General features: G+C 43.3%; 2 protein-coding genes across 4 annotated transcripts in view; one reads left to right on the forward strand and one right to left on the reverse strand.

Moving 5' to 3' along the window:
* The first annotated feature begins 444 nt into the window (after positions 1 to 444).
* abcg1 (ATP-binding cassette, sub-family G (WHITE), member 1) lies at positions 445 to 77,434 on the forward strand. Of its 3 annotated transcripts, none has more exons than XM_063050275.1 (15): positions 445 to 605; positions 4,434 to 4,658; positions 37,353 to 37,470; positions 40,154 to 40,286; positions 42,361 to 42,411; positions 44,676 to 44,821; positions 46,844 to 46,967; positions 48,868 to 48,982; positions 53,830 to 53,978; positions 57,161 to 57,262; positions 61,625 to 61,793; positions 66,317 to 66,417; positions 67,332 to 67,490; positions 67,920 to 68,038; positions 70,863 to 77,434. In XM_063050275.1, the coding sequence occupies exons 1-15, from the start codon at positions 602 to 604 to the stop codon at positions 71,089 to 71,091; spliced, it is 1,944 nt and encodes a 647-aa protein (XP_062906345.1). In that variant the 5' UTR covers positions 445 to 601; the 3' UTR covers positions 71,092 to 77,434. The 3 variants fall into 3 exon arrangements, with proteins under 3 accessions (XP_062906345.1, XP_062906346.1, XP_062906347.1); XM_063050276.1 differs by having other exon boundaries at positions 4,437 to 4,658; XM_063050277.1 differs by lacking the exons at positions 445 to 605; positions 4,434 to 4,658 and adding an exon at positions 14,461 to 14,529.
* A 29,369-nt stretch (positions 77,435 to 106,803) lies between these two features.
* LOC134347763 (transmembrane protease serine 3-like) overlaps positions 106,804 to 144,179 on the reverse strand; it is a 54,805-nt gene continuing 17,429 nt past the window's right edge. Inside the window, 9 exon segments of the mRNA XM_063050167.1 lie at positions 106,804 to 107,124; positions 109,631 to 109,776; positions 112,828 to 112,923; positions 118,519 to 118,688; positions 125,368 to 125,533; positions 130,209 to 130,249; positions 130,889 to 131,005; positions 132,457 to 132,580; positions 142,241 to 142,357. Coding sequence (XP_062906237.1) covers positions 106,804 to 107,124; positions 109,631 to 109,776; positions 112,828 to 112,923; positions 118,519 to 118,688; positions 125,368 to 125,533; positions 130,209 to 130,249; positions 130,889 to 131,005; positions 132,457 to 132,580; positions 142,241 to 142,357 — 1,298 coding nt within the window.

A 144,179-nucleotide genomic window follows, 5' to 3' on the forward strand; every position in this document is an offset into this window, starting at 1 on the left:
GGATATCAGTCCAGGATGACGTGGGGGAGAGGGGGATATCAGTCCGGGATGACGTGGGGGAGAGGGGGATATCAGTCCGGGATGTCGTGGGGGACAGGAGGATATCAGTCCGGGATGACGTGGGGGAGAGGGGGATATCAGTCCGGGATGACGTGGGGGAGAGGAGGATATCAGTCCGGGATGTCGTGGGGGACAGGAGGATATCAGTCCGGGATGACGTGGGGGAGAGGGGGATATCAGTCCGGGATGACGTGGGGGAGAGGAGGATATCAGTCCGGGATGACGTGGGGGAGAGGGGGATATCAGTCTGGGATGTTTGTCTCCGCCTCTCGAAGCTGGTGATTGGTTAAAGCAGATGGAAACTGCCGGCAGCTGCAGAGGGTAAACAGACTTGGAGAGAGATTGCTATGTTTAGCCTCTGTGGTACCATTACCACCTCGGAGTTCCTGCATCCCGAATTCTGCTGACATTGGAGCAAACGCGCATTGTTTTCCTCCCCCGCCCCCGCCACCCCAAACGTTATCGTTTAACCAAATTGCAATCAACTGCTAAAAATACTTCAACTGCGCTTCAATAAACTGCAGTCGGTTCTGAACAGGCTATGGGTGAGTTTTACAATTTCTCAAGCTCTCGCTTAGCGTAATGTAGAATAAGGAGGTAGCCGATTGAAGGGTTGGCAAGGTTTGCAAATTTAGCAAAGGACACTTTTTATTACGTGACGCATCGATGAGACAGCGTTTAATTAGTACCGAATAACCCTATTGTAGATCGAGTCGGTATCGTCTATTGATAAAGTTTCTAACGAAAACAACTGTAATAATAAAATTATATATTGCAATATATTAATTATTATGAATTGAAAAGAGTTTCTCATTAGTGCAGGCACCCCTACTAATAGATAAAATTAACAATGCTTTGTTAAAAATTAACACCATTAAGTTGTTGCATTCCAGTTTTTGAATTATTATTATGCACTCGGGATCACTAGTTTTTAGATTTATATTCTTAATGGTGCATTGAACAGAAACGAATAATCAGCTGGATTTGTTAAAATCGTTCTGATTATTGGGAGCGGGTTAAGCGATCCGACGCTTCTCTATCCCTCTCGTTCACTGGGTTTGATTTGACCGACAGTAACCTCGCTCTTGTTTGCTTAGGAGTCGCCAGGAGGGAATTTTTGTTGCATTTTTAATCGCAGAATTGAGGAATCCAAAAAAAAACGTTATTGACGGTGTCGTAATGTTTACAGTAATTATTTAATGGGGCGCAACATTGCAAAACAATATTTAATGATATATATGTTTTTTTTGTTATTGAAGTCTTTATAGAGGTTTAGAGGCAAATGTGATGGAGCAATGAACACCGTGGATACTAGTGACAAAAAGCTCAATCCTTTTGAACATAGAGTACAAGAACAGCTCTTCGGCCCACAATATTGAAGATTAGTAATCAAATGGCTAACTAGACTAATCTCTTTTGCCTACACAACCCGTGTCACTCCGTTTTTCTCACATTCATGTGCCCATCTAAACGTCTCTTAAAAGTCCCGAAATGTATCTGTCTCTACCACCACCCCATGCAGTACATTCCAGGTACCCACCACTGTCTGTGGGTATAAAAAAACTCTTGCCTTCACCTCTGCTCTGTACTTTTTTTGCCCTTCCATGTGGCAAGGAGGTGTGTGCTGACAGGCCAGCCACCATTGTAAATTAGCCCTCCTGTGTTGCTGAGTGGCAAAATCTAGGTGGTGGGGAGAGTGAAGTTGATGGGAGGGAGAACATGGGATTAGTGTAAATGGACACGACTTGATAGGTCATTGGGCCAGTTTCATAATGTTGGACGAATTGAATCATTACCTGAGTCAAGAGGTCAAAACAAAATCCTTCACCCCTTTGATAAATAATTCCAATGGAAGGTCCCTTTGCCATTTTAGAAGGACCTCAAGACTGTTTGCATTTTGGTCAATGAGGTGGTCCCTGAACTGCACCTGAGATACTCAGTGAACGTGATGATGATGATGATCCCATTAAAATTATAATGTGAAAATCTGAAAAGGGGCTCAGCCCAAAATGTTGGATCTTTAGGTGATCCATAGATGCTGTCTGACCTGCTAAGTTTCTCCAGCATGTTGTTTGTGTTACCTTGGATCTCCAGTTGGCCAGGTGGATGGATTGGATTGTCAGGGTGTCTATGAAGACCATGGTAGCCCCCATCAATGACAATCATCCAGTAGCAATTACATCCTGTATGATGAAATGCTTTGAGAGGTTGGTGATGAAACCTACCAACTCCTGCCTAAGAAGCAACTTAGATCTGCTCCAATTTGCCTTCATCACAACAGGTCACCAACAGATGCCATTTCGTTCGTCCTTCACTCAACCCTGGAACACCTGGACAGTGAAGATGAATACATTGGGATGCTTTTCATTGACTACAGCTTGGCATTCAATACTAATACTCAAAACTAATCAATAAGCTTCAAGACCTTAGCCTCAGTACCTCCTTGTGCAACTGGATCCTTGATTTCCAGACAGACTTGCAGATCTGTAGACAGTTTAGATGGATAACAAAATCTCATCCACATTCTCCATCAGTACAGTGTGTCTGCAAGGCCTTGTGTTCAGACCCCTGCTCTATACTTAAGACTTTGAGGCTATGCACAGCTCCAATGCCATACTTAAATTTGATCAAGACATACAAAATGCTGGAGGAACCCAGCAGGCCAGGCAGCATCAATGGAAAAGAAAAAGACAGTTGGCATTTTGGGCTGAGACCTTTCAGGACATTGCATTTATATTCGTTTCTCGGTCAGTGAGCTGGTGTTGAACAGGGCGGCTGCCTGGCACAATCCCCTCTTCCAGGCGGATTGCCATTGGCCAAATCAAGGGTGGTGGTGAAACAGCATATAGGAGGGAGATTGAAAATCTGGGTGAGTGGTACCACAGCAATAACTTCTCACTCAATGTCAGTAAAACCAAGGAGCTGATTATTGACTTCAGGGGGAGGAAATCGGAAGTCCATGAGCCAGTCCTCATTGGGGAATCAGAGGTGGAGAGAGGCAGTAACTTTAAATTCCTTGTGTTATCATTTCAGAGGATGTGACCTGGGTCCAGCATGCAAGTTCCATTATGAGGAAAACATGACAGTTCCTTTGCTTCTTTAGAGAGTGTGCAAAGATTTGGCATGACATCTAAAACTTTGACAAACTTCTATAGATACGTGGTGGAGAGTATATTGATTGGCTGTACCAAAGCCTGGTACGGAAATACCAATTCCCTCAGATGGGGAAAATCCTATAATAAGTAATGGATAAGGCCTGGTCCAATTCAGTAAAGTCCTCCCACTATTCAGAGCATCTAATTGGAACTTGTTCGCAGGAGAACTGTATACCTAATCAGGGACCCCCAGCATGTGGGTCACGCTCTCTTTTCACTGCTGCCATCAGGAAGTTGGTACAGGAACCTCAGGAGTCACATAATCAGGTTCAGGAACAGTTATTACCCCACAACCATCAGGCTCTTGAACCAAAGGAGAAAACTTCACTCAACTTCAGCTGCCCCCATTACTGAAATTTTTTCAGAACCTATCTTAACATTCAAGGTCTCTTCATCTCATGTTCTTGATATTTTTTTCTTATTTATTTATGGTGTAACGCTCCGCTATATTGGCTCGTATATGTCTAGGGGAAATCCTGCCCGGCACCGGCCTGAACGTTTCCCGCTGGGTCGGTTGGTGTACCACTGCCACCCAAATCAATCCCAAACATCAATCATCAGCCAGCACACACAGTATGTTTTACCAAGTACACTTTATAGATATTACTAAGTCTATGAAATTAATATCAGTTCGATACAGAAAAAGAAGGAATGGAAAAGGCATCAGACTTATCAAAGTTCAAGTTCTTCGTGCACAAGTTGGAGCTCAGCAAGTTCTTCGGGACCGCCCGGAGTAATCGACTGGAGCCTTTCCGCACGTCCGTCGTCCTCCCCGTCTCTCGTCCGACTCCCCATCTCTCGTCGGACTCCCCGTCTCTCGTCCGACTCCCCGCCAAAAACCCTCGTTCCCATTCATATGAGACAGCATTATCACCCCAAGAAAGAATAACATGAACACCCATTGGCTAATAGCATCCTGCTGTCTGTTCTAACCCAGGCAAATGTCCAGCTGCAGACTTTCTCAGCACTTAACATAATATAGAAGCCATTTTAATCCACGTACGCAGCAGTTTAAAAGATTAATGTAACAAAGAAGCCATTTTAAATTTAACATACAAATGATTATTATTATTATTATTATTTATTTTTTCCTTCCTTTTGTATTTGCACTGTTTGGTGTCTTTTGCACAGTGGTGTCTCCCCTGTAGTTGCAGTTTTTCATTGGTGCTATTATGGTTACTAGATTTATTGAGTATGCCCACAACTTTGCCGTTCTAGCAGGCATGGCAGACCCCAAGTCTGTTTGCGTTTCCGTTGACGAGGTGGTCTCGAACGGGGTGGCTGCCGGGCAGGATCCCCTCTTCCAGGCACACTTGAAGAAAGTGGAGAACAAGGTGATGGAGCCCCACCGCTTCTCCTACCTGCCCAAGCGACTTGCCGTCACCATTGAGTTCAAGGACCTGTCCTACTCGGTCTCCGAGGGTCCGTGGTGGAGGAAAAAAGGTAAGAGTGTGAGGGGGGCCGTGGGCAGTGAGGGAACAGCACTGCCACTGAGATGCTCGGTGCACACGATAGTAAAGATCTGTTAACATTTTAGTGTGAACAACTGATATAATTCTTTGTTAATTTTATAGTGTGTACATCTGATGGGAGTTTTGGCCCAAAATGTTGTTTCTTTATTCCTCTTCATGATGTTGCATGACCTGCTGAGTTCCTCCAACAGCTTGTGTGTGTCTTCTTCTTTTCCTTGGCCCCTTAGCTCCTGTGGAGCAGAGGCCATTGATAGCCTTCTGTCTCCATCATCAAAAGTCGATGTCATGGTTGGAATTCATTAATGTTTTTGTAATCCACTGTATCACCGTACAGGGGATTGGCCTATACAGCTTCACCAGAGCCCTGTTGGCTGGCCTTACCCTTTTTCACCTTTTACCATGGGGACAAGAAGGGTCAGAGCCGTCTCTATTTCCTGAGGAGACTGAGGTCCTTTAACATCTGCCGGACGATGCTGAGGATGTTCTACGAGCCTATCATGGCCAGTGCGATCATGTTTGCTGTTGTGTGCTGGGGCAGCAGGCTGAGGGTAGCAGACACCAACAAAATCAACAAACTCATTCGTAAGGCCAGTGATGTTGTGGGGATGGAACTGGTCTCTCTGACAGTGGTGTCTGAAAAGAGGATGCTATCCAAGTTGCATGCCATCTTGGACAATGTCTCCCATCCACTACATAATGTACTGGTTGGGCACAGGAGTACATTCAGCCAGAGACTCATTCCACCGAGATGCAGCACAGAGCGTCATAGGAAGTCATTCCTGCCTGTGGCCATCAAACTTTACAACTCCTCCCTTGGAGGGTCAGACACCCTGAGCCAATAGGCTGGTCCTGGACTTATTTCCTGGCATAATTTACATATTACTATTTAACTGTTTATGGTTTTATTACTATTTAATTATTTATGGGGCAACTGTAATGAAAACCAATTTCCCCCGGGATTAATAAAATATGACTATGACGTAGTGTTAGACTTTGAGAGGCAGCATGTTGTGTGTGTTATTCTGGATTCCTAGCATCTGCTGAATTTCTTGTGTTTATGACATCATTTTCCATTCATGGTATAGTGTGCACATTCTGATTTTTGGCATTGGTTTACTATTGCCAAGATACAGTGAAAATCTTGTCATGCATTTTGATGTAGAGGTCAAATCATTACACAGTGCATTGAACAAGGGAAAACAATAACAATGCACAACAAAGTGTAACAGCTTGCGAAAATGCAGTGCAGGTAAACAATAAGGTCATAGATTGTGAGGCCAATCTAATCGTTCAAGAGGGCCTTTCGAGAGTCGAGTAACAGTGGGGTAGCAGCTGTCTTTAAGCCTGGTAGTACATGCTTTCAGGCTGATGGGAGGGGGTGAAATAAAGAATGTTCAGGGTAGGTGGGGTCTTTAATTATTAGGGTATTTTATGTTAATATTATCTGTTAATGTTAAATTGTGCACATAGACAAGACACTGTGTTAATGTTATGAGAGTCATGTCTCTTCATACGACCAGGCTCAAGGAGAATTTCGACCCTGTTGTTGTAAGACTATTAAACAGATTTCTTGTACTCATGATCCACCTCACCATGGCCTTGAACCCTACTGTTTGCTTGTATGCCTTTTCTCTGTAACTACTTTATCCTGAATTCTGGTATTATTTTCCCATGTACTCACTCAATTCATTGATATGATGAAACTATCTGAATGGTATGTAAAACAAAAACTACCCAGTGTCTCAACACATTTAACACTGATAAACTGATTTACCCAATAAAAATATGCTAAAGCTTGATCATACATGTACTGCTATCATGGCTGAAACTCCCACACGTCTCCCAACGATAGGACTGCTGTTGACGTCATTTGCATTTACTTCGTAATTCCCTGTGTGCCTTCCAGAAACTTCTCAGATCAGTGGGGCAATCAGGCTGGATGATTACAGCTAAATAGGATGTGACAGAGGGCAGAAGGAATGTTGGCCAAGAGATTCCTACCCCTTTCTCAACTGATGATGAGTGGCTGTCCAGTATGTATCTAATGTTATACACCCCTCCCTAAAACATTGATTCAGATTTATCTGTCACACGTACATTGGATCATACATGTGTTATTTGCCTCACAAACCAACACAACCCCACGATGTGCTGGGAGAGGCTTGCAGCATACCCTTAGTACTCAGAAGCATCTCCCGAGCCTATCAGATGTGATGTCTTATGCAATCCTCCTCTACGTATATTTTTGGATCTCTATTAGAGTCCCAGAACAATACAGCACATACACAGGCCCTTCGGTCAACTAGTCCATGCCAACCATGGTGCCCACTAGTCCTAGTGGACAGCCAGAGACTTCTTACCAGGGTGGATGTAATTAATATGAGGCGAGTAATTTTAAGATGATTGGTGGAAAGTACAGGAGGATGTCAGAGGTAAGTTTTTATTGCACAGAGGGTGATGGGTGTATGGAACACTCTGTCAGGGTGGTGGTAAACGTAGATACATTAGGGGCATTTAAGAAACTCACCTAGTCCCAGCTACCTGCAACCGGACCATATCCTTCCATTCCTCTCTCATCCATATTCTGATCCAAGCTTCTCTTAGACCTACTGAATATTGAACAGCTTAGAGAGAGTGGATGTTGAGAGGACGTTTCCAACAGTGGCAGAATCTACAGGGGTTTCCACCCTGGGGTCCATGGACCCATCAGTTCTAGGAATAGGCGACACAGCCTTAGAATACAAGGATGTCCCTTTACAACAGAGGTGAGGGGGATGGTTTAGCCAGAGCGTGGACTTCATTGCCCCGGATGGCTGTGGAGGCCAAGTCATTGGGTTTGTTTAAAGCAGAGGTTGATAGGTTCCTAATTAGTAAGGGTTTCAATAGCGATGAGGAGAATGGAGTTGAAAAGAAAACTAAATCAGTCATGATGAAATGCAAATGAATTGAACCACCTAATCTTGCTCCTCTGTCTCATGATCTAAATGTTGCAATCGACCACTTCTGCTGGCAGCTCAATCTCCTCTTAGTCCCCTCTTGCCACATAGCCTTGCAGAGCATAGCTTTTCAAGTAGATGTGTTCAGGATCTCTGCCTCTAACACTCTTCCAGGCAGTGATTTCCAGAACCCCACCTCTGCTAAACTCTCGTCTCCAGGTTTTTGATCTTTCTACTAAGATAGGTTCTTCCTATTTGTTCTGTCTAAGACGCTCATAATTTTATGCACTTACACTGAGTGGTCGCTTTATTAAGTACACCTGTATGCCTGCTTATTAATACAAATATCTAATCAGCCAATCATGTGGGAGCAACTCAATGCAGAAAAAACATGCAGTTCTGGTTCAGAGGCACAGTTGTTTAGAAGAATGAGTGGATACCTCATAGAAACATTTCGAATGTTGAAAGGCATGGACAGAGTGGATGTGGCAAAGTTGTTTCCCATGATGGGGGAGTCTAGTACGAGAGGGCATGACTTAAGGATTGAAGGGTCCCCATTCAGAACAGAAATGTGAAGAAATTTTTTTGGTCAGAAGGTGGTGAATCTATGGAATTTGTTGCCACGGGCAGCAGTGGAGGCCAAGTCGATGGGTGTATTTAAGGCAGAGATTAATAGGTATCTGAGTAGCCAGGGCATCAAAGGTTATGGTGAGAAGGCGGGGGAGTGGGACTAAATGGGAGAATGGATCAGCTCATGATAAAATGGTGGAGCAGACTCAGTGGGTGGAATGGCTGACCTCTGCTCCTTTGTCTTATGGTCTATGGTCTTGTTCAGACTAAACATCAGAATGGGGAAGAAATGTGATCTAATTGACTCAGTATCTCAGAAACCACTGATCTCCTGGGATTTTCACACACAATAGTCTCTGGAATTCACAGAGAATGGTGCAAAAAACAAAAAAGAAACATCCAGTGAGTAATGCACACGGAGTGTAGGAGGAACTCAGCAGGCCAGGCAGCATCTATGGAGAAGAGTAAACAGTCGACGTTTCAGGTTGAGACCATTCATCAGGGCTTCATCAGTGTCCTGATGAAATGTCTTGGCCCAAAATATCGACTGTTTACCCTCTTTATTAGGACACATACAGCTTGGCACCAGTGACGTCGCAGAACAATGTGTGATTAAGTGCCTTGCTCAAGGACACAACACATTCCCTCTGCTGGGGCTCAAACTCACGACCTTCAGGTCGCTAGTCCAATGTCTTAACCACTTGGCCACGTGCCCACTCAGCAGTATGTTACAATACATAATAATAAGAGACTAAATTCTATCAATTACAATAAGAAGTGTATATAGTAAAAATTAAATAAGTAGTGTAACAATAGGAAAAATAGAGATATGGTGTTCATTGTTTCTTCAGAAATGTGATGGTGGAGGAGAAGACCTGTTTCTGAAACAGCCTCTTCTCCTTTGCTGTTCCCCTGTCTGTCACAGGTACATCGATACATACAGTGAAATGTATTGTTTGCATCAAATCGTATCATTAAAGATAGTACTGGGCAGCCCGCGAGTGTTGCCGCTAGTCTGTCTTAAGAACGTGGGAGGAAATTGGAGCATCTGGTGGAAGCCCACATGATCATGGGAGAACGTACAAAACTCCTTGCGGACAGCAGCAGGAATTGAACCCTAATCATCGATAGATGAACTGGGTTCAGAATGTGGCCCCAGTCAGTCTTGTTTCTCCTCAGGATCTCGAATCAAAGATCTTTTATTTTATTTCTCCCCAGTGAGAGCAGGCTTTCTGCTTTCTTTATCTCAAGGCCTTTGACACTTCTCTGTTCTAAGAGAATGGTTCTATTTTTGTAGCTAAAGTCACTCAAACATGAAAATATTCCTGATTAAACCTTTCCTGCAGCTGAGACCAAGCTAGTGATTAATAAAGAATGGCACTTTAGTCTGTATATTTAATTATAAATAAACCTTTTTTTTTAATCCACACCGTTCTGCTCCTTAAAAAGACTGTGTTGGTAAAACGGATGATTTACTGTGGTAGAGACAGATATCTGTTTTGAATTTTTCTCCCTGCAAGATTTTATTTCCCCTAGTCTCTTGCTATTAGTGACTTTTCTAAAAATAACATCGCGTATGAAAGACATCTTAAAATATGGGCACAATTTGTGCAGCAATCAGGTGCAGTGCACCATAATGCAACGTTCTAACTGGTAATCCTTGGTTACCGTCGGTCATTGTCCGACAGTAACCTCTCGCTGGTGCTCAACAAGCAACCAGGATCTGATTGGCTTCATGTCTGGCTGTTGCTAGGGTAGCAAGATGCAGGGATGTGCTGTGAGAGGGGTGGGGTTTGAAGAAAGTGCATGTGCAAATTCAAAAGCCAGCGCTTTTCATCTGCTGTGACACAAGATAATGATGTATTACAGCAGGGTTCCGAGCTGGATATCTCAGCATTGCTGTCTGGGGGATAGATAGGTGGTGAAAGATATACCTGTATGTGAGTGAGAGAGAGAGTGAAAGATGGGGAGCGATAGATGTGATAGATATCTGTCTTGCACCCTCCTCTCTCTCCCTCCCCACCCTCCTCTTTTTCACCCCACACATGCTCACCCCCCCTCACATCACCCCACCCCTACCGCCCCCCTCATTCTCCCTCCGGAAGCCAAGGATGTTAGGATTAGCAAGGATGCGGCTCAGCAGGAGAGGTGTGAGACAGGTGGCACTTGTATAAAATATGGATAGGGAAAGAGATAGGTGCCATTTTCACCCACAGTATGAATGGGATTGAATGGTTGCACCTGCCAGCCCGATTACCTTTACAACAGTCCAGGACAGAGATTAACTGGAGTTTTATCCTGCGCCCTTCCCTTATCAGACCATTTGTTCGTGCATTAAGGGTGTGGCACAAAATTACCACCACTCTCCTAACCTTTCTTAATTCAAATTCTGATTCACTTAATTTACTATTTTACTCATGGTGGCTGTCTCTGAAATTACTGGAAATTTAATTACACTGGTGTACAAAAATTACTGATTGTTCTGGCAATGGACTACAAGGTGTGACCACTAATATTTAGTTATCCGAAATGCAGTGAAGATGAGTTTAGAATTGCAGGAATATTGTACAGAGATGCAGATGTGTTCAGAGGGGCTTGGGATACTTTCACAAAAACGATTGAAAGCCAACTTTCAATGGCACTTTAGTCTGTATATTTAATTATAAATAAACCCTTTTTTAATCCACACCGTTCTGCTCCTTAAAAAGACTGTGTTGGTAAAACGGATGCTTCACTGTGGTAGAGACACATATCTGTTTTGAATTTTTCTCTCTGCAAGATTTTATTTCCCCTGGTCTCTTGCTATTGGTGACTTTTCTAAAAATAACATCGCGTATGAAAGACATCTTAAAATATGGGCACAATTCGTGCAGTAATCAGGTGCAGTGCACCATAATGCAACATTCTAACTGGTAATCCTTGGTTACCGTCGGTCATTGTCCGACAGTAACCTCTCGCTGGTGTAAGAGGCACATCGGAAGGCAATCAAAATGTTGACTTTTCTTGTAAGAATATAAAACAATATACAACTTGCCTTATTGCCAACTTCTAATTTCTAATGGAATGAACAACCCCCTCCCCCTTCTCTCTTTTCCCATTCCCCATTCTGGCTCCCCTATTAGCCATTCTCTTCTTCTCACCTGCGTGATGGTAGTTATCGTTCCTGAACCTGGAGGTGTGAGTCCTGAGGCTCCTATACCTTCTTCCTGATGGCAACAGAAAGAAGAGAGCATGGCCTGGGTGGTGGGGGCCCCTGATGATGGATGCTGCTTTCCTGTGTCAATGCTGGGTGTAGATGCTCTCAATAATGGGGAGGGCTGTATCTACTTCTTTTTGTAGAATTTTCATTTCAAGGGTATTGGTGTTTCCATACCAGGTCGTGATGCAGCCAGTCAATATAATCTCCATCATACATCTTTATAAGTTTGTCGAAGTTTTAGATGCCATGCAGAATCTTTGGAAATTCCTAAGGAAGTTGAGGTGCTGCCGTGCTTTCTCAGTAATTGCACATATGTGCTGGGCCCAGGACAGATTCTTTGAAATGATAATGCTGAGGAATTTAAAGTTGCTCATCTTCTCCATCTCCAATTTGCCGCTGAGGACTGTATCCTTTGAAGATCCTCTAAAGATTAGCTTTATTTATCACTTGTATGTCAAAACATGCAGTGAAATGCATCACAGTCCGAGGATGTGCTGGGGGCAGCCTGCCAGTGTTGCCGTGCTTTTGGCGTCAACAACTTACTAATCCGCAAACACGAGGAATTCTGCAGATGCTGGAAATTCAAGCAACACACATCAAAGTTGCTGGTGAACGCAGCAGGCCAGGCAGCATCTCTAAGAAGAGGTACAGTCGACGTTTCGGGCTGAGACCCTTCGTCAGGACTAACTGAAGGAAGAGCTAGTAAGAGATTTGAAAGTGGGACAAAACCGATAACTGCAGAGTTGATGAAGTCTGCTAGTAGGATCGTGAAAGGATGACGGGAAGAAAATGGAGAGAGTGAGAGAAGGACGATGAGCATGGTAAGATTTGTGCAGTCCAATTTGTTTCCCATCTGTGGAGGGATGAATAAAGTCTTTAACTTTGCTTCCCTCTCTACGTCTTGACCTGAATATTTCATAGGCCCAATGGGCCCATGCTGACCAAGACTCATATCTAAGCCAGATCAATTTGTGTGCATTTACGGTGCTGTGCAAAAGTCTTAGGCACGTATCTATGGGTGCCCAAGACTTTTGTACAGTACTGTATTTGTCAACGTTGAGTGGTGAGCGAGTTTGTAAACCTGGCAGGAGCAAAAGATGTTGGAGGGTGGCGTGGCGTGCCGAGGGATGGGTGTGAAACAGGTTGCAAAGATGGAATGCCAGGGCTGGGGGTTGGCGCAAGTGCAGACACACCCAGGCCTGAGACATCAAGCAAGGTCATTTGATTCTAAACAATTTGTTTATTGATCATTATAGAATGCATCTCAGGTGCTTCCCACTCCCTTCCCCTTTTCCCAACCATGATCGCCCTCTCCCTGCCCCCTTCCCACTCTCAGTCCACAGTAGAGACCCAGATCAGGATCAGGTTTATCATCACTCACATATGTCATGAAATTTGTTTTGTTTTTCTTTATGGCAGTGCAACACATAAAAATACAGTACGCAGCATGGGTGGCTAAGACTTTTGCACTCTTCTGTATCACTCCAAAACTTCCTTAGCTGTGTATGTTCTGACATTTTTGTATTTTGTAAGCTGCAGAGGATTGTAAACTCAGCCAACTCTATCACGGGTACTAGCCTCCCTACCATTGAGGGCATCTTCAAAAAGCAATGCCTCAAAAAGGTGGTATCCATCATTAAGGACACCTGTCACCCAGTACATGGCCTCTTCTCATTACTACCATCAGAGAGAGGTACAGGAGCCTGAAGACACACACTTGATGCTTTAGGAACAGCTTCTTCCCTCACCATCAGATTTCTGAACAGACAATGCTCTCTTTTTGCATTCAGTGGTCACTTTATTAGGTACACCTGTACACCTGCTTGTTAGTGCAAATATCTAATCAGCCAATCATGTGGCAGCAACTCAATGCATGAAAGCATGCAGACGTGGTCAAGAAGTTGAGCTGTTGTGCAGACCAAACATCAGAATGGAGAAGAATTGTGATCTAAGTGACTTTGACAGTGGAATGATGGTGCCAGACAGGGTGGTTTGAGTATCTCAGAATGTGCTGATGATCTGGGATTTTCATGCAGAGTCTCTGGAATTTATAGAAAATGGTGTGAAAAATGAAAAACATCCAGTGAGCAGCACTTCTGTGGGCGAAAACACCTTTACACAGTATTTTGTCAACAATTGTATGTAAAAACTGTGATAAAAATCTGAATTACCAGGATGTTCATAAAGTGGCCACTGAATGTTTATTTCTTGTAATTTATTGTATATTTTTATATAGTGCACTGTACTGCTGCCACAAAAGAACAGATTTCATGACATATGTCAGTGATAATTATTCTGATTCTGAATCTGATTACAGTTTCCAATTTACACCATCTGCAGTTTTTTGTTTTTGTTTTCATAAAGTCATAGAACACTACAGCAAAGAAAGGGGCCCTTTGGCCCATCGAGTCCATACTGAATTATTAATCTGCCTAGTCCCAGTGACCTGCACCTGGACGATTGTCCTCTCTTCGGCCCGCGTAGTTGTACTGACAATGATTTAACTTGGTCATTGTGAGTCATTCAGACAGGGCACAGCCATGCAGAGATCATGGGTGGAGGGCGAAATAGATAGCACTGTTCAGAACTGACTGCTGATGTCTTTGTAGACATTTCCTAACACAGACAAGCATGCTTCCCTGGATATTTGTTCCACAAACACAGCAGTGTACTTTAAAGGGCTGGGGGACTGCATGCAGAGGATTGGCATACGGTCCTTTGTAATAAAAACCGATCTCTTAATTGTGCAGTAATTGTAATCTTTGAGATCACAGTAAGGCAAATGAGTGGGTTGCATTAACGCTGAATGTCACCCCCAACTGTGTGATGGGTGTCAGCCTACAGTTCCGACAGCCATCTGCCACCTCTGAATCTCTGATTCAAGCACCCAAGACCTTTGTCTGTTCATTATCTCTCATTGGTTTTGTGTTGACCTGGGAGGCATTAATGAACAGCTGGCTGCCACGGGTTCCCAGCTGCATTTGGGTACCGGCGGTGCACAGGCAGCAGAAAGCTTGCAGCATTCTACGCTACCGACATCCAACAGGGTCTTGCAATCCTAATGCGATCACTTGCACCGTGCGCCATGGTGGCACAACGGTACACTATCACCAAGTCCAGGCGATAATGCAGCAGTGGTACGCACCAAATCCATCACGTGGATCATCTCGCTGATGGAAGAGTCCTACAGTACTTCGTGTTCTTAATATCCAGTAGGAACTTGAGATCTTAAAGCATAAGATGAACAAATGCACCTTTGATTGTACATGGAGCGTGCTGCCATTTTACCGGAGCCTTATAGACTCATAGAAAACTGCAGCACAGAAACAAGCCCTTTGGCCCATCCAGTCCATGCCTAACCATTTAATCTGTCTGGTCCCATCAACCTAGGCAATTTAAATGGTTCAGCATGAAATAGTTGGGATGAGGGGCCTGGTTCTGTGTTGAGTTTTCTATGGCTCTGTAAGTTATTGAGTCCTTGAAAGAGATTGTGTCTGACATGTTCTCAGTATTAATTTTTTTATTTCGTTATCTGCACAATTTTGTCTTCTTTTGCATGTTGGTTGTCAGTCTTACTTTATGTATCGCCTTTTTGTAGATTCTATTGTATTTCTCTACTTTCCTATCAATGCCCGCAAGAAAATGAATCTCAAGGTTGTCTACAAGGTTGTGAGATATGCATACTTTGATGACAAATTTAATTTGACTTTGATTTGCCGTGAAACCCACACTCCATCTTTTCAGACCCCGTGGATGCCAGTTTCACTGTTTCACTGCTATCTGGGTGGAGATTTCCCCACTGAGCTCCTAGCTGCCTTCACAGAATCACGGAAAAGTTGCAAAGTCCCTCAGCCTGTCGGGTTTGGATTTAGATTCATTTATTTATCACATATACATCAAAACACACAATGAAATGCATCATGTGTGTTAATAATCAGCATAATCTGAAGATGTGCTGGAGGCAGCAAGCAAGCATCGCACATTCCACTGCCTACATAGCTTGCCCACAATATTGGGCAGTTGGAGTCAGCTCTAAGCAAGATTGTCAACTCTCCCCCTTCTTTCATTTTCCATTCCTTATTTCTGTTCCACTCTTACCCCTTCTCCTCACCTGCCTATCACCCCACCCTGGGTCCCCTCCACCTTCCCTTTCTCCCATGGTCCTCTTTCCTCTCCAATCAGATTCCTTCTTTTTCAGACCTTTACCTCTTCCGGCTATCACATCCCAACTTCTTATTTCATCCCCGCTGCCCCATTCACTCACCTTCCCCTTCACTTGGTTTCGGCAATCACTTGCCAGCTTGTAGACCTTCCCCTCCCCCACCTCCCCCCCCCCCCCCAGTCCTGATGAAGGGTCTCGGCCTGAAACGTTGACTGTTTGTTCCTCTCTGTAGACACTGCCTGACCTGCTAAGTTCTTCCAGCATTTTTTGTGTGTTGCCCTGGATTTCCAGCATCTGCAGAACCTATTGTTAATAATCCTACTCGCCCACCTTCTCCCCATAGTTCTGTAAATGTTTTCCTTTGAGATGTGTATGAAGCTCCAATGATTCAGTCTACCTCCACTCACTGCAATCACTACCAGCACTGCAATCCAATTATTAATCACAGTAAATATGAGAAGGTTCTTTCTCTTCCTGTTATTTGGTTCTTTCGTCAAATGCCATCAGTCCTTCTCCTCTAACCTTTTCTCCTTCTCCCAATGTACTCAGAGACTATTTATTTAGATTCATCATAATTTTAAATACCTCCATCAGAACTCATTTTGCCATACTCTTTTTCAAGGAGAAGAGGCACAGCTTCCCTGAAGTATAGGAGATTGCTGGGGTTGGGGGGGGGGGTGGGGTGGCTATACAAAAATGCTCACAATACTCCAATGAGGCCTCACCAGTGCTTTATAAAGCCTCAGCATTACATCCTTGCTTTCAAGTTCTGGGCCTCTTGAAATGAATGCTAGTGTCTCATTTGCTTTACTCATCAAAGACAAAACATTCTAAGTAACCTTTAGGAATTCCTGCACAAGGACTCTGAAGTCCCTTTGAGCCTCAGATTTTTGAATTATCTCTCCATTCAGAAAATAGTCTACCTTTTTAGTTTTTCTACCAGAGTGCATGACAATCCACTTCCTGGCACTATATTCCATCTGCCACTTTGTCCATTCTCCTAATCTAAGTCCTTCTGTATCCTCTCTACTTCCACAAAACTATCTGCCCCCTCCCCCACTTATCTTCATATCATCCACAAACTGCAACAAAACCATCAATTATAATGTAAATGAAGTAATATCAAAACAGACCCCTGTGGAACACCAAGCAGAAACGTCTCCCTTTATTCCTACTCTTTGCTCCTGCCACTCAGCCACTGGTTTATCCATGCTAGAATCTTTAATGTAAGACCATGGGCTCTTCCCTTGTTAAGCAGCCTCATTTGTGGCATCTTGTCAAAGACCTTCTGAAAATCCAAGTACACCGATTCACCTTTGTCTATCCTGTGTGTTATTTCTTCAAGGCTTTCCAACAGATATGGCAGGCAAGATTTTCCCTTCAGAAAACCATGCTGATTACAGCCTATTTTATCATGTGTCCCCAAGTACCCCAAAACCACATCCTTAACAATCAACTTCGACATCTTCCCAACCACTGAGGTCAGACCAACTGGCCTATAATTTCCTTTCTTCTGCTCCTCTCCCTTCTTGAAGAGTGAAGTGATATTTGCAATTTTCTGGTCTCCAGAACCATTCCAGAATCTAGTGCTTCTTGAAAGATCATTACTAATGCCTCCATAATCTCTTCAGCCATCACTTTCAGAACCCCATCTGGCTCAGGTGGCTCTTCAATTTCCTAGGAACCTTCTGCCTAGTAATGGCAACTTCACATACTTCTGACCCCTGACACTTTGGAACTTGCACCATACAGCTAGTGTCTTCCAGAGTGAAGACTGATTGACAATACTTATTCAGTTTGTCCGCCATTACTACCTCTCCAGCATTGTTTTCCAGCGGTCCAGTATCCACTCTCACCTCTCTTTTATACTTTATTTATCAGAAGAAAGTTTTGGAATCTCCATTAATATTATTGACGAGCTTACTTTTTTATTCCATCTTTACCTTAATGACTTCTTTAGTTGCCTTCTGTTGGTTTTTAAAAGCTTCTCAATCTTCTAACTTCACCCTAAATTTTTGCTCTATTATATGACCACTCTTTGGCTTTTATGTTGGCTTTGACTTTCTCTTGTTAGCCATGGTTGTGTCATCTTGCTTTTCGAATACTTCTTCCTCTTTGGAATTTATATATTCTGTGCCTTCTGAATTGCTTCCAGAAATTTCAGTCGTTGCTGCTCTGCCATCACCCCTGCCAGTGTTCTTTTCCAATCAATATTGGCCAACTCCTCCCCATGCTTCTGTAATTCCCTTTACTCCACTGTAATACTGATACATCTGACTAGCTTCTCCTTCTCAAATTTCTCATATTCTGATCACTTGTTCCCCTAAGGGTTCTTTTACCTTAAGGTCTCTAATCAATTCTGGTTCATTGCACAACACCCAATCCAGAATTACTGATCCTCTGGGGGGCTCAACAACAAGCTGCTCTAAAAAGCCATCTTGTAGGCATTCTAGAAATTCCTCTCCTGTCATCCAGCACCAACCTGATTTTCCCAATCTACTAGCATATTTAATCCCCTGTGATGATTATAACATCGCCCTTTTGGCATACATTTTCTATCTCCCTTTGTAATGTGTAGACCACATGCTTACTACTGTTTAGGGGACTGTATATCACTCCCATCAAGGTCTTTTTACCCTTGCTGTTCCTTATCTCTACCCACAACGATTCAACACCTTCTAACCCTATGTCACCTCTTTCTAATGGTTTAGTTACATTTTTTACCAACAGTACAACATCGCCCCCCCCCCATTACCTTCCTGCCTGTCCTTTTGATACAATATGTATCCTTGGACATTAAGCTCCCAGCTATAATCTTCTTTCAGTCATGATTTGGTGATGCTTACAACATCATATATGCCAATCTGTAACTGTGCTACAAGTTCATCTATCTTATTCTGTATGCTGTGCGCATTCAAATATAACAAACTTTTGAGTACTGTGTTCACCCTTTTCAATTTTCTCCGCCTTTTATGATGCAACTCATCCCGTTGACTGCAATGTTTACCAGTCATCAGCCTGTCCTTGCTTGGACCCTCACTACACATTGCCTTTGTTTGTAAACCAACTACCTCATCTTCAGCCCTATCACTCTGCTTTCCGTCCCTCTGCCAATAAGATTAACCCTACCCGAACAACTTCAGCCAGTTGGCTTGCCAGAATATTTATGGATCATTGGATGCCATGTTGAGACTTTATAAAACACTGGTGAGGCCTCACTTGGAGTATTGTGAGCAGTTTTGGGCCCTTTATCTTAAAAAGGATGTGCTGAAACTGGAGAGGGTCCTCCAGCATATGTCGTAAAATTTGTTACCTTTATGCCAGCAGTACAATGAAATACATGATAAATAAATAGAGGAAAAAAACTGAGTTACAGTAAGAAAAAAACAAGAGAGAATCTTCAGATGCTGGAAATCCAAGCAATACACACTAAATGCTGGAGGAACTCAGCAGGCCAGGCAGAATCTATGGAAAAGAGGACAGTCAATGTTGGCCCAAGACAGTAACTGTACTCTTCTATAGATGCTGCCAGCCCTGTACATCCAGCGTTTTGTGTATATTAAGTATATAAATGTTTATTAAATAGTTAAATTAAAATAAGTAGCGCAAAATAACAAATAAAAAAGTAGTGAGGTAGTGTTCATGGGTTCAATGTTCATTCAGAAATCGGATGGCAGAGGGGAAGAAGCTGTCCCTGAATATCCGAATGTGTGCCTTCAGGCTCCTTTAGCTCCTTCCCAACAGTTTATAGGGATCGCTCCATACACGACTCCCTTGTCCATTCGTCCCCCCCATCCCTCCCCACTGATCTCCCTCCTGGCACTTATCCGTGTAAGCGGAACAAGTGCTACACATGCCCTTACACTTCCTCCCTTACCACCATTCAGGGCCCCAGACAGTCCTTCCAGGTGAGGCGACACTTCACCTGTGAGTCGGCTGGGGTGATATACTGCGTCCGGTGCTTTTATATATTGGCGAGACCCGACGCAGATTGGGAGACCGCTTTGCTGAACACCTACGCTCTGTCCGCCAGAGAAGGCAGGATCTCCCAGTGGCCACACATTTTAATTCCACATCCCATTCCCATTCTGACATGTCTATCCACGGCCTCCTCTACTGTAAAGATGAAGCCACATTCAGGTTGGAGGAACAACACCTTATATTCCGTCTGGGTGGCCTCCAACCTGATGGGATGAACATTGGCTTCTCTAACTTCCGCTAATGCCCCACTTCCCCCTCGTACCCCATCTGTTACTTATTTTTATACACACATTCTTTCTCCCACTCTCCTTTTTCTCCCTCTGTCCCTCTGAATATACCCCTTACCCATCCTCTGGGTTCCCCCCCCACCTTGCCTTTCTTCCCGGACCTCCTGTCCCATGATCCTCTCATATCCCTTTTGCCTATCACCTGTCCAGCTCTCGGCTCCATCCCTCCCCCTCCTGTCTTCTCCTATCATTTTGGATCTCCCCCTCTCCCTCCAACTTTCAAATCTCTTACTCACTCTTCCTTCAGTTAGTCCTGACGAAGGGTCTCGGCCTGAAACGTCGACTGTACCTCTTCCTACAGATGCTGCCTGGCCTGCTGCGTTCACCAGCAACTTTGATATGCGTTGCTTGAATTTCCAGCATCTGCAGAATTCCTGTTGTTTGAGTTTATTCTTCATTCTGTTATTGCTTTACCTCGTTCTACCTCAATGCATTGTGTAATAGCTTGATGTGCTGAACAATATGCAAGACAAGCTTCACACTGTCCCTCGGTGACAACAATAAACCAATTCCAACTCTAAAAGCCAGAAGCGGCGGTTGCAGATTTAGAGGTGAGAAATTTAAAAAGGATATCAGAGGCAGCTTCTTCATGCAAAAAGTAGTGTGCATTCAGAACGAGCTGCCAGAAATACTGGATGAGGTGGGCACATGAGCAATATTTAAAAGATACATGGACAGGAGAGGCTTAGAGGGCTGTGGGCCAAAGGTGGGACTTGGTTGCTGGACAACAGCGTTGACGTAGACGAATGGGGCCGAACACCCTGTTTCCACGTTATAGAGTCGTTGAACATGACAGCACAGAAACAGGCCTTTCAGCCCATCTTGTATATTTAATATTTCAGTAATATTTGAGTATTCTTGTGTGTGTGTGTGTATATATATATATATATATATATATATATATATATAAAAAAACAAATTGTGTACGTCATCACATGATATGTGTTTTCTTAAAGTAAACACGAAGATTAGCTCACATTTTGGACTCCAATATCTTCCTTTGAATTAGTTTAATGTTCTTAAGTTACAAAACAGAACACATCTAGTCCATGCCAAGCTATTATTCTGCCTACTTCTATCAACCTGCACCTGGACCATAGCCCTCCATAACCCTCCCATCCATGTACTTATCCAAATTTCTCTTAAATGTTGAAATCAAATCTGTACCCGCACTTCTGCTGGCAGTTTGTTCCACATTCTCACTACCCTCTGAGAGGAGAAATTCCCTCTTCTTCCCTTCCCTCTTCTTCATTTTTACACTGTGACACCCCTCTTACCTCTTCTTCTCACCTACCTATCACCTTATCACTTTCCCCAGTAGCCCTTCTCTTTCCATCTCTCCCATGATTCCTTCTCCTTTTCTATCAGATTCCCACTTCTCCAGCCCTTTGCCTTTTTCACTTATCACCTCCCAGCTTCTTACCTCATTCCCCCTACCCCACCCGCCTGGCTTCACCACGGGTTCCCAACCTGGTCCATGGACCCCTCGGTTAATAGTAGGGGTTCCTGGAATAGAAAATGTTGAGAACCCCTGACCTATTTGTTCTACTCCCCCTCCCCTCACCACCTTTATCCAGCATCTTGCCCCTTCCTTTCCCGTATTGATGAAGGATCTCAGCCTGAAACATCGACTGTTCATTCATTTCCATAGATGCTGCCTGACCTGGTGAATTCCTCCTGCATTTTGTGTGTGTAGCTCTGGATTTCCAGCACCTGCAGAGCCTCTTGTGTTTAAAAATGTGACCGTCAACATTTCATAAAGCTTACTGTTACATTCCTTCTCTGTAAATCATAGAATCAGCTAAGCCTTTCCCAATGTGCCTTGTCTTCTGATAGTTCTCGGCATATGTCCCAGATCTCTCTGTATGCCTGTTAGAGCCGTGTCCCCTAATTTACATTGCTAATCCTCACTCTTTCTTGCAGAGAGTAACACTTCACACTCCTCTGTTAAATTTCATCTGTCATATGTCTACCCATAATTTAAACCGTATTTCTATCTTTGCATTTCACAAACTTTAAAGTTTGGATTCATCACTGAAATCCTCAAATCCATTTTCATTGCTTTAAAATAATTTTTACCCTTGTCACCAATGAGGTTAAAATATTCTCACCTTTGTGACTTTCAAAACCTTTTCTAAATTTTCTTTCTCGACAAGGGACAAAGCAGTCCATACTCTCTCCTCATCAGATCACTCTTTCATCTGTCATGGGGCAGTTTTTGTTATTTATACACCCCCCCCTCCCATTTTGAAACCCACTTTCATCGCAGACTTGGCAAGTCTGTTGCATGACAGGCTAATCAATCAAAGTCAAGTTTATTGTCATAAACACAAGAGATTCTACAGGTGCTGGAAATCCAGAGCAACCCACACAAAATGCTGGAGGAACTCAGCAGGTCACACAGTTTCTATCGAAGTGAATAAACAGTTGATGTTTCAGTTGCCTAGCACCATCCTGGCTGATTTGACTTGAAGCAAACAATGCATTTCACTGTATGTTTCGCTATTTCGATGTACATGTGTCAAATAAAGCTAATATACTTAGTGGGGAAGTTACACCAGGGAAGAGCAGACACAGTTAGAGGGTACAGGATATGGAATATTAGAAAGTTTTTGACAAGAACAGACCATTTGGCCCAACAAAACTTGCCAAATTCCTATTCACATAGTGTGTTGAAATAACTATTGGGTTTTGATTTGAAAGTCTCTAAGGTACTACTCTCAACTATGCAAATAGCTAGCTTATTCCACGCATCCACAACTTGCTGCATAAAGAAGTTTCCTGATGTTGGAAACATTTAATCAGTCTCCCCTAATGGCCTCATGTCCTTGTTGATATGCATTCTTGAAAGCGGCGTGCTTTCAAGATGAGACATCGAGTACAAGAGCTGGAACATCATGTTACAATATACTAAATTATTGTTAGGCTATACTTGAAGCATTGTGTGTGGTTCTAGTCACTAGACTACGGGAAATATGTGATTAAACCAGTGAGGGTGTAGAAAAGATTATCAAGGATGCCAGGTGGATTGGATGTCTTGAGTTACAAACAGAGATCAGATAGGCTGGGCATAAACACAAGAGGTTCCACTAAGTTCAAAGTAAATTTACAATCAAAGTACATATGTCACCATATACAACCCTGAGATTCATTTTCTTGCAGGCATACTCAGTAAATCCATAATAGAATAGTAACCATAATAGAATCAATGAGAGACCACACCAGCTTAGGAGTTCAACCAGTGTGCAAAAGACAACAAACTATTCAAATACAAAAGGAAAGAAATAATAATATTAAATTAATGAGCAATAAGTATTGAGAATATAGATGATGAGTCCTTGAAAGTGAGTCCACTGGTTCTGGATGTAGATGCTCTCAATAGTGGGAGGGTTTTACCTGCCGTGGACTGGGCCATATCCACTGCTTTTTGTAGGATTTTCCATTCAAAGACATTGGTATTTCAATACCAGGTGATCATGCGGTCAGTCAGTATATTCTCCACCACCTATCTATAGAAGTTTGTCAAAGTTTCTAGATGTCATGAATCTTTCCAAACTCCTGAGGAAGTAGAGGCACTGCTGTGCTTCCATCATAATTGCACTTACATACTGGGCCCAGAGGACAGGTCGTCTGAAATGATAACACTGACGACTTTAAAGTTGCTGACCCTCTCCACCTCCGATGAAGACTTGCTGATGGACCTCTGGTTTCCTCCTTTTGAAGTCAATAAACAGCTCCTTGGTCGTGCTGACAATGAGTAAGATTATTGTTGTTGCGGGACCACTCAGCCATGTTTTCAATCTCCCTCTGCATGATGGAAATCCAGAGCAACACATACAAAATGCTGGAAGAACTCAGCAGGTCAGGCAGCATCTAGGGAGGGGAATAAGCAGTTGACATTTTGGGCTGTGAAGCTTCATCGGAACTGGAAAAGAAAGGGGAAGAAGCCAGAATAAGAAGATGGGGACAGTGGAAGGAGTACGAGCTGACAGTTTATTGTTATCTGCACAAGTACATGTATGCACAGGTGCAATGAAAACCTTACTTGCAGCAGCATCACAAGAATATAGTGTCATATAAACAACAAACTAAATAAATGAATCTTTTTTTTACAGGAGAACACAATTAGAACCAGAGCCCAGTTTGCGGCAAGATGGTCATAATGTTGCTGAAGTGTAATGATTAGGATTTTGCTAGTTACATTAAGAACTGAATGTTTAAAGGGAAGTTGCACTTCTTGAATCTGTTTGTGTGGGACTTCAGGCTTCCTTACCTTCTGCCCAGTGGTAGCTGTGAGAAGATGGCATGGCCCGGGTTGATAAGGGTTTTTGATTGATGTTGCCTTCTTGAGGCAGCACGTCCTGAGTTACTACAGATGACAAGGATGGAATTGTCTTGATGGAATGAGGTTACTACAAATTCAAAATTTGCAGAATTATGTAGAATTACTGTTCAGAGAGCAGCTATCATACTCAACCATTTGTAATAGACTTGTAAGAGTTTACTGTCCACATGTGTGACAGTCTCCAGACTTCACTCAACTTCACTGAACTGTTCCCACACCTATGGACTCAACCTCAAGGACTCTTAATTTCATGTATTCAGTATTTATTGATAATTTTTTTCCTCTTTTTGTATTTGCACAGTTTGTTTTATTGTTTGCATATTGGCTGCACTCTGTCCTGTTGTGTGGAGACTTTCATTGATTCTACTGTGTTTCTTGTATTTACTGTGAATGCCTGCAAGAAAACAAATCTCAGGGTTGTATATGGTGACATAGTTGTACTTTGATTATAAATTTACTTTGAATTTCGAATTTTGAACAACCTTGCTCTGCTCCAGGTGAATTGAAGGTTTTCTGTCCCAGCCTGTATAATTATTTATGAGATTCATCTTGCAGTCTGCTTCATTCATTTTAATATTTCATTCCATAATCTAACAACTATCCCCCCCCCAATTTGTTTTAACATCTTACCATGTCTTAACTTTCCACCCATGGCAAAATGGATCAAGAATTGTTGGCACGTCTAGACTCTCCATCCATGGCAACATTATTTGAGATTTGTACATTTACCTTTAAACATGGAAGGTATTTTTTGTCTGTGTGTTCATGTCAGAAACCTATTGGCGAGCAGACTGATGTAATGGGGCTGCTTCTCAAATTATGTAACAGCTCTGACGGCTTGCATTGTAAGGAGAAATTCAGTCAACTGGGACTGTTCTTTCTGAAGCGAAGGAGGTTGAGTGGTGATCTTATAGAGGCATATAAAATTATGATTGGCATATATAGCAGTGGGTTCCCATACCACGAGGTTCAGGAACAATTATTACCCTTTAACCATCAGGTTCCTGAACCATCGTCAACAATTTCACTCCCCTCAACACTTAACAGATTCCACAACCTATGGCAATATACACAGAATGCTGGAGGAACTCAGCAGGCCGGGCAGCATCTAGGAAAAGAGTACAGTCAATGTTTCGGGCCAAAGCTCTTTGGCAGGAGTCCACAACCTGTGGACTCACTTCCAAGGACTCTACAACTCATGTTCTCAATATTATCTATCTATCATGTTTTTATTGTATTTGCACAGTTCATCTTCTGTCGCACATCAGTTAGTTGTCAGTCTTTGTTCGCGTGTAGTTTTTTAAATTTTACCTGTCTTTGCATGCAAAACTATTTTCAAACCTGATTCTTGAGGAGCCTGGCTCTAATTTTTCCCTTGCCCTCTCTGCTTCTTGAACAGAGGGCATCCCAGGCAAAGTTCGGCAGGATCAGTAACCTAATAGAGAAATAGGTGAAAGTTTAAGTAACCATCTGTTCTACTTGGCATCAAAAATAAGTCGAGAGACAGCCAGTTAAATCTGATTAATTACATTGAAGAGTCTATTGAGGCCATGTGTTAATTTATACACAACATGCTTACAGACAGACCTGGGTGGAAAATAAGCCAGAGATCTGGTTGTGCAGTAGGCTTGTAGAGTTAACGTATAAAACTTTGAAATTTTGAGGTAGTTAACAGCATGAAATAAACAGCACGGTAGCGTTTAGTAGTTAGCATAAACAGAGACTTTGTCCAGGGTAGGAATAGTTAATATAAGGTGGAAAGTATCAGGCTGAGTTAAGTTTTTTACACAAGAGTGGTAGGTGTGTGGAACATCCTCCAACAGGCGATGGTAGAGGCAGATACTTTAGGGACATTTAAGAAACTCTGAGATAGGCATATGGACCTTAACCATCAGGCTCTTGAACCAATTGAGATAACTTCACTTGCTCGTCATTGAAATGTTTCCACAACCTATTGACTCACTTTCAATGACTCCTCATCTCATGTTCTCAATATTTATTGCTTATTTATTCACTTATTATTACTTATTTCTTTTTTGTATTTGAACAGTTTGTTGTCTTTTGCACACTGACTGAACACCCAAGTTGGTGTGATGTTTCTTCGATTCTGTTATGGTTATTATTCTATAGATTTATTGAGTATGCCCACAAGGAAATGAATCTTAGGGTTGTATATGGTGAAATATATGTACTTTGAACTATGAATGATAGAAATATGGAGGAGGGAACAGTTAGATTGATCTTAGAGTAGGTTATAAGGTTGACACAACATTGTGGACCAAAGGGCCTGTCCTGAGTGTAATGTTCTATGATAATATACAACACCAATGATTGCAATTTGGGTTTAATTCCTGCTACTGTCTATAAGGAGTTTGTACCTTCTCCCGATGACCTCATGGGTTTCCTCCAAGTGCTCTAGTTTCCTCCCGCATTCCAAAGATGTACGGGTTAGAGTTAGTAAATGGTACACTTGTTGTTATGTTGATGTCAGAAGCATGGTGACTCTTGCAGGCAGCCCCCAGCACATCCTCAGACTGTACTGTTCATGACATAAAACAATGCATTTCACTGTATGTTTTGATGTACATGTGACAGATCATGCTACTTTTAAAAGGGGACATGATATTCTTGTACCATCACCCTTCCTTTTAATTGTCTTCCCTGGCATCCCATTTGTTTCCTCCTTCCTTCTTAATTTTCTTCTTGAGCACCGAGGAGGCCACACTTGGAGTTCTCTGTACAGTTTTGGTTGCATGAAAGACACCATTAAGCTGAAAACAGAGCAAAGATTTCCTCCGTTCTGAAGAAGGGTCTTGACCCAAAGCACTGACTGTTTATTCATTTCCTTCATGCTGCCTGACCTGCTGAGTTCCTCCAGCATTTTGTGTGTGTTGCTTTGGATTTCCAGCATTTGCAGACTTTCTCGTGTCAAAGATTTGAAAGTTTCTTTCTAGGATGTGAGGGCCTGAATCAAAAGGAGGGAGAAGTTGGATATGCTGAGACTTTATCCTTGGACTGAGGAGACTGAGGGGTGATCTTTAAAAAGGGTGTAAAGTCATGAGGGGCAGATATAGGGTGGATGCACATAGATGATCCAAGACTTCATCAGTAGTTGCAGCGTGATCACTCAAGTCGAGTATGAAGTTCTCCCATGGGATTGTCTTGGTGGGTCTGAAGGTTGCTGTGGAGATCTACATATTTTGGTCACTTGCAGCTTCCATATCTCTCAATTATGCCCCCTTCCACTTGCTGATTACCATGGGACTTAATCTTGGATGCTGGGGGTGAATTGATAACGCTTGTGCATGACATTGTTTATGCGTGGATGCTGAAACAAAGGCAGTCACCAGACTGTCCTTGACAGATCGGGCTCAGGGTCCAGTGACATGGAATGCAAAGCAACTGAGGACCCTTCACTGCTTCATCCTTCCTCCACCTTCACTGATGTTGTGATGCGTCATCATCCTCTGCCAGCTCCACCGTTGAGGTCCTGGTTGGATCGCCCTTGTGTCTGGAACCTCTCCCTTGACCTTACCACCCTGGGTGACCCTACTGGGAACTAAGCATCAGGTGGCATCACCCTAGGGATCTCAGGAACTTACTGTGGCAAGATGATGATCCTTGGAGAAGAACAGCTTCCTCATTCACCTCAGAATCCACAAGACTAGAGTGGAAGCAAATCATCCTCAATAAAGCATTGCTGAGGCCAAATTTGGAGTGAAGTGTGAGTTCTGGTCACCTTCCTGCAGGAAAGATATCAATAAGATTAAAAGAGTACAGAGAAGAATTTATAAAGATGTTGCCGTGACTTGAGGATCTGAGTTATAGAGAAAGGTTGAATAGATTAGGATTTTATTCTCTAGAATGTAGAAGATTGAGGGAGGATTTGATAGAGGTATACAAAAGTGTGTGGACCATGGCAGTCAAAGCTCAAACTGGGCATGGCACCTGATTATGATGGTACAAAATTATGAGGGGTTTAGATAGGGTAAATGCAAATTGGCTTTTTCTGCTGATGTTGGATGAGACTAGAACTAGCGGTCATGAGTTAGGTGTGAGAGGTGAAATGTTTAAGGGGAACATGAGAGGAAACTTCTTCAGTCAGAGGACTGTGAGAGGGTGGAATGAGCTGCCAGTGGAATTGGTGGATGTGGGCTTGATTTCAACATTTAGGAGAAATTTGGATAAGTACGTGGATGGGGGTGGTATGGGGCTATAGCCCAGATGTAGGTCGATGGGATTAGGCAGAATAATAGCTTGGCATGAAATAGATGGGCCAAAGGGCTGTAGTATTCTGTGACTCTATAATCTGGAATGATAAAGCAAGTTAACTTACTTTTAACTTGCTCTAAACTCAGTCTAACCCTTCCCTCCCACATAATCCTCTGTTTTTCTATCATCCATGTGCCCATCGAAGAGTCAACCCTGGCTGTACATTCCATGCACCCACTACACAAGTGGTGTCACAGGTAGATTGGGTCATAAAGAACGCTTTTGGCACATTAGCCTTCATAAATCAAGCTTTTGAGTAGGGCAGATGAGATGTTATGTTGAAGTTGTATAAGACATTGGTGAGGTCTAATTTGGAGTGTTGTATGTAGTTTTGGTCACCTACCTATAGGAAAGATGTAAATAAGGTTGAAAGAGTACTGAAAAATTTACAAGGATGTTGCAGGGTTTGGAGCACCTGAGTTGTCGGGAAAGAGTGAATATGTTACGATGTTATTCCTTGGAATGTAGAAGATTGAGAGGAGATTTGGTAGAGGTATACTAAATTATGAGGGGTATAGTTAGGGTAAGTACAAGCAAGCTTTTTCCACTGAGGTTGGATGAGACTAGAACTAGAGGTCATGAGTTAAGGGTGAAAAGTGAAATGTTTAATAGGAACTTGACGGGAACTTCCTCACTCAGAGGGTCACGAGAGTGTGGAGTGTATTGCCAGTGTAAGTGGTGCATCAGCCAGCCGGCGGTGTAGTGACATCTGCACTGAACTTCAGGAAGTGGTCCCGGATCATGTCTGGCTGGCTCTTTGCACACTTTCCCACCCTTGCTGGTTTGAGCATTGAGCTAGCAACACTGCCTCGTTAAAAAAAAACAGACAAAATTCTGAGGAAATGGCACGGTTGCTGCCCGATGCACCACGAGATATGGAAAGGAACAACCAGTGGTGCAGGCAAGCTCGCTTTCAAAACTTAAGCGAAGTTTGGATGGGTAGGGGTATGGACGGCTACGATCCCCGTGCAGGTCGAAGGGACTAGGCAGCTTAAGTGGTTTCAGCATGGGCTAGAAGTGCACATGCGCCGGTCATACATGCAGCCTGTTACAGCCGTTCCGTCGAGTATTCTTACTTTTTTCTTCTTACTTTTTTAACTTACGTTATTTGTTGTATTTTTTTTCACGGTAACACATTGAAACTGTACCCTCTCTAACATGCTGGTGGAGAGAGTTTTACTTGGGTTTTTAGCACTGGAAATGGTTACATTCCAACGTGTCTCATTAGCGGGGCAGAAGCATGGTCGCATTGTTTATTCCAGGGACCAGCTGACTGAGTTCATGCCGGCCGGTTTAGCGAGCAGGGCGGCGGACACCCCGGCTGAAATCTGGAGGAAAACACACAGAGGATGCAGAGGGGGATCACAAAGGCGAGGAAAGAGGACCGGGTCGAGACAACAGAGACTTATGGAGAAGAGGAGTTCGGTGGGTAATAAAATGGACGAGTTCACGGCACTAGCCAGGAGTCAGAGAACATTTTGGGAGTGCGGTGTTATGTGTTTTACTGGAACAGGGCTGCACGAGGACATACCCAATCAAAACTTTTCCATGGATGGCTTCCAGACCATTCGGGCTGACCGGAAGTGCACTGAAAGCGGTAAGCGTAAAGGAGTTGGGTGCTTACTGTTCTGACTGGTGCAATCTGGGTCATATTACGATCGAGGAACGTGTTTGTAGACCAGATATTGAACTTTTTGCTGTTGGACTCCGACCATATTCCACCGAGATACAACACTGGGCGTCACGGGAGGTTGTTACTGCCTGTGGCAATCGGACTTTGCAGCTCCTCCCGTGGAGGGTCAGACACCCTGAGCCAATAGGCTGGTCCTGGACTTATTTCCATCTGGCATAGTTTGCATTTTGTTGTTTGATTGTTTGTGGTTTGTGTTGCTATATTTATGACCTATTCTTGGTTGGTGCGGCTGTAGCAAACAATATCGGGATCGGGATCAATAAAGTATATCTATCTATCTAAATAGACCAAAGGGCCAGTTTCTGTGCTGGACTTTTCCATGACTCTTATTCTAGGTGTACCTATTGATTAGCTAATAAATTATATCAAAAGATAGTGGGCACCATGGTCGTGTAGCAGATAGCGCAACGATATTACAGCTGAAGGCGTCAAAGTTCAGATTTCAATTCCAACGTCACCTGCAAGGGCGTTGTACGTTCCCCCCACTCCACTTTCTTCCCACAGTCCACAGACATACCGGTTAGTAGATTAACTGGTCATTGTAAATTGTCCTGAGATTAGGCTAGTGTCGAACAGGTGGGATGCTGGGCCAAGCAGCTCGTTGGGCTGGAGGGGTCTATTCCACACTGTATCTCTAAATAAAAATAAATCTTATCAATAGATTAACCAATAGCCATTAGTTGAAAACTGGGAGTTTATTAAACTGCTAATCATAGTAACTGTGAGTCAGCAAACCATCCCTTAAGTATGAACTAAGAAGCAGTTAGCGCACGGAGTACGCTGTACATAAACAGGTCAGTGACCAACAGTGGCTTCCATCTGCCTGAGTAAAGCCAAGAGATTAAGGAATGATGAGGTTTAAGTGGATTTTGTACATAATCCACAGCCCAGTGTCAGCATAGCCAGTCTGTGTGTTGATCCAGCTCGCTGGCTGCCCCAAGAATTTGGTGAAGAGTTCCATGAGAACTGATAAAATTATTCTAAATTACAAAAGTAAATGGTGCAATTAAAATGGTATGATGAGGTTGTGCTTTTGATAATGGGTGCTGTCACAAAAATAACGAGTTTCACAACGTGCATCTGAGATAACAAATGGATTATGGTTTCTGATGCTGACCTTGGAGAGAGGGTGATTCATTCCTCTCCCTCCTTCTCCCTCCTCCCTCCTCCCTCCTGCCATCTGGCAAAAGGCACCAAAGTATTTGGCCTCTCACAACCAGACTATGTAACAGTTTCTTCCCCCAAGCCATCAGTCTCCTCAGTACCCAGAACCTGGACTGACACCAACCTACTGCCCTCTACTGTGCCTATTGTCTTGTTTATTATGTATTGTAATGCCTGCACTGTTTTGTGCACTTTATGCAGTCCTGGGTAGGTCTGTAGTCTAGTGTAGTTTTCAGTTGTTTTACGTAGTTCAGTGTAGTTTTTGTATTGATCATGTAGCACCATGGTCCTGAAAAAATTTGTCTCATTTTTACTGTGTACTGTACCAGCAGTTATGGTCGAAATGACAGAAGTGACTTGACTTAATTTTTACCTGCGTGGCCAGGAAAATCTGAGTTTCATTCCCTGAAATTTAAAGTCATGGTGAGATACCGAAAAATGTTTAAATAAAAAGGAAAAAAAATAATAAAATACAAGAATAATCTAATAAAAATTTGATAAATGCCTAATCTAACAATGGAATATTGGCTTTACATCTGGAGGACTGGAGCAGAAGGAAATGATACTGCCTGCATATAAATCCATATCATATTTATTATCATGACTTGTGTGATGTGAAATTTGTTTTAAGTTCAAGTTTATTGGCATCTGACTCTTTGTTTGTCACATGACACAGCCAAATGAAACAACTTTCCTCCAGACAACTGGGCACCCACAAAACATATATCACAAACAGCACCTAACCCAAAATATTATCACAAATAAGTTAATAAAATATAATAGAAAGTGCATGTAGTGGACAGCACAGGTAAACAGTTAACAGCTCGCTGTCCTAGTGATGGCAGCAGGGTATTCATTAGTCTCACTGGCTGAGGGAAGAAGCTGTTCCCCAGAGGCAGTCCTAGTCCTGATGCTCCTGTATCTCCTTCCTGATGGTGGTGGGTCATAGAGGTTGTGGGATGGTGGTAGGGATTCTCAACAATGCTTCAGGCCCTTTGTATGTAACGCTCACAGTAAATGCCACAAAGAGTAGGGAAGTGATTCGCTTGATGTTTTTACTATCCTCTGTAGAGTAGCAGAATATTGCAAAGACATAGGCATCCGTTAGTGTCATGAGACCGTGGATTTGCACCTTGGAAGGTTTCCAGGGTGCAGGCCTGGGCAAGGTTGTATGGAAGACCAGCAGTTGTCCATGCTGGAAGTCTCCCCTCCCACGCCACCGATGTTATCCAAGGGAAGGGCATTAGGACCCATACAGCTTGGCACCAGTGTTGTCGCAGAGCAATGTGTGGTTAAGTGCCTTGCTCAAGGACACAACACGCTGCCTCAGCTGAGGCTCGAACTAGCGACCTTCAGATCACTAGACCGATGCCTTAACCACTTGGCCACAGTACCAACACTGCAAAAACATAAAATCACTCCAAATTACAAAAGTAAATAGTGCAAAATAAAAATGGTATGATGAGGTACTGTTCATGATAATGGATGCTGCCTTCTTGAGGCACTGCCCGTTGAAGATGAAGATGGTATGGAGCGATGTGTCCGTGATGGAGATAGCGGCTGAGTCAACAACCATCTGTAACCTCTTGCAATCCTCTGCATTCCAGCCTGTGATATAACCTGTCAAATTACTATTCACCAAACCTATTTATACACTAAATAAATACAATATTATTGTTACTAGTTTTATTTTTTAATTATAGCTTAGAGTAATTTTATGTAATATACTGTACTGCTGCTATGGAACAAATTTCATGACACTTGTCTATGATAATAAACCTGATTATGATTTCTGATTTGGACTTCAGTGAGAGGAAGATTCACATTTACCAAAACAAAATGTAGAACACAGAACATTACAGCACAGTACAGGCCCTTCAGCCCGCCAATGTTGTGCCAAATCTTTAACCTACTCTAAGATCAATCTAACGTAGCCCTCCATTTGTCTATTATCCATGTCCAGGAAAATCCATATTTTATTCCTTGGAATGTAAAGGTTTCAGGGCAAACCGATGGAAGTTTTCAGAACATTAGGGGAATTGATAAGGCCAAGAAACTTGAAGGTACAGGCTGAGTGCATGACTTACAGAAAACCGATCCCCGGCATATCAAACGGAGTCAATTTACTCAAAAAATAATGCAGCGATTAGGGTTACATTATAACAGTATCAGTGATCAGGGTTCAATTCCTGCTGCTCACTGTAAGGAGTTTGAACATCCTCCCCATGACAATGTGGATTTCCTCCAGGTACTCCAGTTTCCTCCCACGTTCCATTAAACAGCCTGAAATATTGACTGTTTATTCCTCCCCATAGATGCTGCCCGATCTGTTGAGTTCCTCCAGCATTTTGTGTGTGTCATATGATGGTGGGGTGGAGATATGCCTCCACCAAAGAATGTGTAAGGCACTCCTTTCCTCCGCTAGCCTGCAGATCACCCTTAGGCAAGGTGTAGCACTTGATCGTAGCCCAGATCAGAGTCACATGAAGCATGGGAGCAGGTGGTGGATGGTCGTATGATCAGCTGGTGCATATCACAAGTCCTGGTTATGTGACCACTGATGCCAGTATTGGTAATGGCTGGGATTACACATCTTGTAAAGACACTGGCCAGAAGAAGGCAATAGCAAACCACTTTATTAGAAAACTTGCCAAGAATAATCACAGTCATGGAATGACCATGATTGCCCATGTCAGGTGACACAGCACACAAGAAACGAATGATCACTATATGATTATACTGCAACAGTGAAAACACATCAAAAGTATGTCATTGACTATAAATTGGTCAAGGAGATAATAAGATCATGAAAAATCTTGAGAATTCCTCAGTTTTTTTTGACTGGTGAAGGTCTGCATGGTGTCATAGCAGTCAGAACAATGCTTTCAAGTGCCAGCCATCAGGGGTCATGTCAGTAAAGATTTGATAGTTCTTCGCCATGCTCTGGTATCTTCCCACATCACAATGATGTGCAGGTTAAGTTGTGAGCCAGAAGTATGATGATACTTGAGAACGCCCCACACATCGTCAGACTGTTCAGACATCTTCAGAGATGCAAACAACACTTTTCACTGTATATTATGATGTACAGGACTCTGCCTTAGACACACATATACATATATAGCTAGGGTGCCTAAGACTTAGAAACCATAGAAACCGTAGAAACGACAGCACAGAAACAGGCCTTTTGGCCCTTCTTGGCTGTGCCGAACCATTTTCTGCCTAGTCCCACTGACCTGCACACGGACCATATCCCTCCATACACCTCCCATCCATGTATCTGTCCAATTTATTCTTAAATGTTACAAAAGAACCCGCATTTACCACCTCGTCTGGCAGCTCATTCCATACTCCCACCACTCTCTGTGTGAAGAAGCCCCCCCTAATGTTCCCTTTAAACTTTTCCCCCCTCACCCTTAACCCATGTCCTCTGGTTTTTTTCTCCCCTTGCCTCAGTGGAAAAAGCCTGCTTGCATTCATTCTATCTATACCCATCATAATTTTATATACCTCTATCAAATCTCCCCTCATTCTTCTACGCTCCAGGGAATAAATTCCTAACCTATTCAACCTTTCTCTGTAACTGAGTTTCTCAAGTCCCGGCAACATCCTTGTAAACCTTCTCTGCACTCTTTCAACCTTATTTATATCCTTCCTGTAATTTGGTGACCAAAACTGAACACAATACTCCAGATTCGGCCTCACCAATGCCTTAAACAACCTCATCATAACATTCCAGCTGTTATACTCAATACTTCGATTAATAAAGGCCAATGTACCAAAATCTCTCTTTACGACCCTATCTACCTGTGACGACACTTTTAGGGAATTTTGTATCTGTATTCCCAGATCCCTCTGTTCCACTGCACTCCCCAGTGCCTTACCATTAACCCTGTATGTTCTACATTAGTTTGTCCTTCCAACGTGCAATACCTCACACTTGTCAGTATTAAACTCCATCTGCCATTTTTCAGCCCATTTTTCCAGCTGGTCCAAGTCCCTCTGCAGGCTCTGAAAACCTTCCTCACTGTCTACTACACCTCCAATCTTTGTATCATCAGCAAACTTGCTGATCCAATTTACCACATTATCATCCAGATCATTGATATAGATGACGAATAACAATGGACCCAGCACTGATCCCTGTGGCACACCACTAGTCACAGGCCTCCACTCAGAGAAGCAATTCTCTACCACCACTCTCTGGCTTCTTCCATCGAGCCAATGTCTAATCCAATTTACCACCTCTCCATGTATACCTAGCGACTGAATTTTCCTAACTAGCCTCCCATGCGGGACCTTGTCAAAGGCCTTACTGAAGTCCATGTAGACAATATCCACTGCCTTCCTTTCATCCACTTTCCTGGTAACCTCCTCGAAAAACTCCAACAGATTGGTCAAACATGACCTACCACGCACAAAGCCATGTTGACTCTCCCTAATAAGCCCCTGTCTATCCAAATGCTTGTAGATTCTGTCTCTTAGTACTCCCTCCAATAACTTACCTACTTCTGACGTTAAACTCACCGGCCTATAATTTCCCGGATTACTTTTCGATCCTTTTTTAAACAACGGAACAACATGACCCATTCTCCAATCCCCCGGCACTTCACCCGTAGACAGTGACATTTTAAATATCTCTGCCAGGGCCCCCGCAATTTCAACACTGGTCTCCTTCAAGGTCCGAGGGAACACTCTGTCAGGTCCCGGGGATTTATCCACTTTAATTTTCCTCAAGACAGCAAGCACCTCCTCCTTTTTAATCTGTACAGTTTCCATGGTCTCACTACTTGATTCCCTCAATTCCATAGATTTCATGCCAGCTTCCTTAGTAAATACAGACGCAAAAAACCTATTTAAGATCTCCCCCATTTCCTTTGGTTCCGCACAAAGCCGACCACTCTGATCTTCAAGAGGACCAATTTTATCCCTTACAATCCTTTTGCTCTTAATATACTTGTAAAAGCTCTTTGGATTATGCTTCACTTTGACTGCCAAGGCAACCTCATGTCTTTTTGCCTTCCTGATTTCTTTCTTAAGTATTTTCTTGCACTTCTTATACTCCTTTTGCATAGTAGTGTGGTAATTTTATGTCTTGTACTCTACTGCTGCCACAAAAAAAAACTTACGTGAGTGATGATAAACCTGACTCTGATATGGGTCTCTATTGTGGAATGAGAGTGGGAAGGGGGCAGGGAGAGGGGAATCATGGTTGGGAAAAGGGGAAGGGAAAGGTGTGGAAGCGGGAAGCACCAGAGAGACATTCTGTAATGATTGATAAACCAATTATTTGGAATTAAATTATCTTCCCTTGTGTGCCAGAGCTGGGTGTGTCTGCCCCCATGTCAACCCCCCCCGCCCCTTTCACACTTTCTCTGCCATCTGTCCACACCCCTCCCACGGTGCTCCACCCTCACCATTCCAACATCCTTTGCTAATAACAGGAATTCTGCAGATGCTGGAAATTCAAGCAACACACATAAAAGTTGCTGGTGAATGCAGCAGGCCAGGCAGCATCTCTAGGAAGAAGTGCGGTCGACGTTACAGGCCGAGACCCTTCGTCAGGACTAACTGAAGGAAGAGTTCAGTTAGTCCTGACGAAGGGTCTCGGCCTGAAATGTCAACTGCACCTCTTCCTAGAGATGCTGCCTGGCCTGCTGCGTTCACCAGCAACTTTTATGTGTGTTGATCCTTTGCTAATGCTAGATTTATAGGCTTGCTCTCCACTCCACATTGACAAATGCAGTGCTGTGCAAAAGTCTTACGCACCCTAGCAATGCATACTGTATATGCCTAAGGCTTTTGCACAATTCTGTATATACTTGTGAAAATAAAGCTAATCTGATCTCATAGTCACATTCTTAAGAAAGTTATCTATTTTCCACATAATGGAAAAAATCTTGTTCTTGTATAAGCTGAAGAACAAGGGGAGGTATTACCATTGATTGCTCGTTTATATATGTCACCTCTGGCATCTATAACCTTGAAAATGGACATCTTAACCAGTTTCTTTTTGTGTTTATTACCTTTCACATTCTGTGTTTCTGCTTTTCAAGGTTACAAGACTTTACTGAAGGGCATCTCGGGCAAGTTTAGCTGTGGAGAGCTTATTGCTATCATGGGTCCCTCGGGGGCTGGGAAGTCGACGCTCATGAATATTCTGGCTGGATACAGGTAAGCGGAATCTAGGCCAGTGAACAGCTCAACAGCACAGCTACCATAGTCTCCATAATATACACACACAGTGAACACCATCCTTGTGTATAGGTGGTGATGCAGGAATTAAACTCCCAGTTGGTAACCAGGCACTGTGAAGCACTGTGCCAACCGCTACACTACCGTGCCACCCTTCACAACACAATCGAAGAAAACTCCATTATTATCAAAGTGGAGTTTATTGTCATGTGCAGAATTACAGTACATGCATACTCGGGTGCAGTGAAAACCTTATTTTCAGCAGCATCACTGGCACAAGGCGTCAGGTAAAGTTCAAAGTTTATTATCAAAGTACACGTAAGTCATCACATACAACCCTGAAATTCATTTTCTTGCTGGCGTTCTCAATAAATCTGGTTGAATAATAACCGTAACAGAATCAATAAAAGACCGCACCAACTTGGACTTTCAACCAGTGTGCAAAAGACAACAAACTGTGCAAATATAAAAGGAAAGCCAGCATTCACAAGGAAAGACTGAGCGAAATATAAATTAAACACAGTTTTTACAACCAAAGACATAATTGTAACAACAAATGTCCATTTTAGTGCAATGTGGTCACAATCTTTAATCTAGGGATTAAAGTTGTGCAGGCTGGTTGAAGAGCTGCATGGTTGAAGGGAAATAGCCGTTAGAACATAGTATATTGAGCAGTACAGAACCGTCTGCTTACAATTTTGTGCCGTACCAGCTAAAAAGTAAATTAAAAAATCCCCAAAATGAATTCATCCTACCTACTCAGTGTGCATACCCCTCCATCTTCCTCACATTCATGCGCCTATCTAAATGTCTTTTAATGGCCTCTAATGAATTTGCCTCTGCCACTAAGCCAGGCAGCACATTCCAAGCATCCACCACTCAGATAAAAAAACTTGTCCCTCACATCCCCTTCGAACCTGTCCCCTCTCACCTTCAATGCATGCCCTCTGGTGTGAGACACTTCTATCCTGGGAAAAAGGTACTCCCTGTCTACTCTGTCTGTGCCTCTCATAATTTTATAAACCTCGATCAAATCTCCCCTCAGCCTGAAAACAACTCCAGTTTGTCCAGCCTGTCATGATAGCACATGCCCTCTAAACCGGGCAGCATCCTGGTAAACCTCTTCTACACCCTCTCCAAAGCCTCACCATCCTTCCTACTGTGGGCTGACCAGAACTGTATGCAATGCTCCAGATGTGGCCTGACAGAGTTTTATAAAGTAGGTACAGAGGAGATGTCAGAGATCAGTTTTTTACACAGAGAGTGGGGAGTGCATGGAATGGGCTGCCAGCGACGGTGGTGGAGGCAGGTACAATAGGGTCTTTTAAGAGACTCCTGGATAGGCACATGGAGCTTAGAAAAATAGAGGGTTATGGGTAACCTTAGGTAACTTCTAAGGACAGGACATATTCGGCACAGCTTTGTGGGCCTAAGGGCCTGTATTGTGCTGTATGTTTTCTATGTTTCTATCTATAACATAACCTCTTGACTTTCGAACCTGATGGTGTAGGATTTCAGACTTTTGTTACTCCTGCCCAGTGGTAACAGTGAGCAGATGGGATAGTCCAGATTTTGATGATGGATGATGCAGTGCCCCCAGTAGGTACTGCCGATGGTGGGGAGGGATGTGTCCATGTTGTACTGGGCACATGAACTACTTGATCCCATAAATCCACCATTTCAGGGCAGAGATTAAATCCCACTACACTGCAGCTTCTTGTGTTCTGACACATTTGGTTTGTCATACTGGGCCATGATGCAGGGAGTCAGGACACTTTCAACAGTACATCTGCAGACGTTTTGTTAGAATGCTTGTGAAAAGCTGAATCTCTTTGACCTTCTTTAAAGTGAGGACACTGGCATGCTTTCCTGTAGGTAGAAGAATATCAAGTCAGTCCTCACTGGCTGGCTGTTTGAGCTCTGACCCTCCTGGACTGCTGTCTTTCATAAAGGTACAGGTTCTGGCAGTGGCCAAAATTGCCTGTAATATTCCCACTTTCTCCTAGTAGCTGTACATTTAACAATAGCACAGTAAATTCCAATTTGGAATCAGATGGGAAAGTCCAGTGTGGATGCATATTGTGCACAGGAGACTAACCTTGCTCGATTTGCCTCCCAATTTGTCCAAGAGCATTCTAATTGCTTTATTTTAGTTATTTTTTTAAATCTAGAGATAGAGGCCCTTCCAGCCCAATGAGCCACACTGCCCAAAAACCCATCGGTTTAACACTGGCCTAATCGCAGGACAATTTCCAATGATTTATTAACCTACAAATCTTTGGTCTGTGGAAGGAAACCCGAGCTCCCAGTGGAAACTTACACAGTCACGGGGAGAACATACAAACTCCTTACAGGGGGTGCCGGAATTGAACTCGGAACTTCAACACCTCAAGCTGTATAAGCACTGAATTATCTGGGGTTGTGTAATGTGCCTCAGGGCTGGTTTGGAGAATGTTCACAGAACTGTCCTATGAGGAAAGATCCCTTTGTACATCAGATCTTAATAGAAATGTTTACTGGAAATGCTAGAAGTTTGCTGTATTTTCTGTTTTTGTTTTAAATTTTGGACATCAGCAGTTCATGGGAAATCCATTTTTTTTTTGGAGTTAAGAAAACCCGCATCACTTCTCTTTACTGATCTGCCTTGCTTTTGTGATTCTAGAGAGACAGGAATGAAAGGACAGGTCCTGATTAATGGACGGCCTCGAGATCTGCGATCCTTCCGCAAAGTGTCCTGTTACATCATGCAGGATGACATGTTGCTCCCCCATCTCACTGTTCAGGAAGCAATGATGGTAGGTTGATGCCATTAGGGGCTTTGTATGACACCAAACGCAGGATTACTTTCAGAGACATAATAGACAGCAGGTTTAAGATTTAAGTTTATATATTTCATATTTATTGAAACATTTGGTGGCGGGATAGAGATACATCTTTACCAAAGAGACTAGTGGGGTCTAGTGGGGTACCGCAAGGCTCAGTGCTGGGACCCCAGTTGTTTACAATATATATTAATGACTTGGATGAGGGAATTAAATGCAGCATCTCCAAGTTTGCGGATGACACGAAGCTGGGCGGCAGTGTTAGCTGTGAGGAGGATGCTAAGAGGATGCAGGGTGACTTGGATAGATCAGGTGAGTGGGCAAATTCATGGCAGATGCAATTTAATGTGGATAAATGTGAAGTTATCCCCTTTGGTGGCAAAAACAGGAAAACAGATTATTATCTGAATGGTGGCCGATTAGGAAAAGGGGAGGTGCAACGAGACCTGGGTGTCATTATACACCAGTCATTGAAAGTGGGCATGCAGGTACAGCAGGCGGTGAAAAAGGCGAATGGTATGCTGGCATTTATAGTGAGAGGATTCGAGTACAGGAGCAGGGAGGTACTACTGCAGTTGTACAAGGCCTTGGTGAGACCACACCTGGAGTATTGTGTGCAGTTTTGGTCCCCTAATCTGAGGAAAGACATCTTTGCCATAGAGGGAGTACAAAGAAGGTTCACCAGATTGATTCCTGGGATGGCAGGACTTTCATATGAAGAAAGACTGGATGAACTGGGCTTGTACTCGTTGGAATTTAGAAGATTGAGGGGGGATCTGATTGAAACGTATAAGATCCTAAAGGGATTGGACAGGCTAGATGCAGGAAGATTGTTCCCGATGTTGGGGAAGTCCAGAACGAGGGGTCACAGTTTGAGGATAGAGGGGAAGCCTTTTAGGACCGAGATTAGGAAAAACTTCTTCACACAGAGAGTGGTGAATCTGTGGAATTCTCTGCCACAGGAAACTGCTGAGGCCAGTTCATTGGCTATGTTTAAGAGGGAGTTAGATATGGCCCTTGTGGCTACAGGGGTCAGGGGGTATGGAGGGAAGGCTGGGGTGGGGTTCTGAGTTGGATGATCAGCCATGATCATACTGAATGGCGGTGCAGGCTCGAAGGGCCGAATGGCCTACTCCTGCACCTATTTTCTATGTTTCTATGTTTAAAGGAGGTGTGAGACGCTCCTTCCCTCCACTAGCCTGCAGCTCACCTTTGGGCAAGGTGTAGCACCTGCTTAGGCCCCGGATCAGGGTCAGGTGCATTGTGATGCTACAAGGAGTAATCCAGAGTATTAGGGTGCTAATGTAACTGTGGTTTTGGCAGATGATTGTTGAGCTGGGATGCTGTATAATGAGACGGTCTAAGATTGGGCTAAGTTTCTGTTCTCTCCAGTTGCTGCTGTAGGATCTGTGCACAGGAACTGACATGAGGGTAGCACACACAAAATGCTGGAGGAGCTCAGCACATCAGGCAACATCTATGGAAAGGAATAAACGAACAATATTTCAGGCAGAGATCCTTCTTCAGTACTGGAAAGGAAGAGGGAAGGAGCTCGAATAATGTGGGGACAGTGGAAGGAGTACAAGCTAGTAGGTAATAGGTGAGACCAGGTGAGGGAGAGGTAGGCGTGTGAGGAGGGGAGAATGAAGTACAAAGCTGGGAGGTGATGGGTGGGTAAAGTAAAGGGTTGGAGAAGAAGGAATCTGTTAGAGGACAGTGGACCTTGAGAGAAATGGAAGGAGGAGGGGAGCCAGAGTGAGGTGATAGGCAAGTGAGAAGAAGAGCAGGGGTAAGAGGGAAGCCAGAATGGGGAATGGAAAAAGAGAGTGGGGGAGGGGTGATAGGGATAAAATTACTAAATTGGAGAAATCAATGTTCATTCTATCAGGTTGGAGTCTTCCCAGATGGAATATGAGGTGTTGCTCCTCCAACCTAAGTATGTCCTCATTGTGGCAGTAGAGGGATGTCGGAATTGGAATGGGGAGTGGAATGAAAATCGTAGCTGATACCTGAGCCTCTTTGTAACTCAGTGTTTGTTGTATTTCAGGTCTCAGCAAACCTAAAACTCCAGGAGAAAGACGAAGGCCGGAGAGAAATGGTGAGTCCTGTCTTGGGCTTGACCTGTTTCTCCTCTCTCTTCCCTGCATTATCTAGGTTAATACATTATAACCATCAAGATCCTGAATTGGCCTGGATAACCTTACTCATCACAACTCTGAACTGATTCTACAACCTACAGACCCACTTTCAAGGACCCTTTACAACTCATCTTCTCACCATAGTTTTATTTGCACAGTTGGTCTTTTTGAGCACTGGTGTTTAGAACATGGAACACAGAGTCTAGAAACTATAGCACTGTACATGCCCTTTGCTCACGATGATGTGCCAAGGTCAACGTATTCCTTACCTCCTACATAGAATTCCATTTTTCTATCATCTATGTCCCTGCCTAAGAACCTCCTAAATGGCCTTGATGTATCTGCCCTGACTCACCCCTGCCTGCGCATTCCCTGCACCTACCACTCTTTGTGTCAAAACAAAACTAACATGGACGTCTGCCCAAAACTTTCTTTCAATAACTTTATTATTATTTCTCCTCAAAATAGCTATTTCTGCTCTGGAAAAAAGTCTCTGGCTGTGTCCACTGGATCTACAGTTTGCCTCTTATCATCTTGCACACCTCTGTCAAGCCATCTCTTAATCTGCCTTCACTCCAAAGAGAAGAGCCCTAGCTCAATCAAACTATTTTTCCTATCAGACATGCTCTCTAATCCAGGTATCATTCTGGTAAATCTTCTCTGCACCCTCTCAAAAGTTTCCTCATCCTTCCTATTATGAGGTGACCAGAACTGAACACAATATTCCAACTGTGGTCGAACCAGTGTCTTATAGAGCTGCGACATTGCTCTTGACTGCAATATTAATGTATCATTTTTCAAAAAATTCTATTGTATTTCTTCTTTTTTCCTGTAAATGCCTGTGGGAAAAAGAATCTCAAGGTAGTATCTGGTAACATTTATGTACTTTGATAATAACTCCACTTAGAACTTTGAACTTTTGAACATTGAACAAGAAGTGGATTAAAAGTTCAAAGTTTCATTTATTATCATACAACTCTGAAGAAGTATGTAACTTCTTCTCCAGATAGCCACAAAACCAAGAAAGAAAAGAATGGTTGCACAATCATTAACCCCCAAAGCCCTCCTCCCAGCACAAAAAAATGAGCAAAAGCAGAACAGGCATGTCGACGCCCAAATCCCAACCCCTCTCTCCACACACAAAAAAAGCAAGATCGGGTAAGAAACACAGAATATTAAAAAAAAACATAAAACTGATTTTAAAAAAGTCTATAGTCCAAGTCCACATCCAAAATGCAGAAAACCTGGGTCACATCTCTGGGCACGGTGGCAGGCCTTTCTCTCTCCAGCTGCAGAGCGATTCCCCCACCATCTCTGCTAAGGCAGAGCGATTTCTCCCAGTGATCAAAAGGCAGTCTCTCCTCTCCAATAACAGAGTGATCTCCCAGTGATCAAACGGCAGTCCGTCCTCTCCATAGCAGAGAGATCTCCCAGCAATCAAAAGGCATTTTCTCCTCTCCAATGGCACATAGATCCCTCAGCGAACAAAAGGCAGGCAGCCAATGTTCATCTTCTGTACTTGCCTCGATGTTTCATTCTCCCTCATGGAACCTTTAATCGGCAAAGTGGAGTCAAACATCGGCCTGCGCCCCATCCTGCAGCCTTCTCGCCATGTGGTTTGTGTATACTGCCTCTGCCTCCCCGGATCCTCTTAGAGATGGCAGATCACTGAAGCACACATATGATCTCCAAACTACAAATTACAGGCTTCAGCTGTTCCAGAATCACATTCAAGACAAAAAGCAAATAAAAAAGACATTAAAAAAGTGAAATATATGGTTTCATGATCTATCCAGAAGATGTCAACCAAAGGAGCTTTGTACCCAGGCGCCATCTTGACCAGAAGTTCACCTGGTCTGGATCGTTTCTGATAAAGGTTCTTGGCTTGAAACATCAATTGTTAATTTCTCTCCATCAATGCTGCCTGACCTGCTGAGTTGCTCCAGCATTTTGTATGTGTTACTGTTGTCTTTGGGTGGTGGGCTGGAGATACACCTCTACCAAAAGAGATGTAAGACACTCCTTCCCTCTGGCAGCCTGTAAGTCACCCTTGGGCAAGGTGTAGCACCTGCTTAGCACGTCCCCTCCCACCCAATCAGGTTCATGTGAAGCCATGGGAGCAGGTAATGGATGGTTGTATGAGCAGGTGGTGCATATCACAAGTCACGGGGATGCGATGCCAAAAGCCCTTCCAATATGACCTTATGATCTCACATCTTGACAGGTGAAGGAGATTCTCACTGCTCTTGGACTGCTGGAGTGTGCCAATATTCGGACAGGTAGTCTTTCCGGAGGCCAGCGCAAGCGTCTCGCCATCGCCCTTGAGCTGGTGAACAACCCTCCGGTGATGTTTTTTGATGAGCCCACCAGGTAGGTTTTGCTCTTCACTTAACCCCAGTCCCTCGAAACCTTTCATGTTCCTTTTGATACACCTTTTTAAATACGCCTTTAAACCTTTCCCCTATCACCCTGTAGAACATCTTTCTCTGTCTTAACAAGACATCAAAATCTTTGCTTTGAGGAAGAGAATTCTAAAGGCTCATCTGTGATAACAGCTCCATTCTCATCTCTGACTTAATGGCATACGCCTTGTTTCTGAAATAGTGATTCCACCTGAAACATCAACTGCTTATTCCCCTGCATAGATGCTACCTGACCTGCAGAGTTCCTCTGGCATTTTGTGTGTGTGTTGCTCAAGATTTCTAGCATCTGCAGAATCTCTTGAGTATTCAATTCAATTCAAGTTTAATTGAAATTTAACCATACATGATAACTGATGAATACAGCCAAACAAGACAGTGTTACTATGGGGTTGAAGTGACGAGACACCCCCAGCCCACTGATATCATCTATCGACTGGGCCCCCAACACCCGCTATGTGACACCATGGCTTTGAGGCCCAGTCCTTATCCTGGTGCCTGACTGCTGCTTAGCGAATCCGTGGCTTTGAGGCCCAGACCTTGTCCGGATGCCCGACTCCTGCTTAGCGAATCCGTGGCTTTGAGACCCAGTCTTGCATATACAAGCACATAGAATATTAGTAAAAACACAGCCTGACAAACATATATGTATACAGTACAAACCCCTCAGTCCATTGTTAAATCATCAGTTGCCACAACTGCACTAGGCTGCCCCCAGTAGAGCGCGATGACTTGGCTGCCTCTCCCCCAGCAGCTGGAAAGCAAGCAACTCCACAGCTTGAGGCCCAAGTCCACTGAGTGCCATCTAAACATCTGCAGTCGGCCACAACAGCGCTTGTCTTTGGCCGAGCGGAACCCCTGGAGGGTAGCTCTGCTCTGGGTGAAGCATAACAGCTTCGTCCCCACTCTCCAGGCGGCTACAAAGCAGGCAACACCATGGCTTCAGGCCTAGTCCTTGCTACGACCAAGGACTAGGCCCCTCCATCTACCCCTGCTCTTATCCAATAAGTCAGCGAATCGAACTTGTGGCATGCCAGATTAGCGATGCCCAAAGAGGCTGTGCAACCACTGCAGGCCTCCATCGATTCAGGACACAGCACGTTGCGCAGCTCCTTCATTATCTCGGCCAGCAAGCAACTCGCTGATGGTGTAGACCTGCCGTCCTTTGAGTTCTTAACGTATAGCAGGATCTTGCAAACAGTAGACTTACGTTTCAGTAGAACGGTAGCACCATGGTGCGACCAGTCACACCGCCATCTTGCCGGAAGAGTCCGTATGTGACCCCTGTGTCTAGGTTCTTCCACAAGAAGGTGGAGTTGAGAAATCAGAACAATGAAAGTGAGGCTTTATAAGCCATTGGTCAGACTGCATTTGGCATATTGTGAGCAGTTTTGGGTCCCACATCTAAGAAAAGATGTGCTGGCTCTGGAGAGGGTCCAGAGGAAGTTTACGAGAATGGAAGTATCAATGTATGAGGAGTGTTTGATGGCTCTGGGCCTGTACCCGCTGGAGTTTAGAAGAATGAGGGAGAAATCTCATTGAAACCTATCAAACATTGAAAGGCCTAGATAGAGCGAACCTGGAGATAATTTCCAGTAAAAGGGCCTCAGAATATTAAAATGACCCTTTAGAACAGAGGAATTTCTTTAGCCAAAGAGTGATGAATCTGTAGAATTCAATGCCACAGGTGGCTGTGGAGACAAAGTTATTTTCAATGTGGAGATTGATAGTTTGTTGATTAATAAGGGTGTCTAATGTTATGAGGAGAAGGCAGGAGAATGAGGTTGAGAGGGATAATAAATCAGCCATGATGCAATGGCAAAGCAGACTCAATGGACTGAGTGGCCAAATTCTGCTCCGATGTCTTATGGTGTTAGATGGGCGAGCAAGTTCGATGGGCTGCCTGGTCAACTGCTCTTATTGCTTGCGTTTTTGACAGGACTAATTTCACCATCCATTTGTTTGGTTGCAGTGGCCTGGACAGTTCCTCATGTTTCCAGGTTCTTTCCCAGATGAAATCGCTGGCCCAGGGTGGGAGGACCGTAATCTGTACCATTCACCAGCCCAGCGCTAAACTCTTCGAGCTGTTTGACAAGGTAGGTCACAAACACAAGATAATCTGTAGATGCTGGGGTCAAAGCAATACTCACAACATGCTGGAGGAACTCAGCAGATCAGGCAGCATCCGTGGAAACGATCAGTCAACGTTTCGGGCCGGAACCCTTCGTCAGGACTGAAGAGAGAAGGGGCAGAGGCCCTATAAAGAAAGTGGGGGGAGGGTGGAAAGGAGAAGGCTGGTAGGTTCCAGGTGAAAAACCAGTAAGGGGAAAGATAAAGGGGTGGGGGAGGGGAGGCAGGGAGGGGACGGGCAGGAAAGGTGAAGAAGGAATAGGGGAAAACACAATGGGTAGTAGAAGGAGGCAGAACCATGAGGGAGGTGATAGGCAGCTGGGGGAGGGGGCAGAGTGACATAGGGATAGAGGAAGGGAGGGGGAGGGAATTACCGGAAGTTGGAGAATTCTATGTTCATACCAAGGGGCTGGAGACTACCTAGACGGTATATGAGGTGTTACTCCTCCAACCTGAGTTTAGCCTCATCATGGCAGTAGAGGAGGCCATGTATGGACATACCTGAATGGGAGTGGGAAGCAGAGTTGAAGTGGGTGGCTACTGGGAGATCCTGTCTGTTGTGGCGGACGGAGCGGAGGTGGTCGACGAAGCGGTCCCCCAATCTGCGTCGGGCCTCATCGATGTAGAGGAGGCCGCACCGGGAGCACCGGATGCAATAGATGACCCCAACGGACTCACAAGTGAAGTGTTGCCTCACTTGGAAGGACTGTTTGGGGCCCTGAATGGTGGCAAGAGAGGAGGTGTAGGGACAGGTGTAGGACTTCCGCTTACAAGGATAAGTGCCGGGTGGGAGATCCGTGGGGAGGGACGTGTGGACCAGGGAGTCGCGGAGGGACAAGGTGGGTCAGCAGGTGCTTCTCCTCCAGCTGATGATCCAAGCTCAGCTGTTTCCCATTGCCCTTCACCAGTGTTTGTGTGTGAGAGCCACTCATCCAGAGAAAGGCAAAGGATGCCAGCAAGGATTCCTTTAAAGATTAAAGATGTCTGTCCATCTCTGGAGAGAGCAGAGGGAGAGAATGCTTCCCACTGGTAGAAAGGTTGGTATCCTGGGTGACATTGATTTGACAGAAGTCTGACACAGATTGGCTGACTGGCAGGAGAAAAACCAGTGGCCTTTTCTGGTGAGCTGCCATATTACGTGAATGACTTGGATGAAGGAATTGCTGGCTTTGTGGCTAAGTTTTCGAATGATACGAAGATGTGGGGAGGGAAGGAAGCATGGTGTTTGCAGGAAGACCTAGTCAGAATGGGGGTATGGGCGAGGACGTGGCAGATGGAATGTACAGTAGGGATATGTATGGTAATACACTTTGGAAAAAGGAATTAAGGTGTGGACTGTTTTCTGAAAGGGGAAAATGTTTCAAAATCAGAGATTCAAAAGGACTTGGGAATCTTCCTCCAGAATTTCGTAAAGGTTAACTTGCAGGTTGAGTCTGTGGTAAAGAAGGCAAATACAATGTTAACATTCATTTCGAGAGGATTTCAATATAAAAGCAAGGGTGAGGGTTTATAAGACATTGGTCAGACCACACTTCATATTTGCCCCCTCCAGTATGCTCGTGTTTGTCCGACTGTCCTTCCAGCTCTACCTCAAAATTTTTTACGAACGAGTTTGAGGATCGACTGAGAAAGGCAGGAGAGGAGTACTTTGGTTCACTAACGATTAGATGTCAGTGGGTTATTTGAAGTGAAAGGAGCAATATGGTTTCAAACCCACCACAAATGGGTGGAGCCAGGCGAAACACAACAGGTTGATCTCTTCGGTGCAACACCCAGCTCTTAGTACAGAGTCTCAGCAGGGTGAGTGGGGCTGTGAAGGGGGTGAACTGCCATTAATCTGTATATTGTTCTTTCCTTTTCGTGCAGCTGTACGTCCTGAGCCAGGGGCAGTGCATTTACCGTGGAAATGTCTGCAGTCTCGTTCCATATCTCAAAGCGATTGGCCTCCACTGTCCCACCTACCACAACCCTGCCGACTTCGGTAAGAACTGATGCTGCGAGCGGTGGGTGATATTTTGCCGTGAACCACGTGGTGTACCCCTGAGAGAATGGGTGAGACATTGGTGAGACTTCTGGTACAGCATTCCCTGGGTGCTGAACTGCAGCATCTCCATGGGCTATTGTGCTCAGTTCTTTCGGAGTGTGGCGTGAACCCACTGGCTAATGGGTGCCCAACCATAGAGTAATACAGTATGGAAACAGGCCGATCGGCCCATCTCATCTATACTGACCAAGGTGCCTATTGTCGCTAGTCCCATTTGCTTGCATTTGGCCCACGTCCCTCTAAAGCAGGGGTTTCCAACCTTTTTTATGTGATAGACCCCTACCATTAACTGAGGGGTCCATGGACCCCTGGTTGGGAATTCCTGCTCTATATCTTCCCCATGCTTGTGTCTGTTCATGTGTCTTTTAAATGTTGTTAATGTACCTGCCTTAATCATCTTCTCTGGCAGCTTATTCCATATGCCGAATGCCCTCTGTGTGAGTGTGGCCCCTCTCACCCTAAATCGATGCCCTCTGGTTTTTAGTTGCCTTTTCCTGGAGAAAAAGACCATCTGTGGTCACCTTATCTATAGCCCTCATGATATTAAAATTCAAGGTAAATTTTATTATTAGAGTGCATGCATATTACCACATACAACCAACCCTACGATTTGTTTTGTTGCAGGAATACTCAGCAAATCTGTACAGTAGTAACTTTAACAGAATCAATGAAAGTTCAACCAGAGAGCAGAAGACAACAAACTGTGCAAATGCAAATATAAATAAATAACAATAAATAATGTGAACATGAAATAACAAAATAAAGAATTCTTAAAGTGACACACATAAAAGTTGCTGGTGAACGCAGCAGGCCAGGCAGCATCTCTAGGAAGAGGTGCAGTCGACGTTTCAGGCCGAGACCCTTCCTGTTGTTTGCGTTTTTAAATTCTTAAAGTGAGATCATTGGTTGTGGGAACATCTTAATGGATGGGTAAGTGAGTGTAGCTGTCCCCTTTTGTTCAAGACCCTGATGAGTGAGGCTACTTACTATTCTTGAACCTGGTTGTGTGAGTCCTGAGACTCTTGTACCTTCTACCTGATGGCAGCAGCAAGAAAAGAGCATGAACTGGGTGGTGAGGATCTTTGATGATGGTTGCTGCTTTCCTATGATAGCATTACTTATGATGTGCTCAATAGTTAGGAGGGTTTTAGCTGTGATGTACTGGGCAGAAATCCACTACCTTTTGTAGGACTTGCTGCTTAAAGGCATTGGTGTTTCCATACCAGTTCATGATGCAGCCAGTCAGTACATTCTCCTCCACACATCTATAGAAGTTTGTATAAGGTCACCCCTTGGCCTCCTACATGCCAAGCATTAAAGTCCTATCTTGCCCTATCTTTCCCTTTAACACAAACCCTCTAGTCCTGGGTTAGACATGGGAAACATTTTTCCTACATCTTCTTTCCCAATCCCTCTATTTATTTTCTTAATGCTGTTACATTTTGATGATACAATCTAGAGCAGTAGAGGAGAAGGCCCTTCATCCTGCGAGGTTTATGCTGAGCGTGATGCCCGATTAAACTAAACCTCTCCTGCCTGGACATGATCCATATCCTGTCATCCCTGCATATTCGTGTGTCTGTCTAAAAGCTTATCACCACTATCGTTTATCAAGTGTCAACTTTATTTGTTGTGTACATTTGCAGTACTTAAACACATATATATGTGGATGCATGAATGAGCTGCCGGGGGCAGTAGCAGAAACAGATATCTATTTATTTATGTACAATTTATTCCATATACATCTTTTACCCTCTAACTTTATTACTTCTTTATCGTATATAATTCTTTATCTTAATAACTATTCAGTGTTGTTTTTCTTGCATGGCATGCCATGACCGACATGCCAGAACAATATATACAATACTGTGCAAAACTCTTTAGTACATACACAAATGATAGCTAGAAGCAAGAGAAAACCTGCAGATGCTGGAAATCTGAGCAACGCACACAAAATGCTGGAGGAACTCAGCAGGCCAGGCATGAGTCCTGCGGAAGGGTTTCAGTCCGAAACGTTGACTGTACTTCTTTCCATAGATGCTGCCCGGCCTGCTGGGTTCCTCCAGTATTTTGTGTGTGTTACTTGAATATAGCTAGGGTGCCTTAGACTTTTGCACAGTACTGTCATAATACTGTGGACCGAGAGTGGGAAGGGGGCAGGGAGGGGGAAATCATAGTTGGGAAAAGGGGAAGGAGAGGGGAGGAAGTGGGAAGCACCAGAGAGACATTCTGTAATGATCAATAAACCAATTGTTTGGAATCAAATGACCTTGCCTGGTGTTTCTGTATTGGGTGTGTCTGTGCCCATGCCATTCCCCACCCCGGGACTCCTTCTGTGCCAAAGACTAGAGTGCCAAAGGCTTTTGCACAGTATTGTATTTGTGAATGTGGAGGAGAGAGCGAGTTTGTAAATCTGGGGTAAGCAAAGAATGTTGGGAATGGTGAGGGTGGAGCGCCACGGGAGGGGTGTGGGACAGGTGGCAGAGAAGGAGTGCCGGGGCGGGTGGGGGTGGCATGGGCACAGACACACCCAGCCCTGAGACACCAGGCAAGGTCATTTGATTCCAAACAACTGGTTTATTGATCATTACAGAATGTCCCTCTGGTGTTTCCTGCTTCCTTCCCCTTTTCCCAGCCATGATTCCCCACTCCCTGCCCCCTTCCCACGCTCAGTCCTCAATGGAGACCCAGATCAGAATCGGGTTCATCATCACTCACATATGTCATGAAGTTTTTTTTCTACTACAGTATTGTGCAAAAGTCTTAGGCACTCTAGCTATATTCTTGTATGTGCCAAAGACTTTTGCACAGTGCGGTATATGTATTAGAAATTTTCAGTGGTGTTTGGTCATGGCGTGCCATGCAAGGAAAATAAAAACATTGAACAATTATTAAAATAAAGAATTATGTACAATCAAGAAGCAATAAAGTTAGAGATTAAGAGACGTAAATGGAATAAATAGTACCTAAATAAATAGATACCTGCGGCTACTACTGCCCCTGGCAGCTTGTCTTTGCATCCACCCCTCTGTGCATAAAAAAAACCAAAATGCCCCACACCTCTCCTATAAACTTTCCCCCTCTCTTGTTAAAATTTGTGCCCTCTAGTATTCAATATTTCTACTGTCAGAACAAGATTCTGGATGTTTCTAGCCTATCTACGCCTCTCATGATTTATGTTGTGAATGTATTTTCTTGTGAGTGCTGTGTACAGAAAGCTATGTGCGTGTGGTGCTACTACAAGTACATGTTTCATTACACAGAATGTAGCATAGTACAGGCCCTTCGGTTCATCATGTGCTGACCTTACAACCTACTCTTAGTCATAGTCATAGTCATACTTTATTGATCCTGGGGGAAATTGGTTTTCGTTACAGTTGCACCATAAATAATTAAATAGTAATAAAACCATAAATAGTTAAATAGTAATATGTAAATTATGCCGGGAAATAAGTCCAGGACCAGCCTATTGGCTCAGGGTGTCTGACCCTCCAAGAGAGGAGTTGTAAAGTTTGATGGCCACAGGCAGGAATGACTTCCTATGACGCTCTGTGTTGCATCTCAGTGGAATGAGTCTCTGGCTGAATGTACTCCTGTGCCCAAACAGTCCATTATGTAGTGGATGGGAGACATTGTCCAAGATGGCATGCAACTTGGACAGCATCCTCTTTTCAGACACCACCGTCAGAGAGTCCAGTTCCATCCCCAGAATATCACTGGCCTTACGAATGAGTTTGTTGATTCTGTTGGTGTCTGCTACCCTCAGCCTGCTGCCCCAGCACACAACAGCAACCATGATTGCACTGGCCACCACAGACTCGTAGAACATCCTCAGCATCGTCTGGCAGATGTTAAAGGACCTCAGTCTCCTCAGGAAATAGAGACGGCTCTGACCCTTCTTGTAGACAGCCTCAGTGTTCTTTGATCAGTCCAGTTTATTGTCAATTCGTATCCCCAGGTATTTGTAATCCTCCACCATGTCCACACTGACCCCCTGGATGGAAACAGGGGTCGCCAGTACCTTAGCTCTCCTCAGGTCTACCACCAGCTCCTTAGTCTTTTTCACATTAAGCTGCAGATAATTCTGCTCACACCATGTGACAAAGTTTCCTACCGTAGCCCTGTACTCAGACTCATCTCCCTTGCTGATGCATCCAACTATGGCAGAGTCATCCGAAAACTTCTGAAGATGACAAGACTCTGTGCAGTAGTTGAAGTCCAAGGTGTAAATGGTAAAGAGAAAGGGAGACAAGAAAGGTCAATTTAACTCCTCCCTCCTGCATAGCCCTCCAATATTGTACCATCCACGTGAGTATCTAAGAGTTTCTTCAATCTCTCTCATGTACTTCGCTCTAGCGCCACCCCTGGCAGGGCAATCCACACATCCAACACTCTGTGTAAAAATCTTTACCTTTGACATCAGCCCTATACTTTCCTGCAGTCACCTTAAAATTACACCTGTGCATAGCATAATAAATTTCACTTTGACTTTGAATCTTCTAAACTTGAGATACTAGGGGTCTTCCATACTCAAGTTTTCCTTCTGTGACAGACCTACCATCTTGGAAACTAGTTTGTATTCCCTCTGTAACATCCTTCTCCTTTTCTTGGAGATCAGTGCTCTTTCAAGTGTGGCCCCACACGGTCCGAGTAAATCATCTTTATTAAAGATAACCTACCATGTATTTTTCCTGATAAAGTGCTGCATCTGCATCTGCAGCAACTGCCTCCCTCGTGTGAGGTGACCTGGCATCCAGCCTAATGCATCATCCTTGCTTCTGCAGTGATGGAGATTGCATCTGGCGAGCATGGAGATCAGAACCCCAGACTGGTGAAAGCCGTGCAGGATGGGCTGTGCGATGGTGACAGCAAGGCTCGAGGAAGCGAAGATAAGGAGCTGAACCACATACTCTGGCACCGGCCGTCCATTGAGGTAGGCTGGTCCCATCATAGTGAGCTGCGACATGGGAGCATAGCGGTTATTGTAACGCCTCACAGCACAAGTGATCAAAAGATCAGAGTTCAATTCCTGCCGCAGTCTGTAAGGGGGTTGTATGTTCTCCTTGTGGTTCCAAGGGATACCTCTGAATTCTTGAGCTTCTTCCTATATTCCATAGACATCTGTTAAATTTAGTAAGTTATGGGCATGCAGTGTTGGCTGGAAGCACGGCGATACTTGTGGATTGCCAGCTCAGTCCTCATTGATTTGATGTGATGCAAATGATGCATTTTACTGCATAGTTCTGTGTACATGTGACAAATAAGACTTATCTTTAATCTTATCATACTAGGGACCATTCAGTAAAAATAACAGTGCAATAGAAGCTGTCCTTTTTCCAAGAGGACCACAACCTTGTGAGGCTTGCGTGCCTCAATGACCCAAAGAGCTATGTTGGCTGGAGTCAGGGCCTTGTGTTTTGGGTCTTGGTAGGGTCACCCATGCCAACCAGGTCAAAGGGTAGAGGTCAGACTAAGAGTGGTCCACCGGTCCTCCAGGTTCAGGGGTTCAGCTCAGGGCTAACAACCCTGACTGGTCAAAAAACAATTGTTAGGAAACAGCACAATGAAGAATCCTTCTATACAGACGGAGATGGAGGACCTTCGTTGCCACCCTAAATACCAGCTCATAACAAGCAGTAAATAAATAAATAAGAAGCTGTCCTCGATCGCAGTGGTACATGCTCTCAGGCTGTTGTATCTCCTGCCTGATGGGAGGGGAGAGAATGGAGAATGTCCTGTGGGTTGGGGTATTTAATTACATTGGCTGCTCCACCATGAAATGTAGATTGAAGAGAGTGAGAGGGAGCCGAACCTCAGCATTAGGACGAAATGCACTACCCTTTAAGTCCACTAAAACCAGGTTGAATCTAATTTCTGGGCAGCTATTTATTGTGAAAATAATCAGTAATGGAGCTTGACTTCATACCTCTTACACTCAGTGACCGTCCTCTGCTGTTGTAGCCCATACACTTCAAGGCTAAATGTATTGTACCTTCAGAGATGCTCTTTTGCACACCCATGTTGTAACGTGTGGTTATTTGAATTACTTTTGCCTTGAAACAGTTTGGCTATTCTCCTCTGACCTCTCTCATTAACAAGGCATTTTCCTCCATAGATCTGCCACTCAATGCATGTTTTTTAAAAATTTTTTCACACATTTCTTTGTAAGCTCTATAGACTGTTGTGCGTGAAAATCCCACTAAACAATCTTGAATAAAAAGTAAATTTGGAGGTTATAGTACTGATAGAGCACGTACACTAAAAACAGAATACTGCAGTGCTACATTTATTCTATCCTGACTTATGGAAGTGAATGCTGGACCATTTCCCCAGCAATGGAAAAGAGACTAGAAGCAGCTGAATTATGGTTCTACAGGAGAATGTTAAAAATATCATGGACCACACATACATCAAATGAAAAGGTTCTCAGAAGAGCTCAAGCAGTTCGATCACTCATACCAACAATAAGAGAAAGACAACTCAGATTCCTAGGACACATCATGCGGAAAGATGGACTAGAAAAACTCATACTCTCTGGAAAGATGGAGGGGAGCAAACCTAGAGGAAGACCTTAGTTTATGTACATCAAAAGCCTAGCCAGGTGGCTACACATCGAGGAAATGGAAGTCATCCAAAAAATGAAGGATAGATCTATGTGGAAAACCATGGTTACCAAAGTCTGCATTGGATATGGTACCTAGATAGACAGACATAGTACTGACAAGGAATAAAACGTGCATGAATACATAAATACCATCATGTATTTACAATGTAAACAGCATTACAAATGTGGATTAAGGTGTTTACAGTGCAGTGTAGTGGCTGAAGTAATCGATAGAGAGGGGTGTGAGGCTAATTAGAATGGTTGATCGGATTAACATCTGGAGAAAGAAACTTTCAAGATGGCATGTAGCTTTTGTTTTAATAGCCCTATTGCACTTTTCAGAATGGAGCTTCTGTAAGAGGCGGGATGCAGGGTGGGTAGTGTCGGCAGTGATTTTTCCTGCCTGAATCTTTGTCCTGGACACATACACGTTCTGTGACTGCAGCCAATGGCTGTTTCTGCTGTCTTAACAGTTTGCTGTAGTTTTTGTGTATTGCACCAAACCACGTTCTGAAAACTGACGCCTTCAGTGAGTGCCGGCCTGAAGCAGGACAGGGCGTGAACATGGAAACTAATGGAATACATCACAAGATGACACCATATAGGGTTCCACCGATGCCCCTCAGAGCTCCTGTAACCCAGTTTCAATCCTGATGTCCATTGCTGTGTCTTGCAGAGTTTACACAAACATTCTCCCTGTGACTGAGTGGGTTTCTCTCGGGTGCAGGGAGTAACTTTAAGATTATACCCAGGGGACATAACTATAATGTGTCTGGAGACGTCAGAGGTAGTTTTGTTTTACACAGAGTCGTGGGTGGGGTGGTGGTAGAGGCTGCGCCATCAGTGAGATTAAGGAGACCCTTTATGCTCTGACTAATCAAAAACCTGTCAATCTCTGCCATAAATATACCCAATGACTTGGCCTGCACAGCTACTTATGGCAATGAATTCCACAGCTTCACCACTCTCTGGCTAAAGAGATTCCTCCTCATCTTCATTCTAAAAGGATATCCTGTAAGTGGGAGAATGGAACTGGTCAATAAGCCAAAATCAACTTACTGAGACAACTATCTTACAATTGTGTTCTAAGGAGATATAGAAAAACTGAATATGGTCTAGTTTTAAAGATTAGCTTTATTTGTTGCACGTATATCGAGATGTGTAATTTGCATCAAAGACCAACACAGTGCAAGGATGTACTGGGGACAAATGTAGCAAGTGTTGCCATATTTTCATCACCAACATAGCATGTCCACAATTCACTAAACCTAACCCGCATGTCTTTGGAATGTGGGTGGAAACTGGAGCACCCAGGGGAAACCTACGCGGTCACGGGGAGAATGTACGAACTCCTTACAGACACTTGTGCAAATTAGTCTCAGTTAGTTGTCGCTGTGAAGTGTTATGCTAACTGCCTGCTCCTTGGCCACGGCCAGGCAACCTGTTTCCGATCCTGGGATGGGCAGGAGTTCCTTCATACAGCTTGCTGACATTGTCTTCATCTTTTCCAGGATCCTTCGCCATCGGAAGGCTGCCACAGTTTCTCAGCTAGTTGCCTGACTCAGTTCTGTATTCTCTTCAAAAGAACCTTCCTCAGTATCATGAGAGACTCGGTAATGATTGCGGGCAATAGCTGGTTAATAATGGGTTGCATATGCGTGGAGCAGTATGATTAAATGATTTTACTGAGTTATGTTAGTAATGGTACACACTGGGCTACTTAGTATGGGAGTGACGAACCAGGACAGCCAAGACAAAAACATGCACACTTGAAAGCCCACAAATTAAGGAAGGGCTCTCTGTGTCCATTCAATTCACTGAGTCATCAATTGGCCACAAGAGCACTTGGCAAGTCCTTGTGATCAATCCAGTATGGTTTATAGTGTGTTTAACACTGTTCAGCAAATGTGGCCCACATGCTTCCAACTGATCTCCACGGGCTGGGGATTTTTTTTCTCTCACTACCTATTTCACAAGCTTTCTGCTCCCAGCTGCACTGTTACTGTGTGATCTCCCTGACTGCTGTCAGCAAACATGGCTCTTGGCTCCTTTAGCTGCTTTATTCGGAATTCTGGAACCATGGGGTCCTAGTGCAGGTCCCTAAGACATCTTTTTGTCCCCAAATGTGTGCAATTCCTTTCTCAATTCAGATTCAGAGTGATTTATCACACCCACACTCAGGGGTCATGTTATTATGTACCGTCTGTACCTAATAAAGCAGCCATGCAGGTGATCTTCTGTTGCTGTAGCCCATCCACTTCAAAGTTTGATGTGCTATGCAGAGGTGCTCTTCTGCACACCTCAAATGTACTGCATGGATGTTTGTGTTACTGTACCCTTCCTGTCAGCTTGAAACAGTCTGGCCATTCTCCTCTGACATCTCTCACTAGCAAAGTGCTTTCTCTCACACAACTGCCACTCACCAGATGATTTGTCTGCTTTTCACACCATCCTCTGTAAACTCTAAGGACTGCTGTGTATGAAAATCTCAGGAGACCAGCACTTTCTGAGATACTGGTACCAACACCCCATCTGGTACCAACAATCATTTAATGGTCAAAGTCACTTAGATCGCATTTCTTCCTCACTCTGATGTTTGGTCTGAACAACAACTGAACCTCTTGACCATGTATGCATGCTTTGATGTATTGTTAGAACACAAGAATAAAATGAAATAGGGGAACTAGAGTGTATAAGCAGCTTTCACAAGAGAAACATCCATTAGCAACATTATCATGAGATAGACTAGACAGCCAGAATCTTTTCTCCCCAGGGTAGAACTGTTCAATACTGGACAGCATAGCTTTCATGTGAGAGGGGGAATGTTCAAAGGTGAGCTATGGGGAAAATTGTATTTTTTTTTACCCACAGAGAGCGGTGGGTGCTTGGAACGGGCTGCTGGGAGCTGTAGTGGGATCAGAAATAATAGCGGTATTTAAGAGGTTCTTAGACACATGAATATGCAGGGAAACGGAGGATATGGATGACATACAGGCTGAAGAGCTTTAGTTTACAGACATCATAGGCTAAAGAGTCTGCTGAGACACTCAAAATAGATAGAGGATTCAAGGAAGGTGACGGAGGGCTGAAAAATAGCAGATGGAATTTAATGCAGGCAATGGGAGGTTTTGCACTTTGGAAGGACCAACAAGGCTAGGTCTTACACAGTGAATGGTAGGGCACTGAGGAGTGTGTTAAAGCAAAGTGATCTGGGAATACAGGTCCATAATTCATTGAAAGTGGTACCATAGGCAGATACCAGCTCCATAGCCAAGAAAGCACAGCAGCGTCTCTACTTTCTGCGAAGGCTGAGAAAGGTCCATTACACCACCCCCCCCCCACCCGCCCATCCTCACTACATTCTCTAGAGGATGTATCGAGAACATCCTGAGCAGCTGCATCACGGCCTGGTTCAGGAATTGCTCCATCTCGGATCGCAAGACCCTGCAGCGGATAGTGAGGTCAGCTGAGAAGACCATCGGGGTCTCTCTTCCTGCCATTAGAGACACTTACACTACACGCTGCACCCGTAAAGCCAACAGCATTGTGAAGGACCCCTCGCACCCCTCATACAAACTCTTTTCCCTCCTGCCATCTGGCAGAAGGTACCGAAGCATTCAGGCTGTCACGACCAGACTGTGCAACAGTTTCTTCCCCAAGCCATCAGACTCCTCAATACCCAGAGACTAGACTGACATCTACATCATTTATTATTATATTGTAATTTGTCCTCTACTGTGCCTATTGTCTTGTTTATTATTTATTGCAGTGCTCTGCACTGTTTTGTGCACATTATGTAATCCTGTGTAGGTCTGTAGTCTAGTGTAGTTTTTGTGTTGTCTTACATAGTCTAGTGTAGCCTTGTGTTGTCTCACTTAGTCTAGTGTAGTTTTGTATTGTTTCATGTAGCACCATGGTCCTGGAGAAACATCGTTTCATTTTTACTGTGTACTGTACCAGCAGTTTATGGTCGAAATGACAATAAAAAGTGAATTGACTTGACTTGATAGGGTTGTACAGAAAGCTTTTGGCACATTAGCCTTTATAAATTAAAGTATTGAGTATTGTTATGTTTAAGTTGTGTAAGATGTTAGAGAGGCCTATTTTGGAGTAGTGTGTGCAGTTTTGGCCATCTACCTGCAGGAAGGATGTGTAACTAACATTGAAAGAGTACAGAGAAAATTTAAAAGGATGTTACCAAGTCTAGAGGACCTGAGTTATAAGGAAAGATTGAACAGGTTAGGACTGTATTTCTTTGAATGTAGAAGGTTGAGAGAAGATTTGATAGAGGCATACAAAATGATGAGGAGTACAGATAGGGCAAATGCAAGCAGGCTTTTTGCACTGAGATTGGATGGAACTGGAACCAGAGGTCATGGGGTAAGGGTGAAAGGTGAATGTTTAAGGGAACATGATAAACTTCTTCACTTAGAGGGTCACGAGAGTGTGGAACAATCAACTAGCGCAAGTGGTGCATGCAAGCTCGAGTTCAACATTTAAGAGAAGTTTGGATAGGCGTATGGGTAATAGTGGTTTTTAAGGGTTATGGTCTTGGTGCAGGTCGATGGGACTTGGCAGTTTAAGTAGTTTGGTATAGATTGGATGGGCCAAAGGTCCTGTTTCTGTGCTGTACTTTTTAATGACTCTATAATTCTAATATTTCCCTGGCCGGGGAGTCTAGAACCAAGGGTTACAGTCACGAGTCAGGGTTCAGGCCACTAGGGCTGAAACGAGGAGAAATTACTTCACTTAGAGAAAATCGTCATCATCATCATTATGTGACGTGTCGTGTAACGTGGGCGATCGTGGTCCCATGATCATGATTGTTCCTGGCAAATTTTTCTACAGAGGAGGTTTGCCATTGCCTTCTTCTGGGCAGTGTCTTTACAAGCCAGGTAAACCCCAGCCATTGTCAATACTCTTCAATGATTGTCTGCCTGGTGTCAGTGGTCGCATAACCAGCACCAGTTGCTCATATGACCATCCAGCCCCTGCTCCCACAACTCCATGTTCACATTCTTGATCAGGGTCGGGGGGGGTGGGCTTAGGGTGACCTACAAGCTAGTGAAGGGAAGGAGCGTTTTACACCACCTTTGGTAAAGACGTATCTCCACCCTGCCATCCTATTGTGAAGATAAACCTTTGCAATTCTCCATCCAGAAAACTATAGAGACTTGGTCTTTGAGTTCATTCAAAAAGAGATTGTTTCTCCATCATGGTTCCCCATAATCTACGCCGTGCCATCTGATGAGAAGAAGATTTTGCTGAAATATTGAGTGTTCATCTTCAGGCACCTGTATTTAAATAATAGTAACAGGAAGAGGATGTATTCTGGGTGGTGAGGATTAGCTTTATTTGTCACACATACGTCTAAGTACTGAAACATACAGTGGGAGTGAGTCACTGTGTTTACAGCACCAACATAGCATGCGCACAACTTACTAACCCTAACCCGTACATCTTTGAAACTGGAGCACCCGGGGGAAACTCACACATGCACAAGGAAAGCGTACAAACTCCTTACAGGCAGCGGTGGAATTGAACCATCGATACACCAGACATGTTTCAAATACTTGAAAAGCCTACACTGAGTGCACGTGGAGAGGATGTTTCCAATAGTTGTGGAGTCAAGGACCAGAGGGCACAACCTCAGAATGAAAGGATATCCTGTTAAAGCAGATGAGGAGGAATTTCTTTTGCCAGAAGGTAGTGAAACTGTGGAATTCATTGCCACAGACGGCTGTGGAGGCCAAATCACTGGGTATATTTAAAGCCAAGGTTGATAGATTATTTATCAGAAAGAGCGTCAAAGGTTACAGGGAGAAAGCAGGAGAACTGAGTTGAGGAGGATAATAGATCAGCCTTGATCGAAGAGCAGAGCAGATCTGATGGGCAGAATGGCCTGATTCTGCTCCTATGTTTTATGACCTTATGGTTTTTAAATAGATCTTCAGAATGCCTTTTTATCTTGCCAGGTCCTGACTCACCTGCGCATCACCTCACACATTGGGATCGGCCTGCTGATTGGTTTGCTCTACCTGGGCATCGGCAACGAGGCCAAGAAAGTGCTGAGCAATTCCGGCTTCCTCTTCTTCTCCATGCTCTTCCTGATGTTCGCAGCGCTGATGCCGACGGTTCTCACCTGTGAGTGCTTCTGCATGGCTCTGGGTGGGCCACCCCTCACCCCCACCCTCCCCACGAACATTCCGTCTGGTCCACACAACCACGTGGCACACTGTTACATCTTCACAATATACTGTGTCCTTTCTGCATGGGATGAGAGCCGAATTATCTCACATTGCAAGGGGACAATGTTTGTACCCACTATGTTCGTTCGTCCCTTGGACCTTGTCTGCAGGGAATTTGTTGAACTCTACACCTCTGACTATTAAAGTCATAGAGCTAAAATAGCCTGGAAACAAGCCCTTTGCCACAACTCCCCCATGCTGACCTTCAGAAGGAAAATATTTTAAAGATGTTTTATTTGAAACAACAAAACACACAGTGAAATGTGTCATTTGTGCCTATGACCAATTCAGTCTGAGGACGTGCTGGGGGCAGCCCACAAGTGTCAGCATGCTTCCAGCGCCAAAATAGCATGCCCAGAACTTACTAACTCAAACCCATAGGCCTTTGGAATGTAGAAGGAATATAAGTGATCACAGAGAGGACATACAGACTTCTTACAGAAAGTGGCGGGAATTGAAACAAAACTTTACACCGTGCTCTGACTGGGGTGATCAGTAATTGGCTTGTTATTGTCCCGTGTACCTAGGTACAGTGAGAAACTTTGCTTTCCATGATATTCGTACAGATCATTTCATTACAACCATTCACTGAGGTAGTAAAAGGTAAAATCAATAACAGAAAGCAGAATAATGTGCGAAACACTCAGTGGCCACTTTATGAAGTAACTCCTGTATCTAATGAAGTGGCCACTGTGCACATTTGAGGTTTCCTGCTGCTATGACCTATCTACTTCAGGACCTAACATTTGTGATCTGAGAAACTCTTCTTCACACCACTGTTGTAATGCATAGTTATTTGTGTTACTGTTGACTTGAACCAGTCTGGCCATTCTCCTCTGACCTCTCTCATTAATAAGGTTCTTTTGTCCATGGAACTACCACTTAACTAGATGTTTTTTGTTGTTTTTCTGTAAACTCTAGAGACGGTTGTGCATGAAAATCCCAGGGGATCAGCAATTTCTGAGATATGCAAGCTACCCCACCTGGCACCAAAGCCACTTAAATCCATGTTCAAAGTCACTTAGATCACATTGCCTCCCCATTCTGGTGTTTGTTCTGAACCTCTTGACCGTGTCTGCATGCTTGTATCCACTGAGTTGCTGCCACACGAGTGGTTGAGTTGGTGTAAATTGGACATTGAGTGTGATTGAGGCATTGGGAAATGCAGTGCAGGCAGCCAGTATGGTGCAATGCATAACGAGGTAGATTATGAGATAACGAGCCCACCTTATTGTTCTTAGAGACTATTCAATATTCTCATCAATATCTTGTATAGCTGTATCCCAACTTCTATATTTAGTGTCTTTATTAAAAGCCAGTGTGCCAGATCCCTTCTTCACCATCCTATCTACTTGTGCCCACAAGGGAACTATGCATTTATACTCCAAGGGTCTCTGCTCCACAACTCTCCTCAGGGCCTGACCATTTACTTCTACCCTGGTTTGACTTTTCAATGATTAACTTTATTCACCATTTAGTTTCAAAGTACACAAACACGAGGAAATCTGCAGATGCTGGAATTTCAAGCAACACACATCAAAGTTGCTGGTGAACGCAGCAGGCCAGGCAGCATCTCCAGGAAGAGGTACAGTCGACGTTTCGGGCCAAGACCCTTCATCAGGACTAACTGAAAGAAGAACTAGTAAGAGACTTGAAAGTGGGAGGGGGCGGGGGAGATCCGAAATGATAGGAGAAGATAAGGGGGGAGGGATGGAGCCAAGAGCTGGACAGTTGATTGGCAAAAAGGATATGAGAGGATCTTGGGGCAGGAGGCCGAGGGAGAAAGAAAAGGGGGAAGGGGGGAAACCCAGAGGATGGGCAAGGGGTATAGTGAGAGGGACAGAGGGAGAAAAAGGAGAGAGAGCTCCCTCTGTCCCTCTCACTATACCCCTTGCCCATCCTCTGGGCTTCCCCCCCCCCCCCAGTACCTGCTTCTTGCCCTTCCCTCTCCTGACTGTTACCCACTTCTCTGTCTCCTGTGGTACCGGGATTTCTACCTGCCTATAGCTCCTCTCTATCACCTCCTCACTCTCCCTGACAAGATGGTCATCAAGCAGTTCCCTAACACAGCCCCTTAGGAGCTGCAGCTCAATGCACCTGGTGCAGATGTAGTCGTCCAGGAGGCTGGGAGGCTCCAGGACCTCCCACAACTGATACCGAGCACAGAAAATTGGCCTCACACACATACTCTCTGCCTTTATTTTAAACAGATAACCTACCTGGCCTCGACACTTTATCACCGAAGCCCCATTGAGCCAAAGCCTTCCTACTTGGTCTCCCATTACTCTTTCGCCCACTCTGTAAATCTGTCTTTCTTTTAAACTCTTCCCGCTGGTCTCACTGGCCAACCTCCCCGCACTTGCGCGGTCGTGCCCCGTTCAAACCGCTGAAGAAATAACCGTCACCTTTTCAACTCTGCTCACTCTTAATCTCTTCCCGCTGTTCTCACTGGCCGACCTCCACGTGCTTGCGCAGTCGTGCCCCATTCAAAGTATATTTAAAAGAAAAAGAGTATCTTGTAGTTTTGTCAGTTGTCTGCAGGATATATATATAGGGAATTTGCTGTAGTGTTTTCATCAGGGCACGACACGCAACAACACATAACAATATTCAACAATTATAAAAATAAAGTATTATTTAAAAATTAAACTTGGACGTTAAGTTACAAGCATAGAATAACTTGTGCATAAATACATAAATATTAATGTGTATTTACAATATAATGTATTTACTTCCTTAAGCCCATAACCCCTGCTGGGGCATAGGCCATCAACAGCAGCTCACCAGAGTTCTCTATCCTGTTTCAGTCTTTCAAATTGTCGCCAGGTGTAATCCATCTTCGAAGAGCCTTCCTCTCTGAGGAATGAGGTCTTTGGAGCTTCTGTGTTGCTACTGTAGCATTAGCTTTTTACGGGATGGGATTGGTAGCCCCATGCCCAACCCTCCCCTTTCTTAACCGGGCTTGGGACCATCCATAGCGAAGTTATTTACAATGCAAGCAGCATTAGTGTTTTAAAGTATTTACAATGCACGCAGTGGTTGAGTTAATAGATAGAGAGGGGTGGGGATGGCTAACTATAATAGTTGATCACTCAAATGATAGATTAACTGACTAGGTGATGAAAATTTCAGATGACATGGTAATTTTTTGGTTTTTTTAATAGCCCTATAGTGGTTTCCAGAAGAGAGCTCTTGGAAAAGGCAGTTTTCTGGGTGGGTAGTGTCCACAATGATTTTTCCTGCCTGCATCATTACTGGACAAGTCCTACAGTAATGGCAGACTGCAGCCTATGACTTTTTCTGCTGACCTGAGGGTTTGATACAGTTTTCATATTTTGTGACAGTACGCTACACCAAATTGCACAGTTATGGTTGGTGTGAGGATGCTCTCTATAATGCAGTGAAGAATTACACCAGCATATTCTGGGGAAGGTGGAGCTTTCCTATCTACTGCCAGAAATACATCATCTGCTGAGACTTTTTTATTAGTGAAAGAGATGTGGTTCTCCTGCATGAGATCCAGGAAAATGACAATGCCCAGGAACCTAGATTTTTCAAGCCAGTCCTGGTGTGACTTCTGAAAATGCATCATCTCATACGTACCCGAATCGAAAGCTATTTGGCAATTTATTGCTGAATAACTTCCTCATCTGCAGCTAGTGACAGGTGACAAAATCATTACCCCAGATGTACACTCACTTTATTAGGCACACCTGTACACCTGTTCATTTATGCAAATAGCTAATCAGCCAATCATGTGGCAGCAACTCAATGTGTAAAAGCATGCAGACATGGTCAAGCGGTTCAGTTGTTGTTCAGACCAAGCATCAGAATGGGGAAGTAATGTGATCCAGGTGACTTTCATGCCAGATGGGGTGTTTTGAGTATCTCAGAAGTTGTTGATCTCCTGTGATTTTCAAGCACAACAGTCTCTAGGAGTTTATAGAGAATGGTGCGACAAACAAAAATAACATCCAGTGAGCTGCATTTCTGTGGACAAAATGCTGTGTTAATGAGAGAGGTCAGAGGAGAATAGCCAGACTTCTTCAGGAAGGTGACTGTGCATTACAACAGTGGTGTGCAGAAATACATCTCTGAATACACACCACATTGAACCTTGACATGGTAGGTTTACAGCAGCAGAAGACCATGAACGTACATTCAGTGGCCACATTACTGGGTACAGGAGGTGCCCAATGAAGTACCCACTGAGTGTAGATTTGCCCTCTCACACCACTGGGTGACTGCCCAACAGGCCTTTTCACCGGCTTTATGATCCAGAGTCCAGTGGCTAACAACTGTCAGATGGATATTATATTGTGGCAGATTAGCCACGTACTGTAGAGCTCGCGCCTGTGAGTGATACCAGGGTCATCTCAACTCCTCTTCTGAGCCTTGTTGCTTCTTTCTTCCTTGCAGTTCCTCTGGAGATGGGAGTGTTTCTCCGGGAGCATCTGAACTACTGGTACAGCCTAAAGGCCTACTATATGGCAAAGACAATGGCCGATGTTCCTTTCCAGGTATTGTAAGTTCATGGGACATAGGATCAGAATTAGGCAATTCTGCTCATCAAGTCTGTTCCACCATTCCAACATGGCTGGTTTATTATCCCTCTCAATCCAATCCTCATGCCTTCTCCCTGTAACCTTTGACACCCTTACTCATCAAAAGCCTAGCAACCTCCACTTTAAATATACCTGATGACTTGGTCTCCACAGCTGTCTGTGGCAATGAATTCAAAAAATTCACCATCTTCTACATTATGAGATTTTTTTTCACCTCTGTTTTAAAGAGACCTCCTCCTGTTTTGAGTTTTTTCCCCCTCTCGTCCTAGAGTCTTCCACTGCTAGAACCATCCTCTCCATGTCCACTCTGCATAGGCCTTTCAATATTTGGTAGGTTTTAATGAGATCCCCACTCATTCATCTAAACTCCAGTGAGTATAGGCCCAGAGCCATCAAACGCTCCTCATACTTTAACCGTTTAAATCTCGGAATCATTCTCATGAACCTCCTCTGGAGCCTCTCCAATGCCAGCATATCCTTTTTAAGATATGGGGCCCAAAACTGCTCACAATTGGAACATAACAGTACCCTGAATTGGTGGAGCAACTCAAGCCGAGTTTGTTGCACAAGTGTGGCACAGTACTGTTACAATGAAAAACTTGCTTTCACCAGCAACTTTAGCAGTGGTTGAAGGAGGATGGAGGGGCAGGACTTCACAGCCTGTCAGAACCGTTGTGTGAGTGCATCAGACTCCTGCACTGAGACTCATCTATGGGTCTGGACTCCCTGTGGAGGCAACACCAGGAGTCTCACTGTGTCTAATGTTCTGGACCAGGGCAGGCAGGTAGATGGTGATTTTAGATAGTGCAGGAGCCTGACCTGATGGAACAGCACAGGGATTAATCAGGTTTTGCTTGTTCTGTGTGTAGGTGATGTTCCCCGTGGCCTACTGCAGTATCGTGTACTGGATGACCTCTCAGCCCTGCGACGCTCTCCGCTTTATTCTCTTCGCTGCTCTGGGGACGATGACGTCACTGGTGGCCCAATCCCTGGGCCTCCTGATCGGAGCAGCATCCACATCCCTTCAGGTTAGAGGTCAAATTGTTAGGCCTCTTCAATCACTTCCTCTCTCACCATTGCCTGCCAGCTCTCTTTATTTTTTATTTTATCTCTCCAACTTTTTTTTTCTTTTCCTCTCTCTCTCGATTCTTCCTCACTTTTTTCTCATTTTCTCTCACTCTTCCCTCTTCCTCTCTCTCACTCTCTATCTCTCTGTCCATCTCGTTCTTTGCCTGTTGCTCTCTTTGTCATATCTCTCTCTCTTCCTCTTTCTTTTTACTCACTCTTTTTTCTCTCTTCCACTCTCTTTCTTCTCTATTCCTTTCTCTCTCTTCCTTCTGTTTTCTCTCTGTCTTTCTTCTCTCTTCTCTCCTCTCTCTCGCTTCTTTCTCTCTTTTTTAGATACATAGTCTGTTTTGATCGCTGATGTAAATTAACCCTTTTCTTTCTAACCTCAGGTGGCCACGTTTGTGGGTCCAGTTACTGCCATCCCAGTACTGCTGTTCTCTGGATTCTTTGTCAGCTTTGACACCATCCCCAAATACCTCCAGTGGATGTCATACATATCTTACGTCAGGTACCTCAATGCATCCGTACGTAAAGGGGTTTTCTGTGTCAAAGGACCACCCCCTTTGACAATATGAATGAAGACTAAGCCTGATGCTGACCATGTTCCTTAGGGCATGAAGGGCTACAGGGAGAAGTCAGGCTACAGAGAGGAAATTTAGATCAGCCATGATGAAATGGCGGAACAGGTTCAATTGGTCAAATGGCCTAATTGTGCTCCAGTATGTTATGGTTGTATCCTTTTGGGCAGGTGCTCCAAGAAGAAGACTTATAGTCTACTTTTGGGACATGGTGGTGAAATGTTGATGGGTTAGGGCTAGGGTTCTTCCGTGACAGGCACCAAATGTATGACATAGTAGCTCAATATTGCACTCTGGTTTTATAACTCCTCTGTCTTGGGTCAGTGTATATTAGGCCTTTTGGTTAATTTCTGTCCAACACACACACAATTCTGGAGGAACTCAGAAAGTCAGTCAGCATTTACATCAAGGGTTCCCAAGCTTGTTTACACTATGGACCCCTGCCATTAACTGAGGGGTCCGTGGATGCCATGTTGGTAATCCCTGATCTACAGAGAGGAATAAACAGTTGACCTTCCGGCTGAGTCCATTCATCAGGACGTCATTTGTGGAGCTAAATGAACAGTAAACATCTTAGCACCTATGGATAGGATTAAAAAGGTTGACATCGCAACACAAAAAGTCAACTGTTTATTCCTGTCCTTGATACTGCCTGATCTACTGAGTTCCTCCAGCAGTTTTTATGTGTTGCCCTGGATTTCCGTCTACAGAATCTCTTGTGTTTATGGTTAACTTCTGTATTGTGTAGGTGAGTGATAGAGTATGGGGGGAGGGAATTGATGGGCATTTGGGGAAAATAAAATGGAGACTAGTGTAGGACCAGTGTATTTAAGACTAACTTTTTACCATTAATAGACCATATTACTCAACTTTCATCTAAATGGTTTCCCTTATATTTAACTTTGATTGGTCGTATTAATGCAGTTAAGATGTTTTTTTTGCCAAAATTTTTATATGTGTTTCAGGCATTACCAATTTTCATTCCTAAATCTTTTTTTGATAAAGTTGACTCTAAAATTTCTTCATTTATTTGGCAGAATAAGAATCCGAGACTGGGTAAAATACATTTACAGAAAGCTAAGAGAGATGGAGGTTTAGCATTACCTAACTTTAGATTTTATTATTGGGCTATTAATATTCGACATATGAAATTTTGGTTACTTGACCGGGACATACTATCTATCCCTAAATGGGTAGCATTGGAATTACAATCTGTTCAGGGTTATACACTTGGTTCTATTTTAGGTTCCTCTCTTCCTTTTGATTCGAAACGCCTTAAGCAGGTCTCTAACCCGATAGTTAAATATGCTTTGCGTATTTGGTTTCAATTCAGAAAATTTTTTGATCTTAATCAATTCGGGTTAGCGATTCCTATTTTAGGTAACATTTTTTCCTCCCTCTTTTACGGATCGCGCTTTTCAAACTTGGAAGACTAAGGGTATTTTACGGTTTTTGGATTTATTTTTAGATGGTTCCCTTATGTCTTTTGAACAATTATCTAATAAATATAACTTATCAAGAATACATTTTTTTAGATATTTACAAGTTAGAAATTTCCTAAGTACTATACTTTCTTCCTTTCCAATGCTTCCTCCTATATATATTTTAGATTCGATAATTAACCTTAATCCATGTCAGAAAGGTGCATCGGCTATGATTTATAATATTATTATGAAACTTAGGAAAGCTCCATTTGATAAGATTAGGGTAGATTGGGAACAGGAATTGGGGCTTACCATTTCTGTGGATGATTGGGGGCAGATTTTACAATTAGTTAATACTTCCTCTATTTGTGCTAAACATTCCCTAATTCAATTTAAAGTGGTTCATAGAGCACATATGTCCAAAGGTAAGTTAGCGCGTTTTTACTCGCATATTAATCCTTTCTGTGATAGATGTTCGGGGCAGATAGCCTCTTTAACTCATATGTTTTGGTCTTGCCCTACTTTGGAAACTTTTTGGAGAGATATTTTCAATATTATTTCTAAGGTATTAAATATAGATATCTCTCCTCACCCTATTACTGCTATCTTTGGACTACCTAAAATTTCTAGTAATCTTTCCCCTTCAGCCCGTAGAATGATTGCATTTCTTACTTTAATGGCGAAAAGATGTATTTTACAACATTGGAAAGAGCTTAATGCTCCAACTACCTTTTTTTGGTTTTCTCAGACGATTTTATGTTTGAATTTGGAGAAAATTAGAAGTAACCTTTATGATTCTTCATTTAAATTTGAACAGATTTGGGGACCTTTTATTCGATATTTTCATTTAATGTAATATTTACCCTTCTTGTTTTTTTTTCACTGTTTTAATGGAGGTCGGGATTGAGGACGTGGTTTTAAGTTTAACTCTGTTTGGTTTCAAGTTAGCCCATTGCTTTGCCTTGCTTTTAGTTAGCTGCACGGTGGGGTTTTTTTTGGGGGTTTTTTTTTCTTTTTTTCCATTGATATATATAAAATTTAGTATACTATTATGTTATCTTGGTTTCTTATGCTTAAATTACATTGTTTGTAGTATTTTCTTTTTGGTATTGTTATCTTTTGGAATTTTATTATACTTTAACATTGTATTAATGTTTATATGGCTTACCTTTTTTGTATACTTACTCAATAAAAAGATTTAAAAAGAAAAGAAAGAAAGGACCAGTGTAGTTGGGTGGTTGATACCCAGCACTGTTGTTGAAGGCTGAGTGGCCTGTACTAGTTTGACTTTTGACTTGGGCACTGACAGAAACTCATTGCCTCTCCACAGATACGGCTTTGAGGGTGTCATCCTATCCATCTATGGTCTAGATCGTGAGGACCTTCACTGCGAGAAGGATGAGACCTGCCACTTCCAGAAGTCAGAGGCCATCTTGAAAGAGCTCGACGTGGAAAACGCCAAGCTCTACCTTGATTTTATCGTCCTGGGAATCTTCTTTGTCTCCCTCCGCCTCATTGCCTACTTTGTGTTACGGTATAAGATCCGGGCTGAGAGATAAAGCCTGGCCACACAGTTGGTCAGCAATGGTAGGCAGTTCTGTCCGTCTCACTGCCGTGACATTGGATCTCAGGCACGCTTTGCCATGGGAGTAAAAAGGTAAAATCTCTGGTGCTGAGCTCCGAGTGTGGGATCTGGCAACTTGGTCAAAAAAATTCACCTGGCTGGCAAAGCTTCCCCGTCCAAATGTTTTGATGTCTTCATCACAAGTCAGTTTTCCCCTCTGAATGGGACAACCATGCCACACAGACGTGTCTCACAGTGTCAGTAGATAGACAGAGCAAACTTACCACTGTTACTGTGTATTCAGAGGAAGGATGGGGGTATTCAGGAGGAAGGCTGCTGGCAGCTTTGAGATTGGGTTGGATGGACAGGTGATGGGAAAGAGAGGATATTGGAGTCACATTTCATTCCAGAATTTCTGCCTCACTGTAACAGCAGCAAGTTACAGTTCCATTTTGAATGTGTTTTAACAAAGGAGACAGCTGACACTGGAAACTAGAGCAACAAACTAGTAGCTGGAGGAACTCAGCAGATCAGGCACCATCTGTGGGAGGGAAGGAATTGTCAACTATAGAATATAGGAGCAGAATTAGGCTATTCAGCCCAGTGAGTCAGTGCTACTATTCAATCATTCATTTATTTATTGAGATACAGCAGTGAATGGGCCCTTCCAGCCCATTGAGCCAGACCACCCAGCAGGCCCCGATTTAGGCCTTGCCTAATCATGGGAGAAATTAAAATGACCAATTAACCTTTTTTGGACATTTTTCAACTGTGGGAGGAAATTGGAAAAAACCCACACACTGCATTACAAACTCTTTACGGGGGATGCTGGGATTGAAATCCAAACTTTGATCCCCGAATGGTAGTCATGTTGTGCTAACCACTATGCTACCATGGTGCCACGTAGCTAATTTTATTTCAACCCCATTTTTTGCCTCCTCTCAGTACCTCTTAACCCCCTGAGCAATCAAGAGCCTATCATTCTCCACCCTAAAAGCACCCAGTGATTCGGCTTCCACTGCCCTCTCTGGCAGTGAATTCAAAAAGCCCTTATGCAAGGTTGGGGCCCAAAATGTTAACAATATTTCTTCCCCCCCCCCCAACAGATGGCCTACTGAGCCCCTCCAGTAGATTATTTGGTGCTCCAACAGAGGGTGTTGGCTCTCTCCGAAGGCACTTGGAGACTTGAAGATTGTGTCTGTTATTTACAGACTCAGGAGTGAACCTCATTTAGAATAGTTATCAGCTCTCTCCACCTTCACCCTTATCTTCCTGTTCCTGTCTCCATTTGCCTTTGTTTTTCCATTTGTTTTCCTCCACCTATCACCTATGTGCCTCTGCCCTGAAACTCCACCCCTTCCCCTCCACTATATTGGCTCATTTACCCATCATCCTTCACCCTTCCTCAGTCCACCTATCACCTCCTGGCCCCCCTCTCCTCCTTGTACTGGCTCCATTCCCTCTCCTGATGAAGGATTTCTATGCGAACCATTGACAAATCCATTTCCCCTCCAACAGATGCTGCTCTACCCATTGAGTTCCTTCAGCAGATTGTTTGTTGTTCAGATTCCAGTGTCTGCAGTGTCTTGTGCATCCATGTCTAGAATTTGTACTGAGTTGTCTCCAAGGTTAGCTCCAGCCCTCGGGAAGGCTGACTTGGTACCAAGTGGGGAACTCTTGCTCCTCAGTTCCCATGTCAGATTGAAGGCTTGGAGTTTGAGAATAAATCCAATAGATGGCCTAATCCTGTTGGATTGAGTTGAAATATCCCACTTGACCTTGCCAACCTGGGAGATGGGGAGATGCTGGTGACAGAATGGTGTGGCAGTTAGTGCTGCTGCCTTACAGCTCCAGTGACCTAGGTTCAATTGTGATAATCGACATGGAGTTTGCTCATCCTCCCTGTGATCACCTGGGTTTGCCCTTCAGAGAATATAGAGCACTACAGGTTCTTTGTCCCATGATGTTGTGCCAAATTTACAACTTCCACTAAGGTAATCTAACCCTTCCCTCCTACATAATTCTCAATTTTACTATCATCTATGTGCCTATCTAAGAGTTTCTTAACTGTTCTTAATATATCTGCCTCTACCATCACTCCTGATGGGGGGATTTCACACACCCACCACTCTGTGTTAAAAAAAAACCTACCTCTGACATTTCCCCTCATACTTTCCTCCAATCACCTTAAAATTATGTCCTCTGGTATTAGCCATTTCCTGGGACAAGTTTCTGGCTATCCATTCAATCTATGCCTCTTATCATCCTGTACACCTCAATCAAGTCACTTCTCATCCTCCTTGTGCTCCAAAGAGAAAAGTCCTATCTCATTCAACCTATCCTCAAAAACCCTTCAGTTCACTGTTTCCTCCCACATATGAAAGGTGCTGCGGGTAGGTTAACTTGCCACTGGGAGTTGTCCCTGTTGTTAGTGAAGTAGCCAGGAAACTAGGGTGGTGGGCTGAGGAGTTAATGGACGTGTGAGAGACAGCAGAAAAAAGTGGGAGAATAGTCCTTTCTAGCCACAAAAATTTTATGAAAAAGCAGCCCCACAAACTTGAGTTCATTATCTTGCCAATTTGTTAAAAGTTCTTCCAAATTGGGTTAAAATTACTTCCTTCCAAATCCACTGATCTCATTTATTGCCTCCAACTTTAAGGACTTCTAGCAAAGTGGTATGATGGGCTTTGATATTTATGTAATCATTTCCTTAGTACCTTCTGTATTCGAGAGGGTTGCATCAGATGAAACATTGGGCAATGCTAGATATTCTGTGTGTGTGTGAGAGAGAAATGGGTTGAATAGGCTTCTTGTTTTCCACTTGGACAATCTGGGTGTATCGAGGCTGTATGCCAGAGCCAGTTAGGTCAAACTATTTCCCACCCTCCTCAGTCACCATCTCACATGCTCACTGTACAAAAGGGTCCAAGCTGGGCCTCTGGTGTTTTCTGTCCTGCCTCCTACCTCAGGCTCAGGGTTTGGGATTGGACAGGTTCCAGACAGTCTTGGGCTGCAAGGCTTTTGAGCAGAGTAGGCTACAGATTAGGCTGGTGGGAGTGGGGCTACAGACAAAGTAACAGAATTAGGGCAACAATATTTGATTGGTTGCCATCAAGAACCCCTCACACCCACAACTCCCCTGGTCCACTCTTCCACCCACTGTATTTCCCTCATTAGGTTTGTTCCAACCTTGCCAAACACTTGCACAGGACTCTGGCCATTCTGACTGACTGCCCTGTCTGGATTTAAGGTGCCCTCTCCAGAAAGTGATTAACCATGGCCATATGGGACAGAGGAGCTCTTCAGTCAGAAGAACGTTGTTGTGAATTCAGACAGTTCCCAGATTTCTCTCCGATCTCAGCCGTATCCTTCATGGTTGTGGGACCAAATAATTGGATGGAGTGGAGTCATGCAGTCAAAATCCATAGCCAGGGTGTACCGCCATAATTTTCTCTCAGCTGCCATGTCTCCTCACATGGAATCTTCTCCGAGAATGTTTACCAGTTGGTAAGATAGAAGCAACGATCAATGCAAACTAAACATTAAATTTGAAACCTACTTTCTGTTAAACAACTATGCTACGGAAATATTCTTTGCCATGTCTCCTCTGAAGAGTGAGGGGAAACATTTTTAAGTTTTTGTAAATAGTTTAAATAGTACAATTCAATGTACTTGAATCTGTTGCACGCTCCAATGCAGTTGTGAAATGTAGACGTAGCATTCTCTTTCAAGAAGTTGGTTACTTATCCTTGGGGGGGGCGGGGGATGTGGAGGGGGGAATCGACCACCTTTCTTCTTCTGGTGAAAATGTGACTCCAGAATCAACAGTGTGTGGTTGACATCTTAACTTCCTCAATTTAGAAGCAATAAGGCTTAGACACTAAATAAAGATGCTGCAATGTCAGGTATTTAATAATCTTATCCTTGTCACCAGTCTTCAGCTTCTATTGTTTGTTTAATAACTAATGTTTATAGGATCTGGGCATCAGTGATATAACCAGCATTTGTTGTCGTAGAGTCATAGAAACATACAACACAGAAACAGGTTCTTAGGCCCATCTAGTCCATGTCAAAACATTTAAACAGCCTACTCCCATCAACGCATTGGAAACACGGGCCTCCATTCCCCTACCAAATCATGTCTGTATCCAACCTTCTCATAAATGCTGAAATGGAGTTCACCTGCACTGCTTGTGCAGGTAGCTCATTCCACACTCTCACAACCCTTTGAGTGAGGAAGCTTACCCTCATGTTCCCTTTAACCCATGACCTCCAGTTGTGGTCACATCCGTCCTCAGTGGAAAAAGCCTGCTTTCATTTACCCTGTCTATACCCCTCATAATTTTGCATAGCTCTATTAAATCTCCTCTTAATATTCAATGTTCTTCTCTCTTTCCCTAAATACCCTTAAACTGAGGAGGCAATTATAAGACAATAAGAATATACTCAATGATTTGTCCACGACAACCATCTGTGGCAATGAATTCCACAGATTCACCACCCTCTGGATGAAGAAATTCCATCTCATCTCTGTTCTGAAGGGACACCCTTGAATTCTTGGGCTGTGCTCTCTAGTCCTAGAAGAAATAGCTGTGTGTCAGCTGAAGAATCTGATTTCCCAAACCAGTGGACCGAGGGACCATAAGACATAGATGCAGAATTAGGCCATTTGGCCTAATGCAAATAATGGGATTAACACTGGCTGGCATGGACAGGATGGACTGAAAGAGCCCATTATTGTGCTGTATGTTTCTGTGAATCATAAGACATCAGAGCAGAATTAGATTATTTGGCCTATCAAGTCTGCTCTGCCATTCCATCATGGCTGATTAATTATCCCTGAAAACCCCATTATCCTGCATTCTGCCTATAACTTTTGATGACCTGACTAATCAAGAACCTGTCAACTTCCACTTTAGATATAGCAGATGACTTGGCCTCCACAGATGTCTGTGGTGATGTATTCCACAGAGAGGTCACCTGACTAAAGAAATATCTCTTCATCTCTATCCTAAAGAGACATGCTTCTATTCTGAGGCTGTGCCCCCTGGTTCTAGACTCTCCCACTGTAGGAAACGTCCACTCTAGGCCTTTTAATATTCAATAGATTTCAATGAGATCCACCCTCTGTCTTCTAAACTCCAATAAGTACAGGCCAAGAGCCAACAAACACTCCTCATACATTAACTCTTTCATTCCTGTGACCCTCCTCTGGTCCCTCACCAAGGCCATCACATCCTTTCTTAGATAAGGGGCCCAAAACTGCTCACAATACTGAAGGTCCAGTCTGACCAATCCCTTCTAGAGCCTCAGAATCTTTGAGTTCCTTGATGCAATAATTAATCTTCACTTCCTGGACTATCAGGGAGCCTTAGCTGTCCCAATGAGACTCATTATCCGTTAATATACACCATATTATTGCTGCCAATTCAGTCGACCGATACTATCACAACAGTAGCTTAATTCTTTGAAAGCTGATGGGTTTACAACTGCATTTGAGAGTTGAACCACCTTCCTCATCCACAGGCTGTGCACTAAAAATGGGGCAGCATGGACAGTATTGTGAGATTATGCTTGCTCCTTTGAAAAATAAGCTAGACTTTCAGAGATTTACAGGTGTTTAGAGTTGTTTAAAATTTGCATTGTGTCACCAATCAGCTGGCATCAACCCGGCTACAAATTGCACCCTATTATTAGGCAGTATTTCTGTACAATATAATGTCTTAATGCTCTTTGAAATGTCAAAGTTTTAGTATATTGGTTCACTATGAAGAGCCACTCTCAGGTTGGAGGAGCAACACCTCATATTCTGTTTGGGTAGCCTCCAACTGAATGAGCAGTGATTTCTCCAACTTCAAATAATTTCTCCCTCTCCCCTTTTCCATTCCCCAATCTGGTTCCCTTTTTACCCCTTCTCTTCTCCTCACCTACCCATCACCTCCTCCTGGTACCATCCTCCTTCCCTTTCTCCCACGGTCCTCTGTCATCTCCTATTAGATTCTTTCTTAAATACTTCACATTTTTCCACCTGTCACCTCCCAGATTCTCAGATCACCCCCTAACCACCCATCTTCCCCCTCACCCTGCTGTCACCTATCACCTTCCAGTTTGTAATCCTGCCCTTGCCCCCTTCTTACTCTGATTTCCTCCCCCTTCCTTTTCAGTCCTGATGAAGGGTCTCTGCGTAGAATATCGAATGTTTATCCTTTTCCATGGATGCTGCCCGACCTGCTGAGTTCCTCCAGCATTTTCTGTGTATTACTCTCAGTATAAAACAGGCTGCTGGGAATGAATGTATGTGCTGATACTGGTCAGTTTTATTTTCTTTGCTTATAATGAGATCAGTTAAATAAAAAATATTTTTAAGAAATTTATCTTTTTTGTCTTCAAATGTATCATGTATTGGGTGATGTTGCCCTTCATAGTTCAAAGTATTTTTTTTAATCTAAGTACATATAAGTTACCATATACTATCCTTGAGATACATTTCCTTGCAGGCATTTTCTGGAAAATAAAATACAATAGAATCTATGATATACTATCCATAACTAAAAACTGACAAACAACCAATGTGCAAAAGAAGACAAACTGCAAATTAAAAAAAAATACTGAGTACTTGAGTTGTAAGAAGTCCCTTGCGGGTTGTGGAATCAGTTCAGGTTTGTGCGAATGAAGTTACCCACTCCTGTTCAGCAGCCTGATGTTTGTAGATAAGAACTGTTCTTCAACCTGATGGTGTGGAATCTAAGGCTTCTGTACCTCCTGCCTGATGGTAGTAGCGAGAAGCGAGCATGGTCGGAATGTTGGGGGTCTTTAACGATGGAGCACTGTCACTAGACTACAGTAACCTTTAAATGTACTTGACAGTGGGGAAGACTTTGCCCGTGATGGATGGGTTGTATCCATCACTTTCTGGTAGTATTTTCTGATCCTGGACATATATGGCCAAGGTCCAAAACTGTGGCTTTGTTTTATGTTACTGAGGAGAAATTTGACTTTAATCCAGTGAAAGTGGGCACCAGCCATTGATCGCCTCAGTAGATGTTGGCAATTGTTGGCTGTTAATCTTACCACTGAAAACAAAACAAAGAACATGAGAGATAGTAATAGGCCATTCAGCCCTGTAGGCAGCATCACATTCAATAAGACCACATCTAGCTATTTACCCACATGCCTCTTTTCTACAATAACCCTATACGACTACCTCTAACATCAATCAGTTAAATAAATTCAGCAGCTGAATCTCCACAGAATCATGTTTATTATTACTGACATATATCGTGCGATTTGTTGTTTTGTGGTCAGCAATACAGTGCAATACATTAAAAATTGCTATACGTTGCAAAAAAGAAATAGCGCAAAAGCGAAATCTGATGGCAGAGGGGAGGAAGTTGTCCCTGAGTTATTGAGTGTGTATCTTCAAGCTCCTGTACCTTCTCTGTGCTGGAAGTAATAAAAGGAGGACACATCTTGGATGGTGAGGGTCCTTAATGATGGATGCCACATTCATGAAGCCTTGTCTTTTGAAGCTGTTCTTTATGGTGGGCAGGCTAGTTCCCATGATAGAGCCAGCTGAGTTTACACTTGTACGGTGTGGCATCGGCCCTACCAGCCCATGTGCCCACCAAATACACTCATGACCAATCAACCAAATAACCTCTACGGCTTTGGAATGTGGTAGGAAACCCACACAGTCATGGAGAGAACGTACAAACTCTTTACAGACAGCAGGGGAATTGAACCTGGATCACTGGCGCTGTAATGGTGTTAAACTAATGACCACGCAATCGTGCCGCTCAGCATTTCTTTGTGGCTACCTGGAAGGTTCAAAGATTCAAAGATTCAAAAAACTTTATTGTCATTCTAACCGTACATCAGCTCTGCAGGGCAGAATGAGACAGTGTTTCTCAGGGGCAGTGCAATCATAACATAACAAACACAACACTAAATAATAAACATAACAATAAATAGTAAAACACAACAGCCACATGTCAGTTAAAATCAATTTGTAAGTGTCCAGTGCAAGTTAAAAGTGTCCAAAGCAGAGTCAGGTAGAGCAGCTATTTAGCAGTCTGACTGCCTGTGGGAGGAAGCTGTTTAGTAGCCTTGTGGTTTTAGTTTTGATGCTCCTGTAACGTTTGCCTGATGGCAGAAGAACAAACAGTTCATTGACAGGGTGTGAGAGGTCTTTAGTGATGTACCGTGTCTTCTGGAGGCATCGACTCTGAAAGAGGTCTTGGACAGAAGGTTGGAAGGAGATGAATCTCAAGGTGGTATTATGTATACATACTTTGATGATAAATGAACTTTGAACTTCTTTTAAGGGCCTTTCTATCTTCAAGTGATTCAAGCGAAATCTAGACAATTAAAGTCAACGTTGAGTTTATTGCCATCTGCACAAGTACATATTGTATGTATATGCACAGTCACAATGAAAAACCTACTTGCATTAGCATCACAGGCACATAGTACTAGATAGACAGCATTGCTTTTTCTATCAGTGGTTAACTTCACAATGTTTCCTTACCATATTCTATCAACTGTGTCCTTCCCTTATCAGGTTCTCCTGAAATCTCTGCATCCTCCTCGCGGCTCCGTGTCATCGGAGAGAAATCCTGCTCCCAACCCTTCCTCCTTACTATTCCTATTTTTGCTCGCATTACACTTCATCTACCATCTTCTTTCACAATTTGTATCTGTGATTTCTGCATGCCACATGAGATTTAAATTTGCTCCTCTTCCAAGTGTTTTATTAAGTGTGATGTGTGACTAAATTGGGAATGCTAGTGCAACAATTGCTGAGCATCGCACTTCATTAATCGTTCACCCTGATAGACACTGTTGTCTCTCACATTTATCTATATTCTTATGCTTCGAGGCCTGGAGTTTGGGGTCTTCATCCAGGGTCCTCATTCATCGTCATTAGCGAGTCCTGGGAGCAATACTGAAAAATCAAAGCCTGAAATTGAGTCGGAGGCCAAGACCCAATGGCCAGAGCTCTGGTTCTGAAAGTCTGTGAGTATGAAAATGCACTGTGATAGCAGAAGGCCCAATGTCTGTGTGTCCACTAGTCCCCCGGAAGCTGGAGGCCCAAAGGCAACCTGTTCTGGAGTTGGGGTACTGTCTGTAAGTGTGAGAGGGAAGAACAGGGCTTGTTTTGTTGCTGCTGTTTTGTTGTTCTGCTGAACATTGTGGGCATACTATGCTGGTACCAGAATAAGAGGTGACAGTTGCAGGCTGTTGACACATTTCACTGTGTTGACGTTTGTTAACGCAAGCGACACCTTTCACTGTATTTTTGATGTACACATGGAAAAAAAGTTGAATCTAATTATCATTCTGCATTTCCCTGCCTTGAGTGAACTTTCACTATGGTGGGTATATGAGGAAATGATAGAACCATGGAAGGCATGGATAGAGTGGACAGCCAGCAACTTTTTCCCAGGCTGTAAAGGCTAATACCAGAGGACATCCCACAAAAAGTAATAGATATGCCCAGTCCATCCCTGCAATTGAGCTCATCTGCATGGAGAGCTGTCGCAGAAAAGCAGCATCCATCATCAGGGACCCCCACCATCCAGATCATGCTCTCTTCTCGCTGCTACCATCAGAAAGAAAGTACAAGAGACTCATAACTCACTCCACCAAGTTCAGGATCATTTATACCCCTCAACCATCAGGCTCTTGAACCAAAGGGGATAACTTCACTTGTCCCATTACTGAACTGTTCCCACAAGGTATGAACTCACTTTCAAGAACTTCTTCAAGTTCTCAATATTTATTCAAAGTTCAAGGTAAATGCCCTCACATGCTATCAAGACAATCAAAATTCAAACGACATTTATCAAAGTGCCAATATTTCAACATATTTGAAACTTGAGATTCATTGTCTTGTGGGCATACTCAATGTTCATAATAGAATAATAACCATAATAAATCAGTGAAAGACTGCATTTGCTTAAGCATTTAAGCAATGTGTAAAAGACAACAAACTGTCCAATACAAAAAGAAAGAAATAATAAATAAATAAGCAATAAATATCAAAACCATGAGAAGTTGAGTCTTGTGACAATGCTCCGGGTGGTTGTGCTCCATGATTGGGAAGGCTTTACCCGTGATGGGCTGCGCCATATTCACTACCTTTTGTAGGCTTTTCCATTCTAGGACGTAGGTGTTTTCATACCAGGCTGTGATGCAGCCAGTCAGTATATTCTCCACCAGACACCTGTAGATGTTTGTCCAAATTTTAGATATCATGCCGAGCCTTTGCAAACTCCTAAGGAAGTAGAGTTGCTGCTGTGCTTTCTTCGCAATTGGACTTCTGAAATGATAGACAATAGGTGCAGGAGTAGGCCATTCGGCCCTTTGAGCCAGCACCACCATTCACTGTGATCATGGCTGATCATCCACAATCAGTATCCAGTTCCTGCCTTATCCCCATAACCTATATTCCGCTATCTTTAAGAGCTCTATCCATCTCTTTCTTGAAAGCATCCAGAGACTTGGCCTCCACTGCCTTCTGGGGCAGAGCATTCCATATATCCACCACTCTCTGGGTGAAAAAGTTTTTCCTCAACTCCGTTCTAAATGGCCTACCCCTAATTCTTTAACTGTGGCCTCTGGTTCTGGACTCACCCATCAGCGGGAACATGCTTCCTGCCTGCAGCGTGTCCAATCCCTTAATAATCTTATATCTTATGTTACGTACCCCGTAACTGGGTTGCCAAACCAGCAGAAATGGATCACTCAGTTGGAGTCTGGATTACTAGAACTAAGAAAGTTTTATTAAAGAAACAAGCAACACAGTAATCGAAAGGATAATAAATGCAACAGTTCAGCAATGATAAACACACATGTGCACAGAATTAAGATAACAGGATCAATCAAGCTCTGTCGTTGTCTAGGGGTAAATGACCAATTTCAAAGTGACACAAAAGTCCAGTTTGATTTAGTTCAGTTTGCAGTAATCGTTGCCATGGCGATGGACAACGTGGGGGGAGGGGGAGAGAGAACGAGAACGACTGATCATTCAGAAACGGCTTCCACTCACAGACCAGCGATATTGCTCACAAGCAGCTTTCGGGCAGGTCCTTTGTGATGTCACCTGAGGTCACCGACTGTGACCCCTCCTCCAGATGCGGTCGATCCTCTGCAGTGAACCCAGCACCCAAACGAGGGTGGACACACACTGGGTTCCCGCTGATCGTACCTTTCCACCCTGTGCGTTTAAGGTCCGGTACTTCCCACTGACTCGTGAGAGGCGCACCGCTTCCAGGGTCTCGTTATCTCGGGTGTCGTGTGTGTCCTGCCTTAGCGAACCTGTCCCTTTTTATCCCCCCTGCTGGGGTATCGCCTGTCCATCACTTCAAACAGTTCAGGGTTCAAAGGGGGAGCCGCTCCAGACAGCTCTCTCTCCCGTCCCTTCATTATACATCTCCAGATCGCCTGTCCATCACTTCAAACAGTTCAGGGTTCAAAGGGGGAGCCGCTCTAGACAGCTCTCTCTGCCGTCCCTTCATTACAGATCTCCAGATGCTGCTTCATTGTTCCTTATCTCTCCTTCCCCTGAGGACAGGTGGCAGACCACTGCTGATGCCACTGATGCTAGCCCAGGCCAGCAAACATCTTAATTTATGTGTATTCTCGTCACAGTTTCAATAAGATCCTCTCTCAGCCTTCTAAATTGCAGAGTATACAAGCCCAGTTGCTCCAATCTTTCGACATATGACAGTCCCACCATCCCGGCAATTAACCTTGTGAACCTACGCTGCACTCCCTCAATAGCAAGAATGTCCCTCCTCAAATTTGGAGACCAAAGCTGCACACAGTACTCCAGGTGTGGTCTCACCAGGGCCCTGTATGGGATATTATATTGCTGATATCATGGAGGAATTTAGATTTGCTGACTTCTCCACCTCTGCTTCCGTGATGAGTTCTGGCTTATGGGCATCTGCTTTCGTCTTCCTGAAGTCAATAATCAGCTCCTTAATCTTGTTGACATTCACTAAGGTGGTTGTTGTGGTACCACTTGGCCAGATTTTCCCATCTATATGCTGATTGGTCATATTGCTTATTTATTTATCATCATTATTATTTCTTCTTTTCTTGTAGTTGCACAGTTTGTTGTCTTTTACATTGGTTGGCTGCAGTCTTTCATTGATTCCATTTTGCTTCTTGGATTTACTGAGTTTGCCTGCAAAAAAATTGAATCTCAGCATTGTATATGGTGACATATATATACTTTGATAATAAATTTATTTCAAACTTTGAACATCTCTCTAATGCAGGGGTTCACAACTTGGGGTCTATGGACCTCTCATTTAATGGCATATATTTCCTATTTCACTCTATCTCCTGAGGAGACTGAGGTCCTTTAACATCTGCCAGACGATGCTGAGGATGTTCTACGAGTCTGTGGTGGCCAGTGCGATCATGTTTGCTGTTGTGTGCTGGGACAGCAGGCTGAGGGTAGCAGACACCAACAGAATCAACAAACTCATTCGTAAGGCCAGTGATGTTGTGGGGATGGAACTGGACTCTCTGACGGTGGTGTCTGAAAAGAGGATGCTGTCCAAGTTGCATGCCATCTTGGACAATGTCTCCCATCCACTACATAATGTACTGGTTGGGCACAGGAGTACATTCAGCCAGAGACTCATTCCACCGAGATGCAGCACAGAGCGTCACAGGAAGTCATTCCTGCCTGTGGCCATCAAACTTTACAACTCCTCCCTTGGAGGGTCAGACACCCTGAGCCAATAGGCTGGTTCTGGACTTATTTCCTGGCATAATTTACATATTATTTAATTATTTATTGTTTTGTATTGCTATATTTGTTCTTGGTTGGTGCAACTGTAATGAAACCAAGTTTCCCTCAGGATCAATAAAGTACGACTATGTACTGAGGTAGAGTGAATATACAGTGATATTGTTCATACAGATCATTTCATAACAACCGTACATTGAGGTAATACAAGGTAGATCTGCTGAGAGCAGCCTACACATCAACACCCTCCAGCACCATTTTGCTTACAGGATGGAAGCTGTCCTTGCGCTTGGTGGTATATGTTGCCAAGTATTTGTACCTTCTTCCCGATGGGAGGGAGAAGAAGAGAGAATGTCCATAATGGGTGGGGTCCTTGATTATGTTAGCTGCCTTACTGAGTTAGCAGGAACATAGAACATAGAACAGTACAGCACAGGAACAGGCCCTTCAGCCCACAACGTTGTGCTGAACCAATTAAATTAGTAATCAAATGACCAACTAAACTGAATCCTTTTGTCTACACAATGGCCATGTCCTTCCATTTTCTTCACGTTCAAAGTTTAAAGTTCTAACTAAATTTTATTATCAAAAGTACACATATGTCACCATATACAACCATGAGATTCACTTTCTTGTGGGGATACTCAATAAATCTATAGAATAATAACCATAACAGAATTGTGTCTGTCTAAACATCTCTTAAAAGTTCCTGATATATCAGCACCTACCACCATCCTATGCACCCACCACTTTCTATGGAGAAAAACTTGCCCCTCACCTCTCCTTCGAAATTACCCCCGTCGCCTCAAATGCATGCCCTCGGGTATTAGACATTTCAACCCTGGGAAAAATATACTGTCTGTCTAACTCTAACTATGCCTCTGATAGTCTTATAAACCTCTATCAGATCTCCTCACAGCCTCTGCTGCTGCAGAGAAAAGCAACCCGAGTTTGTCCAACCAGGAAGTAGAGACAGAATCAATGGAGAGGGGCTCTGGTTTGCTTGATGTATCATGGCAGCTGTATTATCAAATTTGCACCTTCTTCTTGTGACCCTGTGGATTACTGTTCGACTCTCCATTTTTCTCTCACATCCCAACTCTTCTCAGGCTTGTCAATGTAACACACATTAAAGTTGCTGGTAAACGCAGCAGGCCAGGCAGCATCTATTGGAAGAGTTTTTCAATGTACTTTACTTGTTAGTGCAGGCAAATGGAAGATGAATCAATGGTGAACTGATGGACATGTCAGGATTAAGGAACAAGGATCAACTTTATTCAACATATATATTTACATTTTATAGGAATTTGGTGTGGTGTGTTGGTCAGGGCAGGACATGTATCAAAAATACATTTCAAAATTATACGAATATAAAAATATACAAAAATAAACTTAGAGGTTGAAGTACAGATATGGAATAAAATGTGCATAAATACATAAATATCAGCATGTATCTATTACATATATAAATTACCATCATGTATATCCTGTGATCAGCAGTCATATAACAGTGCTCAGCTTCTTGTGAGAGATTTGAACCAGGCCAGCTTGAAGAAATCTCTGAACAACTACCACCAACATATCAACTGTGGACCTAGAGCCAACACACTTGTCCACCATTAGATCACCATCAAAAATGTTTCCTATGCCATTCCCCATCCACATTTAGAAAGTTCAATCACTTGGTTGTACTTCTACTCCCAATGTATTGGTAGAGACTAAAGACTACAGCAACAGTGATGAAAATGAAGAAGGTTTGGTGAAAGAGGATGGAGGAGTGCTTACAGAACTGCTTTAGTAAACTGGACATTATTCTGGGATTGAACTTCGAATCTGAATGAATACACCACCATGTTACTGACTTCATCAAAAGCTGTGTGGATGTGGACATACTGGACGTACCCAAACCAAAAGTAAAACAGTAAATTCATAGTCTGCTGAGGGCTAGATCTGTGGCATTCAAAACTGGTGATCCAGAACTATACAAAAAGTCCAGGTATTTTAAGAGTGAATAAATAATTCCATTTTAAAGTTAGAGATGGAATTGGATGCATGTCATCGCTGGCTGGGTTTGCAGCCATTACTTCCTACAAAGGGAAATCTAACATCATGAATGGCAGTGATGCTTCAGCCAGGCGAGCTCAACTCATTTCATACACACTTTGAAAGGGAGAATAAAACTACGCCTGTACATATCCCTGCAGCATCTGGTGACCCTGCGACCTCTGTCTTGGAGACTGATGTCAAAGCATCTTTCAAGAGGGATACACATATGGAGCTGGAGGATCTCAGCAGGTCAGGCAGTATCCATGGATGGGAATAAACAGTCAACGTTTCGGGCTGAGATCCTTCATCAGGACATCTTGTGCCTATCTTTAAAGAGGGTTAGCACTCACAAGGAGTCAGGCCCTGATGGTGTATGGATAGGGCACTGAAACCCTGTGCCAACCACCTAGCAGGAGTGTTTAAGGTCATTTTCAATCTCTCATTGCTGCATTCAAAGGTTTCCACCTCTTCAAAAAAGCAACCATCATACCAGTGCCCACGAAGAGCAGGGTGAGCTGCCTCCAAGATTATTACAGACTGGCTCTCACATCTAATGTGATGAAGTGCTTTAAGAGGTTGGTCATGGTAAGAATCAATTCATGTCTAAGTAAGGACCTGGACCCACTGTATTTGCCAATCGCCACTAAAGATCTACAGTGGATGGGATCTCATGGAATCTTCACTTGGCCTTGCTTCACCAGAACAATAGTAATAACTATGTGAGCTGCTGTTTATTGATTATATCTCAGTGTGTTGCCCTTAAGGCATTTATTTGACTTCGTTCGGTCTACGTTTTAAATGATTTGTTTGTAACCGTTTTCTAGTTAAAGTTAAAGGTTAATAATTATGTTACAGTATAACAAAGGTAAATTCATTGTCTATGGCAGCGGTCCCCAACCACCGAGCCGTGGACCGGTACCGGGCCGCAAAGCATGTGCTACCGGGCCGCGAGGAAACGAAATGATTTGGCGATATGAGTCAGCGGCACCTTTCCTCATTCCCTGTCACGGCCACTGTTGAGCTTGAACACACGCGAGGTCATTACGCGCGGGAAGGAGATCAACTCCTCAAGCTTGCAAATGACGGCAGGCTGAAAAGTATGTTTGACATAACATCTCTGCCGGCATTCTGGATCAAAGTCAAGGGTGAATATCCTGAGATAGCCACGGAAGCACTGAAAACGTTGCTTCCATTTCCAACATATCACTGCAATGAATGTAGCAAAAACTAAATTGCGGAATAGACTGGACATAAGGAACCCATCCGAGTATCGCTGTCTCCCATCACCCCTTGGTGGCACCGTCTTGTTGCAGGAAAACAAGCCCAGGGCTCCCACTGATTCAGCGATATTGGTGTGTTGCAATGATTTTATATGTTCATACGGGGAAAATATGCGCTGCGTGTTTAATATCCAAACATTACTTAAAATGTTATGCTATTGACTTACTTATATAACCATATAACAATTACAGCAAGGAAACAGGCGATCTCTGCCCTTCCAAACGCTACTCTCACCTCGTCCCACCGAGCTGCACTCAGCCCTTAACCCTTCATTCCTTTCCTGTCCATATAGCTATCCATTTTAACTTTAAATCATAATATCGAACCCGCTTCTGCCACTTCTACTGGAAGTTCGTTCAACACTTACTTCAAGCTCCCCTGTCCTCCCCTGATAACTGACTTATCACTATATTCATGCGAGGAAAATATGCGCTGTGTTTAATATTAAATTCGTTAGATAAACCCTTTTAGAAACAAAGTTGAGTGTATTAGCCACTTATCACCGATATTCCGGTCATGATTAACTACCCCACCCCGCGCGAACAGAATCGCCAAAAACGATTTGTAAAAAAAAACTGCCACGTGCAAGTCACGCATGCGCACTGATGCCCGCGCAAGGCTTCATGGTCATCGTAGTCTTCTATAGGTAAACGCAACGTATTTGACTGCTACTCTTGTCCGTTGGCAACCACCCCTCCTCCCCCACCCCGGTCGGCCGGTCCGCAGTGCAAAAAAGGTTGGGGACCCCGGATCTATGGTATATCGTGGCATGTGATGACGTCACCTCTGGTTTTGCCAAAAGAAAGGTGTAAAGGTGGGTGCCATGCGTGCAGCATGATCGTGAAGAGCTCCGTGTCTACCCACAAAGAAACATTATAGAAGCAATGCCGTAAGTTCCTATTAAAGTATTTGAAGTAAAAATATTAACGCGGTTTCTGTTAAGGAAGCGGCGGTTTGGGCGGCGCGCGTGCCGGCTTTTCAATTTCAAACGCGGGGTGGGCTCGAGCCCGGCGGCGCTTTGACGCGACCCCTCCCCCTCGCCCGCTACTCGGGGCGGCTGGAGACACTCGCTAAAAGGGGACAGCATGCCTGGTGTGCAGGATGAAACAGACGCTGTATATGTTTATATTTTTTTATCAACAGTTTTCACCAGACAATGTTAATAGGGAAGAGTGAACAGTAAATGATTAATCTTACTATGACTCTGTATTCACTGGCTCCGGTTTAACTTGGTGTTTAGTCAGAGTTTCAACACACTGCACAAGAACACTACACTCAGCGTTTAACACAATCATACCCTCAGTTCTAATCTACAAGCTCCAAAGTCTTGGCCTCGATACCTCCCTCTGCAACTAGGTCATTGACTTCCTCACCAGGAGACCACAGAATGTGTGGATATGAAATAGCATCTCCTCCTCACAGACAGTCAACACTGGTGCACATCAGTTATGTATGCTTTGCTCCCTGCTCTGCTCCCTCAACACCCACGACTGGGTGGCTAGGCACAGCTCAAATGCCTTCTATAAATTTGCCAATGACACAGATATTGATGAGGAGGAGGCGTACAGGAGCAAGGTAGATCAACTGAGTGGTATTGCAGCAACAAACTTACAGTCAACATCAGCAAGACCAAGGGATTGACTATGGACTTCAGGAACAGGAAGTCAAGGGAACACACACCAGTCCTTGTAGAGAGATCAGAAGTGGAAGGGATGAAAAGTTTCAAGTTCCTGGTTGTTGACATCTCTGAGGATCTATCCTTGGCCCAACATACTGATACAATTACTAAGAAGGCATGGCATGCCAGTGGCTATATTTCGTTAGGAGTTTGAGAAGAATTGGTATGTCACCAAAGACATTCGCAGATGTCTAAAGATGACTGCAGAGCATTCCAACTGGTTGCATCACCATCTGGTATGGAGGGGTCACTACACAGGATCAGAAAAGTTGCAGACAGTTGTAAACTCAGCCAGCTCCATCACCGGAACTAGCACCCCCAGCATCCAGAACATTTTCAAAAGTCGATGCCTCAAAAAGGCAACATTTATCATTAAGAACCCCTATCATCTAGGATATGCTCTCTTCTCCTCACAGAAGAGATATAGGAGGCTAAAGACACACACTCAAAATTTTAGGAACAGATTCTTCCCCTCCACCATCAGATTTCTGAATGGACATTCAACCCATGCACACTATCTCACTCTTTTATCTAGTTTTGGACTTCTTATCTAATTTAGCCAGCTGGTGGCATAGTGGCATCAGCGCTGGACTTCGGGGCGAGAGGTCCGGAGTTTGAATCCAGCCGGCTCCCGTTATGAGCTGGTGATCTCTTTTAAAAAAAACTCACCCGGCAGAAGGCAATGGCAAACCACTGCTGTAACATGCCTCGTACGCGATTTCCCAATACATCAGAGTGGCGTGGAAGGAAATCGTCCGCTAACTGGAAAATAATTCCGGATGCAGCATACCTTTCCTTTTTCCTAACTAATTTAATATATATATATTTTTTATTGTAATTTATAGTTTTTATTATTATGCATTGCAATGTACTGCTGCCGCAAAACAGTAAGTTCACAACTTATGCCAGTGATACTAAACCTGATTCTGATTCTGTTTCTGAAGAACTTACAATGTACACAGCATTTTAAAAAGTAGTTTAAAATGTTTATAGTGCAGTGGAGTGATAGATAGATGGGGTGAGATGGATAACAAAAATGGATGATCAGATTAAATGCTTGGGAGAAGAAAATGAGGTACTCTCTTATAAATAAGTGGCCTCTTTATTAGGTACACCAGTACACCTGCTTGTTAATACAAACATTTAATTAGCCAATCATGCGGCAGCAACTCAATGCATGAAAGCACACAGACATGGTCAAGAGGTTCAGTTGTTGTCCAGACCAAGCATCAGAATGGGCGAAGGACTGTGACCGTGGAATGCCAATTGGGGTGGTTTGAATATCTCAGAAACTGCTGATTTCCTGCGATTTTAGAGTTTACAGAGAATGATGCAAAAAAACCCAAAAACAACAGCCAGTGGTTCTGTGAGTGAAAATGCCTTGTTAATAAGAGAGCTCAAAGGAGAATGGCCAGACTGGTTCAAGCTGACAGGAGGGAGGAAGCAACTCAGATAACTAGGCATTCCAACAGTGGTGTGCAGAAGGGCATCACAAAATTCAAAGTAAAATTGATTATCACATGCAACCTTGAGATTTTTTTTCCTGTGGGCATATTTAGAAAATCTATAGAATAGTAACTATAAACAGGATCAATGAGCAAAAGACTGTACAAATGCAAAAATAAATAAATAGCAATAAATAACGAGTATGAAATTACAAAATAAAGAGTCCTTACAGTGAGATCTTCGGTTGTGGGAACACCAGAAATAGAATGAATGTAGTTATCCCATTTTATACAAGAGTCTGATGTTTGAAGGGTAGTAACTGTTCCAGAATCTGGTGATGTGAGTCCTGAGGCTCTTGTACTTTCTACCTGATGGCAGCAGTGAGAAAAGAGCATGGTGGTGAGGGTCTTTGATGATGAATGCTGCTTTTCTATGGCAACGTTTCATGTAGATGTGCTCAGTGGTTGGGAGAGCTTTACCCATGATATACTGGGTCGAATCCACTACCTATGGTAGGATTTTCTGCTCAAAGGCATTGGTCTTCCCATACCAGGCTGTAGTGCAGCCAGTCAGCACATTTTCCATCACACATTGATAGAAGTTAGCCAAGGTTTTTGACTCCTGAGGAAGTAGAGGTGCTGTGTGCTTTCTCTGCATTTATATTTATACGTTGGGTCCAGGACAGTTCCTTCGAGATAGTGACACTCAGGAATTTAACGTTACTGACCCTCTCCACCTTTGATCCTGTGATGATTACAGGCTCATGGACCTCTGGTTTCCCTCTCTCAAAGTCTACTGCCAATTCCTTGGTCTTATTGACGTTGATTGAGAGGTTGTTGTTATTACATCACTCAGCCAAACTTTCAATCTCCCTCCAAAGAATAAAGAAACTGTGTAGTCAACTTCTCCCAATAACTCAGGCCCTCTAGCCCAGGCAGCATCCTTGTAAATCCATTCTGCACACTCTCCATTTTATCCACATCCTTCCTATAACATCTTTCAGAAAATCAGGTAATAAGCATGTGTTATAGACAGTCAAGTGTATTTAATATGACCAGACTAAATATAAAACTTTTATATTTTCAGTCAAGATAGCCCCTGTGTACAACCTCCCATGGTTGACATCTACTGACTAGGCCATGAAACCACATATTTCACTCCTTTTAGGTCCTTTACATTTGCTTTTCATCTTGAATGTGGTTCTGGAACTGTTGGAGCCTGTGATTTACAGTTTTGGGCATTTCGGCGCTCTGAAGTCTCTGCAGTATGAGAGATAGGGGCGTTTTGATCGCTGGTGATATCGCTGTGCTATGGAGAGGGGACCATAGAAGACTGAGGTGAGATTTGATAGAGGTATACAAAATTATGAGGGGTATAGATAGGGTAAATGCAAGTGGGCTTTCCATTGAGGTTGGGTGGGATTACAACCAGGTCATGAGTTAAGGGTGAAAGGTGACAAATTCAAGGGGAACATGAGGAGACACTACTTCACTGAGGGGGTCGTGAGAGCATGGAATGAGCTGCTAGTGCAAATGCTGCATGCAAGCTCGATTTCGGCATTTAAGAGAAGTTTGGATAGCTATATGGATGGCAGTGGTATAGAGGGCTATGGTCCTGGTGCAAGTTAACATAGAAACATAGAAAATCTACAGCACATTACTGGCCCTTCGGCCCATAATGTTGTGCCAACTATCTAATCTACTCTAGAAGCTGCCTAGAATTTCCCTACCGCATGGCCCTCTGTTTTTCTGAGCTCCATGCAGCTATCTAAGAGGCTCTTAAAAAACCATATTGTATCCACGTGGCCAAGTGGTTAAGGCGTTAAGGTTAAGGTTAACCTTAAGGCTAAGTGGTTAAGGTTAAGGTTAAGGCATTCATCTAGTGATTTGTAGGTCGCTAGTTCGAGCCTTGGCTGAGGCAGCGTGCATGTCCTTGAGCAAGTCACTTAACCACACATTGCTCTGCGATGACACCAGTGCCAAGCTGCATGGGTCCTAATGCCCTTCCCGCGGACAACATCAGTGGCGTGGAGAGGGGAGACTTGAAGCATGGGCAACTGTTTGTCTTCCATACAACCTTGCCCAGGCCTCCGCCCTGGAAACCTTCCAAGGAGCAAATCCATGTTCTCATGAGACTAATGGATGCCTATAAAAAGTATCCACCTCCACCACCATCGTTGGCAGTGCATTCCACATACCCACTACACCACTACACTCTGTGAAAAACTTACCCCTGATATCCCCCCTGTACATACTTCCAAGCACCTTAAAACTATGCCCCCCCCCCCCCGTTAGCTATTTCAGCCTGGGAAGAAGCTTCTGGCATTCCACATGATTGACCAATGCCTCTCATCATCTTATACACCTCTATCAGGTCACCTCTCATCCTCTGTTAATCCAAGGAGAAAAGGCCAAGTTTTCATAAGGCATGCTCTCCAACTCCTCTGCACTCTCTCTATAGTATCCACATCATTCCGGTAGTGAGGTGACCAGAATAATGCAGTACTCCAAGTGGGGTTTAACTAAGGTCTTATATATCTATAACATTACTCAGTCCCATAGTTGATGAAAGCCAACACACCATACACTTGCTTAACAACACTGTCAACCTGCACAGCAGCTTTGAGTGTCCTATCGACATGGACCTCAAGATCTCACTGATCATCCACACTGCCAAGAGTCTTACCATTAATATTATCTTCTGTCTTCAAATTTGACTTATTGAATTGAACCACCTCACATTTATCGGGGTTGAACTCATCTGACTTCTCAGCCCAGTTCTGCATGCTATCGATGTCCCACTGTGACCTCTGAGAACCCTCCAGACTATCCACAACACTTCCAACTTTTGTATCATCAGCAATCTTACTAACCCACCTTCTACTTCCTCATCCTAGTCATTTATAAAAATCGCAAAGAGGAGGGGTTACGGAACAGATCCCTGTGGAACACCGCTGGTAACCATCCTCCATGCAGAGTACAAAAGATCCACAACCACCCTTTGCCTTCTGTGGGCAAACCGATTCTGGATCCACAAAGCAAGGTCTCCTTGGATCCAATGCCTCATTACTTTCTGAATGAGCCTTGCATGGGGAACCTTATCGAATGCCTTACTGAAATCCATATGCACTACAGATTGATGAGAGTAGGCAGTCTAAATGGCTCGGCACTAATTAGATGGGCTGAAAGGGGCTGTTTCTGTGCTGTACTGTTCTATGACTGTATGATATCTCCTTTAAATTTCTCCACCTACACCTTAAAACTATGTCCTCTAGACTTTGGCATTTGTACTCTGGGAAAAAGACTCTGGCTGTTTATTCATAATTTTATAAACCTTTCTCTGATCTCCCTTCCGCTTCTGCCGCTCCAGAGAAAACAACCCAAGTTTGTCAAACCTCTCCTCTTTCAACCACACAACATCCTTGAGAACCTCTTTGGGATTATTTCCAAAGCCTTCGCAGCTATATTGTAATGGAGTAATTAGAACTCCACTCAATGCTCCAAATGCAGCCAAAACAAATTTTGATAAAAACTCCTCAAATGCTGGAGGAACTCATCAGCTCAGGCAGATCTATGGAGGGAAATAGACGTTCAACGTTTCATGCTGGGACTCTCAAAAAGGACAGGATTCCAAACCTCACATCATTCCTCCTATCTCATCCGCCCTCCCAGTTTCTCACGTACTTGGACTTAACTGGCACCTGCCAGCTTGTTCTCCTTCCACTCTCCACCCACCGCCTTAATCTGGTTTCTGTCCCCTTCCTAGCCATTCCTGATGAACAGGCCCAGCCTGAAATATTGAGTGCTTATTCCCCTCTGTAAATGCCACCTGACCTGCTGAGTTCTGCCAGCATTTTGTGTGTGTTACCAAAGATTTCCAGCATCTGCAAAATCTCCTGTGTTCAAATTTGGATAAAGCTGTACTACGGGAGCCATGAAAAACTGGATGATCAACTCTACAAGGGTGTTATGGAGAGTCTGGGAACATGATGAATGGATAGAGATAGATGAAGGTGGAAGATGGCACCAGTGAACAATGCAACATCCTGCAGACAGTTGACAAAACTACTTACTTTACTTCTTCTTCTTTCAATTGTGCTTCTACTACTAAGCCAAGTGCAATTAGAGCCTGTGATTTACATTCTGGTGGTGAGCTTTTGGGCCAGTTGAGCGATCTGGCACCTTGCTGTCACCGAAGGAGTTTAGTGAGTTTTGGAGCAGAGTGTGCGTCCTGGAGACAAGGCCCAGGCCCATTTCTCGCCAACGTTGATTAAAGCATTGAGTAAGATTGAAATTAATGACGGTGAGAGTGGAATGCAAGCAGGAGCTCAGTGGAGGAAGGTCCCTGCTTCTGATGGGTCTCTCTCTCCCATTCGCTTGATGCTGTTGGAGGATGGGGCTGGACTCTTGGGTCTTGGATAAGGTTTAATTGATGCAGTTTGTGGATTGGACTCAGTAGTTCATGTTATATGTGTTTCTTGTTTCTGGTTACTCCTTTTTTAATTGCTATTTTGTGCGATTTTGATGGGCAGAATGGCTCTGCAGCTTGCAGTCAACCAAGGACACAGTGCTAAATTGAATTGAGCTGATGTAAACTGAGCATTCCTAGACTCTTTCAATGACTGTCGTTTGATGTCTTCTGTTTATTTTCGCTCATGCTTTGCCGTTTGCGCAATTTGTTTTTTTTTGTGTTGGGTGTTTGATGTTTTATTTGAACAGGTTCCACAGTGTTTCTTTGTTTCATGGCTGTCTGTGGGAAGACGAATCTCAGAGTTGTAGACTGCATACACACTTTGATGATAAAAGTACCTTGAATCTTTGAGAAATGCAGCCAAGGCCATCTATCAGATCAGCGATTGAGAGGCAAACCAGGAATGAGGAACTGCAGGACCTAATCCTCCTCCTATTTCTTGTCCATGTGAGCTGCTCTAATATAACAATAAGGTGCTTTGAACTCAGTGAGTTAGTGGGTGATATTGTCAGTGTATAATTGTTTGCCAGAATGCTTTGTTACCATGACAACTTTCCATTGGACAAAGCTGAAGGGAGAGTGAAGCAACACAAATCTGGGGGAAAGAATTGTGAACCGTTAGATAATGAGCACATTTCCAAAGGTGAAGGTTTCCACACAAGTACCTGATAAAAGTAAAACCATTGCCAATGAGACACATCAGTTTAATAAGTAGTATAAATTAAATAAATCAAACAGGCTCCTAAAATTCATTATTTTTCACATGATCCTCCCAAACAGAAGGTACTTAATAAAGTGGCCACTGAGTGTACGTTTATGGTCTTCTGCTGCAGTAGCCCATCCACTGCAAGGTTTGACATTCTGTGCATTAACAGAGCCATGTCTGCACAGCACCCTCCTGTCAGCTTGAACCAGTCTAGCCATTCTCCGCTGATCTCTCTCAATAACCAGGCATTTTTGCCCACAAAACTGCCACTCGCTGGATGTTTTTTGTTTTTCTTTGCACCATTCTCTGTAAACTCTAGAGAACATTGTGTGTGAAAATGCCAAGAGTTCAGCAGTTTCGAGATACTCAAACCAACAATTATTCCACTGTCAAAGTCACTTAGATCACATTTCTTCCCCGTTCTGATATTTAGTCTGAAGAACAACTGAACCTCTTGAGCTGCAGTCTCGCGATTGGCCAACTTTGATATTTGTATTACTGAGCAGGTGCTCAGGTGTAAATGAGATACACAAAAAACACAATACTGATGGTATTATCTGTAAATCCATGCCCAAATATCATATAGAAAGGAAATGTGGTTCTGCTTGTACTAGTCATAACTGCTCTTATATCTCAGTTATCAATTAGTCCTATATTTGGTATAGAACATATAGTACAGCACAGGAACAGGCCATTCAGCCCACAATGTTGTGCCAAACCAGCTAAAAAACAAATCAAAAACACCCAGCACTGATTCCTCCTGCTTACACCATGTTCATATTTCTCTATCTTCCTTACATGCATGTGCCTATCCAAACGTCTCTTATAAACCTCTAATATATTCGCCTCTACCACCATACCAGGTAGCGCAATCAAGGAATCTATGACTCTTTGAGTAAAAAACTTACCCCTCACATCCCCTTTGAACGTTCCATGCATACCCTCTGATATTAGACATTTCCAGCCTGGGAAACAGATACTCTCTATCCACTCTATCAATGCCTATCATAATCTTATAAATCTCCACCAGATCTCCCCTCTATTTCTCATTTGGTTGACACCACAATGGAAAATTTATTCTGTTCACTCTACGTAAACTTACTCCCAGATATTTTATAAAGATAAAGATGAAGATTAGCTTACTTGTCACAAATACATCAAAACATACTGTGAAATCCTTCACTATTCCACATCCTTATTTCCCTCTCACACCTACTCTGGTTAGGCCACTTCTGGAGTATCCCATACAATTCTGGTCACCCCGTTATAGGAAGGATGTCGAGGCTTTGGTGAGGGTGCAGAAGAGGTTTACCAGGATGCTGTCTGGAGTAGAGAGCATGTCCTATAGCAAGATGTTGCCAGACTTGGGTTGTTTTCTCTGGAGAGGTTGAGGGGAGATCTGATAGAGGTGTATACAAATGTGAGAGGCAGAGATAGAGTAGACAGATAGTCGGATTATCTAATACCAAAGGGCATGCAGCTAAAATGAGAGGGGGGTAATTTCAAAGCAGATGTGAGGGGCAAGTTTTTTTACTCAGAGTGGTGGGTGCCTGGAATGTGCTGCCTGGGGTGGTGGTAGAGGCAGATATATTGGAGACTTTTACGAGACATTTAGATAGGCAGATGAATGTGAGGGAAATAGAAGATTATGGATGTTGTGTATGCAGGGGGGATTAGTTTAGTTGGCCATTTGAATACTAATTTATTTGGTTTGGGACAACATTGTGGACTGGAGGGCCTGTTCCTATGCTGTACTGTCCTACGCTTCCTGCTACCTCGATCAAGCAGCCAAGGACCCCACCCACTGCAGACTGGCTGAAATGTCGACTGTTTATTTCCCTCCATAGAGCCTAATGCCCTAAATTAAAGCAGTGAGCGCTAAAAGGGGGCAGCATCCTCAAAAACATCAGATAGATGCTTCTCCTTTGCTCTTTGTTTGAAAACCAGCTTGTCAGAGGTCATCTGGAAAACTTCATTTTCAAGTGGTAATGACAGCAGTGGAGTGTATTAAATCCATTCTCATAACTTCACTGCTATGTGATGTGGGAATGAATGAGAGCTCCAATTACGTGTTCTTTTCTCATCCCTCATTGTCATTCATTACTGTCTGAACTCACAACATTGCAGAATCCCTCCTTCCAGAAATAAATGTAATCATCTGATTCCTTGATGAAGTGGACTGACTGAACGAAAGGCATTGCTGAGCAATGACATGATCTGGCCCTTATGAATTTTCAGATTCAGATTTCAGATTTCAGATTCAGATTCATTTATCACACGAACATGGAAATATACAGTGAAATGCATCAACCTGGTTTAACACCCAGTTATGGAACTGCTGGGGACAGCCCGCCAGTGTCGCCATTCATTCCCTCCCCAACATAGCAGCCCGCAATTCTCGCAGAACACAACAAGCAACAAAATAACAACAGCGAACTAAGCCCTTTCCTCATTCTCACACACACAGACAGTCCCACAACCCCAGGCCTCCAGCCTCCAGCCTCCAGGCTTCTGCTGTTGGACTTCTGTTCGGCCATTGATCTTCAGTATCAATCCTTGCACCAGCCGATGATTGCCTGATCTCCCAGGACTGCAGTAGCCTTTTATTCAGATATAAGTATAATCATCTGATTCCTCATTGAAACAAACTCACTGAGTGTAGGACCTTGCTAAGCTATGACACAATTTGTCCCTTACAAACTTGCATGGTTTGAAGAGGGTCTGTCCACTCAAAGCCAAGTGCGAAACTGAAGTGTCCCTCAGTGGTCTCCTTTTAGCAAGCCACTTGTAGATGTCTAAGGGATGGCTTTTTAGAGCAGCTTGGTGTTGAGACCACTAGGGGATCGGTTGTGCTGGACTGGGTGATGTGCAATGATCCGGAGGTGATAAGAGAGGTTAAGGTTAAGGAACCCTTAGGGAACAGTGATCACAATATGGTCGAGTTCACATTGAAATTTGAGAGGGAAAAAATAAAATCCAATGTGTCGGTATTTCAGTGGAATAAAGGAAATTACAATGGCATGAGAGGGAAACTGGCCGAAGTTGACTGGAAAGGGACATTTGCAAGAAAGACAGCAGAGCAGTCTTTCAGAGCAGAGTTTCTGCAAAAAATGAGGGGAGTGCAAGACAGATATATTCCAAATAAGAAGAAATTTTCAAAGGGAAGAAGGACACTACCATGGCTGACAAGTGAAGTCAGAGCCAAAGTAGAATTAAAAGAGAGGGCGTACAAGGAAGCGAGAGCTAGTGGGAAGACAGAGGATTGGGGAGCTTTTAAAAACTTGAAGAAGGAAACTAAGAAGGTCATTCAGAAGAAAAAGATGAATTATGAGAGGAAGTTGGTGGCTAATATCAAAGAAGATACTAAAAGCTTTTTTAAGTATATAAAGGGTAAAAGAGAGTTGAGGGTAGATATAGGACCAATACAAAATCATACTGGAGATATTGTAATGAGAGATGCAGAGATGGCAGAGGAATTGCATGTGTATTTTGCATCAGTCTTCACAGTGGAAGATGTCTGCAGTATATCGGACATTCAAGAGTGTCAGGGAAGTGAAGTTTGTGCAGTGAAAATTGCGATTGAGAAGGTGCTCAGGAAGCTTAATGGTCTGAGGGTTGATAAATCTCCTGGACCTGAGGGAATGCACCCTCAGGTTCTGAAGTAAGTCACTGGAGAGATTGCAGAAGCATTAACGATAATCTTTTAAGAATCGATAGATTCAGGCATTGTGCTGGATGACTGGAAAATTGCAACTGTTACTCCGCTATTTAAGAAGGTTGGGAGGCAGCAGAAAGGAAACTATAGACCTGTTAGCCTGACATGAGTGGTTGGGAAGATGTTGGAATCGATTGTTAGGGATGAGATTGTGGAGTACCTTGAAGGCACATGACAAGATAGGCCAAAGCCAGCATGGTTTCCTGAAAGGAAAATCCTGCCTGACAAACCTACTGCAATCCTTTGAGGAAGTTTCAAGCAGGGTAGACAAAGGAGATGCAGTAGACGTGGTGTACTTGGATTTTCAGAAGGCCTTTGACAAGGTGCCACACAGAAGCTGCTTAGCAAGATGAGAACCCATAGAATTACAGGGAAGTTCCTAGCATGGGTGAAGCATTGGCTGGTTGGCAGAAAACAGAGTGGGAATAAAGGGAGCCTATTCTGGCTGGCTGCCAGTTACCAGTGGAGTTCCACAGGGATCAGTATTGGGACTGCTGCTTTTTATGATGTATGTCAATGATTTGGACTGCGGTATTAACAGATTTGTGGCTAAGTTTGCTGATGATACAAAGATAGGTGGAGGAGCGGGTAGTGTTGAGGAACCAGAGAGCCTGCAGAGAGACTTAGATAGTTTAGGGGAATGGGAAAAGAAGTAGCAAATGAAATACAATGTTGGAAAGTGTATGGTCATGCACTTTGGTGGAAGAAATAAACAGGCAAATTATTATTTAGCAGGGGAGAGAATTCAAAATGCAGAGAAGCAAAGGGACTTGGGAGTCCTTGTGCAAGATACCCTAAAGGTTAACCTCCAGGTTGAGTCGGTTGTAAAGAAGGCGAGTGTAATGTTGGCATTCATTTCTAGAGATATAGAATATAAGAGTAGGGATGTGATGTTGTGGCTTTATAAGGCACTCATGAGACCACACATGGAGTATTGTGGGCAGTTTTGAGCTCCTTATTTTAGAAAGGATATACTGACATTGGAGAGGGTTCAGGGAAGATTCACAAATATGATTCCAGGTATGAGGAACGTCTGGCAGCTCTTAGGCTGTATTCCCTAGAGTTCAGGAGAATGAGGGGGGATTTCATAGAAACGTTCCGAATGTTAAAAGGCATGAACAGATTAGATATGGCAAAGTCATTTCCCATGGTAGGGGAGTGTAGGACAAGAGGACACGACTTCAGAATTGAAGGACGTCTTTTAAAACTGAGATGCGGAGAAATTACTTTAGTCGGAAGGTGGTAAATCTGTGGAATTCGTTGCCACGAGCAGCTGTGGAGGCCAAGTCATTGGGTGTATTTAAGGTAGAGATAGATAGGTTCTTGATTAGCCAGGGCATCAAATAGTATGGGGTGAAAGCAGGGGAGTGGGGATGACTGGAAGAATTGGATCAGCCCATGATTGAACGGTGGAGCAGACTTGATGGGCCAAATGGCCTACTTCTGCTCCTATACCTTATGGTCTTATGTTCATTGGATCACAAGACACTGCAGATCGTAGTAAAAACCTCCAGGTGGATCACCTGGGTCTTCCACTCCCCCATTTACCAGGAACATTGTAGACAAAGGGCCCGAAGCATTTTTGAAGCACCACAATCTCTTTGACCTACTACTGTCAAGAAGGAGGTCATCAAGACTAGGACTGTCAGACTGGGGAACAGCTCCTTCCCTCAGGGTGTGAGACCAATGAATACCCTGCCACCACAGAGTTCTCATCACTAGGACAGCAAGTTGTTTATTGTTTACCTGTGATGTGCACTATGTGTATTTAAATTATATTTATTTATTTGTGATAATAGTTTGTTCTATGTGCTGTGTATGATATATGTTTTGCTGATGCACTGTGGTCTGGAGGAATGTTGTTTTGTTTGGTTATATATATGTGCAGGCAGATGACAATATATATGAACTTGAACAGATGGAGAAAGAGTGAAGTGCAACGTTGCTTTTGATTGTCTAAATGCTCCCCTGTTGTACTGTGGACCACCAGATTTGGAGAACGCAAACTGTTTGTTGTCATTCACATTAAGCAATTTTTATTTAGTGTAAAAATCAAAATACTGCAGATGATGGAGATTAAAAATACTGAGAAAATACTTAACTAGTCAGGCAGCATCTTTACATTCATTTCAAATCGAGTATTCTTATGAAACATCTTTGATGTGAAACCTTGCCTCTGTTTCCCTTTCCACAGATGCTGCCTGACCTACAGAGTACTTCCTCATATTCTGTTCTATATAGATATGCAGATTTTAAAATAATTCAATATTACAAATTTACATCCTTACTTTTAATAAGACACATGGAAATGGCCATAGAATGGACCTATAGAACATTAAACAGAGTGATTTTGGGGACCACCTCCATAGGTCCCTCAAAGTTGCTGCTGAAGCTGACAGAGTTGTTAAGAAAGCACAATTTGAGTTGGCCTTCATTAGTTGGGGGATTGAATTCAAGAATCACTTGGATGCACTGCCATGGTGGTAGAGGTAGGTAGATTAACGACATTGAAGAGACTCTTAGATACTCAGATGTGTGATAGAAAACTTGGTGGGAAGGGATAGTTAGATCTTAGAGCAGATTAAAAGGCTATTTTCTAAATGGGGAGAAAACTCAAAAATCTGGGGTGCAAGGGAACTTGGGCGTCCTTGCGCAGAATTCTGTAAAGGTAACTTTGCAAGTTGAGTCGTGGCGGGAAAGGCAAATGCAATTTAACATTCATTTCAACAGGACCAGAATATAAAAGCAACGATGTAATGTTGAGACTTGGTGAGGATCACTTGGAATACTGTGAGCAGTTTGGGACCCTTATCTAAGAAAGGATGTGCTGAAGTTCAAAGGAGGTTCATGAAAATGATTCCTGTATTGAACGGCTTGTCATTGAGGGGTTAATTGGTCATTGTAAATTGTCCTGTGATTAGGCAAAGGTTAAGTTAGTGGGTTGTTGGGTTGTTGGCTTGTTGCAGCTTGATGAGCTGGAAGGGCCTGTCCGGCACTATACGTCCAAATAAATAAAAGAGAACAATTTCCAGCAGTTGCAGAATCTCTTGTGTTTGCTCAAAATGTGAGAGCCCAAGTTTCAAATTCACTTGCCACATGTAGATTGAAACATGCAGTGAAATATGTTGTTCCCACAACCAATGGACTTACCTTCAAGGACTCGTCAGAATGTATTCTTAATATTTATTGCTTATTTATATATTATTAATATTATTTCTTTCTTTTTATACTTGCACAGTTGTCTTCCGCATTCTGGTTGATGCAGTCTTTCATTGATTCTGTTACGGTTATTAGTCGATAGAGTTATTGAGTATTCCCGCAAGGAAATGAATCTCAGGGTTGTACTGTATATGGTGGCATATATGTAGTTCGATAATAAATTTACTTTGAACAACCAACACACCCAAGGGTGTGCTGGGCGCAGTCTGCAAATGTTGCCACATATTCCAACGCCAACATAACATGCCCACGATGCTCAGCAGAACAATGGAGAGCAGAGTCAACAAAATAACAACAGCAACACAAGCCCTGATTGGTTTCCTTCAGGTTTTCAGTGTTTTCTTTCTTGTAGATGATTGGTAGGTGGGTGACCTATTAATTGTGTGTGTGATTGGGGCTTTGATACAAGTGAGGGGGTCGGGGATTGTTACCTGTAGGTGTTGATTATTAATGTGGCTGGTTTTTTTTGCTCCGGTGATTTTGGGGTCTGCAGTTTTGTTTCTTTTCTCTTCGTGCCATTTGGGAGGGGGAGTTGATGAGTTCTTTCATCAACACGCATAGTCTTTCTTTATTTAATGGTTGTCTGGAGAACATGAATAGCAGAGTTGTATTGTGCATGCATCTGTTGTTCAGTTGAGTCCGACTCTTTGTTACCTCATGGTCCATAGAGTTTTCATGGCAAGATCCGGAAGTAGACTGCCAGGCCTTTCTTCCACGCAGATACTGCTGCTGCCCAGGTTGGGACCCGGCTGGGTTTGAACTCACGACCATCTGCCTTGAAGTCCAGTGCTGATGCCACTACACCACCAGCCGACAAAGTGTGCATGCAGACTTTGACAATAAAATGAATCTTTGGACCTTTTTTTGATCCTGTCTCTTACCCATGCACATACACAGTATTTTAACCCCAAGACAACAAGACTCCAGACCATAACATCCTTCCACCTTCAAGGACTACTGACTGGTATAGGAATGATTCTCAAAAACCCCCTTCCCTACCCATCTACCTCCCCCCTCCTTGAACGCCTTGCCCTCCCCCCACTTTATTCTGGTTTCTTCCCCCTTCCTTTACAGTACTGATGAAGGGTCTCAGCCCAAAATGTCGACTCTTTATTCCTCTTCACTGATGTTACCTGACCTGCTGAGTTCCTCTAAAATTTTGTGCGTCAGATTCTTGGTGTAGAAGTGTACTGAACGTCAGGCTGGCTGGCTGACAGCATGTGAACAGATAGCTAATTCACACCCTTTCTCCAGCGAGAAGCATGTAGAGAGACTAAAATGAAATATTTATACTGAGACATGACTCATTTTATCATTAGGAATAAAACTTAGGCAAGATTTTATTAAAATATTTTATTCTTATTGTCTTCTGTCATGTGATTCTTCCTTGACTCCTCCTCCTGTAAAATAAAAGTAAATTAAAATCATGATTAACTACATTGATAAAGGTACACACGACGATAAGATGCACAGATTGAATAACACCCAAGGAACTTTTCCTGGGTTAGAAATGGCTAATATCAAAGGTCATAATTTTAAGGCGATTAGAGGAAAGTATAGGTGGATGTCAAAGGTAAGGCTTTTACACAGAGAGTGGTGAGTACATGGAACACACTGCCAGGGGTGGTGGTAGAGGCAGATACATTAGGGATATTTAAGAAACTCTTAGATAGGTAGATGGAAGATAGAAAACTGGAGGGCTATGTTGGAGGTGGGTGGCAGGGTGGAGATATGTTTCTACCAAAGGAGGTGTAAGATGCGCCTTCCCTCTGCTAGCTTTTAGGTTACCCTTGGGCAAGGTGTAGCACCTGATTTTAATAACTCAGGGTCACGTGAAGCCAGTGGAGCAGGTGGTGGATGGTCATATAAGCAGCTGGTGCATATCACAAGTCCTGGTTATGTGACCTCTGACACCAGGCAGACAATTTCTGAAGAGTATTGGTAATGGCTGGGGTCACCCGTCTTGTAAAGACACTCCGCAGAAGAAGGCAATGGCAAACCACTTCTGCAGAACAGCAATCATGGTCATGGATAAGACCAAGGTCACTCACGTCATACAGCATGGCACATAATAAAGTTGATAATAATGATGCAGGAAGGGAGGGTTAGACTGATCTTACAGTAGGTTAAAAGGTTAGCACAACATTGTGAATTGAAGGGTTTGTACTATTCTGTAATGTTCTATTTTCTGCAAAGCGTGCTCCAAAACTTCTAGTGCCCCAATAAATCTTTACTCAGCACAGAAAGAAGAAAGGTGTTTAGCTTCATGAAGATTACCAGAACATTTCAGTCCTAAATGTTCACTGATTGTAGGGACTGCCAACGTGGAACTAAGAATCATAGGTCAGCAGATATATTGTCTCATAGAAGGGCCGGTCTCACCTGTGACTTCAATATTTCTAGCCTTGCATTGCATAATGCTGTTTGTGCCTTAATTGACAAGCAAATTAAAAATTATTGAAGGCACAGGATCTTATATTTGATCCCGTGTGTATGAGAGTGTGATATCTGTTGAGGAGACACAGAGAGATTCTGAAAAATGTTAGCCAATACATGTTACAGATATGACAGCAATTCACTGTCACTTGGTGAGTGGCTACAATTCAAAATCAGCTAAAGCAGTTGGTCAAGACTGCAGCAGACATGTATGTGTGTAATGGAGCACCTCTCCCACCCCCCACTGGACACAAAGTAATTCAAGGCAGCAACTGATTTAATGGTCAGGAGAAAGGGAGATTAAAGAGATTCATCTCCTAAATTACAGAGAAAGGTTGAACAAGTTGGGTCTTTACTCTTTGGAGAGTAGAAGGTTGAGGGGGGACTTGATAGAGTTGACGTGGATAGACTTTTTCCATTGAGAGTGGGGGAGATTCAAACAAGAGGACATGAGTTGAGAGTTAAAGGGCAAAAGTTTAGGGGTAATATGAGGGGGAGCTTTAAATGACAACATCAAACCTGCCTAAATTGGACAGCTATATGGACAGGAAAGGAATGGAGGGTTATGGGCCGAGTGCAGGTCGGTGGACTAGGTGAGAGTAAGAGTTCGGCACGGACTAGGAGGGCCGAGATGGCCTGTTTCCGTGCTGTAATTGGTATATGGTTTATATGGTTTATCAGTTTTATTTATCACATGTACATCAAAACATACAGTGAAATGTGTCTCTATGTTAACAACCAACACAGTTTGAGGAAATGCTGGGGGCACTTCAAGCCAGCAAGGATCGCCATGTTTCCGGCACCAATATAATATACCCACAACTTACTCACCCTAACCCATACGTGTTTGGAATGTGGGAGGAAATGTGGAAGAAACCTACACAGTCACAGGAAGAATGTACAAACTCCTTACAGGAATTGAACCTGGGCATTGGCTGTCACATAATGGTATTACACTAACGGATACAGTAATGTGCTGAGATCCTCAGCCAAGTCAAGTTCATGAATCTCTGGTGGTGTCATATCTTGACTGAAGGGACACTCTTGCAAAAAACTATAGGGAGAAAAGCTCTGTGGTAATAAGATTGTGGATATCCCGGGACGTGGCTCAAAGGGAGAGTACCTGCTTTGTATGCATGGAACCCTGAATATAAGAATTAATCTTTTGTTTCAAAAATAGAGAAAGCAGTAAACATGTACTGTGTCTACAATATTTATGTATGGCACTTGTGCTTATACTGTGGAATAAAGCTGGTGCCAGAAACAGCTTCTTCCCCTCTGCCATCAGGTCCCTGAAATGACCTGAAAAGCCCTCATTCTTCCTCAGACATACTTCCTTCAACTTGCACTAATGTCGTTGTTGCACACAGAAAATGCTAGAGGAACTCTGCAGGCCAGGCAGCACCTATGGAAATGAGTAAACATTCGGTGTTTCAGGCCGAGACCTTTCATTGGGACTTAATTTTAGGTGATTGGAGGATATAAGGGAAGAAGTCAGAAGTAGGAATTTTATACAGAGAGCAGTGGGTGTCTGGAATGCACTGCCAGGGAGGTATTAGAGTTAGATACGGGTTACAGACATTTAAGAGACTCTTATGGTACTGTGCAAAAGTCTTAAGGTTAACTTGTAGGTTGAGTTGGTGGAAAGGAATTTATGCCCTATGTTCTTTGTGAAGAAGCAGGCGAACCCGATCTGAAAAGCAGAACTTGTCACTATGGCTGAGATGAGAAATATAAAAACAGGGAGGTCATAAGAACATTTATAATTTGGCATCTTTTTGGTCATTTAATAAGATCCTAGCTGCTCCTCTACCTGGCTGTTATTGGTGCTGTGAAGTCCTCACCCATAACCCTTCCACTCTTGTCATACATCTAGTGGATTTTGGCTCAGTGAAAACTTTCAGTCCCACAAAGCCCCAGACGTCCTGGTGGCCAAATCCCCACTTAAAGGGGCCCTGCAGTTAAAAATTCCACAAGGCATTCAGGAAATCCAAGTTTCCTGACCCACACCTCCTCTCCTTGGCATTTCCACCCACTCACCTCCTGGCTTCTATCAAAGGGCAAAGAGAGCGTCAAAGACAATGCAAGGCTGGCGTACAGCGGCAGCAGTACCTCCATTTGCTCATGGATCCAGTCCAGGTACTCGGTGACCCTCGCGTACACCCCGGGTTTGTTCTGGTTGGCGCAACCCGCTCCCCAGCTTGTGATGCCAACTAAATGCCATCCATTCTCTTCGCTGCAGGCCAGTGGTCCCCCGCTGTCTCCCTGTGTAAAATCCAAGTGAAAATCTCCAAAGTCAAAGGAAAATCCATGGAACGGGAACTCTGTTACAGCCAGCAATTGGCTTAAACACATGTGACCTAAAGCAACACAGACAAAATGCTGGAGGAACTCAGCAAGTCAGGCTGCATCTACAGGAGGCAGGGTAGCACAGAGGTTAATGTAACACTGTTACTGTGCCAGCATCCCAGGTTCAGATCCACCACTGACAGTAAGGAGATTGTACTTTCTCCTTGTGCCCATGTGGGTTTTCTCTGACCAGTTCTCTCCTACATTCCAGATGAGGCACGGTTTAGGGTCAGTGAGTTGTGGGCATGCTGCTTTGGCGCAAGAAGCACGTGCGGGCTGTCCCCAGCACATCTTCGGACAGTACCAGTAGTTGATGCAAACAACACGTTTCACTCTATGTTTTGATGTTCTGATGTACATGTCTAATTAGATTAGATTAGATTAGATTCAACTTTATTGTCATTGTGCCAAGTACAGATACAAAGCCAATGAAATGCATTTAGCATCTGACCAGAAATGCAAAGAATAGTGGTATTTACAAAATAACTGCGAATAAAAAAAGTGCTGCAGCACACTAATATAAACGTACTGATACAGTACAGTACGGATGCAATACTGCTTAGCGCTGTGATGAGAGGTTCAGCAGTGTCACAGCCTCAGGGAAGAAGCTCTTCCTGTGCCTGCTGGTGCGGGAGGATAAAGCTAATCTTTAATCTTTAAGAATAAAGCTAATCTTTAATATATGGTTCTGGTGTAGGTAGATGGGACTAGTCAGGGGAACAGCTTGGCAAGGACTAGATGGGCCGAAAGGCCTGTTTTTGTGCTGTAACGCAAAGGATGTACTTCTCACAGCAGTTGGTAGTATTCCATCTTCCCCATGACATCCTAGTGTAATTCTACCTTGCCATCATAGAGATTATCTTCACATCAACCATTCCTGTCTGGTTTAGTGCAGTTTCTTCCTACTATATACAAAAACTACGGTGAACTGTCAGGACAGAAGAAAAGGTTATTGGCTGCAGTCTACATCACTGCAGGACGTGTATGAAAACAGGACAAAGAATCAGGTAGCAAGAAGGCATTGCGGACTCGACCCACCCTGCAAACTGCCTTTTTCAAACTCTCCCTTCAAGAAAGCACTATAGGGCTATCAAAACAAAATCTTCACTCCATTTTAAAGGTTTCTTCCCCCAGGCAGTTAATCTGTTCGACTATTATAGTCAGCCTCCCCTCATCCACCCCATTATACCCATTTAATGTGGATAAATGTGAGGTTATCCACCTTGGTGGCGAAAACAGATTATTATTTGAATGGTGGCCGATTAGGAAAAGGGGAGGTGCAACGAGACCTGGGTGTCATTATACACCAGTCATTGAAAGTGGGCATGCAGGTACAGCAGGCGGTGAAAAAAAGCGAATGGTATGCTAGCATTCATAGCAAGAGGATTCGAGTACAGGAGCAGGGAGGTACTACTGCAGTTGTACAAGGCCTTGGTGAGACCACACCTGGAGTATTGTGTGCAGTTTTGGTCCCCTAATCTAAGGAAAGACATCCTTGCCATAGAGGGAGTACAAAGAAGGTTCACCAGATTGATTCCTGGGATGGCAGGACTTTCATATGATAAAAGACTGGATCGACTAGGCTTATACTCTCTGGAATTTAGAAGATTGAGGGGGGATCTTATTGAAACGTATAAAATCCTAAAGGGATTGGACAGGCTAGATGCAGAAAGGTTGTTCCCGATGTTGGGGAAGTCCAGAACGAGGGGTCACAGTTTGAGGATAAAGGGGAAGCCTTTTAGGACTGAGATTAGGAAAAACTTCTTCACACAGAGAGTGGTGAATCTGTGGAATTCTCTGCCACAGGAAACAGTTGAGGCCAGTTCATCGGCTATATTTAAGAGGGAGTTAGATATGGCCCTTGTGGCTAAAGGGATCGGGGGTATGGAGGGAAGGCTGGTACAGGGTTCTGAGTTGGATGATCAGCCATGATCATACTGAATGGTGGTGCAGGCTCGAAGGGCTGAATGGCCTACTCCTGCACCTATTTTCTATGTTTCTATTACCTCAGTCATCGCTTTGCTCTGTAAACACTTGAAACTGCTTTTTATAATGCCGTTTACATTGTAAATACATGTTGATATTTATGTACAGCACCATGCAAAGGTCTAAGGCACGCATACATGATATAGCTTGGGGGCTAAGACTTTTGCACAGTACTGCATTTGTCAACATGGAGCAGAGATTGAGTTTGTAAATCTGGTGGAAAGAATGGACGTTGGAAATGGCGAAGGTGGAGTGCCGTGGGAGAGGTGCAGGACAGGTGGCAGAAGAACAAGTTCTGGGACAGGGGTGTGGCACGGGCGCAGCCATATCCAGCCCTGAGACACCAGGCAAGGTGAATAAAGTCAATGCTTAAACCTTGATGATTCCATGACTCTATGATCTTTGAACAGATCCCGTGTGCGGGCTGGGACCTTACCTGACAAGTATCAACACCTCCCTGCAGATAGCCGGCACAGATCATCCTGGAGCTTATTTTCTTGTGGTAAATGTCAGGCCGACTGCAGATGTGATTGGGAATCAGGGGAACCTTGGCCTCTCTTAGACTGAGAGAAATTTCCTCTGCTGGATTACAAAAGCACGTTGTTATGATAGTTCACATGATGGAACCCAGCATCAGAGCCATTTGCTTAGATTTTAATCCTAGAGTTGTAATTGGTTCTCTGCGTTCGTCAGTGGCAATTGGCTACTCCCATGTCTTGTAAATTAGCACAACAAGTAATTCCTGAAGAAGTTTTACAAAGCTGTTGCATTTGGACACTGGCCAATGAAAACAGGGTGTTAAGATAGTGTACCAGTTAGCATAAATTTATTACAGCATCAGCAATCAACAACCTGGGTTTAATTCCCACTGCTGTCTATAAGGAGTGTGACCACATGGGTTTCCTCCAGATAGCAGGCAATTGAAATGAGCTGCCAAAGGAAGGTGGTAATGGGTACAACTGTCGTGCTTGAAAGACATCTGCTCAGGGACAGGGATAAGAAAAGTTTAGGAGGATACGGGACAAACACAGACAAATTGGACTAGGACGAGCTTGGTTGGTATGGACAAGTTGGGCCAAAGTGCTTGTTTCCACTCTGTACAACTCCATGCGTCTATAACACTCACACACACATACAGTAGTCCTGACTGCAGCTTAAAGAATGAACACTTAAGCACACAGACAGTCTTGCAAGTAGTTTAGAGTGTGTCTTTCTCTGCTTTCCCTCATTGGATCATTATTGATCTTCTGGATTGAAATAGTGATGGCATAGTGAGTGATCGTTTAGATTTCACTCCTTTTTAAAGGTTTCTTCCCCCAGTGAATTAATCTGATCAGCTATTCTATTTTGTCACCCCACCCCCTCTGTCTGTTACCTCAGTTATTTCACAGCATTGCAGACACTTGAAACCGCAGTTCATAATGCCGTTTACATGCTGGTATTTATGCATATCTTATTCCATGTCCATGCTTTAACATCTAATCTAGCCACTGGGAGATCGTTTTGCTAAACACCTACGCTCTGTCCGCCAGAGAAAGCAGGATCTTCCAGTGGCCACACATTTTAATTCCACGTCCCATTCCGATATGTCTATCCAGGCCTCCCCTACTGTCAAGATGAAGCCACACTCAGATTGGAGGAACAGCACCTTATATTCCGTAAAGGGTGGCCTTCAACCTGATGGCATGAACATTGGCTTCTCAAACTTCCGCTAATGCCCCACCTCCCCCTCGTACCCCATCCGTTATTTATTTATATACACACATTCTTTCTCTCTCTCTCCTTTTTCTCCCTCTGTCCCTCTCACTATACCCCTTGCCCATCTCCTTCTCCCTAGGCCTCCTGTCCCATGATCCTCTCATATCCCTTTTACCAATCACCTGTCCAGCTCTTGGCTCCATCCCTCCCCCTCCTGTCTTCTCCTTTCATTTCGGATCTCCCCCTCTCACTTTCAAATCCCTTACTGGCTCTTCTTTCAGTTAGTCCTGACGAAGGGTCTTGGCCCGAAATGTCGACTGTACCTCTTCCTAGAGATGCTGCCTGGCCTGCTGCGTTCACCAGCAACTTTTATGTGTGTTGCTTGAAATTCCAGTATCTGCAGATTTCCTTGTGTTTGGTGAATAATGTTGATCCTTGATCTTTGATTCTCCATTTGGTTTCAGGAAGATTGGGAATGCACATAGGTCACTGCAGCCCGAAGGCAGCGGCTCTACAGTGTCAGTCACCGAACACATGGAGGGGAGGCCTCTGTTGGTCGGGTTTGACCATGTTGTATCCTAGCTTTCATACGCAAGTCAGGACAGTAAAATATGGACAGCAAGTTGTTTCCCATGCAGCAGATTCCCCCTCTCCATGCAGCAGATAAATCAAAAGGAACGGCAGAGACCGATACAGTTTGACGATAGAGTGGTGTTGCCGGAATTGCCAGTCAATGTTGAATTCTGAAGTCAAAGTTGCAAAGGGACTTGGGAGTCCTTGCGCAGGATTCCCAAAAGGTTAACTTACAAGACTGAGTCGGTGGTGGGGAAGGCGAATGCGATGTTAGCATTCATTTCAAGTGAACTAGAATATGAGAGCAAGGATGTGATGCTGAGGCTTTATAAGGCATTGGTCAGACAGCACTTTGAGTATTATAAGCAGCTTTGGGCCCCTTTTTCTTGCTGGCATTGGAGAATGTCCAGAGGAGTTACACAGAAATGATTCTGGGAACAAAAGGGTTAACATATGAGGAGTGTTGCTTGGCTCTGTATCTATATTCGTTGGAGTTTAGCAGAATGATAGGGGATCTCAATGAAACCGATTGAATATTGAAAGGCCTCGACAGAGTGGATGTGGAGAAGATGTTTCCTATAACTGGGGAGTCGAGGACCAGAATAGAGGGAGTCAGCCTCAATAGAGGAACATCCACTTAAAACAGAGATGAGAAGGAATTTCATTTGCCAGAGGGTGGTGGCTTTGTGGAATTAATTGCAATGGGCGGCTGTGGAGGCCAAGTCAATGAGTATATTTAAACTAGAATCAGCCATCAAAAGCTGTGGCAAGAAGGCAGGAAAATAGGGTTGAGAGGGATAATAAATCAGCCATGATGAAATGGCAGAGCAGATGCGATGGGGTGAATGAGCTAATTCTGCTCTTATGTCTTATGGTCTTATTTCAATGTCAGACTGCCTTAGGGACTCCAGCTCCAGACTCTCCCTTGGGGTTTACTCCGGAAACCTTCCACTTGAGCGGGTCTAGCTGCAAGGAATGGAGGTTTGAGATCAGAGTTTTCCTTCTCCTCGGTGAGCTGCCAACCACAGCTGACAAGCCCCATATGCCCAAACCAACTGGTTTTAAAGTGCCAATAAGCTGCCCTTGCCCCTTCGCCTATCTGTAGAAAAGGTTCTTCCAACCTTAGTTACTAAGCCACACGTGAAGGCCAGGAGCTGGACTTTGTTTTCAGAGGCTACTGCAGATGCACATTATTGGGACTATTTAATAGATAGTGGGAGCTTATCCCCACTTCCTCCCCATCCCTTGCAATGACAACTTGAACTGAATGCTATGTCCAGCAGACGGAAGCCAGCTGACCTTTCTCCTACGGCCCCAAGACCACTGGTTTTGACACATACCCACTTCCGTAACGCTCCTTACCTCCTTCATTGGTCAGACCCCAGCCCGAGATCCAGCAGGCTTTGCCATCTGGAAATTCCTGCCCAGAATTTGGGAGACAGATGGGCTGGATCCAATCTGAAACAAGACGTGGAGATCATTTCCTGCAAAGCTGGAATCGCATAGCACAATGAGATAACTAGAGAAGAGAGACATTGGGACAGTTGAGGGCAAAGATACCAATGATGGAGGCATGGAAATTGGCACTGAAGGATGCCAGAGAGATGTCAGTTCTGAGGGAGGTTACTGAGACGGATGAGGAGTATTGTATATAGTCTTTACGGGAAAGGTGTGGAGGCTCTGGAGAGGGCTCAGAAGAGGTTTGCCCAGACGGTCCCTGGAGCAGAGGGTGTTAACTATAAGGAGAGGCTGAACAAAGTCTGGTTGTTTTTCTGGAGCACTGGTGGCTCAGGGAAGCCCTAATAGAACCGAGCACTGGTTCTAATGAGCAGCTCTCATAGGGTAAAGAGAGTCCTTCTCCCAGGATAGATATGTTAAATATTAGAGGACAGTGATTTAAAGTGGGAGAGGGGATTCAGCAGCAGAATAACAGATTGGCACAGACTAGATGGGCCAAAGGTTTCTGTGCCGTAGTGCTCTTTGACCCTTGGAATGCACAGGGCAATTTTTCTATTTACACAGAGAGTGATATATTCTTGGAGCGTGTTGTTAAGGTATGGTGGAAGTCTTATTCTCTTCCCCGCTCTCCCATCAGCCAGAAGATACAGAAACCCAAGAGCATGTACTGCCACACTCAAGGACAACATCTATGCTGCTGTCATCGAATTCTTGAATGGACCTCTCACTACGAGAGACTCTTGATCTCCCAATCCACCTCTTTGTGACCATGGTATGCTGCTTGCCTGCTCCGCACTCCTTCTGTAACAACACTCTGTGGTCATTTTAATACTTACTGCCTGTACATAATAAAGTGATCACTGAGTGTATGTTTGTAGTCATCTGCAGCTGTAGCCCATCCACTTCCGGGTTCAACTCATTATGCATTCTGAGATGCTCTTCTGCACACCACTATTGCAACACATGGTGAGTGTGTTTCTGACAATTTCCTGCCAGCTTGACCCAGTTTGGCCATTCTCCTCTGATCTCTCTCATTAACAAGGTGTTTTCACCCCCAGAACTGCCACTCACTGGAAGTTTTTATTTGTTTTTCACACCATTCTCTGTAAGCTCCAAAGACTGCTGTGCATGAAAATAAGGCTTTTTTCTCCACTGAACTGGCCATTTTTTTTTGCACCTTTCTCTATAAATGCTAGAGACTATGCTGTGTGAAAATACCAGAATATCAGTAGTTTCTAAAATACTCAAACCATCCAATCTGGCACCAACAATCATTCCACAGTCAAAGCCACTTAAATATCATTTCATCCCCATTCTGATGTTTGGTCTGAACAATAACTGAACCTCTTGACCAAGTCTGCATGCTTTTCTGCATTGAGCTGCTGCCACATGATTGGCTAATTAGATATTTGGTTCATGAGCAGCTGTACACATGCAGCTAATAAAGTGACAACTAAGTGTACATTCTGCATTCTGTTTTACATTTTTACTTCCTTGATTCACCTCTGTATGCAATTATCTGCCTGGACAGTACACAAACCTTTTTTTTCACTTGATCTTGGTACACTTGACAATAATAAACCATCACTAATTAACAGTGTTATATTTCATGAAGAGAGTACAGTCCATAACCACTTCTCTCAAATAGTACTAAGAATGCTGGAAGTATATGTGAATCATATATAGGCCTCCAAACAGTAGCCAAGATGTGGGGTTGAGATTGCAAAGGGAGCTGGAAAAGGCATGTAATAAGAGTAATGTTACAATTGTAATGGGGGACTTCAATATTGGGAAAAACAGGTTGGTGTCAGATGGCAAGAGAGGGAATTTGTTGAATGCTTGCAAGATGGCTTTTTAGGTGACTTTCTAGAGCAGCTTGTACTTGAGCCTACTTGGGGAAAGGCCATCTAAGATTGGGTGTAGTGTAATAACCCAGATCTTATTAGGGAACTTAATGTAAAGGAACCCTTAGGAGGCAGTGATCACAATATGATTGAATTCATACTGCAATTTGAGAGGAAGAAGCAGAGGTCAGATGTATCAGTATCACAATGGAATAAAGGGGATTACAGAGGCACGAGAGAGGAGCTAGCCCAGGTGGACTGGAGGAGGATACTGGCGGGGACGACAGCAGAGCTGAGATGGCTGAGGTCCACAAGGCAGAGGATAGGTATGTCCCATAGAAGCAGCTCTCAGGTGGCAGGATAGGCAAGTGTGGTTGACAAGGGAAGTTAAGGACTGCATAAAAGCCATGAAAAGAGCATATGAGGTAGCAAAAGTGAGTGGGAAGTTGGATGATTGGGAAGTTTTTAAAATCCAACAACAGGCCACTATGAAAACAAGAAGAAAGGAAAAGATAAAATATGAGGGCAAACTAGCCAATAATATAAAGCAGGATACCAAAAGTTTTCCAGTTATATAAAGAGTAAAAGAGAGGTGAGAGTTGATATTGGATCACAGGAAAATGATGCTGGTGAGGTAGTAACGAGGGAAAAACAATGGGGGATGAGCTTAATGTGTACTTTGCATCAGTCTTCACTGTGGAAGACACTAGCAGTGTGCCAGAGGTCTGTGAGTGTCTGGGAGCAAGAATGAGTGTCATTGCTATTACAACGGAAAAAGTGTTAGGCAAGCTGAAAGGTCTTAAGGTAACTAAGTCATCTGGACCAGGTGGACTACATCCCGGAGTCCTGAGAGAGGTTGCTGAAGAGATAATGGATGCATTGGTCATGATCTTTCAAGCGTCACTTGATTCTGGCATGGTCCCAGAGGATTGGAAGATTGTAAATGCCACTACACTTTTTAAGAAGGGAGGAAGGCAGAAGAAAGGAAATTATGGGCTAGTTAGTCTAATCTCAGTGTTTGGGAAAGTGCTGGAGTTTATTATTAAGGATGAGGTTTCGGGGTACTTGGAGACTAATGATAAAATAAGACAAAGTCAGCATGGTTTCTGTAAAGGGAAATCTTGCCTGACAAATCTGTTAGAGTTCTTTGAGGAAGTAACAAGGAGGGTGGACAAAGGAGAGGCAGAGAATGTCATTTACTTAGATTTTCAGAAGACGTTTGATAAGGTGCCACATATGAGGCTGCTTAACGAGAAACAATCCTATGGTGTTGCAGGGAAGATACTGGCATGGATAGAGGAATGGCTGACAGGCAGGAGGCAGCGAGTGGGAATAAAGGGGGCCTTTTCTGGTTGGCTGCCAATGACTAGTGGTGTTCCTCAGGGGTCAGCATTGGGACCGCTACTTTTCATATTGTTTTTTCAATGATTTCGATAATGGAATTGATGGCTTTGTGGCAAAATTTGCAGATGATATGAAGATAGGTGGAGGGATAGGTAGTGCTGAGGAAGCAATGTGATCGCAGCAGGACTTAGACAAATTGGAAGAATGGGCAAAAAAGAGGTAGATGGAATACAGTGTTGGGAAATGTATGATAATGCATTTTGGTAAAAGGAACAATAGTACTGATTATTATCTAAATGGGGAGAAAGTTCAAACAGCAGAGGTGCAGAGAGACTTAGGTGCTAGACACCCAGAAGGTTCATTTACATGTTCAGTCTTAGTAAAGAAGGCAAATGTAGTGTTGGCATTTATTTCAATGGGAGTAGAATATAAAAGCAAAGAGATAATTCTGAGGCTTTATAAGACACTAGTCAGGCTGCACTTGGAGATTTGTTAACAGTTTTGGGCTCCTCATTTCAGAAAGAATGTATTGTCATTGGAGAGGGTCCAGTGGAGGTTCACGAGGACAATTCTGGGAATGAAGGGGTTAACATAAGGAGTGTTTGGCGGCTTTGGGCCGGTACTCACTGGGATTTAGAAGAATGTGGGAGGATCTCATTGAAACCTACCAGATGTTGAAAGGACTAGATAGGGTGGATGTGGAGAGGATGTTTCCTATGGTAGGGATATCCAGAACTAGAGGGCAGAGCCTCAAAGTTGTGGGGTGACCTTTTAGAACAGAACAGAGATAAGGAGGAATTTTTTTAGCCAGAGAGTAGTGAATCTGTGGAATGCTCTGCCACAGACTGTGGTGGAGGCCAAGTCCGTGGGTATATTTAAGGCAGAAGTTGATAGTTCCCTGATCAGTCAGGACATGAAAGGATATGGCGAGAAGGCAGGTGTATGGGGTCAAGTGGGACATGGGATCAGCCATGCTGGAATAGCAGAGAAGACTCGATGGGCTGAATGGCCTAATTCTGCTTTTATGGACTTATGGTCTAAGTACTCCTCAGTCAGGCAGCATCTGTGGAGGGAGAAGTAGATTTACTGTTCAGATAAAATACCTTCAACCTGTAATGTTGACTCTTGCTTCTTGTTCTGCACATGCTGCTTGACCTATCACTAATCCCGGCATGTTTCTATTTAATTTTGAATTTCCAATATCAGCTGTATCTTAGTTTTGTTCCAAAACACTTAAATGGCATTTGGCTCTGGTGATCAAATCAGTTTTAGAACATAGAAGATTACAACACAGTACAGGCCCTTCTGCCCACAATGCTGTGCCAACTTTTTAACCTACTTTAAAATCTACCTAACCCTTCCCTCCTACATAGCCCTCCATTTATCTATCATCCTCCTGCCTATCTAAGAGTTTCTTAAATGCCTCTAATGCCACTATCATTTCCTCTGGCAAAACGTTCCATGTACTCAACACTTAGTGTGTAAAATACTGACCTCTGACATTTCCCCATACTTTCCTCCAATCACCTTAAAATTATGTCCCCTCATATTAGCCATTTCAGCCTTGGGAAAAACTCTCTGGCTGTCCATTCGATCTATGCCTCTTATCATCTTGTACACTTTTATCAAGTTACCTCTCATCCTTTTTCACTTTGGAGGAAAGCCCTCAGCTCACTCAACCTAACTTCATTACAGAGTTTTCACATAAAATAAACTGGGAATATTTGTGACTTTCTAGCAGTAACCTTTTACGTCCAGGAATGAATAAAGATTGTACAATGGGGGTCAGACTTAAAGGCAGCTACACCCAAAATAGGATCATTTTTATTTATCAATAAATAGCCTGTAATCTATGGAGAGTAGAGAATTTGATCCTAGGAATCAGGAATAATCCTTGATCCAGACTACCAATGAGAAATATACAGATTGCTAATGCACTCCATTACAAAATAGATTTTTAGGCATAAATTTCAGAAAGAATCCAACAAAGTTACAAGTACTTTTCACCAGTGGGATATATTACTGTTTAGTTGCCAGTCCAGACTGCCAAAACCCCAATCCGGATGTCCAAATCCCCAATCAAAATGGCCAAATCCCTGGTCCAGACTACTAATCCCTGATCAAAGTGGTTAAATCTGCAATCCAGAAAGCTAAATCTCTGATCCAGACCACTAAATCTCTGATCTAGATTACGTGAGAAAAAACAAATTGCTAACACACTCCATAACATTCTCATTAAGAAATGTCTCTGCCCGAAATATCAATTGTTTATTCATAGATGCTGCCTGACTTGTAGAGTTTCTCCAGCATTTTACATATGTTGCTCCATGACATAATTGTGTTCTGGATATAAATTTAGGAAGGAACCCAGTGAAGCTTGAGGTACTTTCCACATGTGTAAAATTACCATTAAACGTCAGTGGTGTTTCCAGCTTTATGAGTGCAATGTCGTAATCGTAAGTGTGGCCTTTGTACTTCTTGTGGTGTACGATCCTTTCCACAACATATGACGAGCTTTCCGTCAGAGGCTGTTCTATGATGCCCACATATACTTTCCACGAAGAGAGGAATATGAACCTGAAAGCAACACGCAGAAGTTAAATAAGACGTTAATTTCAGCAAGGGCTTCTCTCCAGAACAATAGCTTGGATTCAGGGAAAATATCAAGCTGATAGAAGTCATGCAGACATGGACGAGCAGTTCAGTTGTTGTTCAGACCAAATATCAGAATGGGGAATAAATGTAATTTAAGCAACTTTTACCGTGGAATGATTGCTGGTGCCAGATGGGGCGGCTTGGGTATGTGATAAATTAGTGAATTCAATGATTTCAGTCCTGATACAGGAACTATTAGATTCCTTCTTCTTTAGTGCTTTACCTCTTCCAGCTTCCCACTTCATCTACCCTCCACCACTCACCCTTCTCTTTCACCTGGTCTTACCCATCAGCTGTCAGTTTACACTCCTTCTCCTCCCCCCAGAGAAGCTTCCAATCCCTTCCTTTCTAGTCCTGATGAGGGGTCTCGTCCCGAACTGTTGACTCTTTATTCTCTTCATAGATGCTGCCTGAACTGCTGAGTTAGCTGCTCTAGAATTTTGTACATGTTGCTCTGGATTTCCCGTAACTGCAGTAACTTCGTCAGGACGAAGGGTCTCGGCCTGAAACGTCGACTGTACCTCTTCCTATAGATGCTGCCTGGCTTGCCTGCTGCGTTCACCAGCATTTTTTGTGTGTGTTGCTTGAATTTCCAGCATCTGAAGATTTCCTCGTGTTTGTGAAGATATTAGCATAGCTGCTTGGCAGGAGGCAAAGAATGGGAATAAAAGGGAGCCTTTTTCTGGTTGGTTGCTGGTGTCTTCTGGTGTGCTGCAGGGGTCAGTGTTGGGACCACTTGTTTTTACGTTATATGTCAATGATTTGGATGGTGGAATTAATAGCTTTGTGATCAAGCTTGTGGATGATATGAAGGCAGGTAGTATTGTGGATCAGGGAGTCCGCAGAAGGATTTAGACAGATTAGGAGAATGGACAAAGAAGTGGCAGACGGAATATAGTGTAGAGAAGTGTGTGGTCATGCACCTTGGTAGCAGGACTAAAGGAGCAGACACTTTTCTAGATGGAGAGAAAATTCAAAAATGCGAGCTGCAAAGGGACTTTGGAGTCGTTGTGTAGGATTCCCCAAAGGTTAACTTGCAGCTTGAGTCAGTGGTGAGGAAGGCAAATGCAATGTTAGCATTAATTTCAAGAGAACTAGAATATAAAAATATTGTGTAATGCTGAGGCTTTATGAGCCACTTGGATGACTGAGTAGTTCTGAGTTCCTTATCAGATTCAAAATCTCTTCATTGCTAGTGTGTGAAACATACCAGAATTGATTGTGGTTGGGTGCCAAGCATAAAACACAGGACAATACCATAACAGGCAACACATTAGTAACCAACAATTTATAAGACAACAGTACAAACAGCCATGAGCAATCAACAATTAGCAGAATGGTCAAATATAAGATGTCAGTAATCAAATTTAAATATATGTTAACATATGAACAGACTCAATAATTATCAACAGAACAAGGAGAGCAGGAAAGATCATTTACTGGATGCTGTACAGGGACGGTTGGGGTATTACACCTGAATGAATTTTATTGAGAAGCTGGATAGCGACAGGAAAGAAACTTCAGACATTATGTGTAGTCTTGGTGAAGGTGGACTTGTGGAGCCTCCCTGGTGGCAATTTGCTGAATACGTGACTGCTCAGGTGGATGGAGTCAGCAGTAATTTTTTTTTCAGCCTTGTGTCAGCACACCTAAGAAAAGATGTGCAGGCATCGGTGATGGTCCAGATGAGGTTGACAAGAATGATTCTGGAAGGACTGTTTGGACCCTGAATGGAGGTGAGAGAGGAGGTGAATGGGCAGGGGCAGCACGTGGGCTGCTTGCAGGGATAAGAGCCTGGAGGGAGATTAGTGGGGAGGGGTGAGTGGACAAAGGAATCATGGAGAGAGTTAACCCTGTGGAAAGCGGAGAGAGGGAGGGAGGTAAAGATATGTTTAGTAGTCGGATCCCTTTGGAGAAGGTGGAGATTGCAGAGGAGGGTGGAGAAGATGGCGACGCGACGCAGTGCGTGCGGCTGTTCCGAATGATAGCGATTATGTGTTAACTAGGGGGCTGGGCACAATCCGGATTTGATGGAGACAGCTGTGAGAAGCACAGAGGAACAACCTAGAGAAACTTCTGAAATGCCCGCTTCGCTGCCGCTGCTACTGTGCGATTGAGAATCTCCGGAGGGAAGGCCCCAAATCCTCGGCTTTGCCTATTGCCTGCTGCCGGGGCCAGGGTCAAAGCGCTTGGCAGAGATGGTGCTTGGTGCTCAGTGTCGGAGAGCTGGTCGGAGGCTTGGAGTTTTTGGACGGACTTGGAGTCGGACTGTGGTCAGATGCTTCCAGTATGCTGCATCAGCAAGTTGGCAGTGCTGGAGGTTTACCGTCTGCGTGAGATGATGGGACTTTCGAGAGACTTTGAGACTTTTACCGTGCCATGGTCTGTTCTTATCAAATTACGGTATTGTTGCACTGTTGTAACTATATGATATAATTATGTGGTTCTTGTTAGTTTTTAAGTCGGTTTGTCATGTGTTTCTGTGATACCATTCTGGAAAAACATTGTATCATTTCTTAATACATGCATTACTAAATGACAATAAAAGAGGACTGCGTGTCCTCATAATCTAATCTAATCTAATCTAATTAGAGGGCAGGTGCTCAAGGAGAGATTGGACAACATTGGCTTGTTTTCTGAGGGGAGACCTGACAACTTTGATAAAATTATGGACACATAGATAGAGTAGACCAGGGCTTTCCAACCTTTCAAATACCAGAAAAGAAGCATTTATGCTGAAAGAGGGAAGCTGCAAACACGTATTTTACTCTGTGTTTCAGTGTACATGTGATAAACCAGAATCTGACGGAGATGTGCTGGGCAATTTTTTTTAACCACACAGAATAGTGGGACAGACTGTCAGTGGGGGCAGTGTGGGAGGGAAATACCATGGTGGTGTTTAAGAAGCTTTCAGAATAACGTGTGAAAATGCAGGAAATGGAGGAATATGGATCGTGTACAGGCGAAAGAGATTTAGTTTAATCTGGTATGGCGTTCAGCAAAGGCATTGTGGACTTTTTCTGTGCTGTTCTGTTCGATGTTCCATGAATGAGCAGAATTGCCAAACATGACCTCTGTTCTGTACATTGAAACGTACAGTGAAATGCGTCATTTGAGTCCTTTGTACTTACTGTCTCTCACCTGAAATGCCTCCTTTCTCGAATTTGAAATTTCTACCCTTGGAAAAAGACTGACTATCTACCCTATATCTACTTGTCATAGCTTTATAAATTATATCAGGGCTCCCCTCAGCTTCTGATATTCCAAAGGAAACAACAGAAGTTTGTCCAAACTCTCATTATAATACATAACCTCTAATATAGGCAGCAGGAAGATTGAAATAATCCAAGCATTTGTGGAAGGCGAGCGAGTGTTTAGCACCATCTACCGGCCTCTCTCTCACTGCTGCCAGAGGAAGGAGTTTGCATGTGGCGGTCTCTTGCTCCTTGCTCCTGAGGAAAGGTCCTTGTGTTTGAGTGACTTCTTTCTCCCTCGTTGCTGTCGGCGGATGGTGCCGGAGCAAGGTTTAATTGCAGATTTAGAGTCTAATTCAAGGTTATAATGTGTTTAGTTTCCAGTTCTGGTTCTTGTCGCTCTTTTTTATTATGATTTTTGGGTGATTTTTCAATCAAGGTGGCATGAACACTGACTTGTTGTGAATTGAAATATGCCTTTTGATTTTGTGTTTTATATTAGAATAGTACAGCACAGTACAGGCCCTTCAGCCCATAATGTTGTGCCAACCCTCAAACCCTGCCTCCCATATAAGCCCCCACCTTAGATTCCTCCATATACCTGTCTAGTAGTCTCTTAAACTTCACTAATGTATCTGCCTCCACCACTGACTCAGGCAGTGCATTCCAAGCACCAACTACTCTCTGAGTAAAAAACCTTCCTCTAATATCCCCCTTGAACTTCCCACCCCTTACCATAAAGCCATGTCCTCTTGTATTGAGCAGTGGTGCCCTGGGGAAGAGGTGCTGGCTATCCACTCTATCTATTCCTCTTATTATCTTGTACACCTCTATCATGTCTCCTCTCATCCTCCTTCTCTCCAAAGAGTAAAGCCCTAGCTCCCTTAATCTCTGATCATAATGCATACTTTCTAAACCAGGCAGCATCCTGGTAAATCTCCTCTGTACCCTTTCCAATGCTTCCACATCCTTCCTACAGTGAGGTGATCAGAACTGGACAGAATACTCCAAGTGTGGCCACTTATAATACTCCAGAGTTTTATAGAGCTGCATCATTACTTCACGACTCTTAAACTCTCTCCCTTGACTTATGAAAGCTAACACCCCATAAGCTTTCTTAACTACCCTATCCACCTGTGAGGCAACTTTCAGGGATCTGTGGACATGTACCCCGAGATCCCTCTGCTCCTCCACACTACCAAGTATCCTGCCATTTACTTTGTACTCTGTCTTGGAGTTTGTCCTTCCAAAGTGTACCACCTCACACTTCTCCGGGTTGAACTCCATCTGCCACTTCTCAGCCCACTTCTGCATCCTGTCAATGTCTCTCTGCAATCTTTGACAATCCTCTACACTATCTACAACACTGCCAACCCACCCTTCTACCCCCACATCCAGGTTGTTAATAAAAATCACGAAAAGTAGAGGTCCCAGAACAGATCCTTGTGGGACACCACTAGTCACAATCCTCCAATCTGACTGTACTCCCTCCACCACCACCCTCTGCCTTCTGCAGGCAAGCCAATTCTGAATCCACCTGGCCAAACTTCCCTGGATCCCATGCCTTCTAACTTTCTGAATAAGCCTACCTTGTGGAACCTTGTCAAATGCTTTACTAAAATCCATATAGCTCACATCCACTGCACTACCCTCATCTATATGCCTGGTCACCTCCTCAAAGAACTCTATCAGGCTTGTTAGACACGATCTGCCCTTCACAAAGCCATGCTGACTGTCCCTGATCAGACCATGATTCTCTAAATGCCTATAGATCCTATCTCTAAGAATCTTTTCCAACAGCTTTCCCACCACAGACGTAAGGCTCACAGGTCTATAATTACCCGGACTATCCATACTACCTTTTTTGAGCAATCCTCCCTCCAATCCTCCGGTACCATTCCCGTGGACAACGAGGACATAAAGATCCTAGCCAGAGGCTCAGCAATCTCTTTTCTCACTTTGTGGAGCAGCCTGGGGAATATTCCGTCAGGCCCCGTGGACTTATCTGTCCTAATGTATTTTAGCAACTCCAACACCTCCTCTCCCTTAATATCAGCATGCTCCAGAACATCAATCTCACTCATATTGTCCTCACCATCATCAAGTTCCCTCTCATTGGTGAATACCGAAGAGAAGTATTCATTGAGGACCTCGCTCACTTCCACAGCCTCCAGGCACATCTTCCCACCTTTATCTCTAATCGGTCCTACCTTCACTCCTGTCATCCTTTTTTTCTTCACATAATTGAAGAATGCCTTGGGGTTTTCCTTTACCCTACTCGCCAAGGCCTTCTCATGCCCCCTTCTTGCTCTTCTCAGAAGCTCCTTTCTTGCTTCCCTATATTCCTCAATAGACCCATCTAATCCTTGCTTCCTAAACCTCATGTATGCTGCCTTCTTCCTCCTGACTAGATTTTCCACCTCACTTGTCACCCATGGTTCCTTCACCCGACCATTCTTTATCTTCCTCACTGGGACAAATTTATCCCTTACATCCCGCAAGAGATCTCTAAACATCGACCACATGTCCATAGTACATTTCCCTGCAAAAACATCATCCCAATTCACACCTGCAAGTTCTAGCCTTATAGCCTCATAATTTGCCTTTCCCCAATTAAAAATTTTCCTGTCCTCTTTGATTCTATCCTTTTCCATGATAATTATAAAGGCCAGGGAGCGGTGGTCACTGTCCCCCAGATGCTCACCCACTGAGAGATCTGTGACCTGACCCGGTTCATTACCTAGTACTAGATCTAGTATGGCATTCCCCCTGGTTGGCCTGTCCACATACTGTGACAGGAATCCATCCTGGACACACTTAACAAATTCTGCCCCATCTAAACCCTTGGAACTAATCAGGTGCCAATCAATATTAGGGAAGTTAAAGTTACCCATGATAACAACCCTGTTATTTTTGCACCTTTCCAAAATCTGCCTCCCAATCTGCTCCTCTGTATCTCTGTATTCTGTGTTTTTTTTTTCTTTTGTTGTTTACGTGAAGTTTTTGCACATGGGTGGCAGGTTTGATGTTTTTCTTTGAATTGATTGGTTCCATGGTTCTTCTTTGTTTCGTGGCTGTCTGTGCAGAAGATGAATTTCCAGGTTGTATACTGTGTGCATACTTTGATAATGTAATAAATAATAAATGTACTTTGAATTTTTGAATTCTGGTGAACCTGTTCTGCACCCTCTCCAAAGCCATGTAATGGGGACACCAGAACTGCACACAATCCAGGTGTGGTCCAACCAACGTTTTATATAGCTGCAACTTAATGTTTTGACTTTTATACTCAGTACACTAATCATTGAAGGCCTCTGCTCTTAATATTACAAGAGCCACTGGTCCCACACTCACACACCAGATCAGGTCCCTGTCAGTTTGGCTGGATTTGCGAGGCAGAGACTTACTCAACAACACAGTGTGCTGCGGTTGCGATCCACACTGAAGATATGATGGTTCCTCCACACAGGTGTTGCCCGTCCAAGTGGAGGCTAACCTGCCAAGGCCACTGACCGGCCACCGAGAGATTCCCACCCACAATCCGAGGTGAGTATCTGGGTCTGGAGCCACACTCTGCACAAGGGAAGACAAAAATGATTTAGGACAAAGTCTTCCCTTTAATTCTCTTCTTCCCTCCCTTCCTCAATCCATTGCTTTGGTTCCCCACCCCCCCCCCCCGCCAGTTTGCCATCCATTTCCCCCACCTCACAGTAGATGGCACTGATGTTCCACCATTGTCAAAAGTCTCAACAGCACCACTCAGAGGCAATGGGTGGTACTGAATCCAGGTTCATTTAATGGGATTAACATTTATATACTTACACATACAGCATGGAACAGGCCCATCTGGTCCAACGAGTCGTATGGCCCAGCAACCCATATAGCTTAATGTCAGGGCAATTTCCAATGACCAATTAACCTACTAACAGGGTCCTGACGAAGGGTCTCGGCCTGAAACGTCGACTGCGCCTCTTCCTATAGATGCTGCTTGGCCTGCTGCGTTCACCAGCAACTTTGATGTATGTTGCTTGAATTTCCAGCATCTGCAGAATTCCTGTTGTTAACCTACTAACAGGTACGTCTTTGAATGGCGGTAGGAAACTGGAACATCTGGAGGAAATCCATACCTTCATGGAGAGGAAGTGCAAACTCCTTACAGAAGATGCCGCGATTGAACTCTGAACTCCAGACGACCCAAACTGTAATAGCGCCACGCTAACTGCTAGGCTACCCTGGTGCCCTTCTTACTTGGTTTGCCAAGTTTTGGGTGACATTTGTATGATGGTTTTGGCAAACATTATGTTCAGGTCTGTTCCATGCCTTTCATCAAATGTCCACCCTATCCATACCTTCATGATTTAATAAACTTCTGTGAAGTCTCCCTGCGCTGGTGAGGCCTCACTTGGAGTATTGTAAACAGCTTTGGGCACCCTACCTAAGAAAGGATATGCTGACACTGGAGAGAGTTCAAAGGAGTTTCATGAAAATGATTCTGGGATTAAAAGGCTTGTCATATGTTAGCACTGGGCCTGTACTCACTGGATCTCATTGAAACCTATCGAATGTTGAAAGACCTCAATAGATTGGATGTAGAGAGGATGTTTCCTCTTGTGGGAGAGTCTAAGACCAGAGAACACAGCCTCAGAATAGAGGGATGTCCGTTTAGAATGGAGATGAGGAGGAATTTCTTTTGCCAGAGAGTGGTGAATCTGTGGAATTTGTTGCCACAGGCGGTCGTAGAGGCCAAGTCATTGATTAGTCAGGGCATGAAGGGATATGAGAAGGCAGAAAATTGGGACTTAGAGGGAAAATGGATCAGTCATGATGAAATGGTGGAGCAAACTCAATAATCTAAATGGCCTAATTCTGCTCCTATATCTTATGGATTTATTGTCCTGTACTTTAGGGAATTAAAATCCAGTGTGGCCAACCTCTTCATAAATTCAGGCTGTCTAGCCTAGGCAGCATACCTGTAAATCTCTCCTGCACCCCTTACAGCTTGACAATGTCTTTCCTATAACAGGGTGACCAATACTGTCCAGAATACTCCAAATGCGATCTCACAATAATGTCTCTACCCTGACTTCGATGTTGTGACTAATGACGGCCTGTATGCTAAACACCTTTTTCACTACCCTGTCTACTTGCATAGATGCTTTCAGTGATCTGTGCACTTGTACACCATCTGTTCCACCATGCTTGTCAGTGCCCTGGCATTCACTGTATAAATCCTACCCTAGTATGACCAAAATGCATCTCACACTTACCTGTTAAAATCCATTTGCCATTTATCAGCCCATCTCCCTAACTACCTTGTTATGATCTTGCACTTTATTGTTACCTACACTGCACTCTTTCAGCAGCTTTTACACTTTAATCTGCATTGTTATTGTTTTACCTTCTTCTACCTCAATTCACTGAAAGAACAGTATACTGTACAGGAAAAGCTCTTCACTGTATCTTGGTACATATGTCAATAATAAACCAAGACCAGTAATGGATCTTAATTCTTTTGAATGTTCAGCCGCAAATTCATCTCCCCGTATCACAGGCATTTCTACCCTATCAACTCTCCCTACAATTTCAGTGATCTTAGTCTAACCACCTCATAATCTCTATTTTTCCAGTCTGGTTTGACCATACATTTTACTTTCAGTATGTGAACAGTATGCAAGACAATCTTTTCACTCTATTTCAACACACACAAAATGCTGGAGGAACTCAGCAGGCCAGGCAGCATCTATGGGAAGAAGTATAGTCGACGTTTCGGGCTGAGTCCTGCAGAAGGGTTTCAGCTCAAAACTTCGACTGTACTTCTTTCCATAGATGCTGTCTGGCCTGCTGAGGTCCTCCAGCATTTCGTGTGTGTTTCTCGGATTTCCAGTATCTGCAGATTTACTAGTTTTTCCACTCTATTTATTTATTTATTAAGGCCCTTCCAGTCCTTCGAGCTGCGCCACTCAGCAGCCCCAATTTAACCCTACTCTAATCACGGGACAGTTTACGATAACCAATTAACCTATCAACTGGTATGTCTTTGGATGGAAGGAAACCCATGCAGTCATAGGGAAAATATATAAAACTCCTTACAGACAGTGGCGGGAATTGAACTCAGGTTGCTGGTACTGTAAAGTGTTGTGCTAACCAATACGCTGCCGTGCCGCCCTATCTTGTTAAATGTGACTATAATAAACCAGTACCGTCAAAGCTGGTCCCATTTGACGGCATTTGGTCCTTAACCTTCTTAGCCTTTTGTACATACCTCGTGAGTATCTTGTGATTGTCTTATGACCATGATGTAATTGAGTGTCTTATGAGCATGATGTAATGGTCTTGCGGAGGTCACATGATGTGATTTTCCCGCCAGTGAGGTCACATGATGACCTGTTCTCAACAGGTATATAAAGGAGACCCCTGGTGTGACGCAATTAGTTTTCAGTTTAGTTTTGTGTGAGTTACTCCGTATTGCTGCATATTCGTCTTATGACGCAGTTTCGTTTTAAAGTGGAGTTCTACTTTCTATTGTAAGTAGTATTGGAGAGTGAAAGCCTTACCAAAGTACAGGAATTTGCAGAGTCGAGTAAATCTGATATCGTTTGGCAGTTTTGGAGAGGATCAACCTTTATTGAATCTTTGTTCAAGAAACAGTGACCTGCATGAGATAACTTCTGCTAAAGTAGGAAAGGTTGTGCAGTGTCTATTCTCCAGAGGAAAAGGTCAGTTCCTTTAAACTGTTTTATTTCCGTCATTGTGAATCCTGCGGACAAGGCAGGTTCCGGCTGGGATCAGCAATAACGTCATGTCTTCAAGGAATTCTTTACTTCAGGAAAGTCTCTCCTAATTGACTGTATAAATCTCTTGGACTTGCGAATTTACCATTCTAAGAGCTGTGTTTGAATTTACCACTTTAAGAACTGTTTTCGCATTTACCCTTTTAAGAACTGTTCTAGAGTTGCCGTATGGCAGTTAACTTCCAGTTAAGTTAGTCGTTTAAATACATTTCGCTACTTTTGAGCAGAGATAATAAATGTTTGTTTTTATAAAACCTGACTCAATTGATATTAATTGTTGCCAGTCACGTGACACTTTCTAAAGTGAGATGAAATGCTCAGCAGCCTCTAGTCAGGGCAGATCCTTCCTCTGTGAAGAAAGCTCACCTGCCCGTGGAACAACTCAGTCCAAGAAACTGCAGATTCATAATGATAAATCAATCATACACCAATAATATATCAATGATAAACCAATAATTAATAATAACCAATAATCATTGATCAAGACATGTCAGAGGGCCATTCATCAGGCCTTTGTAATAAGTTGCCACTTTCCTCTTTGAATGATTTATTACCCTTTGGCTCTTGAACAATTGGTGTATCAATGTAAATATATTATAAGGACATAAAATATAGTAGTCTCATCGTGTAAATATGATGCAAGCACCATCTGTTGTTTTTGTTGTGGTCTGTCCATTGTTAAGTTTATCCTGTGATGACTGCACTGGGGTTCTCAATATCACAGTGGTTACAGGAACAAGGACTACATTTCCAGAACTTTATATCTCCTTCACCACCACTTCTCAACTTCTCTACTGTTTGGTACTGTCTACAGGAGGTACTGTCTACAGGAGGCACTGTCTCAGGAAGGCAATGATGAACATCAAAGATCCCTACCATCTCTGGGCCATGCCTCATCTTGCAGCTACCATTGGGCAGAAGATAGAGAAGCTCGAGTTCTCTTGCCACCAGGTTCAAGAGCAACTACATCTCTTCAACCATTCGGTTCTTGAACCGACTGCTAAAGCCCACAAGTATTACCATGTTTCCAGCACCGACATAGTATGCCCACAACTTGCTAACCCTAACCTATACGTCTTTGCAATGTGGGAGGAGACCAGAGCACTCAGAAGAAACCCATGCGATTACAGAGAGAACATACAAGATCCCCACAGAAAGCAGGAAAATTTGAACCCTATTCGCTGATGTTGTAAGGCGTTATGCCACGGTGATACCTGAGGGAAAGCCACACAGGAGGAACATGTAGACTCCACATAGACAGCACCAGAGGGCGGGATCAAACCTGAATCACTAGAACAGTGAGGCAGCAGCTCCACTAACTGTGTCACTCTGAGGCCCTTTCTCTTGGTTTCAATTATCCACGGCCCACTGACTATTTAGTGTGGGGTGGTAAAAGCATCATGTCAATGCAAATTGTTCTTTGTGATAAAACACCCCTTAAAATTAAAATGACTTACCCAAACATTTCAGTGAAGTTACCCTCCCTGAGTTACACTTGCTGCAGGGAGATTAAAAGGATAGAAAATATATTAAGATATCAAGATTAGAAATAACACCACAGTCAAAGATAATTGAATTTCTTTAAAGTTTCTATTATTCCAAAAGAAATGAATTTTGAGGAGTTTCGCAGTAATTCGAGGCCACCAAAACAGGATTAAGATTAGCTTTATTTATCACATGTGTATCAAAACTTTGTAACATCCAGTGAAATGCATTGTTTGCATCAATGACCAACACAGTCTGAGGTTGTGCTGGGGCGGGGGCAACCCACAATATTGCCTTGCTTCCTGCATCAACTTAGCATGCCTACAATTTACTAACCCTGCTTATCTAATGTCCCTAATGTATCAGCCTCTACCGCCAACCCCTGCAGGTCATTACAGAGTCTTACTGTTCTCTGTGTAAAAAAAACCTACCTCTGAAGTCTCCCCATCTTCTTGTATGAAAAGATGGGTATCTGTACTCAGCACAATGACAATAAAGTTGAATCTAATCTAATCTAATTAAATTGTTGTGAGAGCTTCTTGACATGGAGGCTGAGGTCCAAATGATTTCCTTGTTGTACGATTTGAAGCAACTTATACAAATGTTATGAAATAAAGACACACTGCAAATCCAACTGCACATGAAAATGTACCTGAGGGAGACAACCATTTGGATTTGGATAACATGTCGGCTGAAATCTACTTCCACAAAGTTGTGCCTCAGTGTTTCCTCGATGGATGTGACGGGAAGCTCCATGGATCTTATGTAGCTGGGAAGATAAAGGGAGAGGGCAGGAAAGTTAACGGCAATTTACTACAGCCCAAACAAACGATCATAGAGTCAAACTGCATAGAAGCAGGTCCCTTGGCCCAACTGGTCAATTCCCATTAAACTCATTTACTTAGGGGCATGGGCCATGAACAGCAGCTTGCCAGAATCCTCTACCCACAGCCAATCTTTTATGTTATCCCAGGTGTAGCCCATCTCTCCCAGTGATAAGGTCTTTGGAGTTTCTATAGCTCTGGGTTTTTACGGGAAGGGATTGCCAACCCTCCTCCTTTTGAAGCCAAATTTGAGACCATCCATGGTGGAATTATTCACAACTCGACTAGTCCCATCCACCTGTACTTGGCCCATATCTCTCTAAACCAGGGGTTCCCAACCTTTTTCTAATGCCACGGATCCCTACCATTAACTAAGGAGTCCATAGACCTCAGGTTGGGAACCCCTGCTCTAAGCGATTCCTGTTCATGTACATTCAAAAGTTTTTAGTGTACGTGTCTCAGCATTTCCTCTGGGGGCTAAATAGTTGATGTTTCAGGCTCAGACCCTTCATCAGCCCCATAACCCTCTGTTTTTCAATCACCCACGTGCTTATCTAACATCCCTAATATATCAGCCTCTACCGCCAACCCCTGCAAGTCATTACAGAGTCTTACTATTCTCTGTGTAAAAAAACTTACCTCTGAAGTCTCCCCATCTTCTTGTATGAAAGGATGGGTACTACATTCTGATCAAGGATCTCGGCCCCAAATGTCAACTATTTACTCCCCTCCATAGATGCTGCTTGACTTGCTGAGTTCCTCCAGCATTTTGTGCATTCTTCTCAAGATTTCCAGCATCTGCAGAACCTCTTGTTTCTGGGTGTTAATCTTTGGTGTGGGTTCAGTGATTCCAAGTGCCCGAGCACCTCTCAATGACCCTCTCCAAGATGTTGTCACCTCTCATAAGCTTAGGGCAGAGTTAAAGGCATTAAGTTTTGAGGAGAAGTATTCACCAGTAAATCACCTCCCCTCTAAACAATAATCCAAATTATTATTTTATCAGGCTAGGACGAAAAGAGAACAGAATGCAGAATGAAGTTTTACAGTCGCAAATCAAGTGCAGACAGGCGGAAAAAAAATAAAGCATAAACGTAAGATATTCTGCAAATGCTGGAAATCTTGAGCAACACACAAAGTACTGGATGAGCTCAGCAAGTCAGTCAGCATCTATGGAGAGGAGTGAAAAGTTGGCGTCTCAGCCTGAAACACTGATTCTTTATTCCTTTCCATTGATGCTGCCATACCTGGTGTATTCCTCCAGAACTTTGTGTGTGTTCTGAGTGAGATTAAGCATTTATTTATGTGAGACGTCCTTTCAAGTGTCTGGTTAACAGTAGGATGAAAGCTATAGACTAACCGGGCAGGGGAGGGTTAGGGCTGAAAGATTTAAGATTACCTGCTGTATCCCAGCTGTTTACAGGCTGCAGTCCCGTGCAGGGAATTCCATCCCTCCCAGCACACTGTCCTCCACACACCATCTGCATAGATCTGCACCACAGAATTCTTCCCGCTCACTCGCACTGACGTGGGACAAGATTGTTAGACAGAGAGATTGATTTTGGCTGTAGGTTATTATATACACCAGGGTATAATGAAATTCTTTGACTGCATGAAGCTCACAGAATAAGCTTTATTGGGCAGAGAATTCCACAGATTCACTACTATTTTGGAAAAACAGTTGCTCCTTAGTCTTGTTATAATCCCTTGTAATTCAACTAATACCTTATTAAAAGCATAATTAAATTGTAGTTACCAACATTTTTAACTTGTATATTTTCACACTATGTGGCATTTGTCTCCACCTACTGGTGGTAAAGCAATATAACAGTCACACTACCTTTTCATTTTGCATTGGCTAAGTGTTAGCTCAGGTCATGTGCTGTGACCATAATTCTTTTATTTTGCCCTTTATTTATCTTAGGAATTTGCCTTAGTTCTTTACAAATTGTCAGACTCTGTAAAAATCACCATCTTTTCTTTGTCTTTGCTTTGGGTTTCTTCTCTCAGTTTCATATGCCCTGACTCTGTTCCCTTGTTTAAACTTCGAATAAACGATCATGAAGCAACAAGCTTTCACTCATTCATGGACTCCTAAAAGAACCTGGGAATCGAAAGATCAACAGATCCCACAATGTGCAATGGTGAATGGAATGTACTGCAATCTGAAATAATGCAAAAAGAAATGATAAAGTAATAACAGATTTAAGATTTTTCTTATATACAAAAAGAAACAAGAATATTGGGTTGGTGTGGTAACATGACATCATAACACTATTACAGTACCAATGACCTGAGTTCGATTACCACCGCTGTCTGTAAGGAATTTGTCCATTCTCCCCATGACCACATGGGTTTCCTCTAGTTGCTCTGGTTTCCTCTCACATTCCCAGATGTATGGGTTAGTAGGGAATTGGAAACACATGAGTGCAATTGGGTGGTGTGGGCTCATTGGACAGGAAGGGTCTGTTAATGTGCTGTATTTGCAAATATAAATGTTTTTAAAAAAAGACAGTGGTAGGTGCATGGAATGCATTGCCAGAGGTGATGGTAGAGGGAGATATAGGGGGGGATTTTTAAAAAACTTTTAGATATTTGTACGGATAGGCACTTGGATGGTAGAAAAATGGAGGGCTTTGTAGGAGGGAAAGGTTAGATGGATCTTAGAGTCAATTCAAAGGTCAACACAATGTTGTAGGCCATTGGGCCTGTACTGTGCTGTAATGTTCTAGGCTCTACTGTCTGAGTTCTAACTTGGCTCCAGAATCTCCCAGGATGGAAGAACATCTCCTTCAGAATCAGAAGCAGAATCAGATTTAATATCATTGGTATATGTCATGAAATTTGTCAACTTTATGGCAGCAGTACAATGAAATACATGATAAATAACTATAGAGAAAAAAAAACTGAGTGCATTGTATAAGGAGGTGAGCTATACAGCTGTTGTTATATGCACATGCAGTTCAACTCTGAGTGATTATGCAGAAAGTTTGAAGTTAATAACTCATCAGGGGTGATTGATATGTTCGTGGCCTAAGGTAGAAGGAGATGAGTTATTAACTTCAAACTTCCTGCATAATCACTCAGAGAGTTGACCAGCATGTGCATGTAATGAGAGCTGTATAACTCATCTCCTTCTACCTTAGGCCACAAACTTTCTTTTTCTTTTTTCAATCTTTTTATTGATTTAAAAATGTGTGTATACAAACAAGAGGAGAATATCTCTGGTATATATGTCAGTAACAGTACATACAGAAGGTAAAACAAACAATTTCAGAATCGCACACAGTGTTGATCTACAAAGTATAAATTTGATATAGAATGTATAACACAGAAAAAAAATGTAATTCATTCTCCTCTTATCAATTTATGAAGAAAGGAATCACCCCTGCTGTGGACACTTTCTGGAGGTCCAAGGTCCGTATGCTCCATGACTGCTGGACTAAGTGTTTAAATGTAGGAGGGGACTATTTTGAAAAATAAATGTGCTAGGTTTTCTAAAATTGACTCTTTCTACCTTTCAAACTTATCACTCATCCCTCGTGTGTGTGTGTGTGTGTGTATATATGTATGTATGTATGTGTGTGTGTATGTATGTAAGTGTGTGTGTATGTATGTATATATATATACACACACACACACACACACATACACACAGAGAGTCTATTAAACAGTTAAATTAAAATAAGCAGTTCAAAATAACAAATAAAAAAGTAGTGAGGTAATGTGCATGGATTCAATGTCCATTTAGAAATTGGATGGTAGAGGGGAAGAAGCTGTTCCTGAATTGTTGAGTGTGTGCCTTCAGGCTTCTGTACCTCCTACCCGGCTTCTCTTAAATGTTGACTAATAGTTATTTTATTCCCAATAAAACTACTGAAGACATTATCTAAAGCACAGACACTTAATGCTACCATGAAAGATAGAATTGAGTATCTGTTCTGTAGACAATAGTGAAAGGTAGAATTAGGTGCCTGAGAACGTGGAAGCACTATTAGGAACAGGATGTGAAAGGTAGCTGGTTCAGAATTCTGATAGCAGTGGCGAAGAAGCTGTTCTTGACTCTGGTTGTTGGGGCTTTCAAGCTCCTGTATCTCTTCCTAGAAAGTAGAATTGAGAAAAGGGAATGGCCAGGGTGGCAGGAATCCTTGATGATACTGTTTGTCTTCCTGAAACGGTGTACCATGAAGATGAACTGGATGGAAGGAATGACGTGTCTGTGATAGACGAGGAAGCGTTTACCACACTCCGCAGGTTCCCCCAGTGTAGAGCAGAGTAGCTGCCATACCAACTTGAGATGCAATCCAGTGGGATACTTTTGTAGCGGATTTCTAAAGAATCCTTGTAGACATATGTAATCTTCTTAGAAGAAGAGAAGAAGAGTTTAAAGTATCTGGACCAGATGTAACACCATCAAATTGCAGAAAACAGACAACCCATTAGCACATAAAGGCTACTGGTTTTAGTCATGTTAAAATAATAGTTTAAAATGCACCCAGTGCGTACTTTATTAGCTACCACCTGCAGCTAATAAAGTGGCCACTGATTGTATGTTCATGCTCTTCTGCTGCTGTAGCTCATCCACTTCAAGGTTTAACATGTGTGTTCAGAGAAGCTCTTCTGCACACCACTGGTGTAACGTGTAATTATTTGAGTTACTGTACCCTTCCTGTCAGCTTGAAACAGTCTGGCCATTCTCTTCTGACATCTCTCATTAACGAGGCATTTTCAACCACAGAACTACTGCTTACAGGAAGACTTTTGTTTTTCGCACCATTCTCTGTAAACTCGCGAGACTTATGTGTAAAACTCCCTGACAATGAGCAATTTCTGAGATACTCAAACCTCCCCATCTGGCACCACCAATCATTGCACAGTCAATGTCACCCCATTTCTCCCCATTCTAATGTTTGGTTTGAACAGCAACTGAGCCTTTTGACTATGTCTGCCTGCTTTTACGCATTGAGTGATTAACAGATTAGACATTTGGATTAACAATCAGGTGTACTTAATAAAATGACTACAGAGAGTAATAAAATAACCCAAAAGAAAATTGATTGCAAAAATCAAACTGGATAGAAGTGATGCTGTTGATAAGCTAGACTTCGTCAAAAGTTTAAAGGTGATATACAAAGCAAGTCTTTTTACACAGACAGTTAAGACTATAAAACACAGGAGCAGAATCAGGCCAATTGGCCCATTGAGTCTGTTCTGCCATTCCATCAGGGCTGATTTATTATCCTCTCAAGCCCATTCTTCTACTTTTCTCTGTAACTTCTGACACCCTGACTAAGAAAAAATCTATTAATCTCCTTTTTAAATATACCCGATGACTATGCTTCCAGAGCCATCTGTGGCAATGAATTCCATAGATTCACTACCCTTTGGCTAAAGACATTCCTCATCATCTCTATTCTAAATGGACATCCCTCTATTCTGAGGCTGTGCCCTCTGGTCCTAGACTACACACACTTTAAGAAACATCCTGTTCACATCCACTCTATCTAGGCCTTTATATATTTGATAGATTTCAATGATATCCCCCACTCATTATTTTAAACTCCAGCAAGTACATACCCAGACACATTAAAGTCTCATCATACGTTACGTTAATCCTTTCATTCTTGGCAGTCAGTCTGGTACAGGAGCCTCAGGACTCGCACCACCAGGTTCAGGAACAGTTACTATCCCTCAACCAGTAGGTTCTTGAACCAAAGGGGATAACTTCACTCAACTTTACTTCATCATTGAAATGTTCCCACAACCAATGGACTCACTTTTAAGGACTCTATCTCATGCTCTTGATATTAATTGCTTATTTTTTATTATTTCTTTCTTTTTGTATTTGTACAGTTTCTTGCCTTTTGCACATTGGCTGAACACCCAAGATGATGCATTCTTCCATTGATTCAATTGTGGTTATTATTTTATTAGGGTTTAGAATCTTGTTATGGTCCCGAATGAACAGCAGCAGGCATCTGAGCTTCGGTGCTCTAATTCCTTGGAGTATCGTTAGCTGTCACTGTCCCTTTAAGACTCAGACTGGCAATTGTTGCCTGCCACACTCCTTCATGGAATGTCTGTACTTAAAGGTCTCATGCTGAGCACTCTGTGCTGTATCATAGGAGTTCCATCTCTAGTAATACTATTTGTGATATTGCCTCTTGATTTTGTTTGTGTTGTCTTGTTTATTCTGAGTCTAATTCTAAGTGTAGTCCAGACCTTACTCTGTACTTGGGCTCACCACCATCCGTAACTCTCTCATTACTGAATTTAATGAGTATGCCAGCAGGAAAATAAATCTCAACATTGCATATGGTAGCATAAATGATAATAAATTTGAACATTCTCTGGACCGTCTCCAATGTCATCGTATCTTTTCTTAACTACGGAGCCCAAAACTACACAAATACGCAAAGCTGAAGAAGCCTTAGTGCTGCCAGAGTGAGTGCTGGAGAGTGAAACAATGGCATGTTCAAGGGACATTCAGAAGGACAAGGAATATATAGCGTTTAGTGGGATTATTGGGTGGGTGGGGTGGAGATGAATCTCTATCAAAGGAGGAGAACAGTGTCCCTTCCCTCTAGTCTGCCTTGGGAGCAGGTGGTAGATAGTCGTATGAGCAGCCAGTAAATGTCACAAGTCCTGATTATGCAACCACTGACACCCACTGAGTATTGATAATGGCTAGGGTCACCTGCTTTGTAAGCACACTGCCCAGAAGGCGGCAATGGAAAACCAGTTCTGTAGAATTTTCCAAGAACAATCATGTTATAGACAATTACCCACTTCACCTGACACAGCATATAATGATGAGGGTGACAGTGGGATATAGACTGCATGTAGACAAGTGTCCAGTGTGCATCATGGTTAACACAGACCCCATGGACCAAAGGGTATATGCTGTACTCTGCCAAGTTCCATGGGAATGATATTCAAATAAATAAATAAATAACACAACAAAGCTTTCAAAGGTGCTTAAACTAACAAAGCTGAGGGCTAGAAACAGTTGACATTTCAAGCCGAGACCCTTCATCAGGATGGGAAAGGAAAGGGAAAGAATCCAGAATAAGAAGGTGGGGGGAGAAGGAGTACAAACTGGCTGGGGATAGGTGAGACCAGGGGAGAGGGGGTCAAGTGAGATTATGAGAGGGGATAGGTAAAGGACTGAGACAGGAACAGATACCAGAGGGAGAGGATTGGCAGCTGCAGAGAGAGGACAGGATAAGCAAGGAGTCAGAATGGGGAATGAAAAAAAGAGCAGAGAGAAGAAAATCAGCAGAAGTTCAAGAAACCAATGTTCATGCCATCAGGTTGAATGCCATCATGCTACTGAGATGGAATGTGTTTTTGGTCCTGTAGGGTAATGTAATTGGAAACGTACAGAATTCACAATCACCAACATTGAGTTGAGGTTTCACATGATGAATTAATTACGTTAAGGACTTTCAGTGCGCTTTGTGTTCAGTTTTTTTTCGTGTTCAATGAATGAATTGCTAAGGCTTTTCTGAAACATAAAATGCCTCTGCTGTTTTACACTCCTTCATCCTGAGAATAGTTTCATCGTGGCAGTAGAGTTGGCCATGGACCAACATGTTGGAATGGGAAGTAGAAATAAAATTAGTAGCCAGCAGGAAATCACACCTATTGTGGCAGATGGACATGGGAGCAGAATCAGGCCATTCAGCCCAATGAGTTTGTGCCAATATTTGATCATGGCTGACTTATTTTCCACCTCGATAGAAGTACTGTAGCTAATGTCTTCCATCAAGCAGCTGTAAACAGTCTTGCTTAGAAAGATGAATGGTGATCTCACTGAAGTGCACAGAACTCATAAGGGTTAAAGAGCCCAGATATAGGGGCAGTGTTGTCCAAACCAGGGGTCACAAAGCACAGGGTCAGTCTTCCAAGACCAGTAAAGTAGTAAAACAAAAGAGCATATTAAGGTAAGGAAAGGCAAGATTTGAAATGATTAAAGGCACGTACAATATGCAAGAATAAGATGCAGTTATGTAAGATTTTCCCTTTCAGAGTCAGAGTTTCATTGTTATCGTAACAATGATCACATTGTTGAAAGACCACTGGCAATTATAGTAGCAATTAACTGGAATACCAGTACTGTGCGAAAGCCTAAGGCACATACTATATAGATATAGCTAAGGTGTCTAAGGCTTCTGCTCGATACTGTAGCAATTTTATGCACTGCTGCTGCTGCAGCAGCAAATAAACAAATTTCGTAACAAATGTGAGAGATGATAAAGCTGATTCTGATATGGGTCTCTATTGTGGACTGAGAGTGGGAAGGGGACAGGGAGAGGGGAATCATGGTTGGAAGATGGGAAGGGAGAGGGAGAGCAGGAAGCACCAGAGAGACAATCTGTAATGATCAATAAAACATTTGCTTGGAATCAAATGATCTTGCCTGGTATCTCAGACCTGGGTGTGCCACCACCCGCACCACCCCTGCCCTGGCTCTCCTCCTATCCCACACCCCTCCCGTGGTGCTCCACCCTCACCATACCCTACATTCTTTGCACCCACCAGATTTACAAACTCGCTGTCTGTTCCATGTTGTAAATATACAGTACTGTGCAAAAGTCAGGCACAAATTTTTATATACAGTATAAATTGTACTAGTAATTTAATACGGCACATCCAATTAATTTACAAATAGAGCAATTAACTTCAATAAAAGGGAGACTAAGGACAAGATGCGGTTTTCATGAACCAACAGTGAAGTAGAATAAACCAACTAAAAGTTTCTGATGAATTTGGTGACAACTTGTGCGTTAATCACACACCATTTTTTTTCCCCTAGGAAACTAATTAGGTTAGCACAACAAACAACAGGAATTCTGCAGATGCTGGAAATTCAAGCAACACACATCAAAGTTGCTGGTGAACGCAGCAGGCCAAGCAGCATCTGTAGGAAGAGGTGCAGTCGACGTTTCAGGCCGAGACCCTTCGTCAGGACTAACTGAAGGAAGAGTGAGTAAGGGATTTGAAAGTTGGAGGGGGAGGGGGAGATCCAAAATGATAGGAGAAGACAGGAGGGGGAGGGATAGAGCCGAGAGCTGGACAGGTGATAGGCAAAAGGGGATACGAGAGGATCATGGGACAGGAGGTCCGGGAAGAAAGACAAGGGGGGGGGGTGACCCAGAGGATAGGCAAGAGGTATATTCAGAGGGACAGAGGGAGAAAAAGGAGAGTGAGAGAAAGAATGTGTGCATAAAAATGAGTAACAGATGGGGTACGAGGGGGAGGTGGGGCCTTAGCGGAAGTTAGAGAAGTCGATGTTCATGCCATCAGGTTGGAGGCTACCCAGACGGAATATAAGGTGTTGTTCCTCCAACCTGAGTGTGGCTTCATCTTTACAGTAGAGGAGGCCGTGGATAGACATGTCAGAATGGGAATGGGATGTGGAATTAAAATGTGTGGCCACTGGGAGATCCTGCTTTCTCTGGCGGACAGAGTGTAGCTGTTCAGAAAAGCGGTCTCCCAGTCTGCGTCGGGTCTCGCCAATATGTAAAAGGCCACATCGGGAGCACCGGACGCAGTATATCACCCTAGTCGACTCACAGGTGAAGTGATGCCTCACCTGGAAGGACTGTTTGGGGCCCTGAATGGTGGTAAGGGAGGAAGTGTAAGGGCATGTGTAGCACTTGTTCCGCTTACACGGATAAGTGCCAGGAGGGAGATCAGTGGGGAGGGATGGGGGGGACGAATGGACAAGGGAGTTGTGTAGGGAGCGATCCCTGCGGAATGCAGAGAGAGGGAGGGAGGGAAAGATGTGCTTAGTGGTGGGATCCCGTTGGAGGTGGCGGAAGTTACGGAGAATAATATGTTGGACCCGGAGGCTAGTGGGGTGGTAGGTGAGGACCAGGGGAACCCTATTCCTAGTGGGGTGGTGGGAGGATGGAGTGAGAGCAGATGTATGTGAAATGGGGGAGATGCGTTTAAGAGCAGAGTTGATAGTGGAGGAAGGGAAGCCCCTTTCTTTAAAAAAGAAATAGGTTAGCACAACATTGTGGGCTGAAGGTCCTGTTCCTGTGCTGTACTATTCTCTAGTCCAAGTGCTGTTTATATGGTTGGCATGAAAAAAAAAGTTTTTCACCAAACTTCAGTGCATGTGACAATGATAAATCTAATTATAAATTTATTAATTTATATTCACTAATAATAGAGAATAGAAATAATAGGGGTGGCATGGTGGTGTAGTGGTTAGCACATGCTTCACAGTACCAGCGACCTGGGTTCAATTCCCACTGCTGCCTGTAAGGAGTTTGTACGTCCTCCCTGGGACTTCATGGGTTTCCTCCGGGTGCTCCAGTTTCCTCCCACAGTCCAATGACGTACCAGATGGCAGCTTAATTGTCATTGTAAATTTTCCTGTGATTAGGCTGACTAAATTGGGGGTTGCTGGGTAGTGCGGCTCGAAGGGCCTGTTCCGTGCTGTATCTCAGTAAAATAAAAAAATAAAATAAGTGTTAAAATAGAACAGTGATTAAAGTTTATCTTTGCAATTGTTCCGGTCAGTGGATCTTGTAGCTCATATGTGGAGAACCCGAGGCAATTTGTGTAATGACCATTTAATGTCATAGGGTCATAGAAAAATACAGCAGAGAAACAAGCCTTTTGGCCCATCTAGTCCATGCCAAACCATTTAAGTTACCTAGTCTCATCAACCTGCACCTGGACCGTAGCCCTCAACCACCCTGCCATCCAGGTGCCTATCCAAGCTTCTCTTAAATGCTGAAATTGAGCTTGTGTGCACCACTTGCACTGGCAACTTGGTTCTACACTCTCACAACCCTCTGAATGAAGAAGTTTCCCTCATGTTCCCCTTAAATGTTTCACCTTTCACCCTTCACCCATGACCTCTGGTTGTACTCCCACCCAACTTCAGTGAAAAAAAAGCCTGCTTGCATTTAGCCTGTCTGTATCTCTCATAATTATGCATACCTCTCTCAAATCTCCTCAGTCTTCTACATTCCAAGGAATAAGGTCCTAACCTATTCAATCTTTCTTTATGACTCTGCATTAGACCCAGTCCCAGCATATCTAGTTACACAATAGATGTGGTTTAACAATATCAATGTTGTAACCAGGCGTTTCCCTTATTGAAGAATTGTTAGTTTATTTTAGAAGATAGCATGTGTAAGGAAGTTAATTCACTACTTTACCACATCCCAGCTCGTCTTCCCCTAAGGGACAGTCTTTAACCCCGTCACACCGGGCTGAGTACCAGAGACACAGTGAAGATGCCGAGCACTGGAATTTACCGATGCAGCTGTAGGTCACTGAAAAGATTTTAAATGGTGGGATATTCATTAGAGTGTTTAATATTCTGTGCTCTTACAGAGAAATAAAACCTAAAAATGACATTAACTGACATACTGTAAGTGTCAACTTTGCTTTCCATCCTCTGAAAGCGAAGAATTGAGTAACATTGTACATTACAAAGCATCAACCATCAAACATTCACTGTCATCTTCTCACAGCTCCTATCAGTCAGGAGGTATAAAAGCTTGAAGTCACACACCACCAGGTTCAGGAACAGTTCTTCCCTTCAACCCTTTGGTCCTTGAACCAGCCAGCAAAACCCAGTACAACCACTATGACAACTTATACAAAAGGGGATTTTATCCCTTTTTTATTCTAATTGTGTTCTTTCTTGTAGAAATGTTGTATCATTTTCTTCTGAATGCTGCTAATATGATGTTATGTGTCTATGATTCTGCTGCGAATAAGTTTTTCAATGCAATAGTTCAAACATGTACTTGTGTGTATGACAATAAATTCAACTAACTCAATAAAGTCCCCTAAATCTGAACATGGAGAAGACCAAGTCATTGTGTACTTCAGGAAGATGCAGGTGAACCATCCCCCTCAGTGGATACATAGTGTACTTTCTACAGAGGAGCTATGTTCCTGGGAGTTGATATCATGGATGACCTCACCTGGTCCCTTAATAACACCCCCCTGAACAAGAAGGCACAGCAGCGTCTCCACTTTACAGGGAGATTGAGGAAAGCGAGGATCCCCACCCCCATATTAACTGCATTTTACAGAAGCACCATTGACAGCACCCTGACAAGTTGCCTCTCCATCTGGTATGGGAGCAGCCAAGTATCAGACATGACGTCCCTACAAAAGACTGTGACAATGGCTGAGAGGATTGTAGGGATCTCCCTAGCATCAATTGGGGCCATTTATCATGAGTGCTGTGTACACAGGGCCCTTAGAATTATCAAGGACCCCACCCGTCCTTATTCACCCACCAGCATCTTCTTTGACTTTCTACCATCAACCAGGAGACTCCGATGCATAAAAACAAGAACAGTCAGGAGGGGAACAGTTTCTTCCCTCAGGCAATTAGGCTTCTGATCTCCCTGCCGCATCATATTCAAAGTATCACTGGTTAATCTGTTCTATATACCCTACAATATTTAATTTATTCACTTTAGTTTGGTTATTTATGTGTAATCCATCTGCAGATTTCATCTTTACTTTCATATGTTGTTATGTGTACTACTGTGCTTTACACCCTGGCTCATTGTCTCATTTGATGGTATACATGTATATAGCTAAATGACAATAAGCTTAACTTGACTTGATCTTTGACATTTTTGTATACAGTATTAATGAAAGGTCTGATTGGAGATGTCCAAACTTGAGTACAGTTTATGGGCCAAATATATGTTCAAGTTTAATTTAATTGGAGATTTATACTCAGTGGTGACTTCATCAGGTACATAATAAAGTTGCCACTGAGTTCAAAGTACGTTCAGAGTTCAAAACTCAAAGTAACTTTATTCTAAATGTACGTATATGCCACCATATACTACACAGATTCTTGTGGGCATTCACATGAAACAGAATAAAAACAATGAAAGACTATAACCAAAAGGATGAACAAACAGCCAATGTGCAAAAACAAAAAAAAGTAATAATAATAAATAAGCAATAAGCATCATGAACATGAGATGATAAGTCTTTAAAAGTGAAACGATAGGTTGTGGGTTGTCAGGATGCTCTCAATGGTGCTCATTGGTGGTGGTGGAGGGACTTTATCCATGATGGTTAGGGCCATAGCCACTATTTTGAGGACTTTTTTGTTGA

The sequence above is a fragment of the Mobula hypostoma genome, chromosome 6 (assembly GCF_963921235.1).
Source record: "Mobula hypostoma chromosome 6, sMobHyp1.1, whole genome shotgun sequence".
Lineage (NCBI taxonomy): Eukaryota > Metazoa > Chordata > Chondrichthyes > Myliobatiformes > Myliobatidae > Mobula > Mobula hypostoma.

What these genes read in the sequence shown, in the direction of transcription:
- abcg1 (XM_063050275.1), top strand. An exon ending in ACGAAGGCCGGAGAGAAATG is followed by an intron (nt 42,412 to 44,675) that starts GTGAGTCCTGTC and finishes ACATCTTGACAG; the next exon opens with GTGAAGGAGATTCTCACTGC. An exon ending in CAGCATCCACATCCCTTCAG is followed by an intron (nt 67,491 to 67,919) that starts GTTAGAGGTCAA and finishes TTCTAACCTCAG; the next exon opens with GTGGCCACGTTTGTGGGTCC.